This window comes from Hylobates moloch, unplaced genomic scaffold, assembly GCF_009828535.3.
Source record: "Hylobates moloch isolate HMO894 unplaced genomic scaffold, HMol_V3 SCAFFOLD_8, whole genome shotgun sequence".
Lineage (NCBI taxonomy): Eukaryota > Metazoa > Chordata > Mammalia > Primates > Hylobatidae > Hylobates > Hylobates moloch.
This window is the reverse complement of record NW_026652283.1, coordinates 50766626-50910804: the sequence shown is the minus strand read 5'-3', so window position 1 is coordinate 50910804 and position 144179 is coordinate 50766626. Positions and strand designations below refer to the sequence as shown.

The window sequence follows — 144179 nt, the reverse complement described above, 5'->3', positions numbered from 1 at the left end:
TGTATAGGAATGCTTGTGACTTTTGCACATTGATTTTGTATCCTGAGACTTTGCTGAAGTTGCTTATCAGCTTAAGGAGCTTTTGAGCTGAGACTATGGGGTTTTCTAGATATAGAATCATGTCATCTGCAAACAGGGACAGTTTGACTTCCTGTCTTCCTATTTGAATACCGTTTATTTCTTTCTCTTGCCTGATTGCCCTGGCCAGAACTTGCAATACTATGTTGAATAGGACTTGTGAGAGACAGCCTCCTTATCTTGTGCTGGTTTTCAAAGGGAATGCTTCCAGCCTTTGCCCATTCAGTATGATATTTGATGTGGGTTTGTCAAAAATAGCTCTTATTACTTTGAGACATGTTCCATCAATACCTAGTTTATTGAGAGTTTTTAAGATGAAGGGATGTTGAATTTTATCAAAGGCCTTTTCTGCATCTATTGAGATAATCATGTGGTTTTTGTCATTGGTTCTGTTTATGTAATGGATTGCATTTATGGATTTGCATATGTTGAACCAGACTTGCATCCCAGGGATGAAGCTGACTTGATCATTGTGGATAAGCTTTTTGATGTGCTGCTGGATTCAGTTTTCCAGTTTTTATTGAGGATTTTCGTATCAACGTTCATCAGGGATATTGGCCTGAAGTCTTCTTTTTTTGTTGTGTCTCTACCAGGTTTTGGTATCAGGATGATGCTGGCTTCATAAAATGAGTTAGGGAGGAGTCCCTCCTTTTCAATTGTTTGGAATAGTTTCAGAAGAAATGGTATGAACTCCTCTTTGTACCTCTGATAGAATTTGGCTGTGAAACCGTCTGGTCCTGGGCTTTTTTTTTTGGCTGATAGGCCATTTGTTACTGCCTCAACTTCAGAACTTGTTATTGTGTTATTGGTCTATTCAAGGATTTGACTTCTTTCTGGTTTAGTCTTGGGAGGGTATATGTGTCCAGGAATTTATCAATTTCTTGTAGATTTTCTAGTTTATTTGCATAGAGGTGTTTATAGTATTCTCTGATGGTAGTTTATATTTCTGTTGGGTCAGTGGTGATATCCCCTTTATCATTTTTTATTGTGTCTATTTGATTCTTCTCTCTTTTCTTCTTTATTAGTCTACCTAATTTACTTTTTTTTTTTTTTTTTTCAAAAAACCAACTCCTGGATTCATTGACTTTTTTGAAGGATTTTTCGTGTCTCTGTCTCCTTCAGCTCCACTCTGATCTTAGTTATTTCTTGTCTTCTGCTACATTTTGGATTTGTTTGCTCTTGCTTCTCTTGTTCTTTCAGTTGTGATGTTATGGTATCGATTTGAGATCTTTCTAGCTTTCTGATGTGGTTATTTAGTGCTATAAATTTCCCTCTTAACACTGCTTTAGCTGCGTCCCAGAGATTCTGGTACATTTTCTCTTTGTTCTCATTGGTTTCAAAGAACTTCTTGATGTCTGCCTTAATTTCATTATTCCTCCAGGAGTCATTCAGGAGCAGGTTGTTCAGTTTCCATGTAGTTGTGAGGTTTTGAGTGAGTTTCTTAATCTTGAGTTCTACTTTGATTGCACCATGGTCTGAGAGATTGTTTGTTATGATTTCAATTTTTTGCATTTGCTAAGGAGTGTTTTACTTCCAATTATGTGATTGATTTTAGAATAAGTGTCATGTGGCACTGAGAAGAATGTATATTCTGTTGTTTTGGAATGGAGAATTCTGTAGATATCTATTAGGTCCACTTGATCCAGAGCTGAGTTCAAGTTCCAAATATCTTTGTTAGTTTTCTATCTCATTGATCTGTTTAATATTGACAGTGGGGTGTTAAAGTCTCCCACTATTATTGTATGGGAGTCTAAGTCTCCTTGTAGGTCTCTAATGAGTTGTTTTATGAATCTAGGTGCTCCTATATTGGGTACATATGTATTTAGGATAGTCAGCTCTTCTTGTTGAATTGATCCCTTTACCATTATGTAATGCCTTTCTTTTGTCTTTTTTGATCTTTGTTGGTTTAAAGTCTGTTTTGTTAGAAACTAGGATTGCAACACCTGCTTTTTTCTGCTTTCCATTTTCTTGGTAAATTTTCCTCCATCTTTTTATTTTGAGCCTCTGTGTGTCTTTGCACGTGAGATGGGTCTCTTGAATACAGCATACTGACGGGTTTTGACTCTTCATCTAATTTGCCAGTCTGTGTCTTTTAATTGGGGCATTTAGCCTATTTACATTTAAGGTTAATATTGTTATGTTTGAATTTGATCCTGTCATCATGATACTAGCTGGTGACTTTGCACACTAGTTGATGAAGATTCTTCAGAGTGTCATTGGTCTTTGTATTTCAGTGTGTTTTGCAGTGGCTGGTACTGGTTTTTCCTTTCCATATTTAGTACTTCCTTCAGGATCTCTTGCAAGGCAGGCCTGGTGGTGATGAATTCCCTCAGTATTTGCTTGTCTGAAAAGGATTTTATTTCTCCTTCATTTATGAAGCTTAATTTGGTCAGATATGAAATTCTGGGTTGAAAATTCTTTTCTTTAAGAATGTTGTATATTGCCCCTCCCACCCCACTCTTTTCTGGCTTGTAGGGTTTCTGCTGAGAGATTCACTGTTAGTCTAATGGGCTTCCCTTTGTAGGTGACCTGGCTTTTCTCTCCGGCTGCCCTTAACATTTTTCCCTTCATTTTGACCTTGGGGAATCTGATGATTATGTGTCTTAGGGTTGATCTTCTCATGGAGTATCTTACTGGGGTTCTCTGTTTTTCCTGAATTTGAATGTTGGCCTGTCGTGCTAGGTTGGGGAAGTTCTCCTGGATGATATTCTGAAGTGTATTTTCCAACTTGGTTCCATTGTCCCCATCTCTTTCAGGTACTTCAATCAGTTGTAGGTTCAGTCTTTTTACACAGTCCCATAGTTCTTCAAGGTTTTGTTCGTTTTTTTTTTTGTTTGTTTGTTTTTCATTCTTTTTTCTCTAACCTTGTCTGCCTGCCTTATTTCAGCAAGCTGGTCTTCAAGCTCTGATCTTCTTTCTTCTGCTTGATTGATTTGGCTGCTGATACTTGTGTATGCTTCATGAAGTTCTCATGCTGTGTTTTTCAGCTCCATCAGGTCATTTATTGTCCTCTTTAAACTGATTATTCTAGTTAGCAGCTCCTGTAACCTTTTTTTTTTTTTTTTTTTGAGATGGAATCTTGCTCTGTTGCCCAGGCTGGAGTGCAGTGGCGCCATCTCGGCTCACTGCAAGCTTCACCTCCCGGGTTCACACCATTCTCCTGCCTCAGCCTCCTGAGTAGCTGGGATTACAGGCACCCGCCACCACGCCTGGCTAATTTTTTGTATTTTTTCTAGTAGAGACGGGGTTTCACCATGTTAGTCAGGATAGTGTCGATCTCCTGACCTCGTCATCCGCCTACCTCAGCCTCCCAAAGTGCTGGGATTACAGGCATGAGCCACCACGCCTGGCCTCCTGTAACCTTTTATCATGGTTCTTAGCTTCTTTGCATTGGGTTAGAACATGCTCCTTTACTTCAGTGAAATTGTTATTAAGCCCCTTTGGAAGCCTACTTCTGTCAATTCATCCATCGCATCCTCCATTCAGTTCTGTGCCCTTGCTTGAGAGAGGTGTTGCAATCAGTTGGAGGAGAAGAGGCACTTTGACCTTTTGGGTTTTCAGCATTTTTTCACTGATTCTTTCTCATCTTCATGAGTTTGTTTGGTTTCGATCTTTGAGGCTGCTGACCCTTGGATGAGGTTTTCGTGGGGATTTTTTTTGTTGATGCTGTTGTTGCTTTCTGTTTGTTTGTTTTTCTTTCAATAGTCAAGTCCCTCTACTGTCTTTACTGTAGGGCTGCTGCAATTTGCTGGGGGTTCATTTCAGGCTCTATTCATCTGGGTCACTTCCGCACCTGGAGGTGTCACCCAAGGAGGATGGAGAACAGCAAAAATGGGTGCCTGCTCCTTCCTCTGGGATCTCTGACCTCAAGGGGCACCAACATGATGCCAGTGGGAACATTCCTGTATGGGGTGTCCAGTGACCCCTGTTGGGGAGTCTCACTCAGTTGCGGGGTACAGGAACCAGGACCCATTTAACAAAGCACTTTGGCTGTCCCTTGGTAGAGCGGGTGTGCTGTGCTGGGGGAAATGCACTTGTCTAGGTTGCCTGGATTCCTCAGAGCTTGCAGGAGGAAAGACTAAGACTGCTGGTCCTTGGAGACCATGGCCATCCTTCCCACTAGGGGCTCAGGCCCAGAGAGATCAGAGTTCTGTCCCTGAGCCCTTGGCTGGAGTTGTTGGAGTTCCTGCCGGGAGGTCCTGCCCAGTGAGGAGGGATGAGACAGAGTCCGGCCTAAAGAGGCAATGTGGCCACGGCCTGCCGCAGCCAGTGTGCTGTGCTGTGGGGAATACCTCTTGGACCAAGCTGTCCAGTCTCCCCGGCTCCAGAAGGGGAAAAACGCGGCCTGGAACTACAGGGATGGCCGCCGCTCTTTCCCCTGGGAGTTTAGTGTCTTACGTAGCTAGCAGCAGCAGTGATGGCTGCTGCCCCTCCCTCAGGGAGCTGAGACGGCTTAGACAGCAGGCAGCAGCAGTGGTGACGGCCGCCCCTCCCTTAGGGAGCTCCGCGTTACAGCCGCAGTGATGGCTGACGCCCCTCCCCCAAGGAGCTCAGATGGCTTGGGCAGCAGGCAGCAGCACTGATAATGGCCGCCCCTCCCACTGGGAACTGGGTGGTCTTAGGCAGATTCCAGCCGAGTGGCTATTGACAATCTGCGTGGCTCCATGGTTGGGACCCAAGGCCCGGTGGTGTGGGCTCACAATTCCAAGTAAAAAACATTGTTTCCCTGGCTGGGTAGCATGCTCACTCACCGCCTCCCTTGGCTGCGGGTAGGGGCTCCCCTGCCCCGTGTGGCTCTCGGGTGGGCTGACGCACCACCCTGCTCTTCCCTCCTCTCCATGGGTCATGCCAATCGCCTAGTCAGACCTGATGACAGAACCTGGATACTTCGGTTGCTGGTGCAGGATTTACATGCTGTTTTGGTTCTTCTAGTCGGCCATCTTGGCCCCGCCCCAATTTTTGTATTTTAGTAGAGTCGGGGTTTCACCATGTTGGCCAGGCTGGTCTTGAATTCCTGACCTCAAGTGATCTGCTTGCCTTGGCCTTCCAAAGTGCTGGGATTACAGGCTTGAGCCACTGCGCCTGGCCTTCTGCATTCATTTTGAATATGTTTAAATTTCCCATAATAGGAGCAGGGCTCAGTCACCCTTGACACAGTTTCCAGGTCTACACCACACCCAAATGGCCTGAGCCAGTGTTCACAGAGTTCTTTGAGATATTTCTCCCACCCAGCAGAGTGGGCTCCTTACTTTCCTGCCACTTCCTTTAAATGGACTTTCAGACATTTGCTCGTAAACTTAGTGACTCACCCTACTCCCTAATATATGCCACTAATTGCCCCACGCTTTCCTCTCAATTGCCTCACGCTTTTCTGTCTCTGCCTGACTTTTCCTTCCTGCCTTGTATGATTTGGGGCTGAAGAGTTGCTGCCTTCCCACCTCATGGTTCCCTCCCTGTCCAGAATCTGCAAGTAAAGATGCTTTGAACTTGTTTCCTATTGTGGTGGTGTATTGAATTTGTGCCTTGTATCTGAAGAACCAGGGGCTGTCCTAGGCTGGGTTTTCCCCAGTATGCCAGGGAGAACGCAAGGTTGAATTCCTGGTGCCAGAGCGACAGTCAGGCAGATATAAACTAGACAGGTCAGGCAAGAGCCGCCAGGACATCTGCCAGCATAAACAAGTTTCCCGTGTGAGGCGCCCCCTGGTGATGGGCATTAGGCCATCCTACAGGTAAAACCATTATTCTGTGAAAGGCACACTATAAACAGCCTCATCCAGTTCCATTCACTTCCTGTTAGAACAGCTTTGCTAGCTGCTCTGGTACTGGAATCCCAATTTAGCTGGGGGCTCTCAAATCAATTGGCCATGAAGGACGGGATGTGTTAGTGCAGGGTATACACCTCACAACGTCTGTTAGCTGTGAATGGCGTACTAACGGCCTCTTCCAGATGGCCCAGTCCCTTTGGGAAGGAACCACTGCTTGCTAGTAACTATAGCTGCTTTGCACTGCTGTGTCATGCTGTTGTCAGGTATTGCCTTGGGGACTCTCTTGAAATTGTGGTGGCTGTGGATAGCACTTGGAGGCATAGGACTCCCCTGCAGCTCTCTGCAGGCAGGTCCCAGTATAAGAAGGATGTGTTTTCCTGCATGGCGTCAGCTGTCCTTCCTAGGATTGGGTCCTTAAACAATGGGCTACTACTTTAGGTTATGTAGCCCTTTGTGCCAGGTGCACAGTTCCAGTGACCTAAGATCTTGTTAGTGATAAGGACTGTGCTGCTATAGGTTGTGAAATCCTGGTGTTGAGCCAGAGCGAGCTGGTCAGGATGGTGGAGCTCTACCTCCATCTCGGTGGTGTTAGAGATATAGGCTCCCAGGCTCCTCCAGAGCAAGGACTCCCCCGTAGGAAAGTCAGAGACGGTGATACAATGCTGGGCTTTCTGTGTTGCTGACGTGGAGCTGGGGTGAAAGGATCAAACTGCCTAACCCTAACCTCAGAGGGGGGTGACTTCACCTGAGTCCTCATGAAGCTTTGCAAGAGTAGGTGCCACTGGGGCATGTGCCTCTTCTGTTGCCGCATTCCTTGCTGCTGTCTCCTTTTGTCCCCAACTCGAGGGGGTATCATGGGTCTAATCACTGGCACTGTAGTGGGCAAATACAAATGCCATGAACACCTGATCCCTGCCCCACTAAAGACACCAGTGGATGTAAAGAAGCTCTTAGATAAGTGCAAATCTCCCATGGAAGCTGCGTGAGTTTTGCTCAGTGCTGCTGCCTGTAAACATGCAAAGCTCTAGTGCCGCACTCCTGGGGTTTGGGAGCCAACCCTAGCAGTAATTTTAAAAATGATTGTACTGGTAGATACTGACCCTGATCCTTCAGAGGAGTGATGGGCACACTCTGGAACAGGAGAAAGCGGCATATGAGTCTACAATGAGGCACCTCTTCCCCAGGTGTTCCTCATCATTATGCACTGAACCAAAACGACCCAAGATAATCAGCTGGACCAAGAAGCGGGAAGCACAAATGGAGACTGCCACTCACCACAGAGGTTACTTGATGCCACCAGGAACTTATCAGGAAAAAATTCAGAAAGAGTGAGAAAAGAAAAAATATATATACAGACATACCTGGGAGACAGTGCATATTTAGTTCCAGACCACAACAATAAAGTGAATATCTTAACAAAGAAAGACAAATTTTTTGGTTTCCTAATGCATATAAAGTTATGGTTACATGATACTGCAGCCTATTAAGTGTGCAATAGCACCATATCTGAAAAACAATTTATATACCTTAAATAAAATATACTTTATTGCTAAAAAACACTAATAATCATCAGAGCCTTCAGTGAGTGGTAATCTTTTTGCTGGTGCCTCAATGTTGATGGCTGCTGACTGATCAGGGTGGTGGTTGCTGAAGACTGGGGTGGTTGTGGCCATTTCTTAAAATAAGATGAAAATTAAGTTTGCCATCAATTGACTCTTCCATTCACAAAATATTTTTCTGTAGTGTGTGATGCTGTTTCATGGCATTTTAACGGCAGTTAAACTTCTTTCAAAATTGGAATCAGTCCTCTCAAACTCTGCCACTGCTTTATAAACTAAGTTTAAGTAAAATAATAAATTCTTTCTTGTCATTTCAACAATGTTTACAGCATCTTCACCAGAGTAGACTCATCTCAATAAACCACTTTCTTTGCTTATCTGTAAGAAGCAACTTTTCATTTGTTCAAACCTGATCATGAGACTACAGCAATTCAGTCACATATTCAGGCTCCACTTCTACTTCTAGTTCTCTTGCTGTAACTACCGCATCTGTAGTTACTTCCTCCACCAAAGTCTTGAGCCACTAAAAGTAGTTAGTGTAGTTACTACAGATGTAACTACCACATCTGTAGTTACTTCCTCCACTGAAGTCTTGAGCCACTAAAAGTCATCCATGAGGGTTGGAATCAACTTCTTCCAAACTCCTGTTAATGTTGATATTTTGATCTCCTCTCATGAATCATGAATGTTCTTAATGGCATCCAGAATGGTGAATCCTTTCCAGAAGGTTTTCTATTTACTTTGCTGAAATCCATCAGAGGAATCACTATCTATAGCAGCTATAGCCTTACAAAAGGTATTTCTTAAATAATAATACTTGAAAGTCAAAATTGCTCCTTGCTCCATGGGCTGCAGAATGGACTTGGTGTTAGCAGGCATGAACACAGCATTCATCTCCTTGTACATCTCCATCAGAGGTCTTGGGGGAACAGGTGCATTGTCAGTGGGCAGTAATATTTTGAATTGAATCTTTTCTTCTGAGCAGTAGGTCTCAACAGTGGGGTTAAAATATTCAGTAAACCATGCCGTAAACAGATGTGCTGTCATCCCGGCTTTGTTGTTCCATTTCTAGAGCATGGGCAGAGTAGATTTAACATAGTGCTTAGGGGCCCTAGGATTTTTAGAATAGTAAATGAGCATTGGCTTCAACTGACAGTCACCATCTGCATTAGCCTGTAACGAGAGACTCTTCCTTCCTGCCTCATATGATCTGGGGATGGAGGACAACTCTCCCAACTCATGGCTCCCTCCCTGCCCAGGATCTGCAAGTAAGTTCAAAGTAATCTTTGAACTTGTTTCCTTTTATGGTAGCGCATTGAATTTGTGCCTTGCATCCAAAGAACCAGGGACGACCTCAGGATGGGTTTTCCCCAGGTTACCAGGGAGAACACAAGGTCAGGTTCCCAGAGCCAGAGTGATGGTCAGGCAGGCACAAACAGACATGGGTCAGACAGGAGTCACAGCGGTCTATACATCTGGCAGTCTAAACAAGTTTCCTGTGCGAGGGACTCTCGGTCACAATTTAGGCAAGTAGGCATTAGGCCATCTGCCAGCTAAAAGAAGCATCCTGTGAAAGACACACTGTAAACACCCACATTAGGGTGTGTAAACACTCCCATTAGGGCTGGGTGGCTAGCCACTCTGGCACTGGACTTCAGTTTAGCTGGGGGCTCTCAAAACATCTTTGTCCCATATATTTATTTATTAAGTTATATCAATGGAGACTGTTGGATTTTATTTCAACCAAAAGCCATAGTCTGTTATTACATATATATGTGTCTGTGTGTGTGTGTGTGTGTGTGCCCAGTTTGCTCTATGTTTCCCCATTGGAGGCCCCTTCAAGCTGGCTCTTATGTCATTTTGGTATATGTCCTGAATTCTTTGAATACTTTCTGTCACAGAGAGATGTTCTGGGCTCATCTACTACTTTTCCCGCCCCAGGCCAGGAATTAGCCAGTTTTTCAAGGAAACTTTTCGTTGTTGTTGTTTTTTTTTTAAATAATGCCTCACATAAAGACAGCCAAAGATAATGAGAGAGCCAAGGAGAGCTTCCAGGAGGAAAGATAGACACAAAACAGAAGAAACAGATACAAGTTACTTGGCAGAAGCAGAGACTAACCAGGGAGATAAGGACTTAAAAAGCAGTCAACTTGCTATCATTAATATTTTCAGAGCCAAGAGAAGCTGTTGCATCCATTAAAGAAGAACAAGATGCCATGACAAGGAATGATCAGGGAAGAAAAAAACTCTTGGATGTTAAACGTTTGAGAGCATAAATAAAAAACTCAATTATGAGGGGTTATGAGATAAAGCTGAGGGAGTATCTAGAGAGGTAAAGCAGGAAGACAGAGATGGAAAATGTATAAGCAAAAATACAACAAATCAGAGGTCCAAATTCTGAAAGGTAGGGGTTCTGGAGAAAGGGAGCAGGGAAAACAGAGGTGAGGTCCCGAGTACCAGGGGGCTGGGTGCAGGCAGACGTGAGTAAATTAGGCCTTTTATGGAAGGAGGGATAGAGCTTCCTGCTTCGGGGTGTTGAAAGGGCTGCTGGCCAGTAGTGTGCTAGCAAAATTTTAGTAACCAACTCTCCAAAAATGTATGTATATTTATACATACATAACTTCATTATAAATTTTACCCATATGAGTAACATCAAATTTATAATAATAAAATATACAATATTCTTTAATGTAAATTCTAAATAGCCAGTTGATTTTCTCAGGATTCTTTCACTATTTTTTGCCAAACTCATATCTGTGGCTAACTGATGGTTGTGATTCAACCATAACTTGACAGATGGAATTGCATCTCAATCTGCTCTTTTTCAAAAAAATTATTGTCATTAAATCTTTTTTTTTTTTTTGAGACAGAGTCTTGATCGGTTGTCCAGGCTGGAGTGCAGTGGCATGATCTTGGCTCACTGCAAGCTCTGCCTCCCGGGTTCATGCCATTCTCCTGCCTCAGCCTCCTGAGTAGCTGGGACTACAGGCGTCCGCCACCATGCCAGGCTAATTTTTTGTATTTTTAGTAGAGACAGGGTTTCACCGTGTTAGCCAGGATGGTCTTGATCTCCTGACCTTGTGATCCACCCGCCTCAGCCTCTCAAAGTGCTGGGATTACAGGCTATATAATTTAATTTTTAATAATAGTGATTTTACCAACTGGTTTGCAAGATACTTCCAAATTTAATGATTGGCTCTTGTAATCTGGTATGAGTCAGCTCCAGCACAGCACTGCTGTTGGGTGAAAAAGGGCACAACTTTGCTCTAAGTAGCTCCTAACAGAATCTATACCAATAATGGAGATGACTGGGAGGGAGCTATAAGGAAAGACTTCTATGGTAAAGACTGCTGGTCCCAATACCCATAAAGCTCTCATTTCATTGTTGAACATAAGGTTGACTAGAATACAGACTGCACTCTCCAGTCTTCCTTGCAGCTAGATGCAGCCACGTTACTATATTCTGGTCAATGAGATGTAAGTGATGCTCAAAACTTATGTGAGATGTCCTTAAGAGATTGGATGCGCCCTTCTTCTCTTTATTCTTTTCCCTTTTAGATGGAATGTGGGTATAGATGTTTCTACCAGTAGCTGCCTTAAATCCTGAGGTATCCTTGGAAATGGAGACTAAGCGTAGTTGAGAAATGGGACAGAAGCCTGGGTCCCCCTCATGTGGAGGGTTTTACTAATCATTCACTGACTACTTTTGGACTTCTTGGAGATAAAGAGAGAACAAAACTCTTCTTGCATTTAAGCCATTGATAACGGATGAACCTTCCTGCCAAGTTTTTAAGGCCATGTGTAGCAGTTCACATCCTGGAAGACTGATTCATTTATTGGCCTGAAGAATGTAGGGGGTTGGATCTGCTTATCTTGAAGCTCCTCTCCAAATTGTGGACATCTGTTGTCCTAACTGGAGATGACTGACAATGGATTTGACCTCTGCATGCAGTAATAAGTTCCCCATTACTGGAAGTGTTCATGCAGAAACTAGATGTGATGTTAAAATGATCTATCAATATCTGCTCCTAATAGTCTCTGATGTTTGTGAGGAAAGAGGCCTTGTTTGTATTGTTTACAGCTGAAACTTCAGAAACTTGTCCTCAGTTGACGCCCAATAAATAATTGATGAATGAATAAATTAACAAATAAACAGATATAATCTCTGAGAAATATCATGGTGAAAAGAGCACTGGCATCAAATTTAGGTAGATTCCCCCCAGCCTTATTTTGACGAGGTGTCGCTCTGGTGCCCAGGCTGGAGTGAAGTAGCATGATCTTGGCTCACTGCAGCCTCAACCTTCCAGACTCAAGCGATTCTCCTACCTCAGCCTCCCAAGTAGCTGGGACTGCAGGTGCTTGCCACCACACCCAGCTGATTTTTGTATTTTTTTGTAGAAGTGGGCTTTCGCCTCATCGTCCAGGCAGGTCTCGAATCCCTAGGCTCAAGTGATCCTCCCACTTTGGCCTCACAAATTACTGGAATTATAGGCTTGGGCCACTGCACCCAGCACAGACCTGTTTTTTATCCCAGCTTTCTGGCTCACTACCCGTGATACCAGTGCTCTCTCTGCCCAGCCTCTCTGCTTTTTTGGAATTGGGACTCACTCTGACCCGTTCTCATGGTTGCTGTAGAAATGTCATATTCTTCAGAATATGGCCACAGTTATTTGCTGGGGATTGGGGAGGGTGCCTGACACTGGGTCGATCAGCATCCTTTCCTGGAAATTTGAAATTGGGACTCAGAGATTCTTATGAGATATAAATTTGGGAACTATTTGTTTCAGGAATATTTTGTCCAGTGGTTTTGGAAATAGAGAAAAATGAGGCAGATGTTAAGAGAAAAAAGAGACACCAAGAGAAAGAAATGCTTGGCTGGGCACAGTGGCTCACTCCTGTAATTCCAGCACTTTGGGAGGCCGAGGTGGGTGGATCACGAGGTCAGGAGATCGAGACCATCCTGGCTAACACAGTGAAACACCATCTCTACTAAAAATACAAAAAATTAGCCGGGCATGGTGGCAGGTGCCTGTAGTCCTAGCTACTTGGGTGGCTGAGGTAGGAGAATGGCATGAACTCAGGAGGCAGAGCTTGCAGTGAGCTGAGATCACACCACTGCACTCCAGCCTGGGCAAGAGTGAGACTCCATCTCAAAAAAAAAAAAAAAAAAAAAAAAAAGAAATTCCCGGGCTCCCTATGGTGCTCCAGGCCCTGGTCTGGTCTGATCCTGATGAAACGGGAGGAGTTCCCTTATCCCCCTCACAGGGTGTGAAGCAGGGGTGTGGCTTGCTTCTTTGGTGCACCACTGCTCAAACCCCTTGAGGGAGCATGCAGAGGGCAGGTCATGGGGCTCTGACTCCATAGCAGTGTCTAGGGTTGAGTGTTTACAGCTCCCGAAGCCCCAGTGGGTGTGCGTTACAGTGCACTCTTTCAGTTTTGCCGTCTGCAGGTGGCTTGTGTTAATCAGCTTAATTAGACCCTCAGTTAGCCTTATCGCAAGGACAGAGGGCTTTCTGTATCCCAGGACCTTGCCCTAGTGTACTGGAAAAATCAGATTACATGTAGGCTTGGAGGATGAGCACAAGGTTTTATTGTGTGGTGGAGGTAGCTCTCAGTGAGGTGGATGGGGAGTCAGAAGGGGGATGGAGTGGGAAGGTGGTCTTCCAGTGGAGTTGGACTCCTGACCGAATTCTGCACCATCCTGCCTCAATGGCCTGTAGTGTCTGCTGGTATCTGTTGGTGTGCTCTTCTGCTCCTCTTCATGTCCAGCTGCTTGTGCGTGTGCCTGCTGTGGTCCCAGGTTTTTAATGGGCACAGGATGGGGGGTGTGATGGGCCAGACTGGTCTTGGAAAATGCAGCATTTGGGTGCAAAAACAGGAGTACTTGTCCTCACTTAGGTCTGTGGGCACAGGCCTGAGGGTAGAGCCCTCACCAGGGACCCTGCCCCTCTCTACGCAGCACTTCCCTGCCTCCTTTCCGTATCACAGACCATCTGTCCTTGGGATTTTGAGATTTCCTGTAGCCTTATAAACCCTTTTGGTTTCAGCTGACTTCAGGGGGCTTCTGTTCCTTACCAGCAAGAGTCCCAACTAACATGCAAATAACCAAGATCTCCCAAGGAAAGTAGGTGAAGGGAGAAGAGCAGGTGGCCTAGGATGGAAGACTGGGGACCACCAGCATGTTACTCCCACGTGGGGAGGGAAAGAGGGCCCTGCAAAAAAGACTGAGGAGCAGGAGGAAAATCAGGAAAGGAAAATCAGGAAAGGTTGCATTTGCAACCAGGACAAGGAATGATGGAAAAGAGTCTACTGCAACATGAGGATGCATGGGGACCTTGAGAACAGTGCTGGGTGAATGCAGATGAAGTCAGGCTGCAGGTGATGCAGAGAAAGTGCGCAAATGAGGAAGTTCATCTATGAGGGTAGATACCTCTGGAGGAAGCTTGACTGTGAAATGGGATAAGGATGACACTGGTAAAGCTCAAGGGAAAAGAGTTGAGGGAGGCGCTCTCTCTCTCTCTCTCTCTCGCTTGCTTGCTCGCTCTCACTCTTTCTCTTTAGGGCAGAAGAGACTTGAAGGTGTTTATAGATTGAGAGGAGATGTTAATGATGCCCAATTGAGAGGGGCTGATGTGTGCTCCCTGAGGGTCCAGGCACTGGGGACAGGCTGGACTTGGACAGAAGAGGGATGCTTATCTTCTAAGATGGAAGGGGAAGCGGCAGGAGTGGTTTATAGTGTGTGAGGGGAGTGTGGGGTGCTTCCAGCCTGATGCCTCAATCTTCCCATTGTAGTGAGAGGTGAGCATAGCAGGTGGGGCTGAATGAGCTGGAGGACAGTGGTGCAGGCATCTTGAAAGGGGAATGGGAGGAAGTGCTTCTAGAGAGTGAGCCAAGAGTGGGGCAGTGTGGGGGCCCTGCTGTGGTGGACCAGGTGTGGTGGAGCCCTCTGCACAGCAGGGAGGCCTACTTCAGCCAGCACAGCAGCTGAGCAGATAGATGGTGGAGTGGGGGTGTGGGTCACTGGGCCGCGGACTAGGAGGGCAGGAGTGCGGGGTATTGTGAGTGCTGGTTCAGATGATCCACCTGGGGTCACCCAGGCAACAGGGGAAGGAGCAGTGGGGTCAGCTGAAAGAAAAGAGCAGGGGAGAGGCCCAGAGGCCCTCAGGAGGTCCAGGGCTGCAGAATGCTGCCAAAGGGCTCCCAGGAGGCAGGCGAGGGTAACAGCGTATGTTTGGTGGATTCTGAAGGTGGGGTTAGTCTCTAGACAAAGTTAGAACTCAGTCTAAGGCCAAGGTCAGGATCAGGCTATGACCACGGTCATGGCTCAGTCTTAGCAGGGCTCTGTCGGGGGTTATTTTTGTGCTCACTGTATGATCTGGGAGAAGTCGAGCATCTCTCCTGGTGAAGCAGACTGACCCCTGCACAACTGCAAGCTCAAACTCAGGTCTGTCTATTCACAAACTTGGGAACCAGCTCGCAAACCCTAGGCTGAGCAGAGTGGAGTTATCAGAGATTTCTTTCTTTCTTGGGGAAGCCTCTTCCCTGTCATCTCTGTATGTACCACTAGAGGGCAGCAGAGACTTGACTAATGGAAAACGCCAGCACTTCTAACCCAGCAGCAGGCTGAAACCCGTGCCAAGCTTGACTCACAGGATCAGGGGGCTGGGGAAGGATTTCTCAACTCCACCTGCACCACCACTTGGTCTAGGCCCAACCTTCTTGCTGAGATCAGCTCCGAGGGTCAGAGGTCCAGACTCTGGAACCCTGACACTGACACCAACCCCTGACAAGGGACCCTTAACCGTGCCTCAGCCCTGACCCTCTCTCTCTGGCCAGATCATCAGTCCTGGAGACTGGGAGTGGGGTTTGATTGCATCTGTACCCCTAGTGCCTAACACAGAGCCCAGCACCGAGTGGGTGCTTAGCAAATGTTTATCCAAGCAGCGCTTGGAGGGTGAAGCAGTGCAATATGTTGGAAAGTGCCTGGCTTTGGGATCAAAGAGATCTGATTTAAAGTCTGGGTCTAGCTGTGTGATCTTAAGCAAGCCACTCAGCCTCTCTGAGCCTCTAATTCACTATCTGTTAGAGGAAATACTGGCACCCAAGTTGAAGGGCCGTTGTGAGGACTACATAAAATGACCCAGGGATGTACCCAGTACCAGAGACCAGTTGCTTAATGAAGGCAGCAATTATTATGATGCAGTTTTGAGGGATGGTGAGTAACTGGGTGTGGTAGAGGAATAGGTGGGAGATGAAAGATGTGATTGTCAGAGGAGGCTGGACGTCACAAAGGAGCCTGAATGCCACATTAAGGACATGGGGTTTTCTTCTGTCTGCAACGGGGAGCCCCTGAGGAACTCTTGATCTACTTGGTGAGATGGAACTATGATACAAGACATGGGAAAACTTTTCTCTCAGCTTTTTGTCAGCCTCACTTATTGAGAATTCAGCACACACATGCAACTAAGAAATTATTTCAAATTTGCAAGAGTTGCAAGTATAAGAGGAAGAATAGCCACATCCTTTTTCTCAGAATCACCTGTTGCAAATGGTCACATTTGCTGTATCACTTCTTCTCTCTCTCTCTTATTATTCCTGAACTGCTTGAGAGTAAGTTGACCTTTCACCTCTAAATACATCAGTGTAGGTTTTTAAAGAATAAGAACATTCTCTTACATAGGCACAGGACACTTACCAACTTCAGTAAATTTAACATTGATATAATACTTTTGTCAATGACTGTTGTATGCAGAATATTGGCCCCCCCAAAGATGTTCACATCCTAAATAAATCTGTGTTGTTTTAAGGCACTAAATTTGTCACAATTTGTTATAGCAGCAATGGAAAACTAACACGAATACTTGCATCAATTCTGATTTTGTCGATTGCCCCAGTAATGTTCTTCATAGCATTTTCTCTCTCCAATGCGCAATTCAGTCCGCAATCACATATCTTACTTAGTTGTCACATTTCTTTAGTCTCCTACAACTTAGAACAGTTCCTCAGCATTTCTTCATTTTTTGACAATGACATTTTTGAAGATAGAGTCCGTCCACCCTCCTCCTCGCCTCCTGTACCCCCAGCTCCTTTTTCAATGGACTGTTTTGGGTTTGTCTGATGTTTCCCTGTGATTAGATTCAGGTGATGCATTGCTGGCTGGAGCACTGAATAACAATGACACTAAGGTGTCCTTTTCAGGGTAACATCTAGAGGCAAGCAATGTCCATGTGCCTCTCATTGATGATGTTATTTTGATCCCCTGGTCTATGTGTTAAAAATTTTTTTTTTTTTTTTTGGAGACGGAGTCTCGCTCTGTCACCCAGGCTGGAGTGCAGTGGCACTATCTCGGCTCACTGCAAGCTCTGCCTCCCGGGTTCATGCCATTCTCCTGCTTCAGCCTCCCGAGTAGCTGGGACTACAGGTGCCCGCCACCAAGCCTGGCTAATTTTTTTTTGTATTTTTAATAGAGACAGGGTTTCACTGTGTTATCCAGGATGATCTTGATCTCCTGACCTCATGATCCACCTGCCTTGGCCTCCCAAAGTGCTGGGATTACAGGTGTGAGCCACCATGCCCGGCCGTGTTTTAAATTTTTTAAAATGCTGGGAACACAGGGCAGTATCTCACCTGCTCCCCTCACTTGTGTCCCACATGGTGGGAATTGGTACGATTTGCATCATGATTGTCATTGCTCTCCTGGGAACTGGGCACCAGGAGATAAGAAGCACCTAATCCTTGCCCTTGAGGATTACACAGACTTCCAAGAAGCTCCCTGGCTAGTGGGAAGACAGGCAAGTAGACTCATTCATTTATCCATGCATTCATTCCACAGATCCACAGATATATACTGAGCACCTATGTGGGCCAAGCTAGGATACAGAGGTGAACATGAGAGAACAGCTGGTACTTACCTTCATGATGCCTCCAGTCTAGTGGAGAAGATGATTAAAGGAGCGAAATATCCCCAGCACCTAGAACTGTACCTGCCACATAATAGCTGCTCAGTAAATAGGGGTTGACTGAATGAATAAATTACTGCACATCACAGCAGCACCAGTTCTTCCCTAGAAGTCATGTTTTGCCTCTGTTCCTTTGACAGGTGAAGAAACTGAGGCTCAGAGAGGAGAAATAGCCCTCTGTCCCTAACCAGTGGCCTTGGGGGTTGCAAGCCCTGATCTTCCCAAGCAGAACTGGGCCAGCAAGTTGGTTTCCTCTTTGTGGGCGTCTGGGGGTTGGGCACATTGGGGAAGGAGCTGGCTCCCCTGCCTTCTGGCTGTGCTGCCTCCTCTCCCTATCCTGCTCTGGGGCCTGGGGGCCCTTGATTGGGCCTGTGGTTATTTAGTCAGTGATAATATTGGATTTGCTTTCATCTCTGAATTGCATCAAATGTCGCCAGTGACATTTAGCTGACACACAAGGAGGAGGCTGGCATTTTTAGACTGTCAGCGTGTTACAGATGTAGAAGTGGATTGTGTCGGGGCATCTGGCTTATTGTTAATTAGATGGAGCCAGCGAGGCCTCCTCCACGAGCGGCTGGATAAGCCCCACCATAGCTCTGCTTCAAACTGACTTCGGACCCCCTCCCAGAAATTAATAAGGCTCTGACAGCTTTCCCATTGTGATAGGGAATTCATTTCAGAAGTTTGGGGAGCAGATGACAAAGTGAATTGTTCTCCATCTGTGGATTTATTTTATATTTCAATTATGTCCTGACGACTTACTGTCCTTGTCTTTTGCAACTGGAGAGATAAAGTGAAGGGAAAACAGCCAGATTTGGACAGCAATTCACATTAGTTCAACAGTTACACATTCAACAGATAATTTATTGAATGCTTACTAGCTGCCTGAACCCTGGTTCATCCCTTAACCTCTCTGCCTCGGTTTTCTTATTTGTTAATTGGGATAATCATAGTCCTACCCCATAGGGTTGTTGTGAGGATTAAATGAATTAAAATATTCAAAGGGCTTGGAAGACAGCCTGGTACATAGTAGACACCATGTACTTTCTACAACCATGACTGCCACTATGATCATGATAATTAGTGTGGTGGGTCCTGAGAAGTTTCAGAACATACCCTCCCTTCCCTCAAGTAACTTACAATCTGATGGAGGAGATGGACACATCCACAACCAACTCTTTGAAGGCTAGGATTGTATTATTTTGGGATTCTATGATTACGAGACATGAAAGTTCAACAATTCCCTATTTTTAAGATTCTCTCATAGTCCTTATATTCTCTGGGTCTATGATTCTAGGGTTCTGTGACTCAAAGTGCCAAGAAGTGATCTGAAGTGACAAACGCTGGCTTGATGTTTGTCAAACCCATTTCCCTTTCTTCCTGGGCACACAGACTGTTTCTGCAGCCTCTCTTACAGTTAGATGTGTTTGTGTGGCTGAGTTCTGGCAAAGGAAGGTGGGCAGATGTGACATTAGCCACTGCCAGGCCTGGCCCCTGAAACCTCCGATGGAATCCCCCATGCCCTCTCTTTCTCCATTTCCTGGCTGGATGGAGGGCACACCAAAGACCTATTGGGGGCAGAATCACAATGTAGAAGGAGCCTGGGTTCCTAAAGGAGCACATGGAAGGTTGTCCAGCCAGGAATGTGAGCAGGAAATACACTTTCATTGTGTTAAGCCATTGAGATTTCAGAATTTATCTAACTTGGCAACTGGAGAAATTTTAATACATTCAGGCACTCTTTAGAAGTTATAATGAGTCAGAGGTCACAGAAGTTTGGGACAGGTGAGAAGGCAGGTCCGAACTTTTCCTGATAGAACCTCTTTCACATCCTTTCCCCATTATCTGCACCAGCTCTCTGTGCAGTTGGTGCATGACATCCCAAATGTCCAGGTCCAGGCCTGCCCCATTCAGAGCCCTCTCAGCTCTCAGCAGGTGGGGCATGAGGCCGTCTGACATGATCACACCGTGTGGCCAAGGTCTCTGCCTCTCCTCACTCTGCAACAAATACAGAAACCCTGACTAGAGTTGAGGTTGTCGTTACTCTGACCATGTGGCCAGGGACCCCACCCTGTGGGCAGGTCCAGGTCATGCCCACCTCCACTTTCCCTTGCTCTTTTGGAGTGAGCTGGGCCCAGCTCACCCTGTCCCTCTCCCACCTTCTCTCTCTTGTCACTGGGCACTGGCACAACTCCTACTCCCCAGGTCCCTCCTCCTTGAGTATGCTTGCCAGAATAGAGTCTGTTCCTTGTCAAAGGAAACTTTTGTAATTTGTGCTTAAACTGCACTGGGAAAGATTGTGTTTTCAGCTTGCATTAGTTTGATAAGTAAACGGGCACAAAAATTAAGAACTTTGCTTCTGCCAGAGCCTGGCTGGGATCTGAAGAACTTGGGATCTGAACTTTAAAGAATTTCAGCCACTAGGCTACAAAGGCAGTGGGGAAGAGGGGCACGTGGAAGACCCTCCCCCTTCTCCATCCAGCAAGTGAGCTCCTAAGTCACCTCCTCCAGGGTGTCTTCCATGATTCTCTCAGAGTTAGCTGCTTCTTTCTCTGTGCCTCAGCTTCCGCATCTGTAAAAGGCAGGTGCTTATTCACAGGGATCTGCTAGGGATTAATGAGATAATACAGCTCACATGGCTCAGAACAGGGCCTAGCCCTAGTAAGTACCCAGTTCTGTTAGCTGAGGTTGTTGCTAGTGTTGGTGTTAGGATGGCTCACCGGGACTCCAGTTTGCAGGGAGATGCACTGGTTTTCTGGGAGAAAGATGGGTAAAGAAAACTCTGACCTAAGGACACCAATATTAAGCCTTGAATTGAAGAAAAGGGAACAAAACCCGTCCCTGGAATCTGGGAAAGGAGTCCAGGCAGGAACTGAACTCAGTGATCTGTCTTCAGAGGAGAGGAACTTCTGAGCAGGGACTCTAACATGTATTTCAGGCCAGACTTCCAGCAAATACTTGTCCCAGGTTCTTGAAGAGAATGGGACACATGTTCTGTGGAAGCCCATTAATGAGAACTGGAACAATCTGGAGGTCAGACACTTTATACCTTAAGAAGCTGAAGTTCAGAGAGGTTAAGTCACCTCCCCAAGGTCACACAGCCATTAACTGGCAGAGCTAGAATTAGCACTGCAGTCTGAGAGACTCAATTGTTCCAGATCTTTTCCTTGATCTTGGCCAGGGCCACACGAGAGAGGGCAACAGCTGCAGAGGTGGAGAACTCAACAGAGGCCTCTAGGCAGGCAGTGCTGTGAGGGCAGCTGGAAAGCTCTGAATGTCACCAAACAGAAATCACGAGCCTGCCCAGGGACCAGGAGAAGGAGGTTGGAGTCTCATGGACTCATTATTCCCTGTCCAGGGGATGGCCTTCCCCTCCAGCTGGCATGGCAGGGAAGCCAGCAATATTGCACAGGATGGTTGCTCTCTGCAGATTAGTGCTTGTTTGCAAGGGCCATGTACACTACGCATTTGCTCTATGTAAATAACAAAATAAAAGGCAGGCACTGGCACCGTGCAGTTCCGCAGTCCCTGTGTAATTCTGCTGTCCTTTGGAGCAGGAGGCTTCCAACAGAAAGATGTTTAGCTACTAATGGATTCTACCTGAGTTGCCATCTAAACAGCAAACACCTTTGCAGCTGCATAAAATCTTTCCCATTTCAGGTGGGTGGCGGGGGAGAAAGAAAAGGCGAGCTGGGTGGAGTGGGCTTTACATGCTGTTATTTTTAGGACATGAGGGAGGGCCTTAGAGATTTGAGCTGGTGTGGGTGTTACAGAGGGAGGTCTTTCAGGTTGGACATGCTCTCTAAAAATGGAAAGAGGCCAAAAAAACATGATGATTCTTTAATGGCAGAGCCTGAGATAAAGGGCTAAAATATTTATGTCACCTTTTTAACCTGAGTTTTATAGGGATGAAATTTAGCATCTATCTTCCATTATGTGTTGTCAACCTTATGGCTGCACCCAGTTATGGAGCTGTTATAATGTGCAGCAGACAGTTTTATTTCTCTTGTTTACACGAGTCCTGTCTGCCATCTGACTGAGTCCCTGACACACATGTCTATGGTAATTCGCTCGAACACCTGTATATTAGAGGTGGCCTTGGTGACACAGAGCTTTGAATAGATTGGAGGTCTTTTTTTCCCTCATGGCTGCTGCAAAGTCAGAATATATGTGGACAACTGATCTCTGATTAATGGTGAACTCATAAATAACCTCAGGATGTGAACGAAGCTCAGGAGGCAGCCGAGTCAAATGGAGGGAGGGGAGATTATTTGATGGCGTCTGGCACGTGTTTGGGGCAGCCTCATAAAGCAGAAAAGGCACACATTTCCCAGTGAGACAGAACTGGGCTGCAGTCTCAGATCTGCTGCATTTGACTGTGAGCCTAGGGAAGTCACTTTACCTCTCTGAGCTTCAGCTTTCTTATCTAGGGAATGATAATAGTCCCTGCCTCACGGGGATGAGATGACACAGGGAATGTAAAGTTCCAGCAACAAATGGTTGATCCACAATGCTGGTTTTTATCCCCTTTGGGGACAGCTGGTTTTAATCTATCTTAGGTTTGCTGTATTTCTGTATTTTCTTTCTCTCTGTGTATGTCTACTGACTTACAAGCTGGGCTGGGTAGAACAAAGACGCTGAGTGTGAGGATATTGCGTGTCCTGTTTTCTACCAAACATCTGACATGGTTGAGGTTTAGAATGTTGTGGTACGGACTGTTTCTTGACATAGGTAATTCTTCAGCTATAGATTAAAACTCCAAGGACCTGGTCCTTGGTTCACAGCAGGTCCTCACTAACTCTTTGTGGTGGAATGCTGGCTAATGAATCAACAACTAATCTCCATCATCCAGGGGATCCATTTTTGAGCTCCACACAGGGAACATGTATTCACCGCCTGCTGCGCAGAAGCGGCTGAGTAGATACTAACCACATCTTGGACACAGAGAGCCCTTCTGCTTCCTTAGGTAAAGGTTCTGCACAACGTGACACAGGTACACTGAGCAAAGAGGGACTAAGGGTCTGGGAAGTCAGGAAGGCTTCCTAGGACAGGTGACATTTGAGCTGGGTCTTGAAGATGCACAGCTCTTCAAAGAGGAAGAAGGAGAAGGAGGAAAAGAGTGCCCCGGGTCAAAAGCACATGCAAACCCCAGAGGCATGAGAGTTGAGCTTTAGTCTGTATCCTGAGTGAAATCTAAGAGTATTCAGACAGCAGTTCTGTGCCCCCAGGAGCAGCCCGTGCTTCAGGCAGGCGGAGTTTGGCCACAGAGCTGCAGCTGAGGATGCTGCCCATCACAGTAATAGGTAGCATTTATGGAGCACTTAATCCTATGTACTTGGCACTGTAGGTGCTTTACACATATTAACTCCTTCAATCTCCATCAATTTATGAGACAGCCACTATATATATCCCCACTTTAGAGATGAGAAAACTGATGCCCAGAGGCCAAATAACTTGCTGAAGGTCATGGAGCTAAAGATGACAAGCGCCCCTAATCTCCCTTTCTTTCAGAAGATGGGGGCCCATTTTAGTGCACTCACTTACTTGATGTCTTCCGTGAGAGAAGTGTGCTGCCCACAGATTTATTGTATGGTAAAGCCAGAATGAGCCACTAATTTGGAAATCATTGTTCAGCTGGGAATGGGGAGGAGAGGGAAGAAGAAATTGTATGAGATGACAAGATGAAAAATTAGAGGTGGCTAAAACTAAGTGACATTACTCACACGTCTCAGCCCTCCCCCACACACCTGTTTTTCTTCCTGTTTTCTTCCTTTGTTCTCCCTCCTGGTTTTTAGTAGGGCTGGGCACAGGATGCTTGTGATAAGAAGCCCAGAGAATGACAGGGTCCAGGGTGGTCTCCCTGCTGGCACTGACCTAAAAGGCAGTGACAACTCCTTGTTGCAGGAGCCACTCTCATTTCTGCTTTCCTCCTTTGTCTTTTTCTCCTGAGGCTCAAGTTTAAATTACGTTTTCTCCCCTCACTTGTTGAAGACACTTGGTGAAGGGGATCGGGGTTTTGTCAGTAGGGATGGTGGGTGCAGGTGGCTGTGGGACAGAGGAGGAGACTGGGAGGAGGAGGGAGGAGGAGATGGGGGTGAAGGAGGGGAATGGGACGAAACTGGAGAGAATGGGAAGGGGAGGCCAAGAGGAAGGGAGGAGAAGGGGGGAAATGAGAGAGAAGGGGAAGGTGTTGGATAGATAGCTGATTTCCTCTTAGTGCTCTGGAGACTCTCTTCTCCCTGCCTCTCTGTCTGCCTCTGAGGTTCAGAAGGTGGAGGTTTTCCTTCTGGTACACAAACCCCAGTACCTGGGAAAGGCCTGGTATTGGACCCTGGGTATCCACCTAGGTAGTCCTGAGCAGCACTGTTGGCTCAGTGACTGTGGAAGTAAACTGAACAGACATGCTCACTGGAAGGGGCTGGGTGGCCATCAGCAAGCCTGATTCTAGAAGAGGGATGGCCTGAGATAGGGTGGGTGGGTGCTGAGCTTTAGACTCCAAGTAGACCTTTGTTCGGATCCCAGCTTCTGCCAAGTAGCTGGGAATATAGACATGTGCCATCACACCTGGCTGACTTAATTTTTAATGATATTAATAAATTATTAAAATTTTAAGGTAGGGTAGGGTATTTGTTTGAAACAGAGAAAAAAATCCTTGCTTTTTAGAGATACATGTTGAAATATTTAGGAATAAAATGAATGGAATTTGATTTTTTTTTTTTTTGAAATGGAGTTTTGCTCTTGTCACCTAGGCTGGAGTACAATGGTGCAACGTCGGCTCACTGCAACCTCCACCTCCCGGGTTCAAGTGATTCTCCTGCCTCAGCCTCCCAAGTAGCTGGGATTACAGGCACGTGCCACCACGCCTGGCTAATTTTTGTATTTTTAATAGAGACGAGGCTTCACCATGTTGGCCAGGCTGGTCTCGAACTCCTGACCTCAGGTGATCCACCCACCTCGGCCTCCCAAAGTGCTGAGATTACAGGCGTGAGCTACCACACCCGGCTGGAATTTGATTCTTAAAAAACCCAACAACCCAAGTGTTTGGAAGGGGTGACTGAGTAGAAATGCAGAGGAATCAAGACTGGCCAGGGATTGGTACCTGATGAAGTTGGGAGATGGGTACATGCAGGTTCACCATTCTCCCTACTTTTGTATATTTTTCAACATATCCATAATGAAAAGTTTAAAAAAAGTATTGGGACGCTTGTTTACACCATGACCAAGTGGAATTTATGGCAGGTATGAAAGGCTGGTTCAACACTTGAAAATCAATTATTGTGATTCATATTAACAGGCTAAAGACGAAAAATCACACAATTGTATCAAGAGATGCCGAAAAGGCATTTGACATGCTCCAACATTCACTAATGATAAAAAAAATTCTTGGCAAGCTAGGAATAGAGGGGACTCTCCTCAACTTGATAAAGAAAACCTACAAACAAACAAACAAACAGACAAAAAACTACTGCTAACATTATACTTGATGAGAAACTAGAAGCTTTCCTACTAAGGTAGGAATAAAGCAAGCATGTCCCATCTCTTCACTTCTTTTCAACATTGCATTAGAATTTCTGGTCGATCTGATAAGACAAGAAATGGCACATGTATACATATGTAACAAACCTGCACGTTGTGCACATGTACCCTAGAACTTAAAGTATAATAATGAAAAAAAAAAAAAGCTTAAGATAGGGAAGGAAGAAATAAAACTATCTTTGTTCACAGATGACATGATCATCTGTGTAGTAAATCTGAAAGAATTGACAAAAAACCAAAACAAAGCAAACTTCTGGAACTAATAAGCAATTTTAGCAAGGTTGCAGGATACATGGTTAACATATAAAAGTTAATGACTTTTCCATATGCCAGCAACTAACACATGGAATTTGAAATGAAAAGCACATTACCATTTACATTAACACCATGAAAAATGATATACTGAGGTATAAATCTAACAAAATATGTAAAACATCTGTGTGAGAAAAACTATAAAGCTCTGATGAAAGAATTCAAAGAAGAACTAAATAAATGGAGATATATTCCATGTTCATGGATAGACAGACTCAATATTATCTATTTGACAGTTCTTCCTAACTTGATCTATAGATTCAATACAATCTCAATGAAAATCCCAGCAAGTTATTTTGTAGATATCGACAAACTGATTCTAAAGTTTATATGGAGAGGCAAATCACCTAGGATAGCCAACGCAACATTGAAGGAGATGAACAAAGTTAAAGGATTGGCGTTACGTGACTTCGAAACTTACTACAAAGCCACAGTAATCAAGATGGTGTGATATTGGCAAAATAGACAAATAGATCATTGGAACAGAACAGAGAGCCCCAAAATAGAATCACATAAATACGGTCAACTGAACTTTGACAAAGGAGCAAAGGCAAAGTTCGATGGAGGAAAGATAGTCTTTTCAACAAAAGGTGCTAGAACAACTGAACCTCCACATGCAAAAAACAGATCTAGATATAGACCTTAAACCTTTCAAAAATTAGATCATTTTTGTTAATTTTGTGAAAGGATGATAAATTTAAATGTAAAATGAAAATGACAAAACTCCTAGAAGATAGCATAGGAGAAAATCTAGATGCTCTTGGGTATGGTAATGATGTTTTAGATAAAACACCAAAGACACGATCCATGAAAGAAATAATTGATAGGCTGGACTTCATCAAAATTTAAAACTTCTGCTCTGTGAAAGACACCATCAAGAGAATAAGACAAACCACAAACTGAGAGAAAATATTTGCAAAAGATACATCAAATAAGGGACTGTTATCCAAAATACACAAAGAACTCTTAAAACTCAACAGTAAGAAAATGAACAACCTTATTTTAAAAATGGGCAAAAGACCTGAACACACACTTCACTAAAAAAGATGCCAAGTGGAGAATGAAGGATGAATAGGTGGAGCACAAAGGATTTCTAGAGCAGTGGAAATATTCTGTATGATACTGTAACGGTGGATATGTGTTATTACAAATTTGTCCAAACCCAGAGACAACACCAAGAGTGAACCCTAATGTGAATTATGGACTTTGAGTGATAATGACATGTCATTGTAGGTTCACCGATGGTAAAAAATGTAGCCCTCTAATGCAGGATGTTGATAGTGGGACAGGCTGTGTGTGGGGGCAGGGGGTGTACAGGAACTCTCTGTACCTTCTGCTCAATTTTGCTGTGAACCAAAACTTCTTAAAAAATAAAGTTTGTTAAAAAAATATACTGATAAGTTTGGAGTCAAGTCCACCTTCGTTTGAGGCTAGGTTTGCCACTGACTTGTCGGTGACTTTGAGCAAGATTCATAAACTTTCTGAGCCTCAGTTTCTGCCAATTGTAAAAGAAAAGATAATGGAGAATAGTGATCACTTAAAAATAAAAAAATATGGCTGGGCGTGGTGGCTCATGCCTGTAATCCCAGCACTTTGGGAGGCCAAGGGGAGTGGATCACGAGGTCAGGAGATCGAGACCATCTTGGCTGACACGATGAAACCCCATCTCTATTAAAAATACAAAAAAAATTAGCCGGGCGTGGTGGTGCGCGCCTGTAGTCCCAGCTACTCTGGAGGCTGAGGCAGGAGAATGGCGTGAACCCAGGAGGTGGAGCTTGCAGTGAGCTGAGATCGCGCCACTGCACTCCAGCCTGGACGACAGAGCGAGACTCTGTCTCAAAAAATAAAATAAAATAAAATAAAATAAAATAAAATAAAATAAAAATAAAAAATATGTGAAGTAGTTAGAGCTGTTTTGGGCTCCTAATAGCGTTAGTTAGGAGAGGCATATGGTATAGTGCTTGAAAGCATAAACTCTGTAGCTGGACTTGCTGCTACAGTGTCAGTTCCAGCTTTGTCACTTATGAGCTGTGTAACCTTGGGCAAGATACTGACCCTCTCTAGATGCCTCAGTTTAACCTGAGACAGTACAGGCTGAAGATGTCAAGTCTTAGAGACCTGTAAGGCAGGCCATATGGTCTGGGCTTCTCTGCTTCACTCCAGTGGAATCCTGGCTAAAGGAGAAAGGTAAAAATGACAGGATGAGGCAGTATAAGGAACAAAGCTAACATTTATTGACACCTACTGTGTTCCATATTTATTCATTTACTTCACAGGAATTTAACTGAACACCTATCATGTGCCAGGGGGCGCTCTAGTTGCAAACAAGACAGAGGGCCCTCACGGAGCTTATATTCTCCTGGGGCAGACAGACAGCAGGCAGCTGAATGGATGAACAGGTTGTCTTTCGTTTGTGATATTATCCTGGAGGTGAAGGGGATGTTGAGATGGAAGGAACTGGAACACCTCCTCCAGGCTGGGTGGTCAGAGAAGCCTTCCCTGAGAAACCTTTGACTCATCTAAGGTTTGAAAGGTGACAAGGAGAAGCCAGCCATGTGAAGGTCAGGGAGAGGATCATTCCAGGCCCTGGCCTAGGAATTGGTTATATTATTTCATGTAATTCTCACAATAGCCTCAGATAAAATTATACCTCTTTCGGAGGCTGAAAGGCTAAGTTACTTGCTTGAGGAAGTGGTAGAGATAAATTGAGCCCAGGTCATCAGATACAAACTGCCCTTTCAGGTAGTGTTTTTGAAAGAAAACAAAGGTAAAAACTCAGCATTTTATCTCAGAGAAATAAAAGAATAAATGGCAGCTGTCGTGAATGATGCTGTCTTAAAAACAATTCTCCTCATAAGTGGGTCCTCAAGGCAGATTTCCCTCTTCCATACCTTTTCCTGGGCCAGCTTCTTAGTCCAGACGGCCTTTCTTGCTTCTGCATGCCCATCCACATCCTCCCATCTCTTGGGGCCCAACTCCAGCTCCACTTCTCAGGAAACCTTCCAGGAGGGCTCCAGGTCCTGGCAATTAAAGGAAATGTCTTCCAGAGAGGGAACGAGTTCTGTCCAAGGTCACAGGAAAGGGGTGTCAGAGCCAGGAGGTCAGACTCATATCTAGGCCTCCTCCTGACCCCCAGGGAAGGGCCCTTCCTCCCTCCCCCCAGGAGCACTATCCCAGCTGCTGGGCCTCCTCGCCTCATGCCCAGTAGGCAGCTGTGCATTGCCTTCTGCAGGCTTCAGTTCTCGACCCCTCCCTCTCCACACTCAGATTTCCTTCTGGGAGGAAAGAGCATTTTTTTTTTTCGCAGAGATGACTCTGTTCTTGTGGCCATAGATTACTCTTGACACCTAATTACTGTATATCATCATGCCATAAAATAATGATCGGAGGTGTCGCTGTCCCAAATTTGCGCTCATAAAATACGTGTTCTTTTTGTTTTCCTCCTCTGCATTTGTCTGGGAGAAAAGACAGGCAAATTTATTCCAACTTTTTAGAAGAACTTTAAGCACAGGAACAGAAGAAATTTAGAGGTGGGTGGTTTTAAAAATACCCTGCAGAGGGAGGAGGCCTCGGCCCAGCTGATTTTATGTGGCCTAGGGAGAAAATGAAGACCTTGGCTGAGACATTGTCTCCTTCTAACCTGCACTTCTTTGTCTTTGCCTGCCTGGCAAAAACCCCTCCTCCATCTTTTTCTCCCCAACCCTCTGCTCCCCCATCGCCTCTACCCCGCATCAGGCCCCTCTAAGGAAACACTGGAATGTGGTGGAAAAGATTCCCATTCTAATGTTACCCAGGCTTGGTTTCAAATCTTGTCTCTGCTGCTCGCCAGCCCTGTGATCTTGGGTAAGCTCTGCCGCTTCCAGAGTCTTGGTTCAATCACATAGACGATGGGGAATAATAAATACTACTTCTGCCTCACACAGCTGCTCTGGGGATTAAGAATAAAACCGTAGATGTAAAGCATCTAGTAAGGGATCTGCCACAAAAGAAGGGCTCAACAAACGTCTGCCGCTTGTCCAGCCCACCGAAGTTCTCCTGTTTGTTCTCCTAGAATCCATCCTTACCTGATTAACATCCCCCTTCTCTGGCAAGCTCAGGCTGCAGTCAGGAGTCCGGAGGAAAGCCATCTGATTAAACTGGCTGGCACAGGGGAAGAGCGGCTGAGATCCATTCGGCCCTCCGAGGGGCATCAACAAGGACATTTTGAAAGGGCAATCTGATTTGTCACAGGGAGGAACCAGTGAAGTTAGCTTGTTCCACTGCTCTGGCTACACAGGGAGGCCCCCACAGGACCCCTGCAGGTGGCTTTCCAGCCTCTTGTCCACCTTGACGGAGATGAGTTCTTTGCCTCCTGAGGTGGCCCATTTAGAGTTAATCTCTCTGGGGCCTCATGCTCCCCTCATCACACCTCTCCCCCACCTGGAAAAATATTCTCTCTGGGCTTTGGGAGTGGTTCTTTAAACCAAGATAATTTGTCTTGTGGATCCAAACCAACTTGCCAGCGATTCCTGCCTTAGAAGGGGGGACTTGAGGACTTCCAGGTGGGGGCGGAGTGAATGGCTGAAAGATGGGGGGCCTTATCCCATCTCACCTCTGCCTGGCAAACACCTCAGCTCTCAAGGCTCAAGTCAGAAGCCACCTCCTCTGAGTGCCTTTCTCAGCTTCGGGTATTTCTCTCCTACTCTGAGATTTCTGTGCTGGATTCTTCCCTGGGGTTGGCCCTCTTGTCAGTGGCTGGGTATGGGTCTGGGCCGCCCTCTGGCCTGGGATCCTCACTCTCAGGGCACCCTAAATGTTTGTCAGGCTTGTTCAATGTCTGCCTCTCTAGGTTGGCAGCTTCACTAGGGTGTGGCTGGATCAGCCTGCTCACTGCTGTATCCCAGGTGCCTAGTACAGTGCTGCCACACAGTAGGTGCTCAGTGAACACTTACCTCCCGCTTACTGTGTGCCAGTCACCATTCTAAACACTTTACATCTGTCAGCTCATAGAACCCTCAGGACAACCCTAAAACGTGGGTTCTATTACCATCCGGGTCTAGCATGGTGTATAAAAGCAGGGATCCTGGAGCCAGATTACTTGGATTTTTATTCTAACTCCACCACTTATTTCCTGTGTAAACTTGGTTGCTACTTGACCTGTCTGTGGCTCATCATTCAATGGGAATAACTATACCAAGTCATAGGGTTGCTATGCACTTAAATTAAGCATTCACATACATACAATGTCTATGTATTAGGTACTATTTTCATTTTATGGTAGCAAAAATTGAGACACAGAGAGTTTTGGTAACTTGCCTAAGGTAACACAGCTGAGGAGAGGCAGAGCCAGGACTCATACTGTCGGGCTCTGCAGCCCATGCTCTTAACCACGACCCTGTGCTGCCCTTACTGAAGGCGGATTTGAGGACCTGGCTTCACGCACACTGAGAAGAGCGTTTAGGCCCCTAGTGCTGGTCCGGGCCCGTGACTGAGCCTCTCTTCCCCGAGTGAGCACAGAGCGCGGGGACTCCCCCGAGGGTGGGAAGGTGGCAGCCAGGCCAAGGAGGCGCGAAGAGCCGCGGCCAAGGGCCTCGGAGCGGCGACTCTTCCTTCCGCCAGTAGGGGGCAGCCGCGGCTGCCGCCGGTGTCTCGGGTGAGCGGCCGCCAAGCACCGCACGCAGCGCCGGAGGAGCGCCAGAAGGACCCTTGGAGGTCACGCGCGGGCAGGCGGCCCCGAGGCCCCGAGACGGAGCACTTCCCGCCCAAGTCACCCAAGGGTCTGTGCTAATGTGGTGTGGCCCCACCCCATTCCCTCGTCCCCAGCTCTTCCCTAAAGCCCAAGAGGCCGGTTCAAGGAGCTCCAGAACCCAGGTGGTTTGGGCCCCTGCAGGGTCCCGCGGGAGGTATGAGTGCCAGTCCTGGCTGTGCCACTGCGGTGCTGTGTGACCTTGGGCAGGTCGTTACCCTCTCCAGCCCCAGCTCCCGTCCACTGTCCTTGGGAGGACGCGCGGGCAGCCGACACGTTCTGTGACTGTGGTAAGGGTACCGCTTTCATTGGAGCGTGCGCCGGGCCTAGGCGGGCCAGAGTCGGCCCAGCTCGAGCGAGAGCCTGTCCCGGCCCCCAGTGCGTGTGGGGTCCGGACCCCTTTCCCGGAGCACTCGCCGAGCCGGCTGGGAGCGGAGCGTCCGGATCCCGGCAGGGGGCGCTGCCGCATCGTGCGCGGCTTCCCCGCGCGTCCTCCCAAGGACGGTGTGGACGCGGCGGGCGGCGCGGGGCAGTGCAGGCTGAGTGAGGTCTGGCCGCGCCCACACCAGCGCTGCGGGGCGGAGGTCGGCAACACCGTCTGGGGCGTCGACGGGGCAGGGCGAGTCGTCTGGCGCCCCAGCTGGCCTTTAGCTGGTTTCTGGTTCTGGGTGTGGGGTGACGGGGTGGCGGGGTGGGGATGGGGTCTACCAAACCAGCGCTGGGGTCCCAGGCTTTGCTGCGTGACCTTGAGCGGTCACTGTTCTGTCCGGGCCTCGGTTTCCTGTCTCTGTAATGAGGGGTTCTTGAGGAAACCAATTCGTATTGTATGTGAAAGTGCTTCAGGAAATCTGAGGCCCGGGCTGGATGCAAATAGAAAGGCTTTTATCGAAAAACAGCCATCTCCTGCCTCACCCAATCCATCCTCCCAGTTCTGCACTCTGATGGCAACCACTTTAGCCACTTTTACCTGTATTTTCTGGCATTTACCCTCATACTTCAAAATAATATGCTCATGCTGCGATTTCTTAATTTACCAACGCTAGACTTTATTTGTTGTCTCCCTGTTAGAATAAATAAGGAATTAGCTGTCTTCCAGACCCATGCGCATGCCCGGTATTATTTGAAGCACTATTTTTAGGTAATTCAGTGATCAGCATTCCTTTTAAGAAAATGGAGCTGTTAGTTTTCCCAAAACCTGTATCAGAACTGCCACGGCTTCTCATCCTATAGCTTCCCGACAAAACCTCCTCTGTCATGTTCGGTATTCTGCCTTGAGGAATGCTCCCTCCCAAACTGCACTACCCAGCTGTCTGCAGGAACCCTCTGGTCCAAGGGTGTCTCTCCAGGATCATTTCATGGTCCTCTGTCTCTATTGGTTTGCTCCCTTCTTTTGAAAACTTTAATTGGTTCCTAAGAAATTGGGCAGGGGTGGGGGAATTTTCATCCATGTGGACTTTTCTGTATTCTGCCCTTGCACTTGATCAATAATTCAGCTAAGCATAGAATTCTGGGTTGGAAATCATTCTCCTTTAGACATGGGTGCCCTGCACTGTCTCGAACACCTAGAGTGACCCTTGAGAAGCTTCATGCCTTCTGATTCATGTTCCTTATGTGCAACTTTTCTTTCTCTCTGGCTGTTTTTGAGGATTTTTTTTTTAATCTTTGGAATTCTGGAATTTCACAAAACATGTCACATGGTGGCTTTTATCATTCATTGTGCTAGGCTCTGGGTGGCCCTTTTCAATGTGGAAACTTGTGTCCTTCAGTCCTGTGAAACTTTATTTTTCCTTAGTAATCTTCTGTCTGCTTGCTCTCCACAACTCCTGCGAGTTGGAGCTTGGGCCTCCAGCACTGCTTTTCCTGTGTCTTTTCACTTTTCTGTATTTCCCTTCTACTCTCTAGGCTATTCCGTTATATATATGTCCCAACCATTCTACTGAATTTTTAATTTCAGCTATCATACTTGTTCATTCTCTGTTCTTCCTTCCCCCCACCCCACAACATAGATACAGCCTCTGTATTTATCTCTCTGAGGATATCAATAGTGATTTTTTTTCCTCCTGTTTGCTGACTTATCTCTGTCTCCTCCAGCTTCCCTCTTTTGTTTGGTTGCTTTATTGTGGTCTCTCTGTGGTTCTGCATCTCTCCTCCTGTTGGATGGAGGCTTCTTTAATCTTTACTGGTCCTTGGCTTTTGTCCATAGTTAAGGATAAGTGTCCAAGAAGTTGACTGGCATTGGATGTCTGTGAAGGCAGATGGGGCCGATTTCCCTCTGGGTGGACCAGACAGGACTTGGCCTTTTGTTTTGTGGGGGGGACACATAAATATCAAAAAAGTGGAGTTCTTTTCTTTGGGACTGCCCTGTTTCTTCAGTAAGGTAGGATGGATATGGTGAAGAGGATGGATTTTGGTGGCAGACCACTTGGGTTTGAATCTCAACTCTGCCACTTTCTAGCTCTATGACCACGGACAAGTCACTTAATCTTTCTCTGCGTTTCCTATCTGTAAATTAGGCCTAATAAGAATAGTACTGCATGGGTTGTTGAGTTTATTTATGTAAAGTTTTTAACCTGGCATATAGTGATAGGTCTGGAGTCACTGCCATGTTCTTTATAGAGTGGGAAGATGGCTTGGGCAGGGGGATCTGGCTGTTCCCTAAGCAGATTCTGTTAATCATGCTGTTTTCAGCCCTTTCTGGCCTTCAAATCTCATGCCCTTTTCCCCCTCTACAGGCAGTTGCCTTTATTCTCATTGGTACGCCTTCTGCAGGTCTTATCTAACTCAATAGAAACCAGTTGGCTAATAAAAAAAAATTGTTTCAAGCAATAAATCATTAAAAATGATTTTATTTTATTTTGACTGAAAACATACTGATGCCTATTCCATTTTCTTTGAATTTGGACCTGTTAGTTGGAATTCTGTAAGGTCTTTCTTGCACAAATCCCAATGCATAAAACATTGTCCACCGTTTCCAGGTTCACCTTTATTGTGCAACTAAAACTTAAAAGGCACTTATGGAACAATTTGAGTACAGATTCCTTCTAGATTTATGTGATTTCCTCCAAGTCTGTTACAACTGCTTGTCTGTAACTCAGATAAACATTTTTTCTTAAATGGCAATCTGCTTTCATTGAGTCTTTCAAAGCGTCCAACATAGTTTTCATAAAACCCTTTTTACAACCATATTTTATTGGTTTATTAATATTAAATTGAATCACATAATTACAAATGCAAGTGCCACTGGCATAAACAAGTTTGGGAATAAGCAATTGTTTCTGGGAAAGCAGACAGATGAACTGGAAGAGATGTATTTGGGCATTCGAAGGAACAGCCTACCTGACGAGGTTTTCAGCCCATAATGTTTGTAGAGAGACTGGCGAGTGTGGCTGTCCTGAGAATGCTCACCCAGTGTTGGTGGATCATGAAAGCTTAGGTTGTGTTGTGGCTTCTGCCACTCATACCTCCATCTCCCTTTAATCTTATAGAAATTTGTTGAACTCTCTCATCCATAAATGACTCGTCTTCCTTTCTTCCTGTCCTTACGGGTTTATATCTTCTCTTTTCCTGTTATTTTAAGGGAGAGAGTATAGAGAAGGCAAGCAGATAAGACTTAAAGTTCAATTTTTATCCAATTCATTTTTATCCAGACAATTTTATCCAGTCTTTTTTATTTAAGACTCCCAATATCCAGTAAGCAGCAGATCTGCACAAAGGTGACAAAGCTGTAAGTGACAGAAGCGAGTTTGAAACTCAGGTCTCTCTGAGGCTGTAGTGGATACTGTGTTGTTTCTGTCTAGATCCCCTCTCCAGGGTCGACACAGCACCCCCCACCTGCTGGGGATTTTGGTTGCTGGCTAGTCCTGTGCCAGCTCACTGGAAATTGCTATTGGCTATGGGAACTGCCTCACTCTACCATACTCTTCCCTTCAGGGGTTGCTGTGACCACGATTGGCTGAGGCAGGGATATAAAAGCCCAGCCCTCTTTCCCCAACTTGAGACAATTCTGAGGGGCCACCCTAGCTCCAAAGTTCCATAGAGGATAGACTGAGATGTTGCAATTCATCATGGGTCAGCTTGGCCCCATGCCCAGCTGCAGGTGCGACTCCAAAGAGCACTCTCCAATGAGCCTTCTGCACACAACTCTTAGTTCCAGAATCTGTCTCTAGGAAGCCCAATATAAGGCAGAGGCCATGGTCTGTGCTCATCCTGGCACCTCTTCAGGTAGTGGAGACTCAGTTCCCAGGCTATTTTGGGGCAGGATTCATTAGCAAGGAGAAGACTATGATAGTGTCTCACACAAGACCAGGAAAGAAAGGAGAGAAGACTCATGCTTGGTATTGAGTAGATGCTCAGGTCATGTCTATTGCTGGTGATGGCACAGTAAAATGGCCCTTGGTAGGAGGCACCAGGCTTGAATTGTCTAAATAATAAATAACCACCATCCAGGAATTGAAACGTGCTCAGCAGTTTACATGCCATGTGTGCTTGCATGTTGGTGTGTGATGCATGTGTGACTGCAGGCCCCACCTTACAAATGAGGAATCAAAGGCTTTCTAGGGTCACTTGCCCAGGGAGTGCAGGGCTGGGCTCAGCTCCAGGGTCCTCTGACTGACTGTCCATTCTCTGCTTTCTCAGGTGGTTCTACTGGGCACTAGTGAGTGACCTCAGCTCTATAGGCTTCAGTTTCTCTCTGGCAGGAGAAGTGAAGTCGTTTAATCTGAGAAGCATTCTGGGACCCCCAACAGGGTCTCCTCCCTTTTCCAATGGTTTCCAAGGTATCTACTGCTGCATCACATTTGAGTCACCATGGGAGTGGGGAAACTGTCACAGAAGCAGATCTGGCTTATGGACAGGAAACACAAGGGAGAGATAAGCAACCACTTTCCAGGATAAAAAGCATTTAAGGACGGGATCTCTATGGCAGTGTTGGAACTTGTTTTTTTGTTTACTTTTGATGTTTTTCTTTAGTGACCCAGAGATGATCTTTCCAAGACACACTGATTTCTGGTTGGGTATTTAAACAACGGTGTGTGGCATTTCAGAGTCAGCATTTCCAGGCTGCTTCTGCTCTGTCTTCAGGGCATCACTGGCCTCCATCTGAACAATTGCGACTTCTTCATTATCTCTCTTTTGTTGTTGTTTGGAAATATTTTTATTTTGTCTCTGCTCTCTAAAAAATGTTTTATTATGGAAAATTCAAACTTATACAACAATAGAGAGAATAACATGATGAACCCAATGTACCTGTCAGCGAGTTTCAGCAGTTACCAGCCCGTGGCCAATCTTGTTTCACCTGCTGCTGCTCACTAGTCTCATCCTATCCTGCCTCCAGGTTGTTTGGAAACAAACCCAAACAGCATATCATCACATCTATCAATGTAATGATGCATTAAAATATATAATTATAATATCATTACCATACCTAAAAATAACAAAAAATTCCCTAATATTATAAAATATATAGCATTTAAACTTCCTAGGTTAACTTATAATTTTATTTTATTGTTTTACAATTTGTTTGATTCAGGATCCCAATAATTTCATATGTTGCAATTGGCTCATAGTGTCTTTATTCGTTTTTAATGTATACGCTCATCCCTCTTCTTATTTTTCCTCAGCTGTGTATTTGTTGAAGAAACTGGGTTGTTTATCCGTTTTCCACATTTGGATTTTGCTGAATGAGTCCCATGGTGGTGTTTAATGTGTTCATCTGTTCCCTGAGTTTCCTGTATATCACTAGTTGCATCTAGAGGTCTCATCAGATTCGGATTTGATTTTTGGCAAGAATGCCTCGGAGGTGGTGCTGTAAACTTTTACCAAGGAGCACAAACTGCCTAATTGTCCTCTCTCTTTTTGTTATTAGCAGCCGTTGATGATTACTGACTAGATCCATTATTTCTTCAGAATTTGCATATTAGTAATATTTATTTATTTATTTATTTATTTATTTATTTATTTATTTATTTATTTTGAGACAAAGTCTTGCGCCAATGCAGTGGCATGATTGCGGCTCACTGCAGCCTCGACTTCCTAGCTCACGTGATCCTCCTACCTCAATCTCCCGAGTAGCTGAGACTACAGGCATGCACCACTAAGGCAAGCTAATTTTTTGTATTGTTTGTAGAGATGAGGTTTCCCCATGTTGCTCAGGCTGGTCTCAAACTCCTGGACTCAAGCGATCTGCCCACCTTGGCCTCCCGAAGTGCTGGGATTACAGGTGTGAGCCCCTGCACTTAGCCGTAATAGTTTATCATTTTTTTGTTTGTTAGCTGGATTTTTATAAAGGGTAACATCCTTTCATAAACTACTTGGTTACCCTGAGATACTGTTCATTCAGGAAAGGCAGGGTAAATGCTTGATTCTCCCCATTTGTTTTCAGTTTTAAAAATAATGAATTTGTTCTCTAGCATTATCCAAAGGTAAACAATGAGATTACTTTGTATCATTATGAACTCATAATGAGTTCATATGGGTTTAAATACTTGAGATATGTTTCAATCCGTTTCAGTTTTTATCCTTTTTTTTTCAAGCTTAATTCACTTTATTTTTCTTGTATAAAAACGCTATGTTGTAGCCACAGCTGGAGCCTGGGTCTGCTGCACGGAGTCTCTGGCATGGGTCTTGACTAGGTGATCAGTGAATTCCTGATAGGGAGACTTGGTGAATACAGTCTCCTTCCAGAGGTTGGGGGTCAGTTACCTGTAGGTCTTAGAGATGGCATCAAAGGTGGCCTTGGTGAAGTTGCCCAGGGTGGCAGTGCAGCCCCGGGCTGAGGTGTAGCAGTCATTGATAGCAGCCATCATGAGCAGCTTCTTGGGCACAGGCACCGAGATGATGCCAGTGCCCCTGGGTGCAGGGATGAGGCGTGCCAGCACAGAGCCTCAGCGGCCTGTCACCTTGCAAGGGACGGTGTGGGGCTTGCCGATCTTGTTCCCCCAGTAGCCTCTGCGCACAAGGACAATGGAGAGCTTGGCCAGGATGATGGCCCCACGGGTGGCAGTGGCCACCTTCTTGGAGCACTTAACACCCAGACCGACGTGGCCATTGTGGTCCCCAATAGCAACAAATGCCTTGAACCTGATGCGCTGGCCAGCACGGGTCTGCTTCTGCACGGACATAATCTTTAAAACCTCCTCCTTGAGAGAGGCCCCCAGGAGAAAGTCAATGATCTCGGATTCCTTAATGGGCAGAGAGAAGAGATAGATCTCCTCCAGGGACTTGATCTTCATGTCCTTGACCAAGCGGCCCAGCTTGGTGACGGGCATCCACTCCTTATCCTCGGCCTTGCCTCTGTGAGCTCCGCAGCCTCAGCCCCAGCCACGTCCGTGGCCGCGACCCTGGCCCCCGGATGCCGCTGCCGAAACCTCCGCGGAAGCCACTGCGGTTCCCCATCCCAGGGTCCCCAGGGCCTCCCCCTCGCCCTGCTGCACCGGCGTCATCTGCCATTTGGTGTTTTCTCGGAGAAGCTCAGTTTTTATCCTTATTGACACTCAAATTATCCTGTTTTTGGCTAATGGAAACCTCTTCAACTTGGCTTCCGAGCCCTTTTGATTATTATCCCAGTAGTCTCTGCTAGCTTCCCTGCTTTCTAGAATGACAAGATGTACCATTTTGTACATTTCCTGCCCCAGAACTGCAATCTGCCTCTCCGAGGAACCTTTATGTTTGTTTAGTGGGAAATGATATTTAGAGGCCACAGTCTGGGTGCTAGGGGTTATCTTTTTAAGATCATATTTGGTACATACAAAAGAGTATATATATTATTTATGTAATTATGAAGCATAATAGTAACATGGCTGCCTATCAGCCACAACCCAACTTAAGAATTGGAACATTATCAACAAGAGGTATGTGCTCCTCCTTTAACTTAATCCTCAAACTCCATCCAAAAGGGTGAATTGTGTATTTATTATTTTCTTGCTTAAAAAAAGCTTTATCACATATGTATGTGTTCTTAAGTATACATGTTTAGCTTAGTTTTTGAGCTTTCTAAAAATGATACAATATTTGTTGTCTTCTGGACCTGTCTTATTTTTACCAATGTATTTTTCTAAGATTTATCTATTTTTTTAAAGCTGTAGTTCATTTATTTTCAATGCTGTATAATATACCGTTATAATATACAATGCTGTATAATATACCAAAATAAATATACAATTTATTTTATCCATTCTCCTGGCTGTGGACATTTGAGTTGTGTTCCATTTTTGCTACTACAAATATTTAGCTAAGAGAGTGCTGTTACAGGCGTCCTTGTTCACAGCCTCAGAAGAATGTGCAGGAGTTTGTGTGGGGCAGTGGTTATCAAACGTTTTACCCTCAGGGTCCCAAAGAGCTTTTGTTTATGTGAGTTATATCTAAAGATATTCACTATATTAGAAATTAAAGCTGAGAAAAATGTATTTATTAATTCATTTTAAAATGATGGTAAGAAACTCATTATATGTTAACATAAATCACACACTTTAAGTGAAAAATAACTATTTTCTGAGACAAAATAAATGGAAAAGAGTGACGTTGTTGACATGTTTGCAAATTTCTTTAATGTCTGGCTTAACAGAAGACAGATGAATTCTTGTATCTGCATCTATGGTCAATCTGTTGCAATATCATCCACCGTGCATCCTCTGAAAAATACTGTACACCTGTGAGACAAGAGTAAAAAAGTCATAATACTTTTCAAATATATTATGAAAATAGTTTTGACCTCATGGATCCCCTGAAAAAGTTTCAAGTCCCTGGACCACAATTTGAGAATTGCTGCTCTGGAGAATACTGGTCTAGGGGTGAAATTGCTGGGTTATAGGGTTGCAGAGAACATATGCAAATATTTGGCTGTGTAAGATAATGCCAAATTGTTTTCCAAAATGGCCGTAGTAATTAATACTCCCACCACCAGTGTCTGAGAATTTCCACTGCTCCATATCTTCCCTAAACTTGGTGTTATTAGACATCCTAATTTTGATCCATCTAGTGAATGTGAAATGGCACTTCATTGTGACCTATTTGTGCCCCAGTTTCTACTCATTTTAATCCATTCTTCTCGCCCTGCCAGATTAATCTTTCTATGAAGATATTTTGGTCATGTTATCCTTGGTTTTCTTCAAACACTCCCTCAACAGAATAGGAGCAAGTTTATCATTCTTCCATTCAAAGTGCTTTACTCCAAAGGCTGAAATCACTTGGCAGTATTTCCTCTACAGCCTACTGGTACCATAGATTCCAGGCAAATGGAAATATCTACTTTACCAAACAGGCCCTGAAATTTCCCTCCTCCCTGTTCTTGCTCATGTTTTCTTTCTACCTTGAATCCGCTCTCTATCCCACATCTGCCTGTTGGAGACCAATCATCTTTCATGACCACTCAAATGCTACCTCTTTCAAGAAGACTGCCCACGTCTTTCCCTCCCCTGAACCCTCACCACACAAGGCTTGTCTCTGCTTTGTCCCTCTACTGCACACCACCCTGGGTTCTTGTTATGAGTGTCCAGTGGCTCCTTGAGATCAGAGACTGTGCATTTTCCTTCTTGTATTCCCCACAACCCCTAATATTGGGCCTGGAATAGAGTGGGTGCTAAAAATCTAGTTGTCAATGTCTCCGTTTTACATATGAGGAAACTGAAGCTTGGCCAGATTAAGAGCTCAAGGGGCTTTCTCTAGAGCTGGGGAATCAGGATCCTAAGTAAAGACAGAGTAATGCAAGGTGTTCTCTGATAAAAGATTTTACAGCTGATTTATCAAATGAGGGACCAGAGAGGAAGAATGGTGAGGGCTCAGAAGAGGGAGGGGACTGCGGCAGGCAGGGTGGGCTTCTTGGAGGCAATAGAGCTTGGAATGAGCATGGGAAGATGGGGATGTGGATGAGTGGAATGGAGGCGCACTGTGTCTGGTGCTGTAGGGAGGAGAGACCTGGGCCTGAAACACCAGACTAAAGGATTTGGATTGGATCCCAAGGCACAGTGTCTGTGTGAATCCTTAGAGCCAGGTCTCACTGCCTGCCATAGCCAGCAAGGGGCTGGCCTGGCTGGAGCAGAGACACAGGGACAGCAAGAAATGAAGTGGGAGGGCTCAGGGCCTGCAGCATGTACTGCAGCTCCCATGCCAGCTGCAGAGGACTGGGCCCACCCAGAGGCCCTGGGGGAATCTGGGGGCCCCTCTATTGTCCTTCAGAGGAGAGCTGTTCTGAGGGATCTTTTCTGGGTCAGGGGCTTCTAGAGACTTCAGAGGTGACCAAGGTTCAGCCCATGGCTGTGGCCTTTCTTTCTCCCCCGCTGCAGTCTGGGCTTCATCCCTGCTCTTCTTAAGACAGTGATCAGCCTCTCTCCTTCATCCTCAGTCTCCTTCTCTGTTTATCCAGGTGCAGAGGTGCTGTGTTGCCAATGTTTGGGACTTCCATTTGGTCATGGGCTGAACTAATCAGTTGGGGGCCTGCTTAGTTTCTGACCAGAGGGGTTCACCTCATCCAGGTAAGGAGCCTTCCCCATAGGCCAGCTCAATTTTCAGCACTGAGTTTGGGGCCAAAGCTTCTGTTACAAATCAGTGTCACTTAACTTTCTATTTTCTAATTATTGTCCTGGTTACTTTCTTCACTCAAGGACTTGAAGAAGGTGAAGGCAGGGCAGATTTGGGCATAATAACCTTCAGTAGCACCTGGGTTCACCCTGGTTTCTAATAGTGTCCCCTGACCCATCAGGATAAACATACTCAGTGCTTATTCAGGTGGGCCCCAAATCTCACTGAGGCCTTGGTCTCACTTTGCTGAGAAGAGATTTTCATCATCATCATCATCATCATCATCGTCATCATCACCACCATCATCATAATCTTCAAATAGTTTCCATTTACTGAGCACACCTGTGTGGACCAGGTCTTGTATTAGGTACTTTATGCCCAATAGGTCATGGGATCCTTGAATAACTGTTCAAGGCACTTGTTAGCATCCCTGGAGAAGGACAGGTGAGGAAATGGAGGGTCAGAGAGGGGAAGTCAAAGTCACACAGCTGCCAACTGTGTGAATAGAAGGTAATGCCCAGTGCTTCCAGCTCTTGGTGCGGGACTGTCAGTGGTGTCACCAGAGCAGAAGTGTCACCATCCCATGGCTAATGTGGTCTTGGGCTTTTAGAGAGAAATTGAGGCAAACAGCAGGTCTAGTTCATAGTGTCTAAGTTTGTAGACTTGGCTGGCCTATTCAAACCCTTGGCCACCATCAGAGCCACCTGCCCTCCTCTCAGGGTACTGTTTCCTGCCTTGAGGGAGCCTCTGGGGTCTGCTAAATTAATTGTGTATGAAAGCAGAAGGAGCTGTTAGGGTCTGTGGGAACTGTGTGATCCAGGGCTTGCCACCTAGCCTCCTTGGTGGCAAGGAGAGGTGGGATTTGAACTCAGTTCTCTGTGGGCTGCTAAGAGTTTTGTAATGGTAGTGGTGGCAGCATAAGATGATGTGTGTTGATTTCACATGAATAAGGGCTCTGGGCAATGCTGGTATGCAATGAGTCAGGCTGTTTGCAGGAGACAGATCAGGGGAGGTTAAACCAGCTGGAGATGTTACATTTACCAAAGGACGTGACAGAGAAGAGAAATAAAGGGTGGGTTCTCAGGAGGGATGGCAGGTGGTGGCAGAGGCAGCACCTAGCAAACAGCCGTTGGGCACCTGCTCCATGCCAGGCTCTGGACTGGTCTCTGTGCTGGTTTCTAAGGCCCCAGCTATGGAGCTGACCTATGTTCACCCTTGGGGAGCTCAATCAGGGAGAGACAGACATCGTGAAGGATACCAGTTGCATGCTATGCTCTCTTAGGATGTGGAGTTTGCATTCTTAAGAAATCTTGTATTATAAAAAATTGAATTGTAGAGACAATTGCTTCAATGGGGAAAATGAGGTTAGGGGTTTGAGAGTGTCAGACTCGCCATAAAAATGTTATTTTTCCTTCAGGAATGTCAATAATAAAGGTGCTTTTACAGCTATAAGTGTATGGTTGTAAAAGATGAACATCACAGAGCAAATCCAGTTTTAGACTTCCTCATGATTTTGTTCAAGAGGAACAGCCTTTTTTCTCCTGTCACCCAGCACTATCACTAGCTCAGACCTCCAATCACCTTGACCATCCTCTGCTGGAGTAACAAAGCATCGAGTCCCTCTAAGGAGGCATCCTAAAGACATCAGGACATGCCTTCTTCAGCACCTACCACCTCCTTCTCTAGTTCACCTGTAGCAGATTCCTCCCCTCCAGTGTGTTATAACTAACTGTGATCTGCTCAGTATAAATTGCGCTCTTTAATTAAAGGATCATACTGTATTTAATTTGCACTGAAAAATTCCACCATAGGAGAAATTCTTGGAGGTTATGAGAACATTAGTGGTGGTATGTAGAGGCAGTGTCATGTCACAGTGAAGGGTGGGGCCTCTGGAGCCAGTCTTCCCGAGGTGAAATCCTAACTTTGCCACTTACTAGCTATGTGAACTTGGGCAAGTGACTTAATCCTCTGTGTTTCGTCTCTAAATTGGGGAGAATAGAAGCATCTACTTCATGTAGTAGCCAGGATTAGAAGAGGTAATGATTGTGGTGGCTCACTACAGAGCCTAGCACATGATCAGCACTCAGTAAATGCCAACTATATCACAGGGCAGAGAGAGGAGGGGTCTATTTTAGCCTGTAGTGTGGGGTGTCTGTGAAGGAGGAGAGATTGGAGCTGGACTTAAAGGGTAGTTGACATTGGAGAGGAGGATGAAGCAGAGGGAACAGAGAGACATAGCAAAGCTCTTTTGAAGTCCCCGAAGGAGTAGGGAATAACCAAGACCTTGGTTTCTACTTAACACCAGCTGCTGTAACAGCTAAAACTCTAAAAGGTCAATAGCTTAGTGTAATAGATGTTAATTTCTCGCTCACATAAAGTTCAATCAGTGGCAATGGAGGAGGAAGGGTACTCTGCACCTTACCATTATTCAGTAACACAGGCTAACGGAGGCTCTGCCATTGTCCATGTGGCTTCCAAGGTCACACTGGGCACTGACATCCAGCCCGCAAATGGGGAAAGAAAGCATGCAGGATGATGCAAGAAGTTTTTATGGGCCAAGATTAGAAGTGGCACTCATCACTTCCCCTTAGATTTCACTGGCTAGAACTTAACACATGGACATCTGCAAGGCAGTCTGCAGACTATAGTTTAGATGTGTTCCCAGAAGGAAAGTGAAGTGGATTTGATGACTAGCTAGCCAGTCTCCTGCCCCAGGTTCTGGGACTAAGAGATGCACCAGCCCAGAGAAGCAGCAGTCCAAAGGTGAGGACTCTGATTCTGAGCAATGAGCTTGATCTTGACTCTAAGGGCAGTGGGGGGGAGGGGGCCCCACTGAAGGGTGTTCATCAGGAAAGTGATGTGGTCAGGAAGTGCCAGAGGATTAACTGGCTTATTCCAGCTACAAGGTAGATGTGGGAGGGTGAGGAAGAGAGGTTGGATAACCAGTTAAGGGCTGTTACAAGGATCTAGGCAAGAGTTGATGAGGCCAGCACTCAGCCGTGGCCATAGGGATGGAAAGGAGGGTGGCTCTCAGAGAGTTCACTGGGCAAATTACTTAGAAGACAACTGTTATTCCATGAACCTAGTGCTCAGGGCTGTGGAGCATATAAAAGGAAAAAAATCCCAGCCCTATCTATTGAGAGCTTATACTCTATTTATGGACATAAAACTGACAAAGATGACTTTGTATCAAAACTTTGGAGTAAGCTGGCCAGGGTCATCCTAGAGTGGCTTTTGAATGGCCTCAAACACTCTCATCTCACTCCTTCTCTCTCTCTCTGTATATATATTTAATCTTTGCTTCTCTTTGCATATGACTTCATTCTCCTAGGTGGACTGTCCCCACCAAGCTAGAACAATAGCCAAAGCTAGGCCCAGGCTTACATTTACACAACCCAGCAACAAAGAGGTAGAAATGTCTGATAATGGGTTAGAATGGTGGTTCTCTCTAGTGTGCATCAGAATGACCCAGAGGGTTTGTTTCAACACAAACTGCTAGGCCCCAGAATTTCTAATTTAGTTAAGTGTATTAGTTCCCTAGAGCTTCCATAACAAAGTGCCACAGACTGGGTGGCTTAAACCACAGAAATGTATTTCCTTACATTTCTGGAGACTAGAAGTCTGAGATTGAGCTTTCAAAAGGGTTGATTTCTCCTGAGGCCTCTCTCCTTGGCTTGTAGATGGCTGTCTTCTCCCTGTGTCTTCACATGGTCTTCCCTCTGTGTGTGTCTATGTCCCAATCTCCTCTTCTCATAGGGACACCAGTCATATTGGATTAGGGCCCACCTTAATGACCTCATTTTACTTTATTTTTTTAAAGACCCTATCTCTAAATAGAATTACATTCTGAGGTACTTGGGGTTAGAACTTGAACATGTGAATTTGGGGGGGAGGACATAATTCAGCTTACAACAGTAGGCCTTGGGTGGAGCCCTAGAATGTGCATTTGTTTTTTTCTCTTTCCCTTTTATTTTAATTTCAAGATGTACATGTACAGATTTGTTACATGGGTAAATTGCATGTTGCTGGGGTTTGGTGTACAGATAATTTTGTCACCCAGGTAATCAGCATAATACCTAATAGATAATTTTTCAATCCTTACCCTCCTCCTACCTTTCACTCTCAAGTAGGTCCCAGTGCCTATTGTTCCCTTCTTTGTGTCCATGTGTACTCAATGTTTAGCTCCCACTTATAAGTGAGAACATGCAATACTTGGTTTTCTGTTCTTGCATTAATTCACTTAGGATAATGGCCTCCAGCTCCATCCATGTTGCTGCAAAGGCCATGATCTCATTTTTTAAAAAATAGCTGCTTAGTATTCCATGATATATATGTACCACATTTTCTTTATCCTGTTGATGGGCATTTAGGTTGATTCCATGTCTTTGCTATTGTGAATAGTGGTGCAATGAACATATGCATGCATGTGTCTTTATGGTAGAATGATTCTATTCCTTTGGGTATATACCCAATAATGAAATTGCTGGGTTGAAGGGTAGTTCTATTTTAAGTTCTTTGAGAAGTATCTAGACTATTTTCCACAATGGCTGAACTAATTTACATTCCCACCAGCGGTGTATAAGTGTTTCTTTACTCTGCAACCTCACCAGCATCAGTTATTTTCTGACTTTTGCATCGTAGCCACAGAATGTGATAGAATGTGCATTTCTTTTTTTTTTCCTTTCTTTTGAGACAGAGTCTTACTCTGTCACCCAGGCTGGAGTGCAGTGGTGCAATCTTGGCTCACTGCAACCTCCGCCTCCAAGTTCAAGTGATTCTTGTGCCTCAGCCTCCCAAGTAGCTGGGATTATAGGTGCGTGCCATCACGCCTGCCTAATTTTTGTATTTTTAGTAGCGATGGGGTTTCATCATGTTGACTAGGCTGGTCTCGAACTTCTGACCTCAAGTGATCTGCCCACCTCAGCCTCCCAAAGTGCTGAGATTACAGATGTGAGCCACCATGCCCGGCCAGAATGTGCATTTCTAACAAGTTCCCAGCTGCTGTGCTGTTGCTGTTGGTCCAGGGACCACACCTGGAGAACCACTGACTTAGAGTGGTTAGCCCTTGCCCTGGTATACATATGCATTTGAATAAGAGCAGATTTGGGCTCAGGAAATTAGGAATGCCATACATTTTTAGCTGGCCAATGGGAGAGAAGATTTTGAGCTGAGAGACCTTCTGGCATTCCCCAAACCATATGACGCTGGTATTATAGCCTTTCAGCAGAATGTAGCAAAGGAAAGGGCTCAGATTTTCACATGAGAGACATCATACCTCCAATCCTAGCTTTGCCCCTTCTGAGTTAAATGTGAATAAGCCACAGAACAACTCTGAGTTTCAAATTCCTCACCCATAAACTATACCTATAGGGTAGTTGTAGGAGTTAAGTGTAATAATTTATGTAAAGGGCCCGGCACTGAATGGTAACTGTTACCATTGTTATTCATTTATTCGTTTGCTCATCAAATACATGAGTAGGAGTCAGAAGACCTGGGTCTAGTCCCAGCTCTGGAACTTAGCTGTGTGCCCTTATGCCCCATGTAACCTTCTTGAGCCTCAGTGTTTTCGCCTGTCAAACAAGGAAGACTATCTCTTTCCTACTGCCCCAATCATGGTTGTTTTGAGGACCAAAAATAAGAATATGAAAATGCAGGATTGACTTTGCCATGCTATACAATAGAAATACTAATTTTTTTTTTTTTTTTTGGTAATAGTCACCAATAGCAGTAACTGCCTGACTCATAACAATTCCTTCTTCTTTAGGAACAGTGTCTGCACTAACTAATCCCATCCACTTGGCTAGAGGTGCACTCCTAACTCAGCTGGGTTGATCAAGGGGCTTCCTTGGGATTTTAAAACCTGGAATGAAGGGAAGAAAGTCCTAGGTCTTTCTGATGGTGGGAGTTGTTGGATATGAGGCGTGGGAGGTATACGTGGTTTCATTTTGTGCCATATGGGGGAATGTCACTTCTGCCGTGGATGAAATAATTCTGATACGCAGAAAGAGGTCAAGGTGAGTGAAGAGAGGCCTGGGGCATTTGAGGCCCTGGCTTCTAACATTTCTGAGGCCCAGCTGCACCTCAGTCATAGGAGATACTTCAGTATTTTTCTCCTTTTAAATTTATTTTAAATTTACTTTTTTTTTTTTTTGGTAGAGATAGGATCTCACTGTGTTGCTCAGGCTGGTCTTGAACTCCTGGGCTCAAGTGATCCTCCTGCCTCAGCCTCCCAAAGTGCTGGGATTACAGGTGTGAGCCACTGTGCCTGGCCTCCTTCCTCTTGAAATCTAGCCAAGTTTCAGCTGGTTTTCCAAAACTTGTAACTCTGATAAATACATTATTCACTTAAGAAGTATTCATTGACCACTTACACTCTGCTAGCTTCTGTGCTATAGGCTGGCCAAATGATACATAGTGGGCAAAGCCTTTTTTCAATGCCCCCAGGCTTGTTCTGCCTGTCTCCTCTTTATTCTTTAGCAGGAACCTGCAGAGTCCACACCATCCCCTGCTTAGCCAGACCAATAAACAAAATTGCAGAATCATAGAACTTAGTCTCTTAGAATTAGTAAGCCAGAGAATAAATGAATCTTAATTCTTATAGACTGTAGAGAAAATCCGTGCATGGAAGATATGAAGTGTCACTCTCAACTCACACTATGCGAAATGACCTTTTTTTTTATTATTATACTTTAAGTTCTAGGGTACATGTGCACAACGTGCAGGTTTGTTACATATGTATACATGTGCCATGTTGGTGTGCTGCACCCATTAACTCATCATTTACATTAGGTATATCTCCTAATGCTATCCCTTACCCCTCCCCCCACCCCACGACAGGCCCGGGGTGTGATGTTCCCCTTCCTGTGTCCAAATGTTCTCATTGCTCAATTCCCACCTATGAGTGAGAACTTGCGGTGTTTGGTTTTTTATCCTTATGATAGTTTGCTGAGAATGATGGTTTCCAGCTTCATCCATGTCCCTACAAAGGATGTGAACTCATCCCTTTTTATGGCTGCATAGTATTCCATGGTGTATATGTGCCACATTTTCTTAATCTAGTCTATCATTGATGGATATTTGGGTTGGTTCCAAGTCTTTGCTATTGTGAATAGTGCCGCAATAAACATATGTGTGCATGTGTCTTTATTGCAGCATGATTTATAATCCTTTGGGTATATACCCAGTAATGGGATGGCTGGGTCAAATGGTATTTCTAGTTCTAGATCCTTGAGGAATTGCCACACTGTCTTCCACAATGGTTGAACTAGTTTACAGTCCCACCAACAGTGTAAAAGTGTTCCTATTTCTCCACATCCTCTCCAGCACCTGTTGTTTCCTGACTTTTTAATGATCGCCATTCTAACTGGTGTGAGATGGTATCTCATTGTGGTTTTGCTTTGCATTTCTCTGATGGCCAGTGATGATGAGCATTTTTTCATGTGTCTGTTGGCTGCATAAATGCCTTCTTTTGAGAAGTGTCTGTTCATATCCTTTGTCCATTTTTTGATGGGGTTGTTTGATTTTTTCTTGTTAATTTGTTTGAGTTCTTTGTAGATTCTGGATAGTTGTCAGAGGAGTAGATTGCAAAAATTTTCTCCCATTCTGTAGCTTGCCTGTTCACTCTGGTGGTAGCTTCTTTTGCTATGCAGAAGCTGCTTTTCATGCTACTCACTGGGCCTTGGGCTAGAGGTAGGAAATGAGGAATATTTCAAGGGAGTCTTCTTGCTTTTAGCCCCCACTGAAAGTTGGAATTAATTTCAGCACCTATTTAAAAGAACAGATTTATAGGATCTGTCCAAACCATCTGAATCAGAATCTGCATGGGCAGGATCTGGGATCAGTATGTTTAAAAATCTTTAGAAGTGCATCTCATGCAGCCAGCCCATAGGAACACCATGGTGAAGGTCCATATGTTCCTTCCTCTCCTCTTATAAGAACAAGAGAAACTGGACAAGGAGGGGATGAGTGATGTGGCTCAGAGGGGCAAAAACTAGAGGGGCTTAGCTTCATTATCTGTGTGACTTGGAGCAAATTGCTTCCCCTCTCAGAGCCTTGTTTCCTCATCTGAAAATTGGGATTTGTGATAACTTTTGCAGCATGGTGTTGTTATGAAGAATAATTTGTTCCCTTCTCCTATGTTTAGGGCCCCTCCCACAGAGGGGAGTGAAGGCTTCAGGAGGGTGGGGGTTCAGGCATTTTCCTTGTATCCCCCAAAGTGTTGAAGTGGATAGTCCTGTGGATGCTTGTTGACAGGGCATCCTTTCCTTTGCATCTTCATAGTCACGGTGAGGCCTAATTCTCTGCCACCAGGGTATGGCCCCAGCCTCTTTGTCGGTCTTGCCGGACCCTCCCAGAGGCTCTATAGCGGGGAAGCTTGGCCCTTCCCAGTGGCTCCTTCTAAAAACTCCATGAAGTGGGCACTCTCTGGCTTGGCTACCCACTTGCCTCGGAGGCCTCTACAGTTCTGGGCCAGCCCCTAGCTGGCTGGCTGGGACTTCCTCCTGGCTTGATTTCTTCTAATGTCGCAATCTAGGCCTCCAAAAGAGCTAATGAGGAATAATACAGACTTTGGCCTGGATGCCAACTCCAGAGATTCTTGATTTCTACTTTGTAATAGAGTGGGCTGAGAGGAGGTATTAATATTTGGAATCCTAGTTGAGTGACCCGAAGCAAGTTTTTAGGGGCCTGAGCTTCCTCAGTGCCAAATGGAAGATGCTAGGACTTGTAGGATTCTGTGAAGGTTAGAAATACCACAGATTGAGTGCCTGAAAAGAGGAGCTGTTCATCTAATGGTAGCAAACATTGTTACTTGGGTACACACCCTCCTCACTAAGATGGGAGCTCTTTGAGGGCAGGGACTGTGCTTTTGTGTAATATAATAGTTCTAGTTTACTGAGCACTTCCTACGAGTTGGGCTGAACTTTTATGGGGTTAACAATTACACTTACCTCACAGGTTGTGTGTGGATTAAATGAAGAAGACTGTGCCCATTTTACAGATAAGGCAACTGAGGCTCAACTAGGTTAATGCTCTTTGTTTGCAGTTTTGTCTTTCTCTGTCCCTGCATAGGGCCTCACACATACTTGAATGACTGTGAGATTGTAGTACCTAGTATGGACAGGATGGGCATTTTGGAAGGGACTCAGGCTTCCCTGCTCCTTTCCTTTCCCTGTCCTGGCCTCCCTGGCAGGAAGGGAGGTTGTGAGCCTGTTGCTGGGCTGGCACTGAGGGAGGTCCTCAAAAGTCTGGGAGCCAAGTGCAGGGAAGAGGAAACCCATCAGAGGCCCTACCCTTGGTGGGAGGACATTCCAAAGAGCCAAGGAGCAACCTGGGAGAGGTTGAGTCATATTAAAGTGGACACCTGGGGGGTAGGGTGGGGATGGCAGTGGATACGCACACAAACCCACCTCTGCTCTGATCAGCAGAGTTTGCTGTTAATGGCTTTGGTTGGCAGAGAGTCTCGGTTCTCCCTTTGTCTCTTTCTAATACTGTCTCTTACTGTTCTATTTTTTCTTGGTTTTCTCCAGTGATGAAGCTATACTTGTTTCATTTTCCAGATGGGGCCACTTGAGGGAAAAGACCTACCCAAGGGCACATAATCTGTACATGAGAGAGAGCCAGGTGTAACAGACTGAGTACTGGACTTGGGGTTAAACAGACTGTGAATCCTTCCACCCCATTGGCAAGGTACCTTGGACAAGTTACTTTAATCTCCCTGAGCCTCAATCTGCTCATCTTTAAGATGGGAGTCTTAATAATCTCCTCATAGGGGATTAAATAAGAACATGAACGCACCTTTTCTAACACAGTGTCTGAGATGAGTAGATGTTCAGAATAGGGGTTCATTTGCTTCTTTGCTCTTTAGCTCCCACCTTTTTTTCAACTGCCCCAAATCTCTTTCTGCTCACCTTTTCTTGTTCCATGGGGTCTTTACACCACCGTGTTAGCATGTGTTTCTGCTACATAGTTATTTCTCTTTTAGAAGCAAGTGAGTGAAGGGAGGGCCCAGTGGGCAGCTCAGAACTCAGTAATAAAACCACACAGAATCCATCTCAAACAAAACGGCAGATTGGCAAGAGTGACCTGCATGTAGTTTTTTATTTCATTTACAGTACGCAAGGACTGTGGGAGGACAGTTGGAGGGGGAGTCAGGAGATGGGGGTTCAAGTTCATGGAGTGGCTATGTGACGCTGGGCTGGCCCCTCTTCCTCTCTGGGCCTCAGTTTCCCCATGTGACAATAAGGGGTCAGGCCAGGGAATATTCTGACACTCTGAATTTTTAATTTTATTCTAATTATATGTTTCAGGGAGGAATAACTGGGCCCTGGATAGAATGTGATGAATGAATATTCTTAATGAGAAGTGGAAATAATTTGTGGTTGAGAGCTGTGCCTCAGATCAGAGTGACAGGATACATGGGTAGGCTATATTTTCCAGCAGATTAAGAGCTGTAGCCCAAGACTCTGAAATATGAAGAAAAAAGGAGAAGATGACAGCATATCTTTTTAAAGAAATATTTTCCAGCCAAATGGTGCAGCAGAGGACTTCCAGGAATTTGTTCTTGTTCTCTATCAAAGGTGAAGAGTTCATAGCCTTCAAGGAAACAAGAAACCATGGGATGGAGTGAAGGAAGGTGGCCTGGAACCAGCCGCTGAGCCTCTCTGAGCCCCAGTTTCCTCATCTCTAAAATGGGGCTGATCTCCTCTCCCTCAGACTGTTGTTGCAGGAATTAAATGAGGTATTGAGTGGGAAAGCATCAGTCCCGTAGCAAATGGCCCCTGAGTAGGAGGATCTGAGTTCTGGTTCTGGTCCTGCTGGGGTATGGCTGGTTGAGAGGTCAAAGAGGTAATTAAAGGGATTGCCAGCTTCATTATTGGGAGCTGAGATTCCATTTTAGACCAAGAGTGTGACTAAGGTGGTAACCTTAACATTTCATTTCTTCATATTTATTTATTGAGCCAATATTTTTCAAGCATTTGTCATGTACCTAGTATTTTGTTGCTGCTAGGGTAGACAACAGCACCCCCCGCTGGCCCCTGCCACCACAATGTAGAAAGTACCTCCACATCCATAGGCCCCTCTCTACCCTGGTCCAGCCCACCCAGCCACTGCCTGAGAATGGGGCACAGCATCCCTAACCTCCCTGTCCTCCATCCAGACAAGCACATCCCATCCATTCTGTCTTCTGATGTCATTCACACTGTCCCTCCTCCTGCAGCACCCCATGTTTGGCTTTCCATGTCACCTTCCTCACTGCCTTTCCAATCCAGGTCCCACATAGCAGCCAGAGTGGCCCTTCTAAAGCACAAACCATATCACTCCCTTCTTCAAAACTCTCCAATGGCTCCTTTCTGCCCTCCTCAGAAAGGAGACAGCCCTTTGCGTGGCTTAGCAGGACCCCCACAACTGGCCCTGCTCCTTAGCCTCATCATACATAGCTTCTTCAGAGCACACCTTCCCTGGCAGTGCAGTTCATCTGTTTCAAGCTTCTGTGACTTCGCTGGTGGAAAACCACCTAGCCATGCTAACTCCTTTTCTCAGCTACAGAAAGAGTCTTGGAGGAAGGAAGTGACCATCCAAGATCACATGTGAAATGTGACACAGGCCCTCTTTATCAGTCTGCTCAGGCTGCCATAACAGAATACCACAGGCTTAAACCACAGAACTTAATTTTCTCACAGTTCAGGAGATGCCATCAGGGTTGGTTTCTGGTAGGGCCTCTCTTCCTGGTTTGTAGATGGCACCTTCTGGTTTTGTCCCCATGGGGCATTTTTCTCTGTGGGTGCACACTCCTGGCATCTCTACCTCTTCTTAGAAGGATACTAGTCCTATTGGATTAGGACCCTACACTTATGACCTCATTTAACCTTAATTAGCCCCTTAAAGGTCCTATTTCCAAATAAAGAAAGTCACACTGGGGATTAGAGCTTCAACATATGAATTCTAGGGGTACACAATTAAGTCCATAATACCCTTCTTGCTGGAGATCTGAGGCCAGCACACAGAAAATGGTTCTGGGGCGAGAGCAGCTCATGTGTATCCTGTGGAGCTAATGGGGCAGGAATGCAAGGAGGAGCTTGGTAGTTAGAGAAGGAAAAGTAGAAGACTGGGACAGCCAGAGATGAGAAGGGGAGGGTCCTGTGGCCTGGAGAGAAGGTAAGAGCAGCCTGTGCAGGGGTGTGGGGCCTAGACTAGGAGTGAACACACAGGTTGGGCTATGGAGTGGGGGTAAAGGAGAGGCTGGTGAGTGCAGGTGGAGAGCATGTCTCCTTGTCTGCAGAGCAGGTCACTAAAGGCTGCCATTACTGTATGAGCTCAGCACCTCTCACCTGGTCCTCACATCACTCTTGAATGTAGGGATGCACACCTCTATTTTTGGGAAGAGGTAAATCCAGTTCCCTAATTGTCTGGCAAGTAGCAGAACCAGGACCTCAATACAGGGGTCCTGATTCCCAGGCTGGGGCCTATTTTCATCTCAGGGTCAGGGCTAGGGTAAGGCAAGTGAAGCACCAAGGAGGCACTTGCACAATCTGGAGGGTGGGGGCCTCCTTAAGTTTTGTGCCCTAGGCACCTTGCTCATCTCACCCTACTCCCGACCCTGACTGGCCTCCTCCTCTGTGGCAACTGCTCTCTTCTCTCTAATCTTCTGTACAGCAGAGGCAATAGGCTGCAAGTAGCTGCAGTCAGGCTTGGCTTTGCTCCTAACCAACTGGGAGGCATTAAGTTAATGGCCCTACAGGTCAAATCAATTCAGGTAAAGTTATCACCCTTTGCTTTTCCTGCCCACCTTCGTAGCTAGCCATGCAGTGTTATCTGTTCTCACTCATCTTCTTGGTTCACGTGGCTCCTAGGTCCACTTTCCGCCACTAGCACTTTTTACCCTCTAGCACCTCGGTTTCTGTATCTTCCAAATGTGGATGATAATGATGATTATGCTAGGGATGTTGGTGGTGATAATTCATATGTCACAGGGTTGTATGAGAATAGGTGTATACAGTAAGTATTACGAAAGTGTTAGCAATTATTAATTCCAATTTTGCCTCACTCCTGCTCAGCGTTCAAGGAATTTTCACACCAAGTTCTCACTGTGGCCTGGAAGGTGGAAGGACAAAAATTATTATACCCCCTTTAAAGAGGAGGCGAGGAGACTCAGAGAGGCCTTGGGACTTGCTCAAGGCACACAATCAAGAGATGGCAGAGCTAGGTCTGGCACAGAACTGAGGCAGTGTTGGTGGAAAGTGAGGGGGACCCCTCTCTCCTCTCTCTGCCCCATGGCCTAGGCAGCTGTTGTCAGAGGCCAGGAGGAGCTCAGGACTCATAGCTGGAAACTTGAGTTCAAGACCTAGCGGGAATGAGGCAAAATTGGAATTAATAACTGCTAGCACTTTTATAATACTTACTGTATGCATCTATTCTCATACAACCCTATGACATATGAATTATCACCACCATCATCACTATCATAATCATTGTTATCCACATTTGGAAGATGAAGAAACTGAGGCGCTAGAGGGTAAGTAGCTTGCCTAAGGCCACATAGCTAATAAATGATAAACTGGGTTCACACCCGTACAATCCAGCTCTAAATCTGTGCCCTTAACCACGGTGCTATTTTTTTCCTCTGGGTCTTTTTCTACCTATTTTTAAATGTTAATTAAGAATGATAAGTTGCTTACTAAGGGCCCGACAATTTACATATTTTTTTTATTTGATCATCCTGAGATGATGGAAATTATTCACCCATTTTGCAGATAAAAAAGTTGACACTTAAAAAGGGGCATATAACTAGTAAGTGGAGGCTCAGGATTCAAGCCTAGCTCTGTCTGCTTCTAAAATAATAACAATAGTAATGACAATAATGATAATATTTATATTAGTAACAGTTACTGGCCAGACATTACACTCAGAGTCAAGAGTGCATTGTCTCTGGTCTCTAATTTGTGTGTGACCTTTTACCTGCTCCTCTTTTTTTTTTTTTTTTTTTGAGACGGAGTCTCGCTCTGTCACCCAGGCTGGAGTGCAGTGGCACGATCTCGGCTCACTGCAAGCTCCACCTCCTGGGTTCATGCCATTCTCCTGCCTCAGCCTCCCGAGTAGCTGGGACTACAGGCACCTGCCACCATGCCCGACTAATTTTTTGTATTTTTTTTTTTTTTTTAGTAGAGGTGGGGTTTCACCATGTTAGCCAGGATGGTCTCGATCTCCTGACCTCGTGGTCTGCCCGCCTCAACCTCCCAAAGTGCTGGGATTACAGGCGTGAGCCACCGCGCCCGGCCTACCCTCTCCTCTTAGGATCTCACATTGTGGTCTCTGGTTCTGAGGCTTCTCCATCCCTGGCAGGTGGTGATTCACCAGGGTTGGCAGTTTGAGGGCAGCTGATTCCCTCAGATGGAGGCATTTGTTATCTGTACATTGGAAATTATTTTTGTGTCCCAACCTAATTAGGGAACCAACATAATTTAAAAAAAGCCATCCTGGAAAACGAATTGCTGTTAGAAACAATTGTTTAGACAAAACACCATTTGTTCCCAGCTTTTGCTCCCTGCTGGAATGGCGGGCCACTTGTTTTGGTGACAGATGCCTTTTGCCTGGGATTTTGGAGCATGAGGAGCTGAGTGGGGTGAGGGTGGGGACTGGAGCTGGCCCACTCTCAGCTGGCCTCTGAGGGGAAACCCTGAGGTCCCCTGGAGGTGGGATACTTTAATCACTCTGCAACAAAGAGGGCCCCAGGCCTCCCGGGAAAGTCTGACCTGTCAGTCCTGATGTTGTGCTATAGACTTTGATTCAGAACTGAAGTCCAGAGAGGCACAGTGACTTGCCCAAGGCTGCTCAGCAAGATAATGGCAGAACTACAACTAGAATCCACATCCTCTCATTCTTTCCGTGGTGGCATGTGGTCTTCTGAATCGATGATGTTACCTCACCTGACTTTAGTATCTGATATCCAGCCTATCTGCTCGTACTTGAGGCTTGCTGGGAATTACTAACTTCTTGTGTCTTGCCACTGACCCTAAGAAATTTGGGTTTCTACCTGGCACTGTTGCTCTGTGGACTGGAAAGATCCCAGCGGGGCTAGAGCTGGTAATGTGACCCAGCAAACAGCTGTTCAGATTCAGGCAGAATAAGAGGGGCCTTCAGTCAAGTATAATGGTTTTTGTCTTGGTCATGTGACTTCCTTTCTTGTGTGTAACTAGTGAGCACCTCTATTCACTTGTGTGTTTTGATCTCAGATTCCTCATTTATAAAATGGGGCAGTATTCTCTGTTCTCCATATTCATTTACAAGGGCACTGTGAGAATCAATTGTGTGAAGAAATGAAAAGTACTTGTGAACTAAAGAGTGATATAAAAATATGATTAACAATAATGGCCAACATTTACCAAGTACTTTATATGTGTGTATTAGTTGAAGTAAAGTGCTTGCTGCTGGAGCACACAACCTTCAAATCCCGGCGGATTAAACAACAAAAGTTTATATCTCAACCACCATAGTCAGTGGTAGACCAAGTGACTCGGGAACAGATCTTTTCTAACCTTACCTTCCTGGATTCTTTCACTTTCAGCCTCATTGATAAGGGCAAGAGAAAAGTATGGCAGATTGTATGGGAGGTTTAGGGGCCAAGGCTGGAAGTGGCATGCCTCACTTCTGCCCACATTCTACTGACCAGAATTCAGACTCTTGGTTCCTTAAGGCAACTGTGTGCCTAGGAGGAAAATAAACCTATTTGGTGGACACATGGCATTTTATCAGCTACAATGTGCTATGCACCTTGTTAGTGCTCATAGCAATTCTCTAAATGATTTTATTATCCTTTTTTTAAAAGTCTGGGGAAAGAAAGGCTCAGAGAGATCAAAAGACTTAGAGAACATGCCAAATGAATGGGAGGGTGGTGGTCTGAATTCATTCTGTCCAGCTACACAGTCCCTGCTTTTTTTTTGTTTGTTTTGTTTAAGAAAGAACTTCCAGTTGTAGGTAGAGCAGTTTAATTCATTTTATTTGTTGAATGCCTACTATACACTGAACACTGTGCTATCTCCTGAACAATGTCATGATGATTCCTTTTCCTCTTCCCCATGCTGAGATCACATTTTTTTCTTCAGCAATTCTATTCTTTCTAATCTTTAAGGTTCAACTTCAGACTGTTGCTTTAAGGAAGTTTCCCCTGTTTACCCACAAAGAAGCACTCTTTTTAAAACCTCACTTGTGCTAGTCTCAATTCCAGGAAATAGTGTGAAGGACAGAGTGAAGTGCAGAGTAGATCATTCCCCCTGCCCCCAACTAGGAACTGACACCTAAAGTTTACTGCTTGAAAGAAAAAGGCACAAAGTCTTTACATTTTAAAGAAACTAAGAGTCATGGTGCCCACCTTCTCACAGGACTGGTTGAGGGGCTCTTGGTTTTAAAAACCAGCCCTACTCTGACCTCTTCTCCCTAGAAGGGGAGAAAAAGCTATTACCTCCTCTCCCATTTCCCTGGGAGAAACAAAGGATTGAACTTTTTCCCAAGGAAAAGTAGACTGACATTGTGTTTCTTCATTTAACTACCTGGCCTCATTATGCCATAGCAAAGGAAGAGCATAGAGAGAAAAGGGTGGTGGTTTAGCCAGACAAAAGGGGCAAAGACTTTCTTCCCTACAGAGTTTGGGTGAGATTAGAGACCTCATACAGTGAGGGGCATCAGGGCACTGGGTTTCTGAGACTATGACAGTGGGTGTCAGTCAATGATGAGGCAAATCTCAGTTGGGATTGGTACTGCATAGTAAGCTGGTCAGGGAGGGCCCCTATCAGTAGAGTTTATGGGGGTCTCCCCTGCACCTGTAAGGAGCCCACAGACAAAAAATCAGGTCAGCAGCTAGGGTACAATTAGGAGAGGACTGTCTCACTGTGAGCTGTTACACCCGAAGTCTGCTACCTCCTGTCTCTCTCCTCACACCTAAATGCCAGAGCAGTGGAAGAGGGAGGAGGTGAGTGGGAGCAGATGCTGGAACTGGATTAGGGATGGTGAGGGGAGGAGGCAGGGAATAAGAGGGGCTGGGTAGGAAGAGCTTTGAATCAAACATAAAAATACAAAATATAACTGAATAGGATTGAATCCTATAGAACCCAGTGAAACTGTTCTGGTAACTGAAAGTGACTGAAAAGTTATGGCCTCAGATTGAGTTTGTTAAGGCAGTCTGCTACCCAGCAGGAAAAGGGAGGGTTCAACAGAGCACAGTTGGTAGCAATTATTGGAAAAATAAAACTATTCTGGGCTTATAACCCAGTGAGCTGAAACTCCACATTAAATCCGTTTCATACTCATCCACTTAGCTACTATTTGCTGAACTTCTAGTCTTTGCCAGAAAATGCTCTTGGCACTGGTGATTCTAAGGAGCTTACCCGGGTGGGGAGACAGACAAGTGAAAAAAGTAACTGTTCAGTATGATAAATGCTATGAGAAAGGATGGTAGAGGAGAGTGGGGCATGCAGGAGAGAAAGACTTAGTCATGGTTTTACGTGTCAGGGGAGAGGTTGGAAAAGTTTTCCAGGGTCTTGAAGAATGAGTTGAGGTTGACAAAGCAGCTGCATTGGGGAATGGGGTCCATGTGCAAAGGCACAGATGCAGGAGAGATCAGGGCACACTAGAGAAACTGTGAGTAGTTTGAGCAATGCATGAGGGGTGTTCCTTTTTATAATTTATTTTTATTTTATTTTTTGAGACAGGGTCTCACTCTGTTGCCCAGGCTGGAGTGCAGTGGTATGATCTCGGCTCACTGCAATCTCTGTCTACTAGGTTCGAGTGATTCTCATGTTTCAGCCTCCTGAATAGCTGGGATTATAGGTGTGCACTAGCACACCCAGCTAATTTTAGTATTTTTAGTAGAGATGGGGTTTTACCATGTTTGCCAAGCTGGTCTCCAATTCCTGGCCTCAAGTGATCCACCCACAATGGCCTCCCGAAGTGTTGGGATTACAGACGTGAGCCACTGAGCTCAGCCAATTATTATCATTTATGTCTCTTATTTTCATTTTATCTCCTTTCCCCAACTAGACTGTAAACTCCTTCAGGGAAAAGTAATGTCAAATCTCAATTTCATCCCCTAATGACCAGCATTAGGTGCACAAATGTAATACTGAAATGTTTTTCACTGAGGGTAATCCAGCAGAGGTTGCATGTTTCTCGGGGCTTGGGAATCCTGCAGAAGAAGGGAGGTAGATGGGTTTGTATGTGGCTTAGGACAAGTTAGCTTCTTCTGTGTATAAGAAAGTTGACCAGATGATCTCTAGAGTTAGCTTTAAAATAGTTTAACTTTAGAATTTGTGAGACAAAAGCAGTGGATTGGAAATCAGGAGATTTGGTCCCTATGTCCAGCTCTGCCATTGACTAAGTGTGTTACTTACCCTTTCTCCTTTCCCTTCTAAGCCCAAGTTCCCTATCTATAAGATGCAGGAGCAGCACACTATAGCTGTAAAGTCCCTTTTAGCTCCAACCTTCTATGCCTTCCACACTGAATTCAGTTGACCTTGTCCAGGACTGGTGTCCTTGCTCAGGAAGGCCTCACTTTCCTCAATATTCTTCAGACACATTTTCAAACTTACGGGGTAAGGGAGGGAGATTAGGGTCAGGAGAGGGTATTTGAGTGAGGCAATGAATATTTATAACAGACGCTCCTACCAGAGGACACATTAAGTCTTGCAGCATAACAAAACTGAATTACCATGAAATAAACTTTCTTAATTAAACCAATTAAATTTCTTCCCAGTATGTAATTTAGAAACTCTGATAAACCCTGGTTGAAAAGGTTTGTTTTAGCCTTAAGCTGGCCGAGGAAACAGGAACATCTGGTTGGTGGTGGAAAGGCCTGTTTAGGCTGCAGGCCATGGGGGCAGCACCATGGAGCTATCCATGGTGCTGAAACAGCATCTGCCTCACGGCCTCGATAAAGGACATAGGCAGGCCAGGACCCGGTGGTGCTTATGAGATGTGTTATTTGAGGACAGTGCCTTCCACTTAAGGCATGGTGCACTTTTCTGTTTCCTATGCGTGACAGCAGCCACTCAGAAGTTAATCATGTATCCTTCTCCACTACCCCAGATCTACTAGAGTTTGAAAAATGACATGAATTTTCTTATGCTCATAAAATCCTAGACTCTTAGAGCTAGAAGGGATGGCCTGGTTCACCCCTCTCATAAATGTAAGGAAGCTGGGTTTCAGAGAGGTAAAATGACTTGACCCAAGGTCACAGAACTTGTAAGTGACAGAACTGAGATTCAAGCCCAAGTCTCTGACTAAATTCAGATCTGTTTTCACTAGGAGGTTCCTGTAGTCAGTGAAGACTTTCAGGGTAGAGGCCATGTCTTGTTCACCTTTATTTTCATCTGGAATCTATTGTAGTGCTTGGAATGCTTTTTTGAACAAATGAATACATGCGTGCTGTTTTTATTCTTCCATAGTCCTCAGTGCCATAGTGCAATTGGTACTCAATAACAGCCATACCAGAGTACCAATTACACTGCACAATCCTTTGTAAGATTATTATAATTAACAAAGTGCTTTTACTTGTTATTCAAATTGATTCTCACAATAATCTTAGAAACAGGTTGTGTTAGTCCCATTTTACACCAAAGGAAACTGAGGCTCAGGGTCTAGTGGCTTGTCCAAGGTCACATAGAGAGTCAATGAAGAAGCTAGGGGTAGGACCCAGCTCTCCTGATTCCCATCCATGAACCCAAGGCTGAAATTAGCACATAGGGAGGGAAAATAGAAGGATAATACATGGCTTCTGCTCTGAAGCTACAATACAGTTGTGGCAATAAGCTACACAATCCAATGTGTGGAAACAAGGTACAAGTACTCAGGAAAAGGGTAATAGAATGAGGTGGTATGGGTTAAAGTCTGATGAATGGCTCAGATAGTCACTGCTTTCACTCCAAAGACCTGTCAGGGTTTAGAGAAGTTCTCTGAGAGCAGGTAGGAGCTGACCTGTCACTGGAAGGTGAGTGAGATTTTGATAGGTAGAGGAAACATAATTCTCAAGAAATCCAACAACTTTAATGCTGGAAGAACCTTAGAGAGTGATTGCTCCTCCTCCTACTCCTTCATTTTATAGACAGGGAAACAGAAATCTAAATAAATGAGTGACTTGTATAATACTATAAAGTCATTTATGGCAGGCGTTTGTGTGTAGACACTGGGGCCACAGGACAGGTAAGATAGAGTCTTTGCTCTCAGAGGGTTCTCAGGCTAGTAGAAGGTGGGGCATGGAAATAATCGGGTACATTCAAGTGTCACAGGCAATGATGGAGTCTATGTGGGGCTCAGAGTAGTTGCAAAGGAGGGGCACCCATTTATAGAGTAGCACATTTGAAGTTCAAAAGACTTCATTTCAGCTAATTAAAGTCAGTCAAGGTCAGGAACGAAAAGCTGAAATCCATTTCCTAACTTCTGAAACCACTGACCAGAAGGAATTTCTGCCTAGGAGTGGCTTGAGCTGGAACACTGGAGAGAAGCAATTGGAAGGGCTGAGTTTCAGTTCTGGCTTCGTCTCTTTCTGGTTCTGTAGCATTGCACTTGCTGCTCCTGCTTCTAGGACTATCAGTTGTCCCATAAGATGAAGGATTACTTTTCCTTTTGCCAGGGTTGCAGGGATAATCAAGAAATATCTGAGGAAAAGAGTTTTGTCAATTATAAACTAATAAAGCAATATATATGTTAATTGTTTTTATTCCTCCTATATATAGAGCTTGATACAGAAGAAAATGTCCTGGGTTATATTTGAGTCACATCTCTGGGCTCCTGATTTCTTGTCCATGGGATGGGAGATACCTGTCCTATCTACCTTACAGAAATTGTATAGAATTAAAAAATACCCATGATGATAAAATGATAGGTGTAAACAAACAAAAGTGTAGTTGTATTCCTGAATGAGGATAAGTGATTGGGCATAAAGAAAACTGGGCTTTATTATTGTAAACCCACATCTGTACCCTGAATCCATTTACAAAGAGAATTCACAGCCATTATCCTATCCAATTCCCTCAACAGTTCTGTGAGCTAGGAATGAGTTTATCACAGATAATTAGCCTCAACTCGCAGATGAGAAAACTGAGACTCTGAGAAAGTGATAAGCCCAGAAGCTGAATCTTGGTCACTTTCCCCCATTTCTTTCCAGCCAACCCTCAGTTTCCTAGTGCCCAGAACTCTGTCTTCATGCAAGTCTGTTTGGAAGACAGGCCAGAGTCATGTTCTCTTGGACTTCCCCTTGCTATGGGGGCAGTTCTGGTCTTCTCCTCCATTCAGTACTTAGCCTTGGAAGTGCTTGATAAAATCCCAGAGATGGGTTAGGATGCCCATCTCTGCGTGGGGTGCCCCTGCAAACAAACACCAAGCCACAGGTGCTTTGTTATGTGTTCAAAGGACTCCAGATGGAAGACTAATACAGCTGGCATACTCCCTAGGCATGTTTTCAGCTGCTCAGGCTGCCTTAGCCAAGACATGCTATCCTTTGTTCATAATCTCAATTAAGGACTGTCCTCCCCATAATTCGGGCAGGAACCTAGGGGGCTATTGTCCACTTCCCTGTTATGCCTCTCCTTTGCTGAAACCTTCCAGTAGCTGGATTAAGCCAGTGTCCCATGTGTGCTCCTTTCTCCATAAAGATTCTAAAAAAGAGAGGGGAAGAGAATCATTCTATTTTGGGATCTGGGGACATAATTGAATTGTGTTTAGTTGGAAGGTTTACTGCAATGTTCTTCCACAGTGTAGTCATGGATATTTGGGAGACTGTTAAGCTGGAGCCTCCAGTGGGACCTGAATATTCGGAATCCAGGAAGCAGGGCTTTGCTGAGTTTTCTCTCACTAGGAGCAGGATCCGGTTGTGAATAACAGATCTAATTAGGAAGGGAAGGGATTATCAGGACCAGAGCTGGCCCAGGCACAGGAAACACTAATGCCTGCCTCCTGAGGAGCAATTATTGGCAGCTGATTATCCTTCATGGGCAACCCAGGTACCTCCCCTTTCAGGATGCCTTCTGATCCCTGGGTTGGGTTTGGGAAAATCTTTTCTGGGCTTCCAGAGCCCTAGGCTTCTCTCTGTCCAGCACTGATTACACTGTTGTTATTGTCTGTGTTGGTGACTACTATGTCCTTCCTTTAGACTGTGAGCTCCTTCAATGCTGGGTCTGGTTCAGCTTTTTATTCAGCTTCCATCACAGGGTTTGGCACACAGTAGGTTTTGCATTGTGGTTAGGAGCATGGTCTCTGGACCCAGACTGCCTGTGTTTGAATGTCAACTCTACTACTCGCTAGCCTGAAGACCCAAGGCCAGTCACTTAATGTCTCTGGGTCTTAATTTCCTCATTTGTAAACTGAGAGTAATAATAGTAATTACCTCATGGGTTTGTTACAAGGGCTAAAAATGTAAAGCACTTAGAACAGTGTCTAGCACAGAGTGCTACATAAGGGCTGCATGTTATTATTTGACTCCTGATTTTGTATTTTGGATCTTCACTTAAAGCAGGGGCACCTGTACCAGGAGGTATGATTCCATGCCCCCTTTCCTTCTAGCCCAGCTGTGAGAATGAGATCCAAGGGTCTCAGTCTGGAGGGCAGGACACATCAAGGAAGATTGCATGGGATAAGGCATAACTGTTTTGCATAATTTGACCCTCGATGAAATCTCAGTGTTCTGTGACATGAAATGCAATTAGACTGACTTCTCCCTTCTCAAGTCCTAATCTGCTCATGTGACACCCATCACCTGGGTCCGGCAGATGCTGAAAGGCATTAGTGTTCTATATACAGTAATAGGAAGATCCTCAGAAGACTGATGTGGACCAGCCTTGTCTGGTCTGTATTGAGTGGCATGGATGGGAGTTAAGGTTGGAAGGCAGCTAGTGGAGATGGGTGTGCAGAAAGTACTAGAATGTTTCCTGCTGGAAAAGCTATGAGTAGGATAGTCCTATTGGATATGTCTAAAGGGCACAATGTCTGGATAATGTGTTTTTTTTTTTTTTTAATAAAACAAAACACAACACACTTTCAATCAGTCTGGTGAAGGAAGAGCTCTGGGATGGTATCTAGAATCAGGCAGTTTTGGCTCTGCCACTTACCAGCTGTATGGCCTTTGGGAAATTCATTTGTTATTTTAAGCCTCAGTTTCCCCTTGTAAAAAACAAGGGCCTTAAAATCAGTGTTATTAAACTAAGGCATATTCCCAAACTTTCATTTATTTAGCCCAGAATGGGCCCTGGGAATCTATGCTTCTAACAAGCAATAAGGTGATTGTGTCTGTGGACTACACTCCATGTGCACAAATTGCTTCTGCCTGTATCTAATACATTATGGGCTTATAATTTCCTCAAGAGAAAGTTATAAATCTGATGACATCAAGCCCCTGTATAAACTCTTCAATGATCCCTGTTGTTTTTAAGATAAAGTCCTACCTTCTTAGCCTGGTGTGGGCTATATAGGGGCTACATATTTGACTACTGATTTTGTATTTATATAAATATATATTTATTTACTTAAATAAATAAGTTCCTAATTCCATCTCTAGATTGATCTCTCTCACACCATTGTCATCTTCCACTCCTCACTCTAGCCATACAAGGACTGTTTGCAACATATAGATTTCCCACCTCCACACCTCTGCTCAAGCTGTTCTTCCTTTATGGTGCATTCTCTCATTTTCTTTTTCCTTTTTTTTTTAAAGGCCTTTTTCAGTCCAGTCACAGGTATTCTGCTCTCTGAGCCACACAAATACTGACACTTGGTACCACTTTCTGGTCATGGATAGGCTGCTGTGTATGGTTATTTATCTGTGTCTCAGCTTTATCTTGTTCCCTCCTTCATTAGCCTATCAACTCTCAGAGAGCAGGTACTTATCCAAGTCTTCCTATCCCCTGCTTTCAGTTGGCAGAACATCATAGACATCCAGTAAGTGTGTAAAGATCAGTGACACCTTAAAGAGATACCCTCTCTCTTAGGTGATGAGTTGGCTGGTTGGCCCATCTTGGGGTGAATCACATTTGTTTCCTAGCCAAGAAACATACTGTAAGAGCCAATTACAGAATAAAAGAAAATTTCATGACAGCAATATTATTTTCACTTATAAACCCATCATCCTGAAATTATCACCGATTACATGTTGAGTGTCCTTTATCTGAAATGCTTGGGACCAGAAGTGTTTTGGATTTCAAATCTTTTCGGGTTTTGGAATATTAGCAGTTATAATTGAGCATCCCAAATCCAGAAAGCTCCAATGAGCATTTCCTTGGAGTGTCCATCATATTAACACTCAAAAAGTTTCGGATTTTGGAGGATTTTGTATTTTGTATTTTTGGATTTGGATGCTTGACCTGTAATAAGAACAACAAACTATTTTATAATTTGTTAAAACTGGAAACAGTTCATAGCTATTATTTAAGCTTTAAGGGAAAGTGTGCTTATGCTTTTGTGTATCTGTTTAATAAACATAACATGGTTAAGGGGTGTCCATGAAGATGAGTTTATGGAGCACTTCTGGGCTCTGAAAGCCCCACCCAGATGTCTTTTGCCCTCCATTTCTGCCTGCCTCAACCTAGACCACATGGCTGTCATTAATTCTGCATGCTAACAGCAGTGTCATCTAAATAAATAATTATGATTTTTCAATTAAGGATCCCAGGACCTCTGGGACCTAAGCTGACCCAGACATTGTGAGGCCGTATGTCCCCAAGAGGCCATAGAGGCAGCAGACCCTTCGCTAAACCAGCAGACCCTCTTAGATTAGAAGAGCTCTTCAGGACCTGAGGCTGTTGGCCCTAATTGCCCACTACTCACTGCCAATCATTGTGATTCAAAGACAGCAGCTCTGGGCCAGGAGTCAGGTGACTTATTATTTAATCCCAAATTCATTTATTGTCTGCTAGACTAGTGATTCTCAAACTCGAATGTGCCTATTCAACACCTGGGGATCTTGCTAAAATGCAGATTCTGATTCACTAAGTCCAGGGTGGGGCCTTGAATTTTGCATTTCTAATGAGCTCCCAGGTGATGCTGATGCTGATGCTGCTGATTCATGGGCTACACTTTCAGTGGCAAGGAGTTAAACCATGAGCTTTCCCCTGTGAGCTCATTTTCTTTATCTTCAATATGAAGGTGCTAGACTTGGTGATCTCTGAGGAACTGTCCAGCTCTGATTTTCTGTGATTCCAAATAACTAATAACCACAGCTTTAGTACTCAATATTTATAGCAGTGATATTCATAATAGGCCAAATATAGAAACAACCCAAATGTCCATCAAACTGTTAAAAGGATAAGCAAATTATGTTATACCCATACACTGAAAAACTACTCATCAATAAAAAGGAATGAATTACTGATACATTTAACCACATGGATGAATCTCAGGTGTATTACGCTAAGTGAAAGAAGAAAGATTAAAAAGACTCCAGAATGTGTTATTCCATTTATATGAAATTCTAGAAGAGGAAAACTATAAGGACAGAAATCAGATTGGTGGCTGCTAGGGGCCATGAGTCAGGGGGTGGGTATTGCTTGAGAAGGGGCACAAGGAAAGCTTTTAGGATGATGGAATTGTTAATATCATGATTTTGATGGTGACTACATGACTATATACATTTGTTAAAAGTCATCGAATTATACACTTAAAATTGGTGAATTTTATGGCATATGGATTATCCTCAAGAAAGCTGATCAACCCCCCCCAAACAGCAAAACAATAGATACTATTTATTGAGTACCCACTATATGCCAGGCATTTTACAGAGATTGTTGCTATTCTTTGCAACAATGCTTTGAGGTAGGATTATCCCCAGATTATGAAACCCAAGCTCAGAGGAAAACTGACCACTTTCAAAGAAGAGGTAGGATTTGAACCACCTAATATATGATGATTCCAAGACCTGGTCTACTTCTACATGGCTGTCTTGGCTCCCACAATTCTCAGTCCCTTCTTGCAAGAGCAGTAAGTTCTAAAATTATCCCAGGGTCATGCCTGGCTCCTGGCCTATCTGCCAGGGAATTTCACTTTAAGAGGTATTGTTATTATGTGTTTCTTTGTTGAGCATGGAACCCATTCTGTTTAGAACATGCCCCTTGAGTGATATCAGCAGCCTGGTGAGTGCAATAAATCATCAATACATACATTGTTTTATATCATTTTTAATTAAACAAGTAAAAGTCCTATGGAGAGCGCAGAATGTTTGTGGGGAGTAGGGATAGCAGGCCCAGTGAGAGGTGGAACTTCCTGATAAGGAGGTGGGGGCAGCACAGCCCCACTGGCCCTCTCAACGTGTCTGGGGAGGCTGTAATTATTATCTTCTCCATTTTGCAGATTAAGAAGCTGAGGCTCATAGGGGTTGGGTGACTTCTCTGAGGTCACACACCTTGTTAGTGGCAGAGATCAGGCTTGAAACCTGTTCCTGTATACTCCCAGTTCTGTGCCTTTTCCCTTTTCCTACAAGCAAGGAGAAGACAGAGCCCTGTCCTTAAAAAGTTTATAAGAATACAGCAGCTGCTCACAGCCATAAAAGAACACTGCAAAACAGGCAATAATTCTGTGGAGTCCATGGAGTGGCTCAACATAAAAACAATTTAGCAAAGATATGAGCCAGGGAGGGTAGAATCAGTCAAGGACTTCTTGGAGGAGGCGAGTCTTGTGTTAGGTTAGCCATGGAGGTTAGGTGCAGCTAGGGCAAGCAGAGGTGGGAGAATTGTATTTGTATGCCCAGGTGTAGGTCCCTCAGAGTCATGGAGAGAAAACTTGCGTGGTGCTGGGCTTGGACCTAGTTGAGATGGCTGGAAAAGGTCTCTGTTATTCTTCTCCCTCTGGTTCTATGCAGGGGGCCTGTTTGAGAAGGGGAGGCCTCAGTCACCTATGGCAGAAGGGCCAGAGAAGAGTGTCCTCAGGGCCTTCCAAATGGCCTTGTCCCTCAGCATCACCAAGGATGGCCAGCAGGTCTCTCTACTCAGGGCAGGGCACCAGATCCTGTTGTCCCATGGCTCCAGATGAGCTGCTGCATCTTATTCAGCCACCATCTCCATTCTGACATCACCCCTATCCAGTACCAGGCAACCCTTCTGGGCACCCAGGAGACCCGTTGGCTCCAGCAGCTGGTGCAGGATTAGTAACTGAGGCTCTCTTCTGAGCCCTGGGTCCATCAGGGACTAGTCCTCCTGATGCCTGTTATTACTGTATTCTGATCAATTAGTGGGGAAGAAATGAGGTCAGAGATAGCAGGTGTGGGCTTGGCTTTGTTTCTGGAGAAGGGCTGAGCTGGGTTGGGGCTGGGCTAGGGTGATGAGGAGGAGACAGTTCTTAGGGCTTTAGGCCATGAGCAGTAGAGAGGAGAGTGAACCACAACAAGTACCAGGTTTGTAGCTCAGAAGGCTTGGCCTCACTGTTGCCAGGAGATAAAAATGGCATTTGGAAAACATTTGTGCTCCAGGCTGCACAGGGTACTGGGGTGGGCCCATTAGCCACTTAATGTCCTGGATAATGACCCTTAGCTTCCGAGAATGTCAGCTGGAAACCCAGACTCTACCAGAGGCATGGAAACCAGCCAGTATCCTTGGCCTCATGTTCAAAGCTCTTTCTATCTACAAACCAACCTCGCCTATTTTCTCTACAGCCTTCCTCTCATGTGGCTCTGTCCTTCAGCTCTCTGAACATGTCTCGGGCTCTCTTATTTCCCTTCCTTTGCTTAAGGTGTTGCCCACCCCTATACTACCCTGTTCCATCTCTGCCTGGTGAAATCTTCCTCATGCTTCTTGCACCGTGTCATATGCCAGCTTCCCCAAGAAGCTTTCTGTTACAGCCCCTGTTAGAAGTTGTCTCTTGCCTCTGACCTCCAGCATGCCAATAAAGTTTGTCTTATCCTAAGGGAATCTGAGCTTATTCTCATCTTCTTTCCCTTCCTAGGAACCCTGGAATCACAGACCATCATGACTTGTCTAATGTGCTTTCTGGCACATGGTAGGTTCTGGTGACTATTTGTTAAATCAAATACCTACTTGCACATATGCAAAAGCTATTTCTCTGTATCACTCCGAACATCTCCTGACTGTGCAGCTTCTTTCATCTATCTATGCCTTTGCATTTGCTCTTCCCTTTGGCTTAAGTGCTCTTCCCTGCTTTTCTATCTGGCAAGATCCAGTTCCAAATCAGGCTAACCTGTGCTCTGTTTGTATCTTTTACACCTTTCTTTGATGGCATGACTTACACTGTGCTGTGAATAAGATAGGCTTTTTGCCCTCAAAGGATTCACAGTCTGGCAGGCTGACAAATAGCTATGTTGCAGTCTTCAAATCTAGGGCTCACTCTTAGGCTCCACACTTTGGTGTGGTAAAAATTCCAATAGTATTATCAAAGCAGGTAATGAAAAGTTTCCCTTCTCTAAAATCAGAGCTTCTGCTATGTTGCACAGTTCCAGGGGACACTGTTGCCATTATGGTCTAGATATGTGGCTCCAAGTGGGCTTGCACAGTGCACAAGCTTTACCACAATACCTGGCAGCCCTGACTCAACCATTCAATTGCAGTTCCATTCCTCAGCAGTAAGACCACTGTCACATTTCTCGTGTATCATTTCAGATGTCCTATACATATCAAACATTTACATGTATGTGTGTATCCTTTTCTTTTACACAAATGGAATGTCACATACAATCTTTTGCATCCTGCTTTCTTAATAATCTTGGAAATCATTTCTGATCAGAACATCTGGATCTACTCTATTTTTTACTACATTATTTTAAATAGCCGTATAATATTCATGACATGTGTGTGCCACAGTGTAATCACTCCCCAACTGATCAACATTTAAGTTGTTTCAATTTTCTTTAGCACTCCAAACAGTACTGCAACAAACATTCTCACAGGTACAACTTTAAGCACTTGTTTGAATTTGTCTGTGGGACAAATTCCTAGAAGTTGAATTGTTGAGGAAACAGAAGGCATATGTGTTCCAAATTTTGATGGACATTACCAAATTTCCCTTCAAAGACTGAGCTGAGTCTCAGTAGAGACAAAGCCATGGGCAAAAGGAACAGCATGGAAAGAGGTTTGGGTTGGGCACAGTGGCTCACACCTGCAATCCTAGCACTTTGGGAGCCCTAGGCTGGCGGATTGCCTGAGCTCAGGAGTTGGAGATCAGCCTGGGCAACATGGCGAAACCCCATCTCTACAAAAATTAGCCGGGCGTGGTGGTGCACACCTGTAGTCCCAGCTACTTGCGGGGCTGAGGCAGGAGGATCTCTTGATCCCAGGAGGTTGAGGCTGCAGTGAGTCACATTTGCACCACTGCACTCCAGCCTAGGTGGCAGAGCAAGACACCGTCTCTAAAAAAAAAAAAAGAAAAAGAGAGAGAGGGGAAAGAAAGAGTTTTGATGGGGGTTTGACAAAACACAGCCTGTTTGGAGGAACTGAGTCATACTTTGTGATTGTAAAGAAAAAATTAAGCATGGTGATTGGTGAGGATAGCCTCTGTGAGGCAGTGGCTAAGTCACCCAGGGCATCATGGGTTGGTTTAAGTCACAGAGGTTGGCAAACCATGGCTTGCTGGCTGAATCTGGCTCACTGCATGTTTTTGTAAGTTGAATTTTTATTGAAACACAGCTATGTCCATTTATTTATTTACTGTTTATAGCCACTTTTGCTACAATGGCACAGTTGAGTAGTTACAATAGAGTCCATTTGCCTGCAAAGCCTAAAATAATTACTTTGTGGCCCTTCACAGAAGTTTTCTGGCCTAAGAAGTTAGATTAGCCTGAGAACAGTGGCAGGCCTTTGACGGTTCCACAGAGAAGAGAGACATAGTCAATTTGGTATTTTTGAAAGATCACTTTGTTGCTGTGCAGAGAGAGGATTGGGGTGGGGCAAGGGCTGAAAGATCAGGGAGGAGGCTAGTGCAGTGACTCAGGTGAGAGGTCATGGGGCCTGGAATAAGACAGAGGAAATGGGATAGAGAGAAGGGGATGGACTTGCTAGGTATTTGAGAGGGCTTGGAGAATGGTTGAGTGTCTGAGTGGGGAAGGCGGGGAAGTCAAGGTGTTTGAGAAGATGTTCTGATGTTGTGTTCTGATGTTGACATGGCGGCAGGCAATTCAGGCACCCCAAGGCCTCCAGCTCTATTCTGGCTGTTGGTGCCAGTACTCAGAGTGGGGCTGTCTCTGATCCAGGGTCTCTGTTCTCCTTTGACATGAAGGAACAACCTTGTCTAACCCTCAAGCTGGCACTAGCAAAAGGAGACATAGAGATGTCTTCTAAGATTGTGCTCAATTTTCGTCTTCATTTAAAGCACTAATTTGGCTTTTATTTTTATTTTATTTTACTATTTTATTTTGTGTTATTTTATTTATTTATTTATTTTTTTGAGACAGAGTCTAGCTCTATTGTTCTGGCTGGAGTGCAATGGTGTGATCTCAGCTCACTGCAACCTCTGCCTCCTGGGTTCAAGTGATTCTCCTGCCTCAGCCTCCCGAGTAGCTGGGATTACAGGCATGAGCCACCGTGCCCAGCTAATTTTGTATTTTTAGTAGAGATGGTATTTCGCCAGTTTTGGCCAGGCTGATATCGAACTCCTGACCTCAAGTGATCCGCCTGCTTCGACATCCCAAAGTGTTGGGATTACAGGCTTGAGCACCTGGCCAGCTTTGATTATTCAATCTAACTCATCTCCTTGCTTTTCTTTCCATTTAAACGTTTATTAACAAGATGACTCAAATGATTCATGAAGTGGTGGGGAGCTTGGACTCCTGGGCCAGATCAGGCTACTATTTTTTTTTTTTTTTTTTGAGATGGAGTCTCGCTCTGTCGCCCAGGCTGGAGTGCAGTGGTGTGATCTCGGCTCACTGCAAGCTCCACCTCCCGGGTTGACCCCATTCTCCTGCCTCAGCCTCCTGAGTAGCTGGAACTACAGGCACCTGCCACCACGTCCAGCTAATTTTTTGTATTTTTAGTAGAGATGGAGTTTCACCGTGTTAGCCAGGATGGTCTCGATCTTCTGACCTCATGATCTGCCCGCCTCGGCCTCCCAAAGTGCTGGGATTACAGGCGTGAGCCACCGCGCCCAGCCTATTTTTTTTTCTTTTGCTCAGTTTCATAAAGATAATCCCCTGATCACTTCCCACAGAGAATGCTTTCCTCTGTCTTTGAGCTGGTGGGGGTACCTCAATAAAATCAGAAATATAGAAAGCAGGCAAAGAACTGAGAACAATGGTTTACTAGAATTTGGAAGGGTGGTGACAAGAGATTTAAGGGTTGGAATCAGCCTTTCCAGAAGTCAGTAACACAGTTTCAGAACCACTCTCCAAGTCATAAGGATTATGTTCTAATGATAACACAAGATAGACCATAGTTGTTCATACAAAGGCAGAGCATAAAGAAGAAGTTTAGTTCAAGGGGCTTGTGGTAGTAATTGCTCTTATTTTTAGGACAGAGCAGTCTGGGACATTCTCTGGAAGTTTTAAAGTTGATATGACCTACAGAGGAGCAGAGATGAGAGAAGAGGAAGAGGGAGGAAGAGCAGAGGACAGAGAAAATGAGAAATTGAGTAAGAATAGAGATGGAGAAGAGGAAACTGAATAGGTTCCTATGTGTAGTAGTTGCAGGTATGCTCTTTGCTGTGCCAGGAACACCACACTCATGACTCATTGATGCCTTTTAATAATTCTGGAGTGTGGGTAGCTTCACCATCACAGTATGCACGAGGAAACTGAGGCTCAGGGAAAGTTGCACAGAGAGCAACTTGTGCAAAATCCCCCAGAGAGTAAGTGGTAGATGTGGGGCTCGAACCCAGGACTAATTGGCTCCAAAGCCTGGGCTCTTTTTTCCACACTCTATGGGGCTGAGAGTGGGTAATGGATAGGACAGAAGGAAGAGCAGTTCAGGAAGGCAACAGGGCTGGAGGAGACTCACAAAATCCACAGCACTCGCCAAGCCCAGCTACTCGTGCCTGAGCAGCTGGCAGATTTTTTCATAAAATAAAAGAAGTCCCTGAATTGAGAAATATGTGTGTCTCCTAGATTGGATTGTGCAGTGAACAGTAGCCAGAGCGAGCAGTAATCCATCATGGACTGGCGTTGGCGGGTGCTGCCAGCTGAAGCCCTGGTGGAACTGTCATGAAGGTGACCTTGGCAGGGAAAGCCAGGGCCCAATGTCTAACTGCTTCCTGGTAGTCAGTGCGGGGTGGAAGGGAGTGGGATGACAAGTTTCCTCATCCCTACTGGTAACCTATTTTCCCCCATTTTTTTTTTTCCAGCTTTTTACATGCTGCACCAATACTGGGTCTAGCTGCAGCTTGGCTGGGTCGCAGAGGCTGAGGAGGGAGCTAAGCCTGGAGAGCTGGGTTAAGTCAGACAGACCCAAAATCTCTTACACTGAGTCTCAACTTATTGTCCCTTGTGACTCCAAGGTCAACTTCCCTTCCCTGTTGGCTGAGGATCCAGGTGTGGAGCCAGTCAGCCAAGATGGGCCCTGGAGGGCCTCTCCTCACCCAGGGAAGGGGAGTGGTTTAAGGAGTTTGGCTGTATAATCAATCAAACCTGAGTTCAAGTCCTCGCTTGGCTGCCTACTTACTATTTATGTGACTTGGGCATTAACCTCTGACGCTCAGTTTCATTACCTGTAAAATGGGAATTATTAGTGTACTTAGGAGGAATAAGTAAGGTAATACAGATGAAGTCAATGGTTAAATGCCTAATGCACTTCCATATTTTGGTTAAATGATAGTTATTATAATTATTTTCTTTATACCTCGGGGTCACTCTTTTGGATGGATTCAATAAGTCTTTTTCACAGAGACCCAAAGAGGCTCCTCTATGCTTTTGTGGGTTTAGAAGAGAGGGTGCAAAAGGCTTGTTTTCTGAAACCAATGCAAGTTTTGATATCTTATAATCTGCAGCATTGTTGGGCTTTCTGATCTCCTCAATTCTTGGCTACTATAAACTAAGTGCTCACTATGTTCCAGGCACAGCATTAAACTTTTTGCAAGCAGTAGCATTAGTTAGGCTGTCATTAGCTGCTATAACAAACAAGTCCATGAAAGCATATGGTTCAACCACTATAGAAGTTTATTTCTTTCTCTGATAAAGCCCAGAATGGGTGTTTTGACTGATGGGAAGCTCTCCTTCAAGAGGTGAGTCAGACCAGGCTCCTTATATACTGTGGCTCTTCAAGTTCAACATGTGGCTCTAGAGGCATGCTCTAAATCTATACCCAGTGGCAGAAGGGGAAAGAGCATGAAAGTTTTTTTTTATGTGTCAGGTCAGGAAGTAGCATACATCACTTACGCTCAGATTCCATTGTTCAGAATGCAGATGTATGGCTAATCCTAATGACAGGAAGACTGGAAAGTGTAGTCTAGACATGTGCCCAGGAGAAGAGGACATGGGTTTGGTAAAGAGCTAGCCAGTCTCTGTCATGCATTATCATCCCATTTTATTTTTACAACAATTGAAAGAAAGGTGGGAGGGAGCGTGGGAGGGAGGTGGGGAGAGGAAGAGAAAGAGAGAGAGGCAACTCTTTCTGTCTTAGCCAGCACTTTGCACTGAGTTCCGTTTCAACATTCCAGTATATACCTGGTTCTTTAACCCTGCTGATCCCAGTTGATACCCCTTTTATCCCCTTTCCGCAATTTAAGTTCTCTTTTTCTAATTATTCTCTGTAGGTTGCCAGATATTTGTATAAGAGTCAAAGTGTCTATAAATGGTTTTCTATAGTATATCTTATAGTAGATGGTGAAGATGATCTAAAATAGGCAACACTTATTGAGTGCTGATGAGATGCCCCAAAATTCCCAAGCATTTTACATGTATTAACTTGTTTAATCTTCACAACCACTTATGAGATAGGTTCTATAAGATCCCATTTTACAGATGAGAAAACAGACAAAGAGAGGTTACATAACTTCCCCAAGGTTACCCAATGGTGGAGCCAGAATTGGAATCCAGCCAGTCTAAGTCTAGAATCTGTGCTGTGGATACTGTTGTTACTGTGGGCCAGGCTTGGAGCAAAATGATCCCTACGAATTAACTACAAATCCATGAGGAGGAGATTATTGTTGTCATTGACCTCACTTTATGTATGATGGGATCAAAGCTCAGAGGAGTTAATCAACTTGTCCAAGGTCACACGACTAGAAAGTAACAGATTTGAATGATAACAAAGTCAAAACTCTTCATCACTGAACTGTAAGAACAATAAGGAGGTGGAGCCATAATCATATTTTCATTTTCCACGGGGAAGTAGAAAGACTTTTTTTAAAGGATGAGAGGGCAGATGGTTAGTGTGCCATTTCAGGTGGTTTGTGTATATTTCAGAGAGAAGGGCAAGCCCTGAGGGAGTGGAAGGGCCCTCCAGTTTGCTGAATGTGACAAGGAGCCCTGAGTCCATCTGAGTCCTATTCACATTCTCATACCTGCCTAGTCTGCCTAGTCTTGCAGAAACTTGTACATATTAGCATTCAACAAATCTATGTTTAAATCCCAGGTTTGCCCTTTATTCCCTGTGTGGTCTTTAACAAGACTGAACCTCTCTGAGTCTCATTTTCTTCCTTCTTTCTTTCCTTCCTTCTTTTCCTCCTCCTCCTTCCTCCTCCTCCTCCCCCTCCTTTCTCCCTTCTTCTTCTTCTTCCTTCCTCCTCCTCCCTCCCTCCCTTCCTCCTTCCTCCTCTCTCCTCCCTTTCTTCCTCCTCCCCTTTCCTCCCCCCTTCTCCCCTCCTCCTCCCTTTTTCCTCCCTCCTCCTACTTCCTCTTCCTACCCCTCCTCCCTCCCTCCCTCCCTTTCCCTCCCCTCCTTTTCTCCATTCTCTATCTCCTCCTTCCCTACCCTCCTCCTCCTCCCCTCCCTCCTTCTCTTTCCTCCCCTCCTCTCCTCTCCTTTCCTTTCTGGTATAGTCTTGCTTTGTTGCCCAGGCTGGAGGGCAGTGGCACAATCTCAGCTCACTGCAACCTCTGCCTCCCGGATTCATTTTGGTCATCAGACCCACCCCCCCAAGTAACTGGGATTACAGGCATGTGCCACCTCGTCCACGTATTTTTTTTTTTGTATTTTTAGTAGAGATGGGGTCTCACCATGTTGAACAGGCTGGTCTGGAACTCCTGGCCTCAAGTGATCCACCCGCCTCAGCCTCCCAAAGTGCTGGGATTACAGGTGTGAGCCACTGGGCCCGGCCTTATTTTCATATTTCTGAAATGGTAATAATAGTGTCTGTCTGCATTGGAGGGGTTTGGGGTGTGTGTGTGTCTGTCTGTGTGTGTGTGTGTATGTGTGCATGTATGTGTTTATAGTGTCCTTTGCAGAGTCTGGCACACACTAGGTGCTTAATGAATAGTTGCTTTTGTCATTGTGCCAGCTGAGAAGCTAGGTAGCTGGCCTGTTACCTCAAAGCAGAAGATGGACAGCAAGCAGAGGTGCCATCCTCAGGTGAGGTGCACAACAGTCCCCCTCTCAAGATGAGGAAACTGAGGCTGAGGTGCAGGGAATTGACTTTGTCCCCTTTGACACAGCCAGTGAGTGGCAGCAGCAGGACCCCTGGCCCAGAACCCATTCCTTGGCTCAGCCTCAAACCACGGCCTTCTGAGTCCATGCTTTGCAGCTGTTCTCTGATGGGTCGAATGACAAACGCTGACCCACAGAGCCGCTCGTTGAAAGATAAATGGCGACTGAACCTTGTGCAGTGAGTTGGAGCTACTTCTTCCTGTCTTTTTCAAGGTCTGGGGGTTATAACGGGTGACTCAGATAGATAGTCATGGCGTGGGAGCATACCACGGGGACCCAGCTGATAACCCGCCCCTGTTTGTTGTTCCCAGGTCTGGCTAAATGCATGAGGATTAAATTCCTTATCTATCAGGATCCCATTGGCTCTCAGATGCTTTGTGGTTCCCTCCATCCAGAAGATGAACTACTCTTTTTGACCGAGACTGGCCTAATGTGACTGATTTTTTTTCTGAGAAGATGCTGCCCACTTATGCCCCCTGTCTTTCATCTGTCTCACTGGCCACTCCACGTTCTCCCTGCAGCAGCCTCTGCTTGGCCCTCCTTCCTCCCATCTGGCCCCCTCCAACCCACTCTCCACATTGAAGCCAGATTTAGTTTTCTTGCCAAATCCAGCCATGTCACTTGCCTATCTAAAATACACTTTTGGCTTTTCTCTGCCAATTGAATAAAACTCCAAATTTCTTTTTTTTTAAGTTATACTTTAAGTTCTAGGGTACATGTGCACAACATGCAGGTCTGTTACATATGTATACATGTGCCATGTTGGTGTGCTGCAACTGCCAACTTGTCATTTACATTAGATGTATTTCTCAGTGCTATCCCTCCTCCATCCCCCCACCCCACAACAGGCCCTGGTGTGTGATGTTCCCCACCCTGTGTCCAAGTGTTCTCATTGTTCAATTCCCACCTACGAGTGAGAACATGTGGTGTTTGTTTTTCTGTCCTTACTATAGTTTGCTCAGAATGGTGGTTTCCAGCTTCATCTATGTCCCTACAAAGGACATGAACTCATCCTTTTTTATGGCTGCATAGTATTCCATGGTGTATATGTGTCACATTTTCTTAATCCAGTCTATCATTGATGGACATTTGGGTTGGTTCCAAGTCTTTGCTATTGTGAATAGTGCCTCAATAAACATATGTGTGCATGTGTCTTTATAGCAGCATGATTTATAATCCTTTGGGTATATGCCCAGTAATGGGATGACTCGGTCAAATGTATTTCTAGTTCTAGATCCTTGAGGAATCACCACACTGTCTTCCACAATGGTTGGACATCTTGGGGGAAGGTTTCTCTTTCTTTCCAGGGAGCAATGCCTCCAAAGCCACTGAGACTGCTCACGAGCTGGAATTCAAGACCTGGGAAAAGCCTAGGGTGTGTGTCTGGTAGAGAAAGATGGGGGCAGGGCCCATTCCCTGTGAGAGTCTTCCCTGGATAAAATTGGAAATTTAACAACAGATGAATGATGGTTGAAGACACAATGGTTGAAGACAGTGTGGCGATTCCTCAAGGATCTAGAACTAGAAATACCATTTGACCCAGTCCTCCCATTACTGGGCATATACCCAAAGGATTATATCATGCTGCTATAAAGACACATGCACACGTATGTTTATTTTGGCACTTGTGGAAAACTCCAAACTTCTTGACAGGGCATATGAGTCTCACTCTTCACAGTCTGACCCCTGCCTGCTCCTCCTCCACTGTCTCCTACATTCCTTACTGGCCTTGTTCTCTCAACATGCCCCATACCTGCCCAGTTCCAGGCCTTTGTCCTTGCTGTTCTCACTGCCTGCAGTGACTGTTCCTCTTAATCTGGCTGGCTAGAACTCCAAGGCCTCCAAAATACCTCCTCCTTCTTCAGTAGCCCCAGATTCATCCAAGCCTGGGTACTCCTCCTTCACTGGACTCTCATAGCATTTTGCATGCGGTTCTTTTATAGCATTTGTCTCATTGTGGGATGACTGCTTGCTTGTCTCTCAGCCTCGGCTCCCCAGCAACCCACTGGGCAGTAAATTCCTGGAGGACAAGAGCTTGAGTCTCCTTTGTTGCTGTATTCAGGTCTAATAGCTGGGCTGTACAAATAGAGTCCTGCTGGTTGTCAAAATACTGAAATATTTTTATGTTGGCTGGCAAATAGCTGTCTTGTCATCTCCCCTAGGATCCTCAGCCCTCCCGTGGTCAAGCAAGTGCAGGGTTAATGGTGAGCATAGCAGGGGTCTCCAGATTGGTCAGTGCCTTGGGTCGAGCCTGTTGTTAAATTTCCAGTTTTACCCAGGGAAGATTCTCACAGGGAATGGGCCCTGCCCCCATCCTTCTCTACCAAACACACACCCTAGGTTTTTCCCAGGTCTTGAAGTCCAGCTTGTGAGGAGTCTCAGTGGCTTTGGAGGCGTTACTCTCTGGAAAGAAACAAAACTTCCCCCAAGATGTCCAGGTCTGAGGGTGTGACCCCTCCTGTGGCACCCAGCTCTGAGGCAGGCATTAAAGGCTTTAGATTTCAGGCCACAGGCTCTGGGCTGGGGAGGACTTGGCAGCTCGGCTCAGTTGTAGAGCATATGTTGCGGGCCTGGCACCAAGAAAGGCACTGGGGCTCCAAGAGCTGCACTGGGGTGGACCATGCCAGTTTGGAGCTCACAGCCTGGGTGTGGGGACAGACACGTAAGCAGATAATGACAACACAGGGTGATACAGAGGTGGGGGGCTGCAGGGGACCTCAGGAGGGCCAGGATCAGGGAGGGCTACTTGGATAATGGAGAGCGTGGGCTGGAGCTGAGTCCTGAAGAATGACACAGAGGAGCCCCACCTGGCCCCATGGTCACTCCCTTCAAGCCACTACCCTCTTGGAAGGCAATGCCCAGTCATTGCTCTGTCTCATTTCTGGGCTTCGCCTGCCAAACCACAAACCACAGTGTGAATAATCACATCAATAATAACCATACCTAAATAATGCTTACTATATTTTACATGTTTGATTTGTAGTAAATCATTTAGTTTTCATGATGACCCTATAAGGTAGGTGCAATGAATACTCCTCTTTTTTAGATAGGGAAACTGAGGCACAGAATATTTTTGTAATTTATCCAAGGCCTCAGCAGTAGAATGTGGCAGAGCCAGGATTCAAATCCAGACAGCCTAGCTCTAGGATCTCTATGGGCATAACCACCACAGCATACTGCCTCACACTAGCTCCCAGGATCACTGTTGGGGCCCTGGCCTCCCATGATTAGCAGCAGGAGAGGATACCTTAGATATCTGGAAGGTCTTTTCCCCAGAGCGTATCATGTGGTTGGTAGTTCCCATGGTCTCAGGCACCAGACACCTCTGACATGAGCTCTTGAGGGTCCAGGTGCTTTGTGTGTCTGTCAGGTCTGTGACTCACACTGAGAGCCCCAGCCACGGGCAATTACAACCCCCACCTTGAAGCCAGTGGTAAGTTCACCACCCACAGGAGATTCCAGGAGCCCAGCCCTGATGGAGGGTCCCTGAAGCTGCATTGCAGCCCAAACTTGTCTCATTCTTTCCTGTGTCCATGTCCTCACAATGCCCCTCCTCTCCTCTCAGAGAAGGATGCATGCAGGAGGTGACATTTAAGTTGGATCATGAAAGGTGAGGAGGAGTGTTACACACAGAGGAGAGGGGCACAAACATTTCAAGTGGAGGGAGTGAGCCAAGCACAGATGTGGGTGCACGATGTGTTTGGGGAAGGGGGAATGCCAAGGCTGGGATGATGAGGCTGGGAAGGTGGGTTGGGGCTATGGCCTTGGCCTTAATCAGTAGGCAATGGGGAGCCACTAAAGAGCCTGGAGCAGGGGAGTTAAATGGACATGCTGGTGTTTTAGAAACACCATAGGGGATGGTTTCACAGGGAGGGACTGGTGGCAGTCCTGGAGGAAGGCTGGAGCTATAGTCCCCTTTCGATAATGGCCTGAATTGAGGTGGTGACAGAGAAGGAGAAGACCAGAGATGCTTTTTAGAACCTGGGACTGTTGATAGTGGGATGAAGGAGGGGAGGAATTGAAGTTTGACCCCCAGGTTCCTGGCTTGGGTGACTGGGACTTGGTTCCCCAGGAGGAGGGGTGCATGTGGGTAGAAGGTGGTGAGAAGGCTTTGGACTCTGACTTAGGTGGAGCCCTGGTGGAGAAGTCTCCTGGATGCTTACGTAAGCAGGTCAACACAAGAGCAAGATCTGGTCTACAGACAAAGATCTTAGAGTCCTCAGAGGAGGCTGGAACCTGAATCCCTGGAAGGTGTGAAATCCTCCAAAGAGAGTGTGTTGGTGACACCAGAAAGGAGAAGCAGTGTCTGGATCCTGAGAAATGCCAGCAGTTCAGGGGAGGGCTGCAGAGATTAAACCGTAAGAAATAATTTATTCACTCAACAAACTGAGTGCCTCCTATGTGCCAGGCTCTTGTCTGTGAATACTGTGAATGCATCAGGGAACAAGGCAGAAAAAACCCTGCCCCACGGCAGTACACTTGAGTGGGAAGAGGCAAACAAAAGTAGGACATGTTATAGTGGTAAGTGCTATGGAAGCTGATTAAGCAAAGGAGGTTGGAGGGTCAGATGGGGCAGCAATGACAAACGGAGGAGGTGCCACTGAAAAGGTGACTTTGAATAAAGATTTGAAGGAGGTGAGCAAGGTGGATTTTGGGGGAAGACTTCTAGAAAGAGGAAACAGCAAACACAAAGACTCAGGCAGGAGTGTGTCTGATATGTGGGAAAAATAGCCAGGAAGCCTTGCGGCTATCATAAAAAATGTAAGTATTATTATTGCATAATTATTATGTAGTTTTGGTATCTACCCCTGCTGTGTACTGTAATGAGTTTTGTAGGGGTAAGCTTGAGTAAGCCCCTTGACTTTCTATGCCTTAGTTACCTCATCAATACAATGGGGATAATAATAGTATCTACTTATAAGTAGAATTAAATGAGTCAATGTGTGTAAAGTACCTAGCACAGTGCCTGGCACAGAGTGTTTACTGTTATTATTATTATTAATTATTATTATTATTTTTTTGAGATGGAGTCTCACTCTGTTGCCCAGGCTGGAGTGCAGTGGCGCCATCTCGGCTCACTGCAAGCTCCGCCTCCCAGGTTCACGCCATTCTCCTGCCTCAGCCTCACGAGTAGCTGGGACTACAGGCGTCTGCCACCACACCTGGCTAATTTTTTGTATTTGTAGTAGTGGTGGGTTTCACCCTGTTAGCCAGGATGGTCTTGATCTCCTGACCTTGTGATCCACCTGCCTTGGCCTCCCAAAGTGCTGGGATTACAGGCGTGAGCCACCGCACCTGGCCATTATTAATTATTACTATTATTACCCTTATTATTTTTATCACCATCATCTCCCTCTTTCTAGACTTTGAACCCTTTAGGGACAGTGGCTGTGTGTGGTTCTTCCTTGCAGCCCAGGGCCCGCCCATGGCAAGGCTCACAGTATGGGCTCGATAAGGGGACGGGTTCGGGTAGAACAAATGAAAGAATAAATGGCAGGACATGGAAGGCAGCCAGGTCCCTTCTTGCCCCACTCCCGCAGCTCCCCAGACCCCCAGGGCTGGACAGAGCCTGGGCTGGCTGGGGCTCAAAGCGGCCCATCCTCAAGTCAGTGTGTGTGAAGCCTCCAGGCCTGACAATATATTTGTTATTAAGGTAATAAATAAACAAGTTGCTTGTCAGCATGGGGACTGGCACGAGTGCCTTAGAAGATAAATACTGCCTCTGAAATAAACAAATATTTACCATCCTCCAGACAAAGTTGTCAGCCCTGCTAAAGGCCTCCAGGGCTTAGAATAAAGTGAACATTAAGGTATTTTTGTTTTACCCTAATGGAAATATATTCGTGTACTTCTTCAGAGCAAAGAATGTGAAATTGCCTGTCCTTGAGCACTCACTATGTGCCTGGGGCTTCCCACAAGCTCACCACAACCCTTTAGGGCAGGGATTGTGATCATGATTTTACAGATGAGGAGACTGAAACGTGAATGAGTTAAGTGACTTGCTAAAGGCCACACTGCTGGAGATGGTAGAGCTAGGATGAATCTGACTCCCAGCCCCGGCTCTGGGTTGGAGCTTCCTGTAGCCAATGTGTTGGGATCCTTAGCTCAGTGGGTAGAGTGGAAGAACCCTCAGGATGCTGGGGCTGCTTTTGCTTCATGGAATAGACAAATGGAGCCCATGAGGGTCTGTGCACCAGAGTGAGGTGGTCCTAGGAGGTTGGAGGAAGTTGTTTGAATTATAAGACTGGGAGTGTCAGAGATGGCAGAGACCTTTGAGGTGGAGCATCTCCTGAGTGTGCAGGTAGAGTGATTGCAGCACCTCCATGTCAGATTGCCAACGTTCGATCTTAGCTCTGTCAATCATTAACTGCGTGACCTTGGGCAAGTTACTCAGCTCTCTGTGTTTCTGTTTGTTTCTCTGTAAAAGGAACATCATAATAGCTTACCTTGAAGGGTTATTAAAAGGATGCAGAAAGTGAGTAGGTACAAAGTACTTAAACTGTGCTTGACACATACCAAACAATAAATATTAGTTATGATTATTATCACTATTGAGTTGTTTGTGTGTCAATCATTCATTCAGCAAAATTTATGTGCCTGAAGCAGATGCCATCAGTACCCATTCACATGCACCTGGCATTGACCAATTCTGAGCACAAGGGGCAGGCTAGAAGTACTGGGGCATTAACGCCACGCCTCCCTCTGGCCCCTGCTGCCCAGAGCAGGTCTCAGCCAATGCGTATAGGAGCTGGTGGATAGAAACCCCACTTCTTCCTTTGGGTGGGATAACTCTGAGACAGGAGTCCTACACTGGCTCCCAGAGTTAGGTTCTAGTTACTCATGGAGGTAACTTGCTTGAAAAATGCATCTTTGTTGGTGCTTTCCCTACTCTGTCTCACCTCTCAATGTCCCTTCAGTGTCAGCTGGGGTCATTTCCCAAATTCACTACCTGCACTTGAGTCCTTGCTTTAGAACCTGCTTCTGGGGAAACCCAAACTGAGGGCAGTTCCTAAAATACATCAGACCCTGTGTTTGGGACAGCTGAGCCAGATGAAGTGGGGATGGGGAGATGGGGAGGGAATTTCTAGCAGAGGGAACGGCATCTGCAAAGACACAGAAGTAAGCAAGCTATGCTTGGCAAAGGGTGAGGAGAGCAATATGGCTGAGGCAGAGGGCTAACTGCCTTAAAATTCAAATTTAAGTTTGGCCATGTTGTGAACAGGCTTAGGGAAGATCCCTCTGATGGCTGTGAAGAAGAGTCTGCTCAATCACCCCAATTTAAATATTCGAGGACTTGTTTGGCAAAGGATGGGGTGTCCATCTACATTTTTTTCCTGGAAGTCCCCAACAATGTTCATTAGCTTGAGGATGGTTTTAACTAGTTGAACTTCATTAGAAAACACCAGTAATTGTTGATGAACCCCATTACAGCACCTAAAAGCTGTGAAGGCAGCTGAACAACTTCTGGAATTGGTACAGACAAGAGGCTCAGCTTAGTCCTAGGAAGCTCAGAAATGAGCTCTGCTCCCCACAGGGGTCAGGGGCAGAGCCTGGCCTCTTCCTCTCCCTAGACAAAGCTTTCCTTTTCTCATGTCCCTCCTCCCAAAGCATCCCTTCTACACACACACACACACACACACACACACACACACACACACACACCTGTTCTTCTCAAGCCTCTGCAGTCATTTTTGGATGCTCATTTTCTTTGTCTTCCACTTCAGCAAAAAGTCCTTGAGCTTGTACTCATGCAGGATTCTGTGCGAGGCCCCAGAGACCCAGAGATGCCTCAGATGTAGGTCTGTACCCCAGAGAATCTCCCACTCTGGACAAGGAGATAGATGTGTACATTGACAAGGGCAATGTGGTCAAGAAGATGTTTCAACAGAAATTCAGAGGGAGAGATTAATTAAATCTACGGAAGAGCTCATGGAAATCATTTTAACACCAGTGAAGTCAAAGTAGGGTTTTGAAGGATGCAGAAGAGTTGGGTACTGCTCTTCCTTGATCAGGCGTGTGCCTTCCTAAGAGGATGAGCATCAGACTCTGCCCAACTTTCAGCTTCTTCCTCTATCTCAGACCCCTCCACAGCCAGGTACATTTACGTCCTCCCCGTCCTCAGCCACACCTTGAGTCTCACTCATCCTGGTGGGAAGCAGGAAGTGCCTGAGAGCCTTGGCCTGGGACCAGCACAACCCCTCCTCACCACTTTGCTTTTGAACTCATGAGCTGGAGCTCCCCTCCCAACCTTGGGGCTTCTTTAGTTTCCCCAGGGAGACTGCTCTTTTACCTCATATGGAGCCTCTGCCTTAGTCCTCCATCCTGGGTGGATACAGTCTGAATTTCCCCTTCTAATTTGTGACTCTTACATGAGCCTCAGTCACAAAGTTCCCTTTGCCATTACTCCCAAGGTTCTTGGAGCCCCACTGTAGAAAGACTGCTGATATCCCAGAATTCCAAGGTGGATGTGCAGATGAGATTTCCAGTGACACCCAGCAGACTTCACGCAGAAGGTGGCATAGTGTAGAGATGGGGCATTCAGGCTTTACCCTTAGAGACGTGTTGCTTTGAATCTGCATCTGCCCCTTCTTTTGCCTTTGGTAAGTAACTAATCTCTCTGAGCATCATTCACCTCTTGTGTAAAATGGAGACATAATAACCTGCCTTACAATAGTAAGACATAACTTACATAAAAGTCTAAGTTTAGTACCTCTCAGTGTGTCAGGAGGAAAAGATGGCCTCATGCCTCCCATCAACACCCAAATAGCTGTCTACCTCTGGCCTGGAATCCTCCCTGCAGAGCTGGGGCATCCTATTTCACCTGCTTTATTCCTTTGCTGTCTCCCCCTCTAGATTATGAGATCCCTGATGGACTCCAAATCCATTATCTGATTTATTTTATATTTAGGATATGAGGTGGGTCCAGAGAGGTGGTGTGAGGGTCTCAGGGTCATACAGACAGGTAGAGTCTGAGTGGGTCCTTGGACCTGGGTCTGGCTGAGTCCCTGCTCAAATATGTTAGAGCCTGGGAGATTCTGAAACGTTCTGATAGACTATTCTGAAGATGCTGAATATTTCAGTCAATCAACATGGTTCCAATCTCAGTTTCTCTCTACTAACATTCAAAATTTGCAAAAATTCAGAATTTGTGAGTGGGCCTGAAATTTACCTTTGCATTTTCCATGAAAAGTCTTAGCAAAGGTAATTATTTCTGAAGAAAAAATGTGTGTGGGGATGTTTAATTTATATTAACTATATTAACATGATGTACCCATAGCAAAGATTGATACTCATTCTAAGCATGGCTTTGATGGGCAATAGAATATGCCACTTGTAGAGATGTGGGACAGAACATACTTACTTGCTTTCATCCTGAAATTCCCTTTTTAATTTGTCAAACGGCTCTGAGCTCCTCCCCTACAGCCACACTAATTCTGACTTTCTTTTTCATGTGCTTTTATAATGGGAGAGCCCCCGGCCCCTGCCAGCCACTGTGCCTTACTAATGTTGAAGATGAGGGCAGAGGGGTGAAAGGAAAGAGTCCTGAAGCCCAGTCCTAGATCCTCCACTGATTCTTTGTGTCCTTGGACAAGTTATTTAACCTTTCTGAGCACTTGAGTGGCATTCAAATCTCTCTTTCTCCCAACTCCTTTTTCATGGCCTCAGATCTCATTTATATTCCACACATCCCTAAGCCTTCCAGCCAAACAGACTTACTTCCCATTCCAGGAACATGCCCCATGCTCTCTTCTGTCTTCACCAGGAATGTTTTCCTTTCTTTGCCATTAAAATCCCATGCATTTTTAAAGACTCAAATGAGAAACTTTTCCATTAAGTTTTTCTCCCAGTAGGCTGTGAGCCTCCTGCTAGAATCACATTCTGCCTGGCACTAGAATTCTTGTAGACATATTTTTTCCATCACTAGACTGTAAGCTCCTTGAAGGTAGAGTCAATATCTTCTATATCCACTCAAATCCACATCGTAGACTCAGGGTGTATGGCTGTAAGTAGAGGAGTTGGAATTCACAGTTGTGGGTTTTGACTGCAAAGCCCCTATATAATGGTTCATTTTATGTGTCACCTTGGCTGGCTGAGGGATACCCAGATGACTGGCAACGCATTACTTCTTGTTGTGTTTGTGAGGGTGTTTCCAGAAGATGTAAGCATTTGAATCAGTAGAGGAGTAAAGAATATCTCCCTTATCAGTGTGGGCAGGCATCATCCAATCCACTGAGGGCCTGGATGAAAAAAAAAAGGTGGAGGAAGGGCAAATTCACTCTCTCTACTTGAACTGGGACATCCTTTTTTTTTCTGCGTTTGAACTTAAGAGCTCCTGGTTCTGAGACCTTCAGACTCTGACTGAATCATACCACTGACATTCCTGGTTCTCTACCTTGCAAACAGCATATTGTGGGGCTTCCTGGCCTTTATAATCGTATGAGCTAATTCTCATAATAAATCCCCTGTTATCTATCTATTATCTATCTATCTATCTATCTATCTATCTATCTATCTATCTATCATCTATCTATCTATCTATCTATCTATCTATCTATCTATCTATCTATCTATCTATCTATCTATCTCATTGATTCTGTTTCTCTGGAAAATCCTGAATAATATACCTTGCTTCTATATCCTTATGGAATGGATGAAAGGACCTCAGTTTGCCTGGCTTCCAAATGCAAATAATGTTCTGTGCTTTGTGTTACCTGTAAGGGCAAATCATAAACTCTAAAGCCCTCTTTTTCCCAGGAGGTTGCAGGATGGCACTGGCTTTCTTGGATGAACAGCCTGGAAATTCAGCAGGAATTCAGTAGCAGATCTATTTTAGGGACTTCACCATGGAGCCCATTACTGGATCTTGGGGATGTTCAGGCTTGAGACTAACTATTCCTTATTTCTGGGCTTTGGGGGTGGGTGGGTCTCAGGCTAAGAGGGATTCTGAGCCGGCTCCCAGTCAGCCTTCTTACCATTTGGCATCCACTCTCCTAATCTCTTTGCGATCCAGTGTCTAGTCAAGAAACATTGATTTAGTCCTACTATGTGTCATGCATTGGGCTATCCCTGGGAATACAAAGATTAAGCAGACACTCTCCTTGTCCTCCAGGAGAAGGTGGACATGTGAACAGAAAATGGCAACCCAGGCAGACATGTGTTATAGTAGAGGGCAGCCCAAGGCTCATGGTGTCCCAGAGCAGGGATCATAGGAGATCTGAGAGATCACATTTCCTGCCTCTAGCTCTTTCTGGGCTGTGAATGACATCAACTCATTGTAAGATCTTAGATTACATTTCTTCTCTGGTCTAGTTTTCTTTCTCTACACAGCAGGGCAGCTGGGCTCAGTGGTGCTCCAGATCTTACCCCACATACTCACCTCTTGTGCTTATGCTGCTGGGCACCATGCAGTCCTCCTTGTACTCTCTGTATTTCTCAAGAGGCAGAGGCCTCATCGGAGCTCCAAGTCACATCAGGCAGAAACCTTGGCAGTGGAGCACAGGAAGGTTGACTCTGGGACTTCCATAGAGGTTCCAGGATTTCTTTTGGTATCTGCCAGTGTTGGACATGGCGAGGCCTGCTCTGGGCACATTGCCTACCTTCCAAGTCATGGGGGAGGCTGCTTCTTGTGATCATTGTACCAGGACCTGGGAGTGCAATGGCAAGCAAAAATAGACATGATTTGTAGCCTCATGGAGTTCCCTCTTGGAACTCTGGGTCCTCATGGAGTCTAGTTAAAGAGAAAGTATTAATAAAACAGGCACATAAATGAATGTATACTTATATCCTGGGGTAAGTGCTGGAGTGTGAAAAACATAGTCCTAGGAGAGCAAGTATAATGAGGATTGAAGAATAGGTTTAGCAGCATGAGGTCATTATTGAGAGTTGTTTTGTCAGGATGATAAGTCCAGAAGCCACATGGGAGTGAACCGAGGAGCAAGCTGGAGGTGAAGAATTGGAGGTGGTCAGTGTAGATAACTCTCAACCAGTGAGCACTGAAAGGGCTGGGAGGAACCTTTGAGGTCTTCCATGGCAAGCACTTTAAAAAAGATTACAAAGAGATTCACAGACATCATCTTTTGTAATCTTTAGAACAATCTTGTGACATGGGAGGGTCAGGTTTTGTTTCCACTTGACATATGAAAAAATGGAAATCCAGAAAGGTTTTGTGTCTTGAGTAGAGCGTTCATAGCAGAGCCAGGAATGGAACTGAAGTCTCCAGAATCCCTGCCCTCCTTCCACTTTCCAAACAAAATGCCATCTGTCTGGAGGTTATTTGAATGAATGAGGACTGTATTCACCACACTCAAGTTTTCTTGATTACATTTTCTCTCCTCAGGCCCTACAGATTCAGGACCACGGCCAGCACCCACACTGCCTTCCGTAAACACTGAGCTAAATAAACCTAGAGCCTTGGTGATGAGATCAGCACTGCCTTTGTAAGTTGGTTTTCTCAACAAACGTCAACTGATCATCTACTAAACATAAGGTGAGATGACAGGTTCTGGGGACATGGAACTAGAAAACTGCCCATAAGGAGCCCACAGTCTAGGATGGACAAGACATGGACACAGAGTGTGAGAATGTGCACAGGGGTTGTGGGATCCTAAAGGAGAGTGAGGGTCAAAGAAGCCTTCCTGGAGGAGACACAGCCTGAGGTGAATCTTGAAGACAGAAGATGGCAGTGAGGAGCTACTGAGGGGTTTTAAGCAGGGGTGTGACAAGGTCACATGTGTTTTAGAGAGATTTCTGGTGCAATGTGAGAATAGAGGAGGGGTGAGAGAAGAGATAGGGAATGACTCAGGAGACTGAATAAGAAGAAGTCTCCCAAAGCACATTTAAAAAGGCATAGCTAGGTTTTAATCTTGCTTGCAAAAGCAGATGGAAATATTCTGTGTTTTATATGTTTTCTTTTGGCATTGGAAAGTTTCAATTTCTTGACCAGCAGAAGCTGATACTGGGGGAATTATACTGCTGGTGGGCAGCAGGAAAATGACATGCAGAGAAACAGGGAAGGAGGAGAATCTGATTTGTTGAGCTGTTGTTATGCATCAGCACTATGCTAGGTGCTTTTTACATAGTCTCATTTAATTCTCCCAACAACCTGTGAAGTAATGAGGTCTTCATATTTTATAACAAGAAACTGAGGATTAGAGAGGTTAATTACCTGTGGCCCATGGCCAAACACACAAATAAAAGGAAGAGGCAGGATTTGAACCCAGGTCTGCATGGTTCCAAATGCCTCACATTCCCTTCTCATGCATATGTGGTCTCAGTGGACAATGTGGTGGAGACCTAGCTGACAGAAGAGCAGTCTTCTTGTTCACACACAAAGGAATAATCACAATAAGCATTCTTTCCTCAGCTTCTAAGTGCAGGAGATTTAGAAGGTTACAAATGGACTCAGTATGTGTGACATAGTCACTCCTAGGCGAGGTGGGTTTTACTTGCTTCTTACCACCCGATGATATCACATCTTGCAGAAAAGAGTGCTTCTGTATTCAGGGACAAGAAGATAAGAGGTTTCACATCGGTGCCAATTACCTTCTTTGACACCCCGAGGTGCCCTTGGCCCCCAAATTTTGAAGACTGAATCATTCTGTCTGGGCCTTTTGTGGCGGCTATGGCAGCGTCTGCCGCAGAGCCTGAGGAAGCTTTATGGAGATGGTCACACTCCAGTGCCCAGCCTACTTGTTGGAACTTTCCAGAAATATTGCACTGCAGACATTTTCCACGCTGTTATGCTAATGGAATCAGGAAAAATCAATTGTCCTTAAGGAACAGGGGAATGAGACGTGCTGTAAATGCCACGGGATGAGTGATTGGTTGATTGCTTGCCCGCGATCGGAGCTCGTCTCATCCCTACATTATTCTGATGAATTTTTATGGCATGCCTCCTTTCTTGCTTGCTCCCTCTCCCCACCCCCATCCCCCCTTAGCTGGGGAAGAAGGTTTATGGCTTGCAGCTTCTCAGTTGATTGAATGCAGCTGGCATTGTTGCAGCAGAGGACAAATAGGTACATTTGCTTTACAGGTTGAGAAAAGTGGGTTTGGAGAAATTGCACAGCCACGTCCCTCTGCAACAAAGGCGCCCTTAAAAATGCAGATATTTTAAATGAAATGATTTTACTCTCCTTCCAGGCTGTCCCTAATCTTTCTGTCAGAGGAAAGGGCAAAAAAAACAAAAAAAAAAAGGTTGGGGAAAAGAAATGTATAGCTTGTGATTCTGCGGAAATCCGATTTTTCATTCTTATCACAAAGGACGCTAACGAAGGCATTTCATTAGTATTCATTTTAGGCCAATGTGATTTTCTCCTCTTTGCTAACACAAAAATAAATAAATAAACAGTCGAGCTATGTCTGGGAAACTGCCGACAAGGCGGCTTGGAGCAGAGGTCAGCATTTTCTGGAATGAGTGTGCGCCGCATTCAGTAAGGTGGCCAAGAAAATGGATCCAGCTCAAATAAGGGCCATCTGGGGCAGGGAAGAGACAAGGTTTGGGATGGAGACAGGTCCCTTGGGTTTCCAAGCTGGTGTCCAGCTTGGCCATGGCAGTTTGTGGACTGGAGAAGGCAAACAGGCTGTGACTGCTGTTTTCCATGGGGCGTTAGCTGCAGCTGATACTCTCTGTATCTGGCTGCTGGTTCTGAGGGTGTGGATACTTCAGTCCTGGCCAGGGCTCTAGGCAACTCTTATCGTTCTTCTTTCCTGTTTCTTCCTCAAGGGCAACTAAGCCTTGTTGAGGGTTGGGAAATCCTACTGGGTGAAAATCTGGGAGTGTTTGGCTGGAAAGAGGAGATTTGGGGACACAGCTGTTGTCTTCATCCATCCAAGGGAGTATTGTGGACGGAGAAGCAGGCTTATTGTATTGGACTTCAGAGGGCTAAACTAGACTCAGTAGGTGGAAGTGACAGCATGGCAGAGAAATCCATCAGATTTGAGATCAAATTTCAGATCAAGCATTTTCTGAAGATGTCCGCAGGCAAGTCTCTGAGCCTCAGTGACCACATTTTTAAAAGGAAGTCAATGAAAATAAACCCCAATGTATTCTTTCCAGGCTACTGGAAAGTACAGTAACTTGGAAGTTACTGTGCTAGGAAGTGGCTCTCAGTGACCCCTTTGTAGAGAAGGGGAAACCCAGATTCAGAGGAGGTAAGTAGCACAACCTCTGGGAAACAGGCCCCTAGACTCCGAGGCCAGAGCCCTTTGCCTGCCGCAGCCAAGGGCATCCTTGTTCAGCTACTTCTCAGGGCTGCTGTATGGAAGAGGTGAGTGAGATACACAAGCAGAACACTGTTTGTTCTTCGATAAAAATTCTTACCCAGTTCACCTCAAAAACCAAGTCATCTGACATATTTCCATCTCTCTGGGGCTGTACACTCCTGGAGGCCAGTGTCCCTTTGTACTCTCTGTGCTTAATTCAGACGTTTCAGCAATTCCTGACTTGCCTTAACATGCTGTGTCTTTTGATACTTCCTGGCCCTGGCCTATGCTACTGTCCCTGTGTGGAACATTCTCCCCTGCCTTTTTAATTTGGCCGAGTCTCACCCATCCTTCAACTCAGATTCTACAGCTTCTGAGGAAACTTCCTTGACATCCCACACAGGCCTGTTATTCTCTCTGCTCTTGTTGGGTCACTGTGTAGTTGTTTATAGAACCATAATGATACTATTAATAGTAACACAATGAGCAGTGGGAATCTTGGTGTCAGGCTGACCTGAGTTCAAATCTTGACACTGCTGTGTAATCATGAATGAGTTACCTAAACTCTCTGAGCCTCCCTTTCCTCATTGGTCAATGGTGATAGTTATAGTAATGGTACCTATTCCAAAAGGCTATTTGGAGAATTCAATGAGAAATATTTGTAAAGTACTTTCTCAGTGCTTGGCACATACAAGACCTCAGGCAATTCAAAATGAATGACTGAATAGAGTTTCTTTTAGGTTGGCTAGAAATATTGACTGAGGTGACCAAGGACACATTTGTTTTTCTGTTCCCTCACTCCTCTTGTCCATTTTCTCCTAGCCTTATTCCTTCCTGCCTGTGCCATCAATGATAATTAACACCTACAGTGTGCCAGGCAGTTAGTGGGAGACCCAGGATAGAACTAGGGTTTCTGAGGCTCTAGTCTAGGACTCTTTTTCATCGTCCCTCTCCCAATCAGGTAGCTTCTCAAGGCAGGTGTCGCATCTTTTTCACCTGTCTCCCCTGCTGTGCCTACCACAGTTTAGGCCCCACTGTGGGTGGTCTGTGAAGTCTGTGAAGGGCCGGGGTCGTGGGCTCACTGGCAGGGGGATCTGGAGCCCAGTTCAGTTTCTGCCTGCCTGTGTGACCCCGAGGCCATCAGTTTTCTCATCTATCAGGGAGTGGCACTACTTCCTGCCAGACCTGCTGCACTGGGCTATTGTTAATAAGAGAGGAAGAGGAGGGTGCTTTGTCAGCTCTTATGCGTGGTAGGGGTTGAAGCTATTGCTGCTGTTTCTGTGTCCTTGTTGTTGTTATTGCCTCTCAAAATAAAAAAGTCCTCATAGCCAGGGTCCTGGAACCAGTCTGTTAAAGGAGATGGCTCTGCCCTTGAAAGCCACTCTCCTGGTCTGGCGTTTCCTGTGAGTAATTTGAAACTGGGGCTCAGGGAACTGAACTCCAGTTAATGGTTTTCAATAAAGAATTAAGTGCTGCTTGTCAGGCTGGCGCTGGGGCCTGGCTTCCCGGAAAGGGGGAGAGTGCTGGGGGGTGGGGAGCAGTTGCATGCGTTTAGGGATGCTTTTGCATTTTCCGGTCAGTTAGGCAGCCTGATGAAAAAGGGATAAGATCTGGCCACAGCAGCCAGAGGGCGGAGGTGGTGGTGGGTGGGGGGGGGGTGGCAAGAGAGACTGAGACCCCGCACTGTAGAGGCTGCAGGGAGGGAGTAATGGTCATTACCATTAGAGCTAGATCAGCTGTTTCTACAAAAAGCCTGTTAGGCACCTGGCTCTTGCCCCCTTCCCTCGGGGCAGCCCCTGTGGGAAGGAATGCTGAAGCTTTTTTTGCTAGTGCTGCCTTCCACATCAGACATCACCTTTATAATAACCACAGCTCTCCTTGCATGATTTCTGCATAAAATAGTTCTTTAAAGCCTCATCCACAACCCTAAAAAGTTGCGATTACTTTCATCACTCTTGTTTTTCAGATAAGGACATTGAGGTACACAGAAGTTAAGTAACCTGCCCAAGGTTACACAGCTTCTGGAGTAGGAGATCAGGGCTTCAAACCTAGGTAGTCTGGTACCAACATTATGCTGTTTAACCATTCTGTGGTATTGCCTGTCATAGGGTCTTGACTCACTTTTTCTCCAGCCTATGAGGTTGGCAGAGGACGGTCATTCACTCCATCTCATAGATGAGGAGACAGGGTCCGGGGGGTGTTGTGCCTCTGCCAGGGGGACCAGAGAGAGGGAGAGGTAAATCAGGCATCCAGACATGGGGGAGAAGCAGAAAGGCCCCACAAGAAAGGTATTTGGTAGCAAGTATCAAAAAACTTAAAAATGTTCATACCCTTTGTCCTAGTATTTCTGTTTCTGGGCATCTCCTCTAAGGAAACAATCTTTCCAAAATAAGACAATTCTAAATAAAAGAAAAGATTGATTATTTATGATATCAAATGATTGGAAGCAATTTAAGTACCTAGCCATTGGAAATGGTTGAATAAAATCCGGTGTTTACACTCAATTTGACAGTCTGTAGCCATGAAAAATAATGGTTCTGAAGGCAACATAGTAATCTGAAAGAATGCTTATGATATAATGTTAAATAAGGAGAAAAGTAAATTGTATGAATAATAAAATTCATACCAAATTGTATGAATAATAAAATCTCAAGTATGTACCAAACATGCAGGAGATAAGCAAAATAATAGTTGCTGTGTTGGGATGATGAAATTGTAAGTTCTTTTACTTTGTTTCCAACTTTCTGTAATGTGTTGCTTCAAGTATAGATAAATTGATGGACTTGGTCCAGAATATTGTTGTATGACCTAGGAAAAGCTACATCTCTCTATGCTTCAGTTTCCTAATCAGTAACTATGGATAAATCCTCCTTTTTCCAGGATTGCTATATTTAATGAGATAATAGACATAATGTACCTAGCAGGAGGCCTCTGCATAGTAGGTGACTAGATGATGTCAATTACTACCCTGAGCTTTATTCTGTTTCTCACATGTTGTCTTCTGTCTCATTGATATTTGCACAGTGAGGCTGGTATAGCCAGGCCCAAACCTGTATCCCGGATATGAGGGCTTCCCAGAGTCAGGCACAGACATATCACTCCTCCACTGCCTTACATCTACCAAAAGAATGAAGGCCAGATCCTCCAAGGAGAGTCAGCTGGACCTCAAGCCCCTAGGCAGCTGCTGAGATTGACTTTCCCTGAGGGTGTCTCTGAGAAACACACACTACTAAGCTGGCCTTCTTTTCAGAGAACTTCTGGCGGAGCATAGAGACTTGTGTGGTTCTGATACTGCCTGCTGGGGGACCCACAGGCCATCAATTTTCTCATTCATTTGTTCGTTCATTACTCATTCACTGCATCATGTAGAGAGTCAGCTATAGCAGAGCCTTATTGAATGTTGACTCTGTACCTAATGGGCGTAGGGGTGGGGGTCTGTACAATGGGCTTTCACTTACCTTAGCTTATTGAATCCTCACATTTGCATTGCAGAAGAGGTTCACTTAGCTAAGCATGGCAATTTTAAAAAGCAAGATACAAATGAATGTCTGTCCTCACATAGTCAGTCAGTTAGTCCCCTGGCCCTGTCAACTCTGTCTTAGTGCTTCTGAGACCTAATCCTTCTGCTTCAGCCCCCAGCTTCAGTCACTCTTTTTGCCAGAGTCATCTTTATAAAACCCAAACCTGACCTTAGGAGAACATCCCTGCTCAGCCTGTAAAAACCAGTTTCTTTTGGTCTGATCTCCCCCAATCTACCCCAACACACAGCCACTTCTCCTGTGCCTCAGTGCCCCTTTATGGCTTATGCTTCATACACTCTTCCTACTTTCTAGAATGCCCTTTCCTACACGACAGACTCTAACCCATTCTCTAAAACCTAGCTCAACACCCGCTCCTTTTTGGCTCCCATAGAGGATTTTCTGCTCCCCTTCTGTGCCCATCTCTCACTGTACTGCAATAACTTCCAAGTCTGTTCTTCTTCCACTCCAGGACCGTGCATTCCTCAAGGGCAGAGACCATGCCTTTTTATTTTTGTGTCCCCAGAGCTTAGCTCAGAGCCTGGCACAAGCAGAGGCCCAATGAGTGTTTGTTGAGTGAATTATGAATGACAGTGTGATCTCAGGGCTTCCACTAGGGAGGAGCAACAGGGCTCTTTGACCTCTTGGGAATGGGAAGTGTTCTCAGCTGAATTCTCTTGGCAGACACTTTCCAGCATCAACAGCTGCTCACTCCCCAAAGGCCCTGTCTCTGCTCAGCCCCCTGGCTGATATGAGAACATTTGGCCATAAACCTGGCTAGCTGTGGGATTGCAGCCAGCACCTTGCAGAGAGCTCATCCTGGCAAAGCCTTGACCTGAACAGCTGGGCAGGCATGAATGCTTATGGTCTGGCCCTGCCACATCTCAGCCCCATGCCATGCCTCTATGCCCCCTCATCCTCCAGGCTACAGCACTACTGAAAAGTTTCCTGAAGGCATCTTGTGATTTCACTTTTCTTTATAGTTCCTTCTGCCTGGGATATTCTCCATCTGCCCATGCTTCTGTCTTTGCTTAGTGAATTCCTACTTGTTCTTCTTCTTGGTTCAGGTGTCACTCTCTTCTGGGCCAGGAGCCTGCCCTGAACACCTCCCAGTCTCTGGGGGCACCTCCATCATTATACTGTTCACACTGTGTTGTCATTATCTGTTTATTTTCCCCACAAGTCTGTGGGCTCCCTGAAGGCAGACACTTGGTTTAATTCACTTTGGTGTCCCTAGTACCTTGATCACGGTAGCTGCTCACAAGTATGTGCTGCATGGGTGAATGGTTGGATGGATATGTGGGTAAATTGTGCTAAGACCCTTCCCTATTGCTCTGAGTCAAATAGTGGTACACTGTCCATGAAGGGGACCTGAGAACACTCCCCAGTGCAACAGTGGGTTGGAGAGAGGCCTGAGCTTCAGGACCAGCTCTGCTTCAAACTGGTTCTGAGTTCTCTCTTCACCTGTCTAAATTCATTTCCTGACCTCTTAAATGGGAATTACAACCCTTGCTCATCATACCTAGTAGAGTAATTGTGAGGATCAAGTGAAACAATGTCTCTGAAATTATTTTGTAAACTGTGAAGTGCTGTGTTTTTACTCTCTGTGGGGGAAAGTTCAGTGCTGTCAGGTGGCAATGCCCACTAGGGGGAGTGGCAGAGCAGGCCAGGCCCTTATATTGGAGACATGGGGACAGTGGATGCCAGCTCTGCGCTAGAACTCAGGCTGGCCCAGAAAGAGGGGATGCAGGGTCCAGGATGCTTCACGTTGAGGTCCCTGGCTCCCCTTTCCTCAGCACTTCTCTCCAGGTTTAAAGAGCAAGCTGGGCTATCTTTGAATTGCTAGAGAAGGAAATTAGAAAAAGAAAACCTGGCCTGATGGCAAGGGGTCAGCCCTAACACTGCCTTATTGTGGGGGTGGGAGGTGGGAGCAGGAGATAGCTATGGGCAGGCTGAAAGTGTAGGACTTCAGCTTCTTTCCTTTAGGCACTGCTTTCTGTGACTAGCTCAAGAGCCTGGATTTCAGGGCTCTGAGGCCATTGTCTGACTGGTATAGGGCATATCTACTGGCTTATGGAATGCCACCTTATTGGGACAGGGTCTGGGGCTGCACATACCTCTCTCCACGGTGCTTGAAATCTGCAGGCTTGGCCTACAGTTGATTAGCATCCTCTTTGCTGGGGTGGAGGGGACCAGACAGGGAGACCAGCTGGAGGAGAGCTCTGTAACCCAATTTGCTGTGCAGAGAAGCCAGTCTGTCTGGCAAGAGCTAATTGGAAAGCTGCTTCCTCTAAGCCTGGACCCAGGAGGGCCTTAGGCCTGGCTGGGCGGGGCCCCTTAGCTAGTCCAACATCACTTAGTGCTTTGTGGGAGCCACTCCCAGCGGGAGAGCACTTAGCTCTGGTAATTGGCCAAGCAGGCTTATCATTAATTCATGCCAAATTGTATTTTTTCTTTTGAGAAGGGCAGGGGGCGGGAGGCGGGGTGGTGGTGTGGCGGGGGTGGGGGGCAGGGGGTGGTGGGAGATAGAGAGAGAGAGAGAGAGAGAGAGAGAGAGAGAGAGAGAGGAAGTGGGAGGAAATGAGTTTCTGAAGGGAAGCGTCTGTTTCAGGGCTTGGTTGAAGCAGCTTCTTCTTAGGATTGGGAAGACTGAGGATTCATTTGCTAATTTACTGTTGACCTGAGCAAGTCACTTTCCCTCAGGTGGTCTTAGTTTCCTAATCTGTGGTAGGAGACAATAACTTGTGATCTATCTATCTCAGAGGATGGCTTTGAGGGCTGAATCCAGATAATGAGGGATGAGTACTTTTCAGATGTTCATTTCAACAGGCTAAGGGAGACGGAAGCCATTTACATTTAATGTAATTATTGATGTGGTTGGGTTTCAGTCTATCATTTTTTGGGCAGTATCTTTCAGATAGCTTTTTAAGTGACTCTATTTTATTTCTTTTGTTGTCTTATCAGCTCCTTGATGTGTAATTTCAATGGCTACCTTAGGGTTTATACTATACATCTTTAACATTGCAGTCTGCTTTCAAGCGTTGTTGCAGCACTTCACATGTAGTATAAAACCTTAAAATAATATACCTCCCTTTTTTCCTCCTTGCCTTTATGCTAATTTAGTCATACATTTTACTTGTAAACTTCATAATACATTGTTATTATTTTCATTTAAACAATCAACTATCCTTTAAAGAGATTTAAATCATATTTTTAAAATCTTATAAATGTGGTATTCTTCATTCCATTGTGAGGATTTATATTTCCATTTGGTTTCATTTTCCTTCTGACTGAAGGACTTCCTTCAATATTTTTTCTAGTGCTAGTCTGCTGGTGGTGAATTATTTTGGCTTTTATATGTCAGAAAAAGAGTTATTTTGTCTTCACCTTTGAAAGGTATTTTCACTGGGTATAAGATTCTAGGTTGACAGATTTCTTTTTATACTTTGAAGATGCTGCTCCATTGTCTCCTGGCTTCATTATTTCTCTTTAGAACTCCTTTTTCACCTTATCTTTGTTTCTCTTTTTATAACATTTCTTTTCTCTGTGATTGCTTTTAAGATCTTTCTTTTATTACAGGTTTTGAGAAATTGGATTATGATGTGCCTTGGCGTAATTTTCTTAATTTTTCTTGTGTTTGGGGTTCATTGAGCTTCTTGGATCTATGAGTTTATAGTTCTCATCAAAGTTGGAAAAATTTGCAGCCATTATTTCTTCAAATAATTTTTCTGCATCCCTACTCCTTCAGGGACTGCCATTATACATATATTAGGTTTCTTGAGGTTGTCTTGTAGATCGCTGATGTTCTTTTCATTTTAAAATTTCTTCTTTTTTTCCTGTGTCTCATTTTGAATAGTTTCGATTTTTTTCAACTTTACTATTTTTTTTGCAAGGTCTAATCTGTCTTTAATTTACTCCATTGAATTTTTCATCTCAGACATTGCAGTTTTCACTTCTGGAAGTTTAATTTCAATCCTTTTTTATGTCTTCCGTGACTCTACTTAATTTTTTCAACAGAGAGAATACAGTCATAATAACTATTTATTGTCTGTATTTCCTAATTCTAATATCTGTGTCAGTTCCAATTGACTGTGCGTCTTCTTAATGTGGGTCCTATTCTTCTACATTTTTACATGCTTTGTAGTTTTTGACTGAATTCCAGACATTGTGAATTTTACCTTGTTTGGGGCTGGCTATTTTTATATTTCCTTAAGTATTCTTGAGATTTGTTCTGGGATGCAGTTAAGTTACTTGGAAACATTTTGATCCTTTTGTGTCTTTATTTTAAGATTTGTCAGGCAGGATCAGAGCAGCTTGTGATCTAGAGCAAATTATTCCCTGTAACTAAGAGAAGACTCTTCTGAGTGCTCTACCCAATGCCCTGTGAATTATGATTTTTTTTTCAAGTTGGCTGGTAGGAACAGATACTGTTTCTGATCCTGTGTGAGTACTGGACTCTGATGGGTCTTTCCTTGGCCTCGTGTAGTTTCTTCACACATATGCACTCATTGTTCAGTGGGAAACCTTCAGAGATTTCTAGAATTCTCTCTTTGTGCAGTGCTGTCTTTCTCTCCAGTACTCTTTCCTGTGAACTCTAGTAGTTTTGCTCTCCTGGGACTCTCAGCTCTGAAGCTACTATTCAGGGAGTCCACCAGATCCTCCCTCCATGTGCTGAGGCATGGAAATTCTCAAGCAGTAAGTTGGGGGCAATGGTAGGGCCCACCTTGCTTGTTTCTCAGAGATGACTATTGTTCTTTGAGAAACAATACAAACTATTTTTGCTTCATATCCACTGTTTTAAAAGCCATTGTTTTATATATTTTGTCTGTTTTTTTTCAGGGGGAGTGGGGTTGTTTTACATGAGAAGGCAAACCCTACCCTTGTTACCACCTTGCCTACAAGTGGAAGTTCACAAAGAGGCAGGAAATGAGGATCTTTTAAATAAAGTATGCTCATATACCTAAGTCTTGATGGTGTGGGTTTCCCAGGGCTGGTTACAGTAAGGTTTGATAGAGTGGAGGACAGCAATAAAGAGGCCAAGATCCTAAGTCCTGGAATTTGTCCCTGATTATCCTGCTACTTATAATTTTTAAAACAGAGTCCAAAATTTCTATCATATTGTTCAGGATTCTTCCTAATGCAGGCACTTCCAGAAGGGCTCCCCAGAGACAATAAATAATGAACATCATAAATAATAAATTATATAGTATGTTGGTATGTAATAAGTGGTATTGCCTGTGGAAGTCATCACCACTGTGCCTGACACATGGTAGGTAGCTAAGAACTCTTTCTGAGAAAGCCAAAGAAGATTTCTTCATATTGGGAAACCAGTGGGAGCCAAGTCTTGAAGTATGATGAGAAATTCACCAGGTACAAGAAGGAGCAGTATCTGGCATAGGAATAAACAAGATTAAAGTTTGGAGATGGGGGATATGTTTGGGAAATGGCCATGGTCCTGTCCCTGACAAACCCACGCAGTTGCTGTGGAGCGAATGCATCAAGCTTTCAGGGCTGGCAGATGGAAGTTGTGTCAGCACCACGGAGAGCTCCAAGGGAGGCCAACCTCAAAGGAGAGCCCTGGCTGCTCACCAGCTGATTTACCTGGTCAACTCAATCCCAAGCCAGAGTGACTCTGTCCAAAATTCAGGCAAGGCTGATATCTATTTTTTTTTTTTTGAAATGGAGTCTCGCTCTGTCGCCCAGGCTGGAGTGCTGTGGCACAATCTCAGCTCACTGCAACCTCTGCCTCCTGGGTTCAACGATTCTCCTGCCTCAGCCTTCCGAGGAACTGGGATTACAGGCATGCGCCACCATGCCTGGCTAATTTTTGTGTTTTTAGTAGAGAGAGGGTTTCACCACGTTGGCCAGGCTGGTCTTGAACTCCTGACCTCAAGTGATCCACCTGCCTCAGCCTCCCAAAGTGCTAGAATTAAAGGCGTGAGCCACTGCGCCCAGCCCAGGTAAGGCTGATATCTGAATTTGACTTCAGAATTGGAAGCTAGTCCTTTTCCATCATACATCTCTTGCTGTTGGAGCAGTTGGCAGAATCTTGTTGCACTGAAATCTTTGGACTAACTGTTATCTGAAGATCTGGGTTTGAATCCTAGTTCTACCACTAACTAGCTGTGTAGCTTTAGATGGATGAGTTAGTTTCTCATCTGGAAAGTGAGAAAAATGATACTTATCTGATAGTGGTGTTGTGAGGACTAACTAGGAAAGAGCTAGTAAAGCAAACATAGAAACATAGAAGATACCTTGCAATACTTTGCTGTGGGGTGAGTGAAAACTTTAGCAATGTTAGATCCTCTCTGGAGGTGATGCATAGGATTTCAGAGTTGATAAGGGAGAAAGGACATTCTAGGCAGAAAGAACAGTGGAGCAAAGGCAGGAAGGCATGAAAGTGAATGGCTTGGCCAGGAAATAGAGAGTAGTTTAATGAGACTGAAGCTATTCAGCTGCCACTTTTATTCTGAGGCTTCCTGAACCACTATTTTCAGCACAGAGCACTCTCTTGAACTCCTGACTTTATTTCCAGCTAGTCTATTGTGCATCCCTGTTGAAAGTTCTACATGCAGCTCTAAGTCACCTTTCCAAAACAGAATTCATCTCTTTCCTCCAACATGCTGTCTTCAGATAGCATGTCAGAAGGAAGTGTGACTTATGAATGGCCTTAAATTGGGTGAACGTTGTTTTAAAGAATATGGTGACCTTATTCTCCTTTCCAACTAAGAGCAGAAAATGAGTCTGGCTTAACCTAAAGCATGAGATAATTGGGTTAGAGAAAGGAAGGACTTCCAATATTGTAAATTGTGGGGAACTCAGAAGGGCTGAGCAAAAGAGGTTGTGCAATTCTCTCCCCTGAAGAAGAGGAGACATTATCATCTAGCTAAGATATTTTTCCTCATCATCACTATTTAGTAACTATTACAATAATTGAATTATTAATATTCTTTTAACAACAGTTTATATTTTTATAGAACTTTACAGCTTATAAAAGGTCTAATTCGATCTTAATTGCCACCCTATGAGGTTATCAAGATAAAGATGATTAACTCATTGCCCCTCTGCCCTCATTTTATACGTGGAGAAACTGAAACTGCAAGCCACAGAAGTGATGTAATTGGCAAGAAATCAAGTGGTGCAGCCAGGAACAAAACTATGTCTCACAGCTCGCACCCAGACCTATCCCAGACCTATACTTTTTTTTTTCCAAAAGAGCACTCTGGCTGTCAACTGAAAACAGCAGCAGCAGCAGCAGCACCACCACCACCACCACCAACAATGACAACTGTTGCATTTATAACTGAAGATCCACAGAGTCCCTCTTTCCAGTGTTAGTTGCTACAAGGAGTGGGAGAATGAAGATCTGACCTCAAGGAATACAAGAGTTTTTGTTCAAAGTTCCAAAGCTAAGCTATTAGAAGGGAGGGAGGGCCTGATGCCATGTCATCTCTGACCAAGAGAATTGGTAGAATAGAAATAATCTATTTCTCACGTGGTCTAGGACTTGACAATTTACATAGCAGTTTTATATCCTCTACTTCATTTGACATGCTCCCATCACCCTGTGAAGCATGTGTCATTGTTACCACCCACTTTCCAGATAAGGAGAGATGGGGAGGCTCAGGGAGGTGAATGGATTTGCCTGAGGCCACTGGTCAGTGACTGAGCTGGGATAGGAATTACTTTCTCTGGTCTCTTGATCTCAACTCTTTCTCTCACTCTTTCTGCTGCATCTCAGTTGCTTCTGCATCTGGCCAGTCCCAAAAACAAATCCTGTCATTGAGTTGGAATGTGGGTGCTGGGGCCCGGGAGACAATGTTTTCTGCTTTTCAATCTGTTCTTAATTTATTAAAGTGATGAAATAAGGAAGAGGCCCAGAAGGGTGGAAGTTTTCCATCAGTGAGTCAGGGGAACATGCAGAGGCAGAAGGTCAGGAGGAAACTGCTGTTGCTCCAGCAGCTTCACCCATTCTGGTCAAGTCCCCACAGATGTGCTGGTGGGGGAGACCTTCTTAGAGCTGCCCCAAGAGTAAAATAAACCAGAAAAGAGAAGCCCTACTGGAGACTCTCTCCCTCCCCATAATGTTGTCTTTGACTACCTGAGCACCTTCCCTCTTATCTGACAAATGCCCATTGTCTAAGGGAGAGACTCAGTGAAGGCAGAAGGGGGCCTAACTCAGCCTGAGGAGGGTCAGGAAAGGCTTTCTAGAGAAGGTGACACTGGCACCTGAGACTTGAAAGCTGAAAAGAAGTGATCTGGGAAAGGGGAGTGAGGAGGAGAAAGTGTTTTCCAGGTGGAGGAAATATCAGGTGGGAGGTTTGGAGATGAGAGAGGGAATGGCTGGAGCCATCAGGGTGGAGAGATGAGGCTGGACCGGCAGAGGGGTTGGCAGTGCTGGTATCCAGAGGGCCTTCCAGGTCAGGTTGTTATATCTCCTCTGAGGAAGAGTCCTGATTGTTAGCTCAATTTCTTTGGTTAGGCATAAAGAATGGATTGCAGGAGAGAGTGGCAACCCAAGGCAAGTAATAAAAAGGCTAGAGAGTTGGTGGGGACTGAGTAGGGGGCAGTGGGAATAGGGATCAAGAGACAGAGAGATGGAGGGACGGATGGAATGGAATCTTTTTTTTTCTTTTTTTTGAGACAATGTCTCACTCTGTCGCCCAGGCTGGAGTACTGTGATGCAGTCACGGCACTGCAGCCTCGATCTCCTGGGCTAAAGCAATCCTCCCACTTCAGCCTCCTGAACAGCTGGGACCTCAGGCACGTGCCACCATGCCCATATGATAATTTTAATTTTTTTTTTTTCATTAGAGATGCAGTCTTGCTATGTTGCCCTGGCTGGTTTCAAACTCCTGAGCTCAAGTGATCCTCCCACCTCAGCCTCCCACAGTGTTGGGATTACAGGCATGAGCCACCACATCCAGACTGGATAGAATCTTATTAGACTAATGGACCTTCTGGTGCATGATGACTGGATGGTGGGTGGAGGAAGGAAGAGGAAAAAGCTGGCTTGGCCCAGGCCTTTGTGACTTGGCCCAGGTGGCCACTACAGACAGCTGTCTGTGTACAGTGTACAGAGGGCGATGTTCTTGAATTGCTGTTCAAACCCAGACTGTTTGCTTGTCATCTGTGCTAGTCAGGGTCTCCAGTGAATCCAGAACCAGTGGAATACACAGGCACACATATACACACACAAAATAAGGAATCATCATGCAGTTATGGAAACTGAGAAGCCCCATGATCTGTCTCTGCAAACTGAAGACTCAAGAATGCCAGTGGTGTGATTCTGGTCCAAGTCCAAAGGCCTGAGAACCAGGGGAGCCATTATGTAAATCTCAGTCCAAAGGCAGGAGATGACTGATGTCCTAGCACAGACATGCAGGCAGGAAGGGGATGAATCTTCCCTTTTTCTGCTTTTCATTCTATTTAGGCTCTCAGTGGATTGGATGAGGCCCACCCACATTGATGAGAGCAGTCTACTTTGCTGAGTCTAATGAATCAAATACTAATCTCATCCAAAAACATTCTCACAGAAATGCCTAGAAATAATATTTAATCTGGGCACCTTTGGCCCAGTCAAGCTGATATACAAAATTAACCATCATACCATCTATAAGACAAAAACTTTTCTGTGTCAGGCTCTGTGCTGGGCATTGGGCCTGCAGTGATGATTCAGAACCAGACCTTGTCTTCCAAGTTGGGAGACAGGCATATAGCAGTGATGACAACATGGTGTGCTGCGGTTGAGACAGAGAAGTTTCAGGATCCCAGAAAGGGAACCTAAAGGAGGGCAGGAAGGCTTCCTGGAACACGTGACTCCTGAACCAGTTCTTGAAGCCCAATAGGAGTTAGCTGGGTGATTGAGGGAGAATATAATATTCTGAGGACAGAAAAGAAGTTGTGAAAGAGAATGGTATGATCAGCAGGAGGTATATAGGTGGAGCCAGGTGTGGGGAGAGGGAGACAGGTGGGGTTGGGCTTTCCTGGCCTGGTTCTTTGTGTACTCTGTTCTTTCAACTTAAGAAATTTTTCTCTTTGGCTCACATTACACTACCCTTTAAGGTCTACTTTAAATTCAAACTTCTCGAAGCCTGCCTTAATCCTCTCCCTTGCCAAAAGTAATTTGTTGAGCACCTACTAAGTGCTCTTTATATCTTTCATTTTATTAATTCATTAAGGCATCCCTGTGAGGTCAGCCGTTCAGTTCAGTTCAGCATACCTCTGGTCCCTGCTATCTGCCATACCCTAAAAATATGGAGATAAATCAGATATTATAGCTCACATTCTAGTGGAGAAGACACGCCTATTAACAGATATTTTTAATACAAATAACATTGGGTGCTATTATCTCAATTTTGCAAAGAAGAAACTCAGACATTTACTTATTAACTGATTTTGCCCAGGGTCATATGAGTAGTAAGTGGAACCCTGCTCTAGGTAGAGTTGAGGTCAGTGCTCTGACCTCTGTTCCAGTCAACTCCCATGGCACTTATCATGGTCTGTCTGGGAAGGATGTATAAATAAGGAGCTGCTGATATTTGACTTACCCTGGGACTTGGTTTTGAGCTCAGTGAAAGCAGGATCCAGTGTTGTGAAGTGGTTCTGCAGAGAGAGAGAGAGCTTGAGAAGAGGGTGGGACTAACATTTAGAATGTGTCTTTCACGTGCCAGCGTGTTGTTCTGATGCCAGTCCCACTTCCCACCTTTGTGCCCCTTCCTCTAAATAGCTTCCCACATCCTCCCACTATCATCTGCCCTGGCTCTTTTCTCTTCTCTTGGTCATTGCCTGTTCACTTGTTTGTCTTCCCCACTTGATCAGGTTGGAATCTTCAGAGCCCATCATAGTGTGTGGACTGTAGTCAGAGTTCAGTAATCCTGAATTGGATTGACAGAATTCTTACTGGCCATGCTCTGACAGAGAGTCGGCTTGTGTCTCTGTCAGTATTTGTGGGTGTTCAGTCTGTGGGTTATCTGCGTGGGCTCACCATAGTTTGCATGGTGTGTGTAGCTCCTGTTTGGGCCTTGCATTGACTTCCTACATGTTCCCTATAAGGGTATTCCCACCCCCTTCTGAGCCCTATGCCTCCTCCCCTCATTAGTATCTTACCCTGACCAGCCCTAAATGTCCATCTCTGTCAGAAATATATTTCAGGGTAACTCGTGTCTCCTAGACATGATTAAAATACTTCTGAACGCCCTTGGGTGTGGAGCCTAGTCTCTTGGTGCATATCAAGTGCCTGCATTTGCCAGCTGAGCTCCCCAGCTCTGTATCTGCTGACAATGAGATCAGGCCCAGCTTGGTTTTAAAGGTGAGTGGGCAGTAAATGATAAAACTACACTCAACCTCTTGCATAGTCCGCAGCTCTGAAAGCACTCCAGCAGGTTTACAACTTCTCTAAGGGGCTGAATTTTTGTGGGGAGGGTTGGAAAGGTATGGATTTAGAAATTGTTGTCTTCAGACAGTTTGTGTTTCTGGGTGTTTAAGAAAGTCTCCCCCCTCACCCCAAGCTGATCATTGTGTTTTAATGACGCAAAATCATGAATATTAAACCAACGGAAAGTTGACAGTATTTAAATGAGCATCATTAAGAGACACATAAATTAACAGGGTTTTTAGTTCTTGTGGAACTGCCGTTTCAATGTTAATTAAACAACCGGAGTGCTCGGGCGCTTTTGCAGCAAACTGTCCCCAAAGTGTGCTGCAGAATATCATTATGGGTGGCTGCCTTGCTGTTTAATTATTTCCAAGTTACTTTTTTTTCCATTGCTGAAGTAGTTTTATGCTTGTCTTGCATTTGGAAAAGGTGATGGAGCTGAACCTCTAAGGAAGCTGTCAGTGTGATCTCTGTTGGCCCAATGGTGAAGACCTAGGCTGAGCAATGCTTGTCTCTTCATGCTAGCCTTCTTTGAAGGAAGCCCAGGTGCCCCTTTGGATCTCCTGATGGGCTGGTCCCTGACTGTTAACCTGGGGTGTCTAGGAGGTACCTGGCTCCTTAGTTGCTGACCATTTTACTCTTAGAAAGTTGGAGGTCTGAATTTGAATGGAGCCCTTAGATGCAGAAGGAAAGGCAGAGAGTGTTAGATTAGGGGAAGGGGTAGCAAAGGCTTCCATGATTATGCTTGAGGCAGTGTGGAGTGGAGGAGTCAGTAGCCCTGGGATCTGCTCTTGATTCTATTTGGTCTGAGTTAAGTGACTGATGCCACCTCTCTGGCATCAGTCTCTTCAACTATAAAATGACAGGGCTAGATTAGATCATGCATTCTCAAAGCGGGTGATGTTGCCCTCAAGAGGATAAAAACTGGTTCTTGGGAGGGTGGAAAGAGTGTACTCTTATTTTAATGTGTAAAACAATAAATGTGTATTACATAAACAGGTACATAGTATATTTGTGGTGTTAAGAAAAGACTGAGAAATACTGGACTGGATGAACTCTAGGAGCTTCATCTTTAAAGAAAAGAAAGTCTCCTGTGAGGTGGATCCCCAGATGGTCACATTCCCTGGAATATGGAAATGGTCTTTATCATTACCTGTGTGACCTTGACTGGGCTCTTATCTCCTGGGCTTCAGGGGCCTAGTGTGTCAAAGGAGGCCATTCTTCTCTTACTAGTCCAAAGGTGGGGGGCTGGACTAAAGGAACTTTAGAAGTCAGTGAAGCAGCCTGGTGGAGAAGGATGCAGTCCTGGGTCCCAGAGTGTGGCTTTTGAAACCAGCCTACTGGCACCAAAGCTTGGCTCTAGCACTTAAAAGCTGTGTAAACTTGGGTGAGTTCTCAACTTCTTTAGCAAAATGGGATTGCGCACAGTACTTCATGGGGTTGTTGTGAGAATTAAGGCAGTCAACATAAAGAAAGAATTTCATGGGGTCTGACATACAGTAAGGGCTCACCAAGTGTTGATTATACATATCATTGTTAATATTAGTTTGTTTTATTGTTATTACTGAGTGGCCTTGACTGAGTTGCTGAGCCCCTCTGGGTCTGGGTTTCATGGTTCACAGCTGAGACATGTTTCATGGCTTCACTGTATTTTTGCACACACATTTTTTCTCTGCTAGAATGCCCTTCTGCCTGTGTCTGCTGGCCAAATTTCCACTCATCCCTGAAGTCCCCTCTCAGCAATCATCTCCCTGGGAAGCTTCCTTAAATAGGCTTAGGTGTTCTTCTCTGGGCTCACATGTGGTATACCTCTGCTCCCTTCTTCATTTCTGCTGTTTATTTTTGTGTTGCTTTCCTGCACTCTTCCCTCCTTCACTTCCTCCAAGTTTTTGCTCAGATGTCACTTTCTCCATGAGGCCTTCTTTGACCACCCAATCTAAAGCTACTACCCAAGACATTGCTTATTGCTTCCCTTGTTTTTCTTCTTACACACTTTATGTTCAGCCCCCCACCAGAATGCAAACTCTCGGAGGGCATAGATTTAGGTCTGTTTTAGTTACTGTTGCAACCGCAGAATCTAGAAGAGCTCCACACATAACAGACAATATTTATTGAACAAATAAATGAATGAAGTGGGCTTCCCTCCTACAGCATTCCATGCTGAATGTTGGAAATATTTGTAAGACCAGTTTGCTACTACATGGTGCTATGATTGAGGGACCCAAGACCAGCTGAATCCCATTATGGTGAAGCCTCCCTTTCCTCCCTTTCTCCTCTCAATGTTTCTAAGGATATTACTGCACAGGGTGGGGACTAGCAAATCAACTGGAGCAACCAGATACGCTTTACTCTAAACTGAGGTTTTCATTCCAATGCCTAGCACCAAGAACCCCAGGGAGCTGAGCTGGGCTGCTGGGCATGTGCCTTTCCCCTAGCTCATTAGGATTGCACTTCCCCACACTACAGCAGGCCACCAATGCCCAAATCTATGTCTCATATCTTACCACTGTGATTCAAGGAAATATTAACCCAATGCCCAGAAAACTGGAGGGAGTGAGTAAGAGAGAGTGGGGCTTACCCCTATGCCCAGTGCTGAGCTGACCCAGTTGCAATGGGTGGATGGGGTAGAGAGGCCCTCCAAGGAGAGATGCTTGGACAAACAGCTTCTCTTTTAGGATATTTTGATATACATTTATCCATGATATATCCCCCAGGATGGGTTTGTTTAACATCATAGGGCAAGATTCCGAATACAATGTTAAATGGAAAAAAGAAAAAAGAAAACTATTATCTATCTATCTATCTATCTATCTATCTATCTATCTATCTATCATCTTTCTATCTATCTATCTATCTATCTATCTATCTATCTATCTATCTATCATCTGTCTATCACTATGTATGTATGTATGTATATATGTATGTATGTATGTATATACTGGAATGAAGTCCAGTCAAATTCTTCTGAACTCGAAATATCCATCAGGTTGTACATTAAAGCACCTGTGGTAGGGGCCCAACAGGAACTTGGGCAACAGAAAACAGCCTGGAATTGGGGTGTCAATATCAGGCCTAAGCTGATGGAGTAGGGCCTTTAACCTCTGTAGAAGGGTGATCACCTGGAGTGAGGACACAATGTGAAAAGAGCACAGTATTGGTTTTTTCCAGAAAGGGTGAAAGCTTGGGTCTGGAGACGAACTGGGGTTTCTCTCTTTTGGTCTTAAATTTCTGGCTGGGCCCAGGTTTGCTCACTGGGCATCCCAAGGTAAAAGAGCTTCCTGCTAGGGGTGCAACTTTCAAAAGCCCTTTTATAGAAATTAATATCTATTTAATCCAGAGAAGTCTTTAAAACTCAGGACTCCAAAGACAAAAACATAAAGGAAACATTAATAAAGCTATAAAATTTTTAGACATAATACTTATCAAGTTATTGGAATTACTTGTTTAATATATTTTCTCTATTAGACTGTAAGCCCCATGGGAACAAGTACTGTGTATATCTTTTTCATTATTATTTGACTGGTCTCTGGCACATGGGAGGTGCTCAATAAATAATAATGATAATGTGTAAACAATAGGAAATTCACCATGCTTCCAGTATTTGTTATGGTTATAGAAAATAACAACAATAACAAAAACTTTCTTTGGAATGTTTTCCATTCTTTCCTCCTTGAGTATGCCAGGATTAATGGAAGAAAGTTTATACACCTTGAAGTATATTGGGAAAATTGCCACAGCACTTTGCAAATTCTCCCTTCATGAGGTGGAGTGCATTTCAGGCTGGTTTTGTGACTTGCTTTGGCCAATAAAATAAATGACACTGGGTGAGTTATAAGCCTAGTTCAAGAGGCCTTGCAGGTGCCTCTCTTGCTCTTCTTGGAATACTGAGACTACCATCATGTGATCAAGCTGAGGCTACCCTCCTAGATGATAAAAAACACATGGCTCGGTTGATACCCATAACCACAGAGTTGATAGCCAGCCTATCTCCAAAGCAGAGCTTCCCAACTGACCCAAAACTATACACAGGCAAGTGAATGAGCCCAGCCAAGATCAGCAGTGGAACTGCCCGCCTGAGGATAGCCCAAATACAAACCTACAGAATCATGAGCTCTGTAAATGGATGTATTAAGCCACTAAGTTTTGGATGGTTTGTTACGCAGCCATAGATAACCAGTAAAGATATTCAGAGGTAATTAGAAGGTGTTTCATCCTATGCCCTGTCAATAGAAACACAAGTAAAATAACTAAACAAAGCTCATTGGGAAATGTGTAATGAAAGTCATAATGTAGGAAAAACATTTTCAAGAGGAACCATACTGAGCAAGTATTTTCACAGCAGGTAGCTGTCCAAGGGAGAGATTGCTGAAGCTTGGTGGCGGTGATGGTTGTGCATTGGCAGTGAAGGTCCAGAAGTTTCTCCAGTTCTTAAGGTGCTGTTACCACAACTCTTCTTCCTAGACCTCAAACAGGCTTTGCTCACTTATTCCTGTCATCTCAGTGCCACTGCAACTCTCATGCCCAAAAGGGTCCCCAATACCTATAGAAAAATATTCAAATTTCCTCTCTATGATTTGACCTCAAAAGACTTTCTCATATCTTTTCACATCCTACCACCATCCCACATACACTATGCCATCCAGACCAATCCCCGTGGTCTAAATACACCATTTTTTTTTACCCCCTGTGTCTTCATATGTTGTCTCTCTACTTGGACCCCTCCTTCACTTGACACACCCACCCTCAGCCATCAGGGCACACTTATACAAATTTTACCTTCTTGGTGAAACCTTCACTGAGCTCTCTCAGCTCCCAGATTGTGATTATGGCAACATATCTCATTATGAGCTAAACTTCTCTCCTCTCCTTGTCTCCTTGCCTCCTCTCCTAAACTTTTCTCCTCTCTACTTGGAAACAGAGTCCCCATCTAGTTCCTATTTCCAGGACAAATTCCCAGTGCATGACCTGGAATACAGTAGGAACTCAAAACTATTCTTTGAATAAATAAATGAATGAAAGCTAACATTTGAACAGGGTTTTGCAGCTTACGGAATATTTTTGCATCCATTGTTTCATATCAGATATTTTCATTAGCCCCATTTTCCAAATGAGAAAACTGAGGTTCAGAGTGGTTAAATAAGTTGTTTGAGGTTTCTCAGTGAGTAATTAGGAGGAGACAGGAATCAAGGCTTTTAAATTCCAAAGCCCATAATGTGTAAAACTTGTGTGGTTATTCACCCATGTATTCATTGCACAAATATTTATTTTGTGACCACTCTGTTCCATGCCTGCTCACAATTCTCCGCCTCTCCCCAATGCTGCAAATCCTGCCAGGATCACTCTTTCTACGCTTATCTTCCTGCTTTGCCTTTTGTTCCCCATGGGAAGTCTTCATTGAACCCAGGCTAAGTTAGGTACCTTATCTCTATTCCCATAAAGTTCTAGATTTGCCTGTCACATTTCTGTCTTCTCCAGTGGTCTGTGAGCAGTTTTAAGGCTTTGTGGGACCCCTCTACAATTCCTATACAACAGCAAGGTCTTGTCTGGTTGCAGTAGAGCAAGGGGCCATGTGAAAGATGAGGCTTGGGGGTAGTCAGCAGAGGGCAAAGGATGAAGGGATTTCTTAATCATGTGAAGGGACTTGGACTTTATCCTCAAGGCAGTCAGGAACCAGGGAAGAGTTTTAAGCAGGTGAAATGCCATCATTTAAGGCATAGATGAAGTGGAACTCTTAAAGAAAATTGAGAAGAGATAGCCAGTGAGGCTGGGGAGACCAGCACACCTAGGAACATTCTAGCAGAAAATGTTGGTGGTCTGCAGAAGTCCCCACACCTCACTTAATATGCTTTCAAAAGCACTCCTGGCTCTTCTTTGGTGAATGGCTCTTAGGCTACTGGGAATTAGCTCTAGCCCATTAGTACAGACAGCTAGAGGTGTCTGGGAGTTTACAATGATTGTTGGATGTTGGAAGGGGGAGAGTGAAAGCCCAGCTCCCTTGCCTTGAGTTGGGATGATGTATACTTCAGACTTCCCCTTCAGGATCAGGCTCAAATCTACCCTCTGCAGGACTTTTGCCTGAGAACACAGCCTTATTTGGCTCCTTCTCCTTCTTGTCCTGCTTTCTTTACTCCCTCACTTGTTTCTCCTAGAAACATTTCCTTAATAAATCACTTGCATATGAATCTCCATGTCAAGGTCTGCTCTGAAGAAGCCAACCTATGACCCATACATGGGTATAGACATTGACATATAAACATGAATACAAACTGTATATATGGGTACAGACATTGACATATAAGCAGGAAGGCAAAATGTGTTCATGCCCCAGTGCAGGAGCTCAGAAACATGTTCTGTCCCTTCTTCCTGTTCTTGGGCTGTGAACAGATACAGAAGACCATGAATCCTACCTCCTAGGACCACAGTAAGAACTGACCAGTCCCATGAAGCTGAGCTGAACTTGTTCTGCCTCCATCCATGAGTGATTTGTTGTAATTCTCTTCATCTTTAGAGCCCTTTTACATCAGTTCTCTCAGTGGGCCTCCAAAACATCCTACAATAAAGGCAGGGAAGCTATCAACTTCATTTACTAGATGAAGAGACTGAAGCTCTGAATGGCTGTGTGACTTACCTGAGGCCACACACCTACCCTGGTTTTCTTGATGTCGTCGTCTGATTTTCTCTACCATGCTGCTCCTCTGTGAGCTACTGGATCTATAAATAAACATGAGGAAAATGTTCATAGCTTTGTGCTACAAGATGAAGATGAGTAGTACAAGGGAGTAAATGGATCCCTGTATAGAAATTCAGTGCATCCAACAAGAGACAAAGGCAGCTGGGAGTTAGTGTCATGGCTACACAGAGTGCCTATATGGTAGACAGAAAATAATAGGAGATAATGAGGTTGAAGAAAATGATGTGTTCCCCAAGATCTTGTCCAGAGGAAGTACAAGAGTGTCCCTCAAAGCACACGTTGTATCCAGTGCAGAGTGTTGGGGGAAATTGGAAAATTGCAAAGGGAATGAAGCCACGTGCTCAAGGTGATGATACAAAAAAAGGAAATCGAAATGAAGCTACTCATGCCCTTCTGGACACAGTTTTAGCATCACCTTCTCTGGAAGGTGTTCCCTGGCACATCCACCACCCCTAGCCCCAGACTGGAAAGGAGGCATTCTCCTGTGTTCTTCTTTCCTGTTTCCCTCTGTCATAACTCTTAATAGTTGATAGAATCATTTCAATTTAATGTTTCCCAGAGAAGACTATGGAATACTTGAGCAGAGACTAGATCTAAGTCGTTCATGAATCCCACTACCATGATCACAAACTGAGTCATGATCCTGACTACAGTTTAGCCTGGTCTTGGCCAATGACTGGTCCTGGACCTCAGGTCTTAAGTGCCCTGATCTTGGCCACAGACTGAGTGATCCTGGCCTTAGCCTGAGCTCTGATTCTGGCCACAGACTGAACCCTAAATCTGATCATTCTCTGAACCTCAATCTTGGTCACAGCCTGAGCCCTGATCTTGGTCCATGCTGAGGACTGATCCTGGCTATAGATTGAGTCATAAACCTGGCCCTGACCTAGTCATAGACTAAATCTGGACCCATCTAATATGCTCATCATCTCACAAGGGGCCCAGTGCGCCACTCTGTTGATATTTAAACAACCTGTTGCTCACATGTTTCTTGTCTCAGCCTCACACGTATTAGACCTTAAGCACTCCCAGGACACATCTTCCTCCACAGGCTGGCATAGTGTGGGGCCTCTACAGGCTGCTGACAAGGGCTGGCTTGCTGAGTGACCACACTCTGATGAGGATGTGTTCACAGTGGCTGCAGTAGGGTAGAAACAGGAACCACTAAGGTCCGATCACAGAAGATCTTCTTGACTGCCTCTACCCTGACCATCTCTGTGATCAAAGCACATTTGAGAAAAAATTTGCCTTTTTACCTGCAACACAACAGAATTCCAGGTAACAGAATCTGCTTTTCCTTAATTAAGAGTCTGCCAGAAGTGGGAGAACAGTCGGGAACTTGAGGACAAAGAACATGAGAAGGAGAACTTTTGCCTTCCCAGGCAGAAAATTAATTATAAAATCAGATTGTGTTACCAGAATTGTTTATATCTGTGTTTTAAGGAATTTGCCATCTTCTGAATCTAATGGATGGAGCAGTCAGAGCTTGACTGCTACAACAGTTTTTCATTTGTTTGGAAATTAGTCCAAATAATGAAGAAATGCTTTTCAATACAACATGAAGGCAATACAATCGGCACATCTCCTTTTAAACAACAACAACACAGTTCTCAACATTGAATAATTAAAGAAAAGCATCTGTCAGAAACAGGTTGTGAACTTCTGGTTTGGAGGAATGCTACTTCTAAGGGTATACTAATACCTATCAAAACTCCATACTTGAGCACTTTCTTTGTCTGTATCATTTTTGCCCTTCAAAATAGACCTGAGAGTGTGGTAGGTAACCTTGTCTTGCATTTCAGAGAGAGGAACCCCTGGCTCAAGAGAATGGAGTCACTTGCCCAGGGTCATCCAACTGAGCTGGTGCCCTTTGCACTCCCCATGCTGCTTCTCTCTGGGTTTGGTAAAGGTGTTTTGTCTTTTCAAGAAATAGGTAAATGGTTTTTTGCTTCAACTTGTGAGTTTTTTTACATGGGTAAACCAGTCTGAAGTGTTAATGATGACTGATGATGTAGACAAAGTCCACACATTACAGCCGCATAGCCCATTTTCACATACAACTGCACACCTGCCCCAGTTTGACCAGCACCCATCCACTGTGTGATCTCGTACATGTTGCCTTTCCTCTCTGAGCCTCCATTCTTCCTCAGTAAGTGGGGGTAATGTCTACCTCACTGATTTGTATGAAAAGTAAAGATTATGTTGGTATGTTAATGAGTAATTGTGAATTAGTTAGTGGTTGTGAGTGTTAAACCCTGGACAAAACCACAGTGGTATTATGGCACCTAGAATAATGCTGGGTGTCTGGTAAGTCCCTGAGCTGTGTTTTGTGAGGTTGCTCCATGCCCATCCTCAGGGTGAGATGTAGCCCTCAGGATACAGGAGCCACAGAACGACATTCCTCAATGGGCGACTGCGCTTTGAGAGATAGCTTCTCAAACTCACCACCCAAGAAAAGAGAGTCTTTTCTTGATCCCCTGCTCCAAGAATTTTCCCACTGGAAAGTGGATTGGGGGATGGCCTGGTGGGCAGGATTCCTTGCTGAAGTTAATTTTAATTTGTTTTATAGTCCTTAGAGGTGGACTAGATTTTAGAAAACGAAAAGCAGGAGGAAGGGCTTCTAGGGAGAAGCTGCACCAGAGGAAAAATGCAGAGGCGCAGAGGTGCAGGGAGTCAGGAGGGCAAGGCTGGGGAGGTGGGTGGGAACAATGTCAGTCTAAGGAAGCGGATTTGTTCTTCTGACAATTGGGAGCCATTGAAGTTTGGGGGAGGGAAGTAGCATTTACTGATTTTCTGTTAGGTGCTTTACATATGGCAGCCATTTAACCCTGTGAAGGTAGGTATCATCATGCCCATTATACAGACTGAGAAGCTGAAATTTTAAAAAAGAAGTAAATGGCTGTAGTCACACAGCTAGGAAGGGTGAGCACCAGAATTTGAGGCCAATTCTAATGAATTCCAAAGCCTTGTTCTTTCCAGCACAACTTGCTACCTCCCAGGGCAAAATGGTGTATGCATGCTCAAGTGGGAAACTGTAGGTCACATACCTGGGAGTGGGGGCCATGGCGGGTTGTGCAGAAGGAGAGACCAGAACTACCAGCTTCTAATTTCCTCTGTTCTTCCCAACAGGAGGCTCAGAGGCCTCCAATACTAGGAGTGCAAGGCAGTATCCTCCCTTCCTTCTTTTCTCTCATCTTCTCACTCCTGCTGCTATACTGGCTTCCTTCCCCCTCCCCATTATCCAGCCTTTTATCGCTTTCCAAGATGTCTAGGGACAGCCTTCAGTGGCTGGCTCTGTCCTGATAAATAATTTGCATGCATAACACACAGCTGAGTAATGGTGGAGCTGGGCTGGGATCCAGGAAGTTAGAGCTTTTTGCATTGTACTGTTCTTGTGCCAAACATTGTGCCCAGCACATAGTAAGTGCTCAATGAATAGTAACTCTTTTGCTTCAGGAGCTAATGTCCATCATACTGGAGGTTTAGATTTTTAGAGCCTGAAGATGCATTTGCCCACACTTCCCTTTGGAAGCAGCTCTTGTCACTTGTCAGATTTCAGCCTTTTCCAGAAGTAGGAGGACTAAGGCTTCCCAGTGTCTGCAGCTTAGGCTGGGGAGGCTGCGGCCAAAGGGTCTGGCCCCCATAGAAAGAGGTGGCCCAGCCTCAGCTCTGGCAGCCTCTCCAAAGAGTGAGGCCCTGGCTGCTTTGCATGCAGGATGAAGGCTCCTCTGGTCAATTTGCTTTCACTAATGTCAGGCCCCTGCGGCGCTGTCGTTGGTTGCATAGCAACTGGCCGAGCAGCGCGGCAGAGGTGGCCATGCATAAAAGATGACACATGATGGTGGGGCACCGGGTGACGATTTGCAAATTTAGATACAGTCGCAGCAGGAATATGAACTGGGCACTCGACAGGCATGGGGGTGGGTGGCTCTCTTTGTCTCCTCCCATCTCATTCAGAAAGCCAGGTTCCCACTGTATTTACAGAGGTCTGGGGAAAGGGAGCAGAAGTGGGGAAGTGTGGCTTGACTTCAATCCCCAGAAAGCCAGGGGCTGGGCTGAAGGGGAAAAGGGGAAGTGAACAGTATGGGCAGCATGGACAAACAGAGGCCTCAGGGTGCCCTGAGGACCCCTCCCACAGATTCCTCCAACCTTGTGGAAGGCTGATGAAAGCAGCTGGTCTGAACACCCCTCCTCTGCCAGTGGGTCTTCTCTTTGCCTCTCCTGACAGCTGCAGGGAGAAGATATGTGCTGGACTTGGAGTCTTCAGGCCTGGGTTCAAGTCCTAGTTCTGCCATTTCCTGATATTGGGTACTGCAGCAGGTGACTTTAAATCACATTCAATTCAATCTAACTAATACCAATTAAGCACCTACTATGAGCCAGGCACTGACCTAGGGGCTGGGGACACGACCTTATAAAATACAGTCCCTGTCCTTGAGGAGCCCTCAGTGTTGTGGGAAAAACAGATATTCAGATGATGAGATTATACTTTAATGCACTGAATGCAAAAGTAGCAGACTAGGGAGGGGGCAACTTCTGCTCTGAGTTTTAAAGGTAATATAGGGACTGGCTAGGAAGGCAAGGAATGGAGGAAAGTGTCCCAGACAAAGGAAACAACATAGACAAAGGCACATAGGTGAGAACCAGAATGTATTCTCAGCAGGAGGTGAAGGGAATTTAAAGGTGTTGATGTGGCCAGAGAGTAAAATTTAGTGCCTCAGGCTCAATGAGGACATGCCTGGGAATCTCCTAAGGTCCTCATAGATGCTTGGTTTATCCTTCTACCCACCTGCCACCCTCACCATCTGAAGAAGTAGTAAACCATTCAGTAATCAATGGCCACCTTGAAGGATCTGGAAATCCATCCAACCCAAACTCCTTATTTTAGAGAGGAGGGAGAATACCCAGAGAAGAGGGTGAGCTGTCAGAGGCCTCTCGTTTACCTAGGTGGGGACAGAGGAGGGAGAAGAGGAGATAGCAGTGAGTAGGGCAGTAGGGTACCTGTCAATGTGGATTCTGAGATTCTCTTACGATGGGAACACAGTGATTTCATGAATAGAGACAGTTTCCTTCAGGAAGAGCTGATCTGGGGAACAACTCTAGTGCAAATACCATCTTCAAATGTAAACTCTCTGAGGGCAGGGACATTTTTCCCTCTTTGACAGCAACAGCCCTAGGTCCTTGCTGAATAGCTATTGAATGAATTAATTGCTCAGGGCCTTGACGCCATATGTGTGTGTGTGTATATATATATATATATATATATATACACATATATACACACACACACACACACACACACACATATATATATACACACACACACACATACATATTTGAGACAGGATCTCACTTTGTCACTGGCAGGAGTTAAGAGGTGTGGTCATGGCTCACTGCAGACACAAACTCCTGGGCTGAAGCAATTTTCCTGTCTCAGCTTCCTGAGTAGCTAGGACTGCAGATGCACACCACTACACCCAGCGAATTTTAAACTTTTTTGTAGAGATGGAGCCTCACTGTTGTCAAGGCTCATCTCAAACTCCTGGCCTCAAGCGATCCTCCCACCTTGGCTTCCCAAGACACCCATTCTTTTATTTCATCCTCCCCAAATCTCTAAGGTAGGTATTGTATCTCCATTTTTTTCAGATGAGAGAACAGCTCAGAGAGGAGCTGTAACTTGCCCAAATCACACTCAGCCTCAGATCTTACCCCATTTTCTGATTCATGATGCCATGTCCTTGTCCTTCCACAGCTCAGACTTCTATTCTGGGGTGAATTTGGGGTAATCGTGACAATGACAACAGACAAAATTACTGATGCTGGGAGCAGCAAGTTGGGCTTGGAGGCCATTGCTAAGCTGTAAAAGAAGTGATTTGACTATAAACTTTGCCTGGGCCTCCCTGAACAGGATCACATACCACAGTGGAAGCTCTGACAGGCAAGGTGGCTTCGCTCATGCCCCATCGTACTTTTTCATCATTCTTTAGAACCATGGAGGAGTTCAAATACCAGCTCAGACACTTACTTGCTAGATGACCTCAGGTAATTCATTTTGCCTCTATTTCTCAGTTTCCTTTTTAGTTAAATAAGGACACTGCTAGCATCCACCTTATGGACTTGTTGTGAAAAGTAAATAAATTCATATATGTGAAGTCTTAGAACAGTGCCTGACATACGGTAAGTGCTTAATAAAAGTTTGACATTATACCGAAAACATAATAATAATTATTGGAGCAGAGAGGAGAAATGCAATTCAGCTTAGGATAGGAGTTGGAAGATGGAGGATGGAAAAAGGCCTCCTAAACAATCTGATGAGTTGAGTCTAGAAAGACCTAGAAGTTAGCCAGTCTAAGAAGTAGAGAGGAAGGGTATTCCAGACTGGGGGAACAGTGGTTGCTAAACCTCAGAGGCTCCAACCCTTTATTTGGAAACTGAGATGCAGAGACGGTAACTCACCTGTTGAAGATCATGTGGCAAGCATTAGCAGAGCCAGGCTGGCCTTCAGGCTTCGGGCTTAAGGGGAGAGATCTGGATACCCCAGGGGGCAAGGTCTGCAGATGAACATGGCCTCATGCTTTCTCTGCTGGGCTTATGTCTAAAGGGTACAAGGCTGGGAAGGTAGACAGGTGAGGCAGACCTTCTCCAATGTCCAGGGGACCAGTGGGGAAGCCAGATCCTGCCTGACTTTTGAGCTTCCAACTGGAGAAAGGGGACCAGGGACCCTCAGTGGGGCTAGTGGGCTGGCGGGCTGGTGCCTTGAGCCTCTGGAAGCTGAGGGGCTCACTGGGCTGCTGAGAAAACTAGTAAAGCCCCAGATCCTGGTGAGGATGTGTGATCTGCATTATTGATAGATCTGGAATCTGTGTGGTAGCACATGCCTAGCCTGTGTAAGGAGCCCAGAAGAGGCAAATGCCTCCACAATTCACATCCTCTAGTGTGGGGCCCATGCATTTCCAATGGCCTTTCCATCCTTTATGTGCTGTGGCATCTGTGAGGGGCTGGCTGAGGATCATCACTCCTTTCCTGAGAACGCCCATGGAGGGTCCCTGGGTGAGGCCTTGACTGACATGAGCCCAAGAATTTTGGTTCTGACATCTGAAGACAAGACAGATTCTCTCTTAAGATGTGCTCTGGTTGCTCTTGGGAGGTATGAATCATGGTGGCCATGGGGCCTAGTAGCCTCTTGGGGACAATTGCTACAGTCTAGAGAAATGCCTGAAGATTCAAATCCCTGACCTACTGCCTCCTGGGTGTCTGACCTTGGCCAAGTTACTTAACCTCCTCCCTTTCCTCAGTCATACAATGGGGATAGTAACAGCACCAACCTCAGGATTATTCAGAAGATTAAAAGAGGCTGTACATATAAAACATTTGGCAAATAAATGAACTGACACAAAGGAAATGCCCAATGTGAGCTATTTAGTAGGGTTTCAAATTTAACTCACATTCCAACTCAAATCTGCAGAAAGAATGTTTTTTTTTTTTTTTTTTTTTTTTGACGATCTGGCCTTCCTTCTGAGCCTCCTCTCTTGCTTTTAGTTCTGGTCAGGATAAAATTCTGGCCTTTTTTTAAATGTCAGAGGCTGAATATTACTTTATCTTTCTCTTGGAATCCTTTTTGAAAGATTCTCAACTTCATGCTAGTTAGATGGGGCAAGACTCATGTACTTGGGGATGCAAAAGAGAATAATGCTTTATTAATTTCCAAAATATTCCCTCTGCTACTTTTTTATTATCCTAATAATGATGCAGGGCCCCGTCACCCAGTTCAGGTTGTAGTTTGGATTGCAGTATGTCTTACATCCCAAGGCCAGAAAAAGGCATGGGCTGTCCAGGGAGGGACTGCCACAGTAGGCCCCTCAAGGGCACCTCCCTGCACTTGCAGAGGCAGCTAGTCACAGAAGCCCTCCCTCCAAAGGGGCCCCTCATCTCTACACTGTTCTGTCTCTACCCACCACTGCCATTGTGCCAAGGGAACCTGCTATCTCCTCAGATTCCAGCCACCTGACTACAAGTGGCAGCCCCTGTCTGATCCTTAGAGCACTTTTCAGAGACTTCTGCCAAGAACAGTTAGCAGAGAAAAGCAGCATCTCTAGGGGCTTGTGTTGTATCTCTTTATATATTTAAAAAACTTCACAAAACAAAAAGCGAGAAAATCACTCTCTTCTCTCCTGGAGACTATTGTTTGGATCAGCATCCAACTGTCTTTTGCCCACCACCCACAGAACCCAGATTTACAGTCAGGTGGAGAGTCTCAGAGGGCTTAGGAGGAGTGACCCCCAGGGTCCACCCAGTGATGCCACCACTGGCCTGGCCTGGCCTTGGCCCTGAGGAATCAGTCTGCAGCTATCTAGAACTCCTGTCTGCATACTGCTCCTTCCCATATGTCTGTAGCTCTGGTCCAGACAGTGGCTGGAGGGGCTCTGGGCCACCCTGGCCCACTGAAGTGTAGAATGACCAGTACAGGATTTTAGATGGTTTAAGGTGACTTCTAGCAAGATACCAAACCTCTCCATACGTGAGTCTCCTCTCCCTAAAATGGAAATAATGCTATACTATCTAGGGTTAGTAAAAGAATTAAATGAGTTGATTTTTAAAAAGTTTTTAGAACAGCCTCTGACACATAGTATGTGCTATGTAAATGTTTGCTAAATAAATAAAATGCGAAGATCATAGCATTACACAGCACTGACTCACAAGTGCAAAAGTAGTTTCCATTTAACTCTTCTTTCAATCTGTCTGATTACATCAAGAGGTGCTCACACCTCAGTTCTGCACTAATATGTCTTGAGCACCTCTCTAACATGCTTTTCCCCAAATAGGGGCAGGTTTCAGACTCAGGGCCTCTGGCAGGCAAGGACTGCTCTAGAATTTAGTAATTTTGTTTTATTTTCAGTGCAATTAATTTTACATTTGCTTTTTCTTCTTAGTATGTAATATTGGCTTTCCATTTATGATAGAAGTGATATAAAACTCATTTAAGATCTAAATTGAGGAAATTTAAAGAAAAACAAAGTAAATAATGATATCGGTGACTTATGGTCATGGCAAAAGCTGACTTTGGGAAATGAATCCCAGAAGCTAGGGAAACACACACACACACACACACACACACACACACACACACACAATCTCTAAAGAGAGGACTCCCTGCACTGGCACAATCCCAAATGGGCCTGAGATACTGATTTTTGATCTACTTTGTGGAGTGTCTCTCCTTGCTTCCATCCCTCTGTCCCACATGGGCCCAGCCTAGCTGACACCACCTTCATGGTGCCCAGTGCATGTGGTCCAGCCCTCCAGACATGCACTAAGCTGGTGCCTCTTAAGGTTCTGCCACTGCAGAGGCCTCTCTCCCCTCACTCTCTCTCCCCTCACTCTCTCTCTCTCTTTTAATCTTCCTGCCTGGCAGAGTGGCTGTAAATTACCACATTAATTTCCAAATCAAGCCAAGTTCCATAGTAACGGACCAGCTCCCATCAAGACCTGAAAAGATTCATTAGGAAGTTGATTCGCTAAGTGCCTTCAACTTACTCCTTCAAAACAACAGCTGCATTTACCCAATTCTGATAGCTCTACAGGGGTGGGGGCTCCAAGTGGCTGTGATCCTGACACGGAGTGAGTCCTTGATCAGGAAGGGTGGGAAAGTCAGGGGATTTCAGGAGCAGTGGAATGTAGGCCCCAGGTGGCCATCAGAAATCTGGGTACTTCAGTGAGGGGGATGCTGATCTGCCTGTGCCCCTGGAGAACTCCTGGATGCCTATTCCGTTTGTTCTACTTGTGGGCAGACTTGTTAAACCTGCTGGAGAGGTAGCTGGGGAATGTCTCGGGGACTGGTGGGCCCTGGGACACTGGAACTTTGTGGAGTGTCTCTCCTTGCCTCAATCCCTCTGTCCCACATGGGCCAAGCCCATGTTGGAACTGTGGCTATGGCGCAATAAGTAGGGGTTGCAGGCCACCCCAATCTCTTTATGCTAAGGGGAAGGACTGAGAAGCCAGGGAACATATTTCATGGTTGAAAGGGTTCAGTAAAAATATTTCTCTATAAGGTTCAGGTAATTTTCTATGTAAACTGTCCCCAACAGGGTATTCTTTGGAAAACTCCGTCTTCTCATATATAAAATGGGGACAATAATACTTTCTCACAGGGTTGCCATGAGGTCTGAATGGGACAATGTATGAAGAGTACTTAGTACAGTGCCTGGCATGAAGTTAGCTCTCTTTATCTGTGATGCTGATGATAGAGTGATGATTCAAAGTTCACATTTCTGTCAACAGCAACACTATCTACCTATTGATCCATCTGTCTCCCTTGGCATTCCTTCATTCAGCAAGTGGACAGATCCTGAAGGTGCCTCTTCCTAAGCATCTCTCTGTTCTACCACCAGCTCATCTTCCCCCTGCCCTAGTGAGGCTGTTGTCAGCTTTTGTTTGTTTGTTTCTGAGATGGAAACAGGCTGGAGTGCAGTGGCGTGATCTCAGCTCACTGCAAGCTCCGCCTCCTGGGTTCACGCCATTCCCCTTCCTCAGCCTCCCAAGTAGCTGGGACTACAGGCTCCCACCACCACGACTGGCTAATTTTTTTTTTTTTTGTATTTTTAATAGAGACGGGGTTTCACCCATTTGGATGCTAACTGATGTCCCTGCCCCAGTCAGAGCTGAGAGAGACAAGTGAGGCAATTTCTCCTCCTTTCCCCCTCCTTTCTTTCCCCTAAGGAGCAATGGTTAAGGTTGAGGCTCTTGAGTGGCTAAAGCTCTAAAGAAGACAGACATGGAGTCTCATCAGGATTCACCATTCACTCACTGTGTGATTCTAAGTAGGGGACTTGACTTCTCTGAGCCTACATTTTCTCATCTGTAAAACTGTATGATGTTTCTTCTCACCTTATGAAATACTGTGAGGTTAAATGAGATTGTGTTGGTGAATTGGTTAGCCCAGGGTCTGGTCCAGAATAAATGTTAGCTACTGTGTCCATTTTCCAGGGCCAGGCCTTGTGTTGAGCCCTGGGGCTCAGAGCTGGGTGCAACTTACACCCTGCCTTCCAGGTGCTCACTTGCAGATGGGAGAGATGGACATCTGAAGGCGTAATCATAACTTGAGGCACCAGAGGCGGTAGGGGGCTCTCCAGGAAGACTTCCTGAAGGAGGCCACACAGACTGGAAGGATTGGCCATGTGGCATAGCAGGATAGGAATTGCACATGAGCAGAGATACTCAAACTAGTTCCAAACACACTCTGAGGCCAAGGCCCTGGGCCCAAGTTTCCTGCAGAAACCTGAAGAGTGTGTAGTCAGAGGTCAGCTGGCCAGGCCAATATGCCTGTAAAAACCAAGGCTCAGGACCAAGGTGATCATTTTGAAATGGGGTTGTGGGTCAGTGGCGCAGGACTCGGGACTGCCCCTGGGGAAAACTGAGGCAGAGACAAGTGGGAAGGATCACCCTACCAGGAAGAGAACCAAGGTGCAGCCATGCCTGGAAGAGCTCCCTTTTTGATAGCGCCTAGTTTGGGGATAGCAATTTCCTAGCAGTTTCCTGTCTGTGCTGAAACAGCTTCAAGCCAGTGTGCAGGCTCCCCGGCAGCTGCCCAAAGGCGAGGTCTTCCTGATGGCATTTGTATTTGCACTACACATTCCTGCAGCCTGTTGGGCGGGGGTGGGGAGGGCTTGTTTTAATTTGGCAGAAATTAATAAGTCTGAGTGGAGAGACATCACACATAGGGCTGAACATGGCATTGTCACCTCTTCTAATTTGTTAGACAATACAGCCCTGCTGCAGCTTCCAGTGTAGATGAGGAAAAATAAGCACATGTATATTAATGACTTTAAAAGATTTCTATTTATCCAAGCGTGTCTTTCTTTTTATTCAGCATATTATCAGATCAATGATTAGTCCCCATACATTTTAATAACTAGAGTTTTCACTTACGATTGTCTTTCATAATTTTGCATTTATGTTTGACAAGTTCAGGAACTTGTTCAGTTTGAAAAGGGAAGAAGAAAGTCAGGGATGGTTTCTTCTTGTGTTGTGGTGTCTCAAATCTAAAAGAGCAGGGAAGATGTGAACTGAGAGGGGCTCACCAAAATCCTGGACTGTTTGTGTTCTGGGTGGTCCTAACCTCAGGGATGTGTGTGTCGGGGTGGGAGCAGGGGATTGGATTCTTCATTATTCGCTGTTTTTAAAATGTTGTAATTAGCAATAAGCCCTGCTCAGAAAGGAGATCTAGTGGGGGAAGGTGGGAGCTGTTTCACATGCTGCAGCCAGCTAAGCATCTTCAACAGGCATTTTACCAATTATAACAAATGTACCACACTCATACATGAGGCTAATAATAGGGGAAGACAGAAGAAACAATTAGATGCAATAAAAATGATAAAGGGGTTATCACCACCAATTCCACAGAAATATAAACTACCACCAGAGAATTCTGTAAACACCTCTACGCAAATAAACTAGAAAATCTAGAAGAAATGGATGAATTGCTGGACACATATATCCTCCCAAGACTAAACCAGGAAGAAGTTGAATCCCTGAATAGATGAATAACAGGCTCTGAAATTGAGGCAATAATTAATAGCCTACCAACCAAAAAAAGTCCAGAACCAGACGGATTCACAGCCGAATTCTACCAGAGGTACAAGGAGGAGCTGGTACCATTCCTTCTGAAACTATTCCAATCAATAGAAAAAGAGGGAATCCTCCCTAACTCATTTTATGAGGCCAGCATCATCCTGATACCAAAGCCTGGCAGAAACACAACAAAAAAAGAATTTTAGACCAATATCCCTGATGAACATCGATGCAAAAATCCTCAATAAAATACTGGAAAACTGAATCCAGCAGCACATCAAAAAGCTTATCCACCACGATCAAGTTGGCTTCATCCCTGGGATGCAAGACTGGTTCAACATATGCAAATTAATAAACATAATCCAGCATATAAACAGAACCAAAGACAAAAACCACATGATTATCTCAATAGATGCAGTAAAGGCCTTTGACAAAATTCAACAGCCCTTCATGCTAAAAACTCTCAAAAAACTAGGTATTGATGGGCGTATCTCAAAATAATAAGAGCTATCTATGACAAACCCACAGCCAATATCATACTGAATGGGCAAAAACTGGAAGCATTCCCTTTGAAAGCTGGCACAAGACAGGGATGCCCTCTCTCACCACTCCTATTCAACACGGTGTTGGAAGTTCTGGCCAGGGCAATCAGGCAGGAGAAAGAAATAAAGGGGATTCAATTAGGAAAAGAGGAAGTCAAATTGTCCCTGTTTGCAGATGACATGATTGTATATTTAGAAAATCCCATCGTCTCAGCCCAAAATCTCCTCAAACTGATAAGCAACTTCAGCAAAGTCTCAGGATACAAAATCAATGTACAAAAATCACAAGCATTCATATACACCAATAACAGACAAACAGCCGAATCATGAGTGAACTCCCATTCACAATTGCTTCAAAGAGAATAAAATACCTAGGAATCCAACTTACAAGGAACGTGAAGGACCTCTTCAAGGAGAACTACAAACCACTGCTCAACAAAATAAAAGAGGACACAAACAAATGGAAGAACATTCCATGCTGATGGATAGGAAGAATCAATATCGTGAAAATGGCCATACTGCCCAAGGTAATTTATAGATTCAATGCCATCTCCACCAAGCTACCAATGACTTTCCTCGCAGAATTGAAAAAACTACTTAAGTACATACGGAACCAAAAAAGAGCCCGCATTGCTGAGACAATCCTAAACCCTAAGAACAAAGCTGGAAGCATCCCGCTACCTGACTTCAAACTCTACTACAAGGCTACAGTAACCAAAACAGCATGGAACTGGTACCAAAACAGAGATATAGACCAATGGAACAGAACAGAGCCCTCACAAATAATGCCACATATCCACAACCATCTGATCTTTGACAAACCTGACAAAAACAACAAATGGGGAAATGATTCCCTATTTAATAAACGGTGCTGGGAAAAGTGGCTAGCCATATATAGAAAGCTGAAACTGGATCCCTTCTTTACACCTTATACAAAAATTAATTCAAGATGGATTAAAGACTTAAATGTTAGACCTAAAACCATAAAAACCCTAGAAGAAAACCCAAGCAATACCATTCAGGACATGGGCATGGGCAAGGACTTCATGTCTAAAACACCAAAAGCAATGGCAACAAAAGCCAAAATTGACAAATGGGATCTCATTAAACTAAAGAGTTTCTGCACAACACAAGAAACTACCATCAGAGTGAACAAGCAACCTACAGAATGGGAAGAAATTTTTACAATCTACCCATCTGACAAAGGGCTAATATCCTGAATCTACAAAGAGCTTAAATAAATTTACAAGAAAAAAATCAAACAACCCCTTCAAAAAGTGGGCAAAGGATATGAACAGACACTTCTCAAAAGAAGACATTTATGCAGCCAACAGACACATGAAAACATGCTCATCATCACTGGCCATCAGAGAAATGCAAATCAAAACCACAATGAGATACCATCTCACACCAGTTAGAATGGCGATCATTAAACAGGCAGGAAACAACAGGTGCTAGAGAGTATGTGGAGAGATAGGAACACTTTTACACTGTTGGTGGGACTGTAAACTAGTTCAACCATTGTGGAAGACAGTGTGGCGATTCCTCAGGGATCTAGAACTAGAAATACCATTTGACCCAGCCATCCCATTACTGGGTATATACCCAAAGGATTATAAATCATGCTGCTATAGAGACACATGCACACAAATGTTTATTGTGGCACTATTTACAATAGCAAAGACTTGAAACCAACCCAAATGTCCAACAATGATAGACTGGATTAAGAAAATATGGCACATTCAACAACCCTTCATGCTAAAAACTCTCAATAAATTAGGTATTGATGGGACGTATCTCAAAATAATAAGAGCTGTCTACGACAAACCCACAGCCAATATCATACTGAATGGGCAAAAACTGGAAGCATTCCCTTTGAAAACTGGCACAAGACAGGGATGCCCTCTCTCACCACTCCTATTCAACATAGTGTTGGAAGTTCTGGTCAGGGCAATCAGGCAGAAGGAAGTAAAGGGTATTCAATTAGGAAAAGAGGAAGTCAAATTGTCCCTGTTTGCAGATGACATGATTGTATATCTAGAAAACCCCATTGTCTCAGCCCAAAATCTCCTCAACTGATAAGCAACTTCAGCAAAGTCTCAGGATACAAAATCAATGTGCAGAAATCACAAGCATTCATATACACCAATAACAGACAAACAGAGACCCGAATCGTGAGTGAACTCCCATTCACAATTGCTTCAAAGAGAATAAAATACCTAGGAATCCAACCTACAAGGGATGGGAAGGACCTCTTCAAGGAGAACTACAAACCACTGCTCAATGAAATAAAAGAGGATACAAACAAATGGAAGAACATTCTATGCTCATGGGTAGGAAGAATCAATACCGTGAAAATGGCCATACTGCCCAAGGTAATTTATAGATTCAGTGCCATCCCCATCAAGCTACCAATGACTTTCTTCACAGAATTGGAAAAAACTAAAGTTCACATGGAACCAAAAAAGAGCCTGCATTGCCAAGTCAATCCTAAGCCAAAAGAACAAAGCTGGAGGCATCACGCTACCTGACTTCAAACTATACTACAAGGCTACAGTAACCAAAATAGCATGGTACTGGTACCAAAACAGAGATATAGACCAATGGAAGAGAACAGAGCCCTCAGAAATAATGCCACATATCTGCAACTATCTGATCTTTGACAAACCTGACAAAAACAAGCAATGGGGAAAGGATTCCCTATTTAATAAATGGTGCTGAGAAAACGGGCTAGCCATATATAGAAAGCTGAAACTGGATCCCTTCTTTACACCTTATACAAAAATTAATTCAAGATGGATTAAAGACTTAAATGTTAGACCTAAAACCATAAAAACCCTAGAAGAAAACCTAGGCAATCCCATTCAGGACATAGGCATGGGCAAGGACTTCATGTCTAAAACACCAAAAGCAATGGCAACAAAAGCCAAAATTGACAAATGGGATCTAATTAAACTAAAGAGCTTCTGCACAGCAAAAGAAACTACCATCAGAGGGAACAGGCAACCTACAGAATGGGAGAAAATTTTTGCAACCTACTCATCTGACAAAGAGCTAATATCCAGAATCTACAATGAACTCAAACAAATTTACAAGAAAAACAAACAACCCCATCAAAAAGTGGGCAAAGGATATGAACAGACACTTCTCAAAAGAAGACATTTATGCAGCCAAAAAACACATGAAGAAATGCTCATCATCACTGGCCATCAGAGAAATGCAAGTCAAAACCACAATGAGATACCATCTCACACCAGTTAGAATGGCGATCATTAAAAAGTCAGGAAACAACAGGCGCTGGAGAGGATGTGGAGAAATAGGAACACTTTTACACTGTTGGTGGGACTGTAAATTAGTTCAACCATTGTGGAAGTCAGTGTGGCGATTCCTGAAGGATCTAGAACTAGAAATAGCATTTGACCCAGCCATCCCATTACTGGGTATATACCTAAAGGATTATAAATCATGCTGCTATAAAGTTACATGCACACATATGTTTATAGCGGCACTATTCACAATAGCAAAGACTTGGAACCAATGTAAATGTCCAACAATGATAGACTGGTTTAAGAAAATGTGGCACACATACACCATGGAATACTATGCAGCCATAAAAAATGATGAGTTCATGTCCTTTGTAGGGACATGGATTAAACTGGAAACCATCACTCTCAGCAAACTATCACAAGGACAAAAAACCAAACACTGCATGTTCTCACTCATAGGTGGGAATTGAACAATGAGAACACATGGACACAGGAAGGGGAACATCACACACCAGGGACTGTTGTGGGGTGGGGGGAGGGGAGAGGGATAGCATTAGGAGATATACCTAATGCTAAATGACGAGTTAATGGGTGCAGCACACCAACATGGCACATGGATACATATGTAACAAACCTGCACGTTGTGCACATGTACCCTAAAACTTAAAGTATAATAATAATAAAATTAAAAAAAAGATCTTTATTTTTAAGAATTAAAAAAAAAAGAAAATGTGGCACATGTACACCATGGAATACTATGCAGCCATAAAAAAGGATGAGTTCATGTCCTTTGCAGGGACATGGATGAAGCTGGAAACCATCATTCTGAGCAAACTATCACAAGGACAGAAAACCAAACACCACATGTCCTCACTCATAGGTGGGAACTGAACAATGAGAACCCTTGGACACAGGGTGGGGAACATCACACACTGAGGCCTGTTATGGGGTGGGGGGAGGGATAGTATTAGGAGATATACCTAATGTAAATGACGAGTTAGCGGGTGCAGCACACCAACATGGCTCATGCATACATATGTAACAAACCTGCATGTTGCACACATGTACGCTAGAACTTAAAGTATAAAAAAAAATAATAGGGGAAATCGTGTGGAGATGGGGTAAGGATATATGCGAAATATGTGCTTTCTGCTCATTTTTTTCTGTAAACCTAAGTAAACTCTTCTGAAAAAGAAGAGAAAGAGATTTTAGTCTCCCACACTTCTAACTTTGAGTTCCTTTGTCTTTCAGGAAAGGCCGTTGTCACAGTGGTGGAGGGAGGCACCTGATTTCCTTGACACCTACTTTACACCAGGTACTTTTTGTATTGCCATTGAACCTGTGACCACCTTGTTCAGCAGGTATTATTATTCTGCCTTACAGAAGGGGGGCACATGAGTCACACCGGGTCGCACAGCTGGGAGGGCTCTGAACTTGGCTTGCCTGATTCTGTGTCTGTGCTCCTTTACTGCATCCCACTCCCGCGCCTTCATGCCACTTCTTTCCACTCTTCTATTATGACGCAGCACATGAGTAATTTCTCCCAGGAAGCCTCCCCGGCTCCTCAGGTTTCCTCTGTGGCCTCCACACCACTGTGCTTCCCTCTGTCATGGCACCGATCTGTGCTACGGGAGTGTAGATCCATAATGCTCTGTGTCTGTACCAGTGGGTTGTCATCCTCTGTTGACATGATGTCTCTCCCATTAGAATCTGAGCTCCTCGGGGTGAGGACTCTACTTGTTTATCTTTGCATTTTCAGGCCTTGAAAATAAATATCTGTGGTAGAAAGAAAGGGAGGGAAGAAAGGAGACTGATAAGGAAAGAAGAATGAATTTATACTAAAATAAATTGAGCAGATTGTAAAGTTTTAGACTTTCTTGATGCAAAATATTCAGGATGAATAGAGAAGCTTCATTTCTCTTTCTCCATCTCCCTCTTTTTAGTTTTTATGAGTGTGAAGGTTTTAATTTATTATTAAAGGCATATTATTATTTTTTAAAGAACTAGATGCTCTAAGCAAGGCAAAGAAGGCTAAGACATATCTTTATTTTCTCAGACCTTATCATGGAGCTTGAGAGAAACGTATATAGGATATTGTAAATAACTAAATAAGGAAGCTTATTTTTAAGAAGGAGGGGGAATGGGAGATTTATTTATTAAGCATCTGCAACCAGCCAGGAGCTGAAGTAAGTATTTTGCATACATTATCTCATTCAATCCTCACACTTGTGCAGTGGGCATGACAGCCCCCATTTTATAAATAAGGAGACCGAGACTCAGGTTCGGGGAACCAAATGACTCACAGAACTAGCTGGTAAGGAATATGGGTCAGAGGGCTCCCAGATTTGTCAATTTCCCAAAGCTTATTCTCGGTCAAGTTCCCAAATGAAGAGACCAGTCAACACATATGGGTTCCCAGGGACAGTAGTGGTGGGGAGAAGATACTCTGCTGGTCCTCACCTGCTAGCCTGCTCAGCTGCCAGCCCCAAGGCTCTCTTGCATTGCCCAGGCCCTGAGCCATCCTGAAGCTGGCAGGATGGCTTTGGGCTTAGCCTCAATAGTGGGTGGCTTCTGGAATTAGGCTCACAGTCTGAGCCTGGCATGTTGGATGCCTGCTGGGAGCTCTCTGATCCATATCCTCCTTTCTTGGTGGTGGCCCAGTAGATGCTTGCTGCAGTTTCCCTGATAGACCTCCAGTGTCCTAAAGAGGCCTCAGCTTTGCCCTCAGCCTGCTTGGCTGACACCTTGATCCTATAACTGGGTATTCCTTCTAGCTGAAGGAGCAGAAAGAGTAACATCATGTCAACCAGTGTCCACTTTGCAGTGAAGCAATCCCTCTGGGCATTTCAAGCAGAAGACTTGGTTACAAAGCTATCAATGGACTGGAGAGCAAAAGGGGAAAGGGGGTGATCCTTAGAGATTAGTTATTATAGGGAAGCCATTACTGATCCCAGGTCTGAAGAAGTAAAAGGGAGACAGTGGAGGCTGCACCCCTGAAGAGACATTCCTAGAGCCGATGTCAGTGCAGCTCCTGGAATCCAAGAGCCCACACTCCCACAGATGACAGAAGCCAACAATGGCTTCAATTTTCTTCCTGCCTTCTGATGGCCCATGTGTGTCCCTCAGCTGCGGAGCAGACTGGAACCCAGCTGGAATGGGAGTCTGAAAAATGTAGTTCTCGGGTCTCCAGCCATGATGGTACATGAAAGACGAATTGACCACATCTAGCATAGGATGGAAAGAGCAGGGGCTTGAGAATCAGGTGCCACTGGGTTCAAATTCTGGTCCTTGGGGAAATTACTTAACTCCCTCTGACTGAGGTTTCTCATCTGTAAAATGGAAATAATAATAATACCTTACTCATAGGGCTATTGTGAGGCTTAATTGAGATTATACATATAAAGCACTTAACACAGTCCCTGTCCATAGTAAGTATTCTCTGTAAATGTTAGATACCATTGGCAGTGGTGTATTTCAGTTCACTTTTTTTCCATATGCAATCTTTTGTTTCCTGAACGGCTCATCTCTGCCTCCTTACCACTACAAATCTGTGCCCAAGTTCCCCACCTCTGAAGGCTTTTAAAAATGAATCAGATTCTCAGAAGATATTGTACATTTGCAAAGCACCTTTCACCTATGCTGCATTGAAGTGGGATCCTACCCAAAATTGTACTTTTCCTCACTCTCTTCACCTCAGTTTCCCTGGTGATTATGAGAAAGTTAACAGGGTTCAAGCAGAAGGGTTAACAGGGTTCAACCAATCATGCCTTCCCAACAGTCCCCCAAAATCTTAACTCATTTCAGCATTAAAAGTCCACAGTCCAAACTCTCATCTGAGACAAGGCAAGTCCCTTCTGCCTATGAGCCTGTAAAATCAAAAGCAAGTTAGTTACTTCATAGATATGATGGGGGTACAGGTATTGGGTAAATACGTATCTTCAAAATGGGATAAATTGGCTAAAACAAAGGGGGTATAGGCCCCATGCAAGTCTGGGACCACTATGTGACCACATCTGTGATCTCTTTAACTCCCCATTGCAACCATTAAGGCAGGATTATTGAATCCATCTAGCAGAGAGAAGACTGAGGCCTAGAAATGTTGTAGGTTCAGGTGACTCCCCTTCTGTGCTCCACCTACTCCTGTCTCCAATGTCCTATGGTAGGAGTCAGAGGGCAGGACTGCTTGGGTGGTGCTCAGCTCCTTTCAGCATGTTTCCTGGGTGCCCACGGGTGGTGGGCACACAGCCAGGCAGTCGCTGCCAAGCCCATCCGTTCTGGAGTTGGCTCACGAGACTCACGCGGCTAGGAGGGGGTTGGCAGCAGGAAGAGGATGGTGTGAGAAAAGAACATCTCATGCTCCCCTTGCCCACGCATGAGCCGCTCCTGGAGTAGTTGGATTCAGCCACTTTATTCTGCTTTCTGGCTCTTAAAATGCAATATTGGGCTGGTTCCCATTCAATCCCATTTCACATGAGTTTATTGAGTATCTACACAGATGGGTCAGGCCCAGGGTCTGCCCTGGAGGGACTCACAGTCTCGAGAGGCAGATATGTGACAGCAAAGATGGCATTCTTGTGTCAGTGCTATGTCAAGGAGGCACAAGAGCTATGAGAACAGAAATTTGGGGCTTCTAATTCTGCCTGGAGAGTCAAGCAAGACACCTTAGAAGATATAACTACCCAGATAAGACTTGAAGGAAGCAGTAGAACTGGTTTGATGATGGGGATGGTGGCCCAGGCGGAGGGAGCAGAATATGCAAAAGCCATTGGGGGAAACTGAGAAAGGCTCATGCCACTGACACATGGAGGGCAAAAAAATTTGTGGCAAACGCTGAGGCTGTGAGGGGCAAAGGGCTGAATCATGCCAGGCCTGGGTACCATGGATAACCAGCCACAGAGAGGTTTTAAGCAGGAAAGTGGCATGCTAGATTTATGATTCAGAAAGAGCATTTTGGGGCCAGAGTGGAATAGGAGAGGACCGAAAAGAAGACAGGGAGGCCACTGAGGTGAAGGCTGTTGCTGTATATGGGGAGGAATGGTGGTTGCCTGGACTGGGGCAGCAGTACAAGGAATGGAGTTCATTCACAAGATACTTAGAAGTAGAAGCAACCACTACAATAATAGTAATCAATGCATAACACATAGAATTCTTGCTATATGCCAAGCATTGTTCTAAGTGCTTGATATATAACTAAATTAGTTCTCACAATAACCCAAAGACACATGCCCAGAGGGCTGTAGAAACATATTCAAGGTTATATACCTAGTAAGTGGTGGAGTCAGTCAGGATTTGAACTCAGGAAGACTATCTCCAGAGTCCATGTCCTCAACCCCACATTATACTGCTTCTTGAGGTCACAGTGCTTGGTAGCTGCTTAAGTGTGAGGGATGAAGGTCAGTGTATTAGTCTGTTCTTATGCTGCTAATAAAGACGTACCTGAGACTGGCTAATTTAGAAAGAAAAAGAGGTTTAATGGACTCACAGTTCCACATGGCTGGGGAGGTCTCACAATCATGGCAGAAGGCAAAGGAGGAGCAAAGGCATGTCTTACATGGTAGCAAGCAAGAGAGCATGTGTAGAAGGACTGCCCTTTATAAAACCATCAGATCATGGGAGACTTAGTCACTATCATGAGAACAGCACTGGAAAAACTCACCTCCATGATTCAATTACCTCCCACTGGCTCCCTCCCACAACGCGTGGGGATTATGGGAGCTACAATTCAAGATGAGATTTGGGTGGGGATACAGCCAAACCATATCATTCTACCCCAGGGCCTCCTAAGTCTCATGTCCTCACATTTCAAAACCAATCATGCCTTCCCAACTGTCCTCAAAAGTCTTAACTCATTTCAGCATTAACTCAAAAGTCCATAGTCCAAAGTCTCATCTGAGACAAGGCAAGTCCCTTCAGCCTATGAGCATGTAAAATCAAAAGCTAGTTGGTTACTTCGTAGATATAATGGGGACACAGGCATTAGGTAAATACCCATGTTCCAAAAGGGAGAAATTGGCCAAAACAAGGGGGTACAGGCTTCATTCAAGTCTGAAATCCAGCAGGGTAGTCAAATTTTAAAGCTCAAAAATGATCTCCTTTAACTCCATGTCTCACATCCAGGTCATGCTGATGCACAAGGTGGGCTCCCATGGCCTTGGGCAGCTCCGCCCCTGTGGCTTTGTAGGGTACAGCCCCCTTCCTGACTGCTTTCATAGGCTGGTGATGAGTGCCTGTGGCTTTCCCAGGCACATGGTGCAAGCTGTCAATGGATCCTTCTGGGGTCTGGAAGACAGTGGCCCTCTTCTCACAGCTCCAGTAGGTAGTGTCCCAGTGGGGACTGTGTGGGGGCTCTGACCCCACATTTCCCTTCCACATTACCCTAGCAGAGGTTCTCCATGAGGGTTCCGGCCCTAGAGCACACCTCTGCCTGGATATCCAGGTATTTCCATACATCCTCTGAAATCTAGGTGGAGGTTCCCAAACCTCAGTTCTTGACTTCTGTGTACCTGCAGGCCAAACACTACATGTAAGCTGCCAAGTCTTAGGATTTGCATCTTCTAAAGCCCTGGTCTGAGCTGTACGTTGGTTCCTTTTAGCCATGGGTGGAGTGGCTAGGATGCAAGGCACCAAGTCCCGAGGCCGCACAAAGCAGGGAGGTCCTGGACCCACCCCAGGAAACCATTTTTGCCTCCTAGGCCTCTGGGCCTGTGATGGGAGGGGGCTGCCAGAAAGGTCTCTGACATGCCCTGGAGACATTTTCCCCTTCGTCTTGGTGATTAGCATTTGGTTCCTTGTTACTTATGCAAATTTCTGCTGCCCAGCTTGAATTTCTCCCTAGAAAATGGGGTTTCCTTTTCTTCTGCATCATTAGGCTGTGAATTTTCAAAACTTTTATGCTCTGCTTCCTCTTGAACACTTTGCCACTTAGAAATTTCTTCCACCTGATACCCAAAATCAGCTCTCTCAAGTTCAAAGTTCCACAGATCTCTAGGGCAGGGGCAAAATACTGCCAGTATCTTTGCATAGCAAGAGCTACCTTTACTCCAGTTCCCAACAAGTTCCTCATCTCTATCTGGGACCACCTCAGCCTGGACTTTATTGTCCATATCACTAACAGCATTTTGGTCAAAGCCATTCAACAAGTTTCTAGGAAGTTCCAAACTTTCCTGCATCTTCCTGTCTTCTGAGCTTTCCAAGTCTCCAGGAAGTTCCAAACTTTCCCACATTTTCCTGTCTTCTGAGCCCTCCAAACTGTTCCAACCTTTGCCTGTTACCCAGTTCCAAAGTCACTTCCACATTTCGGGGTATCTTTATAGCAGCACCCTACTCATGGTACCAATTTACTGTATTAGTCTGTGCTTAGATTGCTAGTAAAGACATACCCAAGACTGGGCAATTTATAAAGAAACAGAGTTTTAATGGACTCACAGTTCCACTTGGCTGGGGAGGCCTCACAATCATGGTGGAAGGCAAAGGAGGAGCAAAGTCACATCTTACATGGCAGCAAGCAAGTGGGTGTGTGCAGGGGAACCCCACTTTATAAAACCATCAGATCTTGTGAGACTTGTTCACTATCATGAGAAAATCACAGGAAAACCTGCCCACATGATTCAATGACCTCCCACTGAGTCCCTCCCACAACACATGGGGATTATGGGAGCTAAAATTCAAGGTGAGATTTGGGTGGGGACACAGCCAAACCATATTAGTCAGGGAGGAGTTCAGCATGACTCCCAGTTTCCACCAAAGCTCATATTATCTTATGCCTTTTAGCAGGGGAAGGGAAAAGTTGGAGGAAGATGAAGAAGGAAGCATAGCTGTACTTCTCGGTGGCTGATGGCCACCTAGGCCTAGATACATTTTCTCTCTGAACCCAGCTTTTTGTCCTCATCTTTTCTGGCATCCTGTGAAATCCCTGACATTGTTCAAAACCATCAGCTTTTGATGAACCCTGGAAGTTTAGTTAGCAAACATTTCCTCTCCAAGGAAGGAAATAGAAATGCTTCTGACATGCCTCTGTCATTGATAGTCTTGCCGGGGTCATCCCTGCTTCCTCTCTCTCCCACCTGCCAATGTACTCCATTTATTAGCATGTCCCCTAAACTATCTGTGGTGAAGTACCTTTTATTTTTCCATTTTCAATATGCTGTGGACTGATACTTTTGTAAAATACAATAAAAATGTCTCAGAAATGTCGAATTACTATAAAGTCCTTGTTCTCTTGCTTTTTGTACTTGTCTTGCTGTGGACTATTGTTCACAGATCAGCCCCAGTTCAGAGACTACTTTGTTGAGCACTGCTCAAGTTTTCTTTCTCTAATTCTATGCCATCACCTTGAACTAAGCCATCATCACTTTCCTGGACTCTGCAGTAGTCTCCTAAATGGTCCATCCTCATCCACTCTCGTCCTCTCTAATCCATTCTTCACTTAATAGCTAAGGAATCCTCTAACCCACAAATCTGACTATGTCATGTCTTTGCTTAAACCATTGATGCATTTCCCTTTGCCATCAGGAAGGTTTATGATAGGCCAATTCCTACTTCTTATTTCCTATCTTAACTCTCACTTTCCTCCTCATTCACATATGCCAGGCTTCAAGTCATATCAAACGGTTATAATTTTTTTAATAACGAATGTGCTCTCTCATGCCTTAGGGCTTTTGCACAGGCTGTTCTCTCTATGTGGAATGACTTTTCCCCCAAAATTCATTCATTCATTCATTCAACCAACACTTGTGGGACACCCAATGTAAGCTAAATATCATGCTAAGTACTGGGACTGCATAGATGAAGAAGATGCAGTCCCTTTCCTTCAGGAACTCATGATCTAATGGAGGGAGACAAGTAAATTGACAGTGATCTCACAAGGGGGCAAGGTGATGACAAAAGAAAGCACAAGGGCAGTGGGAGTCCAGAGGAGAGTCTTATAACCTAGCCTGGGGTCAGGAAAGTCTTCCTGGAATAGATAACACTTGGACAGATCACCAAGTAATCATTCAGAGCTAGCCAGGAAACAGCAGAGGTCGGGGTAAGGAAGGAAAGATGATCTGGGCCAAGGAGTACCTGGCAGGAAAGTAGGGAAAGGAATGGCAAGAGTTTTCCTCATTGCCCAGCTGTTCTTTGTCAGGCCCTGTGCCCTAGGGATGCTGTTGTGGTGCCATGTATTCCACGCATGAACACACACCTACAGACTTAAATACACACAGATGTAAAAGCATATATGGAGAACTTTGAAAACATTATGGTAGGCAAAACAATCTAGACACAAAAAGTCACATATTGTATTATTCCATTTACATAAAGTATCCAGAATAGGTAAATCCATAGAGGCAGAAAGCAGGTTGCCAGGTGGGGGAGGGAGGAATATGGAGTGACTGCTTAATTGGTACAGAGTTTCTTTGGGGGAAGATGAAAATGTTTCGGAACTAGATGGAGGTGATGGTTGTACAACATTATGAATGTACGAAGTGCCACTGAACTGTACTCTTAAAATCGGTTAATTTTGTGTTATATAAACTTTACCTAATTTAAAAAATATGGAAACATATATATATATACTCAAACAATATCTGCTAAGTGCCTGACATGTGTCAAGTACTACATAAACACTAGAGATTCAGAGTTCCTGTCCCTGAAAGTCCCACTCCTGGGATTAGAAGCACATATGTCTGAACCCATACAGACTAAAACACATGCTTCATGAGAACATACAGAAACATTCACTTATTCATTTAGCAAATACTTATTGAGGGCCTACTATATGTCAGGCAATAGGCCAGGTGCTGGGCCTCCAGTGGTTAACAAATAGACATAATTACTGTCCTCCTGGCTCGTGGACACAAACATATAATCACCCATAGCGGCACACCAGATTGAAGTACACAAGCACACACTACCTAAACAAGGACACAGCCAAAGCCCACCAGCCAAATATGTGTTGGGTGAAAGAAATGGGCAATAACACACAGACAGGCAAGAATAGTCCCTTATGCACCCTGACATGCACACTTCCCTCATGCAATCAATGGGAGTTCCATTAAAAGTCAGATTAAAATGAACTTGGGATTTCAGTGCCTTCTCAGGAGAGAGGAATAAACAGGCCTCAGCAGAAAGGCCTGGAGCATTGAGAAAAAAAAATCCCCAAGCCTCACTTAAGTGATTTTTGGCAGAAATCAAATTAACGGCGAGACTATGGACTGCTGACAAGGTGCTCCATCATGCTCTGCTGTGTGAATGTGTTTTTTCTACATGTTGTTTTCATTAGCACTTCATTTGATAATGATAAATGGCATTTTCATTTGAAAGGAAAATATTAAAAAGTTCTGATTTGCAAGAGCAGGTTGGAATAAATGATATTATTATGTCCTGTCCCTTGTTCAGCTCAGAGAAAAATAATAATAATGATAATAAAAAACCCCAACAGCTTTCCCTGCTGAAGAAACACAGGCATTTTATTTCTCCAATGGGCCATTTTCTTGCTCTCAGATCTGTCCTTGGCACAGAGACTGCTGAAAGGCAATGGTCTTGGATGGTGAAGAAATTGTGGAGACGTCAAAGGCTATCAGGAGAAGGTGACCTTGGGAAGTCTTGGTCCCTTTGGAGTCTAGCAGGGGGAGGGATTGCTTGCTGGCCTAATCTCTGTAGGGGCCTGGAATGCTCTTTCTTGCCTTTGAGTCAAATTTCAGAGGCTTTCTTTCTACTAGTTTATAGAAGCCTGGACTCTTATGAGCTTACTTTAAGGGCTCCAGGGTCATTATTCTGGTTGAGCAAGTCACTACCTTGCTTAAAACTCATTGAAGGCCTCTTCATTATGCACAGGATAAAGTCCTAACTCCTTAGCCTGGCATCCAATGCCGTTGGTGACCTTGCTCCTGCCTCCAGCCTCAACTCTCACAAATTCCCCTACACTTATCTAATGCTCTAGTTACATTGAACTTCTTACTATTCCCTGTGTATGCTTTCTCTTTTACCCAAATGCCATGCAGCTCCCGTTGACCACTCCTTGGGTGAACTCCTACTGATTCCAAGATCCAGACCAAGCACCTCCCTATGAGACCTTGTTTGAACCCTCCTCTGGAAGGCATTCATTTATTGGTTCCCAAGCCTTGTTTTTACATACTCCACCATGGGCAAGAATGCATAAAATAGCCTGGTGCAAATGAAAGGCTGCAAGTCATTGGCATGGCTGGTGCAAATGGTGTGAGCAGGTGCTGCAACAGGGAGTGCTGAGCTGGAACTGGGCCCAGTCTGTAGAAGGCCTGGTGTCTTTAAAACCCCACCTCAGGCTGGTGAGTGCTTTCTTCTTTGGCTCCCATAGCACCCTGGGCTATCCCAGTCCAATGACCCATCATACTTCAATGTTCACAATTGTTGGAGTTCAGGGTTTTTCCCCTTTTTTGCCTGTAGACTGTGAGCTTCTTTAGCACAGAGTCTGCCCTATGTTCCCTCAGTGTTCCCAGGACCCAGCACAGGGTCTACTTAAAGTGAGCACTTGTTAGATACTCAAGTGAGTGAATGATAGTATGATGGCATCTCTAAGAAGGGTTGTATCATTTTAACTCAATCAGAAGTTATGAAATTGAGGTCTGGGGAGAGTTGTTTGGACAACTTTTCTTCTAGTATTTCTTCATATCAATAGCATAACCTTTACCTTATCCAGAGGTGAATCAGGGTCAAATAAGTTTGTTTGATAGCCCAGCACATCTCAGCAAGGGTCGATGGCATTAGCATGCATTGGGAGACTTTCAATGACTGGCCTCAGCCCAGGCAATTGATCAATCTCCTTTCTGTCTCCTTTGCTGCAGAAGGAGGAACGTGCCGTGATGAGAGCAGGCTGAATGTTTGCTGCCTCTGGAGGAAGTGAGAGCTGCTCAAGGGTGGTGACCATAGTAATAATGCAGACTTTGAGGCTGTGCTTGGTCTTTGTTCCTAAGCATTAAACCATCTACTGCCTCTTTGATGTCCCCCAAGAACCCCATAAGATGGCAGTTTAACTAACATGAGATGATCTTCCACTAAGAGGCAAACACCCTGTTTTGCATGATCGGCAGGAGAAGTATGACAATTCCCATTTTACAAATTAAGAGACTGAGATTCAGAGAGGCAAAGGGTCTTGCCCAAGGTCACACAGCTGGCTAGTAGGTGAAGCAGGACAGCATCCAAGTTTGTCAGGTTAAGGGTCTCCCTCCCCCAAAGCACAACATCCTTGAGCATCCATAGGGTGCTTAGCTCTGGAATAGGTGCTGGGGGAGAGAAAGGGCTGAATGAGTTGTGGAAATTGAGATGGAGAATAGAGTCTGCATCCTGGCTGACATTGAACCCCAGGCCTTCTTCTGACTTCAGCCTCCTCCCTGCTCATTCCACATCTCAGCCTATAGTAGGCTCACACCTTTCCCTGTGCAGGCCCTGCTACATTCTTTACACCATGCCCTTTGTCAATACAGTCTTCCTGTCTGGCAGGCTCTTATCTTAACTTCACCTGTTAAGATTCCAAGCATCATTTAGGATCTAGCTCATATCCCATCTCCTCCAAGAAATCTGCCAGCAACATGTGGTTTGTTGTCCCCATGGCATTATGAGCCCTCAGGGGATATGGTTATAGAATGCAGCTAGTGTATTCTCTAATTCACTCTTGAATTGTGCCCTACACACAGTAGATGCTCAGTTAATGTATATGTACTTAAAATTATCGTATCATATTCATCATTTTTAACATCTTAATATTTCCGGTATTTGTCTAAAATGGTACTTCCCAATAAACTTTAAATCACCTTCTTTAAGAATCTGCTGCTGGAAGCCATGGACTCTCCAGTCACAAATGCACAGAGGAGTCACATCATGTTCAGGTGTTCAGCTCTAAAGATAGTCTGTGAGACAAAAATAAGATGTAGTTGAAATTACCCTTGCAAATCCTGTGAATGCCCTCAAAAGTTCAGAGTATATAGTGCAGTATCTACATAGAAGTTAGTTGGTTTACATTTGGGAGCCATGTTGTATGAAAAAGTCTTTCTTTAAATAATAGAATCACTTCCAGCACAGCAAGAAGCTTACATATAAGAGGCACAGGGGAATTCAGATTGTGTGATGGACCAGCAGGTCTCTGCTTGTATATATAAAATTTAGCATCATCTTCAAGAGGTTCATAGACCTCAAAGCTCAGACATGGACCTGGGGTTAAAGGTCTTTAGTACAGAGCTTTAAAATTTGCCAAGTGCTTCCCACACATTAGTTCATTTAAATGCTCAGAAACATTTGAAATGGATAGCACTGTTGTTATTCCTACTTTAAAGATGAGGAAATTGAGACTCAGAGAGGCAAAATGACTTTTAGTCCAAAGACCTGGCTTTCTCATTCAATGAATTTGCTCAAAGACTCCCACACTCTGCTGCCTTCATGGCCACCTTGAGGGGTTAGACTGGTCCTTGATCCACTTGTTGATGGAATAAGAGGATGTGTGACCTTAGACTAGTTACCTAACTTCTCTGAAAGCACTTTTTCTCAAAATAAAGATATTAATATCCACTGAGCAGTCTCGTTGTAAGATTAAATGAGCCATTGGATGTAAAATTGCTTGGCAGGGTGCCTAGGATATTGCAGGGGCTCCTCAGGGGCTGGATTTTCTTCCCCTTTTCTGCTAAAACTGGCACTCTCCCAGGAAATCAAACAGACAAAAACCTTCCTCTGCATTATTGGTGAGGTCCTGTCAATGATGACTGGCCCTTCTCAGTGTCATCTCTGACCTCCAAAGGCCTTCAAAGAGTTGGAGTCTTGTACAAAACTATTAGAGAATACGCAAACATCTCTCTGTGTTTTTGAAGTTTCTGAGGTTTTCAATGCCATTTATTTAAAATGGAGTGGAGAGCAGAGGAGCAGGCACCATGAGTCTGTCCCATCACAAATTCTGTGTGATGTTGGGCAGGTGTCTTCAATTAAAGAAACATTTTTGGAGACACAACTGTTTTTCTATTCATTCAGTCTTCAAGGCAACTCATGAATCTCTACTCAGACCCTCCAGTGGCTGCCCATTTTACTTAGAGTAAAAGCCCAAGTCTTACAGGGGCCTATGAAGTCTTTATCAGTCAGAGTCCAACT

At 44.9% G+C, this 144179-nt stretch overlaps 1 long non-coding RNA gene and 1 pseudogene across 2 annotated transcripts; one reads left to right on the top strand and one right to left on the bottom strand.

Moving 5' to 3' along the window:
- Window positions 1-37497: 37497 nt before the first annotated feature.
- LOC116472282 (small ribosomal subunit protein uS5-like) lies at window positions 37498-38380 on the bottom strand (annotated as a pseudogene).
- A 5006-nt stretch (window positions 38381-43386) lies between these two features.
- On the top strand, window positions 43387-131406 carry LOC131384043 (uncharacterized). Of its 2 annotated transcripts, none has more exons than XR_009214532.1 (4): window positions 43387-43482; window positions 44052-44209; window positions 89267-89416; window positions 131343-131406. It is a non-coding gene; the product is annotated as an uncharacterized LOC131384043 (long non-coding RNA). The 2 variants fall into 2 exon arrangements; XR_009214531.1 differs by lacking the exons at window positions 89267-89416; window positions 131343-131406 and adding exons at window positions 51004-51133; window positions 51754-52078.
- The last annotated feature ends 12773 nt before the right edge of the window (window positions 131407-144179 follow it).